Genomic DNA, 121,896 nt, shown 5'->3' on the forward strand with positions numbered 1-121,896 from the left:
TGTATATGATCTTCAAGTATCTGCTCATGTGAAGCATCTGAAGCGAGCGCGCGCTTGCATCGGTCACCTGGGAATATCTTCAAAGACACTTCGCTTCAGTATTAATTCTCCAAGTCTGGATCACCAGTCCAGATTCCAAAGGGCCATATAAATGCTCCCTCAACAGACCTTATCCACACGCCCCCAAAATTGAAACAGCTCATTTCCTCCTTTGATGTTCCTCAGTCATTATTTATCTGAAACTCCGTCATAGTTGAATTCAGTTGAAAAATGAGGGTCTTTCTGGATGATGGAAGTTGAATTGCGTGAAACGACAAGATGTAGGACGTGTTCAGAACAGATCTGATCCTATTAAAGGAATGAGCCTCCGATCAATGCTATTTGAATCCATTGATCACCTCTTAATCCCCTGTAATGCAACCTGAGTATCACACGTTTTAGAGTGATGATTCGCCGACAGCTTTCAGATAATTACAGTGTTCGTGTTTATCGTGTCGTCTGGAGCTTCGATCGATCAAACCTTTATCAAACAGTGACACACCTCTAGATCAGGAGCATCAAACACGCATAAACACATTGCAAGTCAAGACAAAATTCATATTTATTGAATGAAAATGAAACAGAAAACAGAAAGTTCATGAAACGGTGTCTGAATTTTCAGTAGTTGGCGCTCTTGGTTTTAAAACTGACTCATTAAAATAATTCAGTTCTAAGCCAGAGATTATATAACAGACAGTGCCACCTGGTGTTTCACGATACATAGTGATGGGTCAGATAAGGCTTCATGAAACACTGTGCTCATTTTCAGAGCCCAAGAGGTGGCGCTCTTGTTTAGAAATGATGTGAGGTTTCTCACAAATGGTTGTTCAAATCCATTGATATTGGAGCAAAGAGTGCCTTCTAGTGGGCTCTGACAAAAACCCACCAGTACTTAAGTTCATCATTGTTCAACACCACCTCAGTTGTTGTGGTAGTTGTAGACGTTTGGAATCTCTACTCAGTATAAAACAGCAGGCTAAAACATGGTAGCTTTTGTAGGTCACATCCCGAGCTCCAGAGGGCCAAATGAAATCAGTTGCCAGGCTGAATCTGGCCCCTGGGCCTTGACTTTGACAACACTTGATATCCCTGAGACAGAGTGTCTGTTAGTCGGGTATATCAGGTCCTTGAAGAGACGCCTTCTCAAGTGTGACCAGAAGACAGTCCTTTGGAGTTCTATGTTTCTTCTGAGCCTCACATTGGTTGAGACCCATAATTTGCCTCATCCTGTGGTCGGTACTGAATGAAGAGAATCTTAGTGAACCGGCACCAAAAGTGTCTCCTTGGCATCGTTCAAATCTTCAGCTTTTTACGCAGAAGTTAACATTTACTAGGGACAGATTGTTCCAGTCCATGCTTTGGGTTTTTATTTGACTACCTTCCTTCTTCCCTGTGGTTTCAAGCATCAATACCGGGCGGCATGGTGCCAGTGGTGCTGCTAAATATGTGTTGATGTTTTTTGACTTCCTGTCTGCTCAACATCCTCAACACTTTGGGGAAGTTTTCGGTGGAAACAAGGGCTTCATGTTTGTTACTAACAGCCCACCAGTGAGTCCCATTCAGTACTGCAACAGCCAAAGCTGTTTGTGGGCGTCTGAGATGCAAAGATTAGCCTGAGCCTTGCTCTGAAATATCGGAGAAAAGTGGAGAAAAATAGATGCACTACACTTCACACATGAAACAAGAATATTGGAAGGTAAATGGTAGACACAGGCAACATTTTATTTCAATAAAGGTGGGTATTTTAAAACAAAGCAGAGCGTCTCTCCGGTTCATGAGCGTAAGTGCTATAAGAGCTTCTTTGTCGGGCGACGCAGGCGAAGATCGAACAAGTGGGTGGCAGAGATGAAGGTTGAAAGGAAGAAATGAAATGAAACAGAGAAGTGAATAAAAGACTTTTGTCACCGCAGCGAATCCATCATGGCAGAGGAAGCTGAGCGGTGGATGAATGAGGGCGAATCGATGATGAGTCGCCGCACGAAGGAGGAGTCGCTGATGAAGCGATGATGAGTGATGTAAAGGAAGCCGAAATATGCGCTTTCCATCAAAGGCCACGGAGCACACGGTAATGGCGCCGCAGCGCTGCTGATTCAGATTGATCCTCAAACCTCCTGTTGCTGAAACAAGATTTAAATGTTCAAGATGGTTCTCCAGATGTGTTACCCAACAGGAGCGGAACACTTGTTAGACACTTTCCAGAGTCATGTCATTTTGGAGAACATTGAAGTACTTCACCATGGCGTCAAGTTGCCTACAAAATCATTGTAAACCTCTGAAGATGGAAACAACAGACTTCAATGCCACAACGTTATCTGGATAAATGATTTTGTCAAATGGGAAAAACACGATGACATTAATAATAGGAGAGTTGGACTACAAATACCAGCCAGGGTTTAGAGTAAGCCATATGTGTGGCCCGGGGGCCATATGTGGCCCCATGCCTGTATTTTTGTGGCCCTTTTGACGGAAGACTAAAACTACAACTGATATGTTGTACGTATTTTTTTTTGTTCTCTTTTTTTTAGTCACCATAAATATAGCACGTTTTTATTTTAAGTCAAAACTTTTCTTTTGATTGGCAGTTTTTTCATGTTTTCTTGGTCCTCAAAATACATTGAAGGAATACTAGAAATATATTTAGAAATAAATATATCAGGAACATCTAGTCCATAGTTATGCTGAGTTATATCCAAATTAAATGCATGAGATATTAAATATTTCAATGGGTTTATATTTACATTTAATATCCTTACTTTTTTAGGTTCATTTTGTCCTTGTTACTTAAGTATGTATTTCGGATATTTTTCCATAATTTTTTGTAGTCATCGCTGCCTTTCTTTTGACAGTTTCTAATGTGGCCCCTTAGGATATTCAATTTCCCACCTCTGGTTTAGAGCAAACTCCTTTTTATTGAAGCAAAACAAATCACTCAAAATCTTAATTTATGCCTTCATCCCATATATAAACCTCTTCTCCCACACCGTGACACAGTTTTAATAAAAACAAGATGTAGGCAAAAATAAAAGAGAAGTACAATTTCAAATAAATTAAATAATTAAAAAAAAGAAATCACTCTTTAATAATGTAAAAAATAGAAAACAGAGAGAAAGTAAATAACGCTTACAACAAAACGGCCAGTACATAAGTCAGTACACGGACAACTCCAACCAGGGAGGGCAGAAGTAGCTCACTTTTAAGGTCATGCTAACATCACTTCCCCTGGAGTTATCTGTTTCACATATTCAGTCAGTGGCCCCGAACAAGCGTGACGTTTAAGGTTGAACTTAATTTAGTTTTGTAGACCTAAAACTTGCAAGGTGTCACTCAAGGATTAGGAATCCCGCCCCGAATTAGGCTCCGACACCGAGCTAACAAGAACGTTCATCTCTACCCATGTCATTTGGGTCTGGAGGTCTACCAAATATGGCAATGTGTGTGGTACAGTGTTACCTCGGTTTTCGAACGTCCCGAACTTCGAACAAATCAGAGTTCAAACAAAAATGTTGAGATTTTTTTGCTTGGGATTTCGGACAAAAATCCAGAACTCGAACGCCCCCGAAAAAAGCCGGAAAAAACGCATGGGGACCGATCAGCTGACCCACAACGTGCTTTGTTATTTTGTATAACGCAGCCTCTGTATGCAGACGTGTCCCGTTAGCTACATTTACTGACTGTTTTTTCTTCATATTGAGGTGTAAAACCTTTCCTGTCTCCACACTGGACCGTGGTAGAGTGTCACAGGGGAGGTGCTCGCTCTCACTCCAGGGTTTGATGTCCTGTTGTGGGCTGGAGCTGGGACAGGGATGAGGCGAGTCTGGGACAGAGCATGACTTGGTTTATGACTTTGTCACAGCCAAACTGCACAGAAGCGCACATTCAGAGCTGGACACGCACCGGGCACCTCTTCACTTCTGGAGAGACGTCACTCACTCGGCAACCCCTCCCACATGCAGCGGCCACACACATAGAGGAACAGCGCACCTGCAGCAGACACTCTACATTCACTCCTACAAAAGACTAGTTTAAGGCTTGGAACACATTATTTCTTTTTCCATTCATTGTAATGTTAACAGTTAATTTCAGCATAAAGTTTCTCTCTGGTTAGTAATGAAACAGTTTGTCCTCCTAAGCTACTAGCTAACAACAAACAACAGCGCACTTTTCTTCTTGAAACAAAAACATTCATCTGCTGTTCCATATTTCACCATATTCCCTTTCACCTACATTGATGTTGCAGCAATTTTCCAGATGATAAATGAAGCTCTGCTTGCCTATTGAAGGGCTAAGACTTTGTGTCTGGTGGCCAGGTACATACACAGGGAACTGGGGATCTGATGGTGAACCTAGGAAAAAAATATGGGCACCAGTCATGCAGGTTATTCGATCTGTTTCTCTTTATAAGAAGGACAGCTAAACATTGTTCTCAAGAGTTTAAGAAGGAAGGAAAAAGGGGGTGGTTCATTGGTACCGAGACCGTCACTGGAAAAGAGTGCAGAAGAGCTCCTGGGATGAGGATCCGCTCCTTTAAGTCGAAGACCTTGGTGATCTGCAGGAGTGGGGTGGAATGTCCTGAGTCGGCTCCCTCCAGCATCTTGAGATCTTGTTCTCAAGTGAGACAGATGAGTGCCTATCTCCACTCTGTAGGCTCTCACCTTTTCACCAGTTATTGGTAGTGACTCACTGAGCGAGATGTAAATCGGGGGTCTGTTACTGCAAGATGGGTGGACCCCTTAGTGGAGCCGCTGCCTGGTGGGTCACATGACCCATGACTCACTAGAGTCTCTGCAACTCCTGCTCCCCTATTCAGATAGCCAGTAGGCAAATGAGTATCCCTGTAACTTGCTCACATCTTGAGCGTATCATATCTCTCTGCTCCTCTTATTTAATGAGAGAAATATGCTCTTCCTTTTGAATCCAATATATTCTTTGGCCATATGAGATTGAATAAGCTTCGCAAATATGTAAATGACTTCTCTCCCCACTGACCAAGTCAATAACTCGCATCCCAATTTTCCCTCCGTCAGAACTCTCTCGCAACTCCGAATCGCTCCTTTTAAACGGAACATAAAGGTTCGACAGTTTGAAGCGCAGCGAAAATGGGCTGGACGGAGACATAAAACAGCCATCAGAGCAGATAAATGGAGTGAAATTTTGGGGCGACAAGTCACTGTGAAATCTGTTATTTTTGGCTTCACGATGACACAGTGGGTCGGAGAATACGTCCACCTTACCTCAGCAGGAGTCCCACTCTCCGACAAGCCTCAATCGCTGTAAAACTTCAGCTCTGACAGCCGCTGACAGCAGTGGGAGGCGAGCCGGAGGAGCGTGAAGCACATGTTTCCTGTACGCGCACCGTCATGCGTGGCATGTAGTTTACGGCAAGCAGCATGAATAATTAAAAACGTGCTGTCATTAAGAGATAACTTTAATACGACGCAGCGCAGATGGCGGAACATGCGAGCCGAGGACGTGCGCTTATGAGGGATTGAGGTCATGGAATCAGAGAGTGAAGGTCAGAGAGCTTTTAATCTGAGGGCTATACATCACCAGGTTGATAAAAAAGGTGCGAAACAATCACACTTTTCATCTCAGAAAATCACTCTTTATTGATAGCATGCTGGTATTATTGGAATTCTATATCCGAGTCTCATCCCGCCTGAAGTCATGGCTCTAATGATTCTGTTTATTTCCAGCCAGACCAGTCAGTCAGAGCGAAAATAAAGCCTCTGCCTTTCACGAGGAAGATCTCAAGAATGATAGAGGGAAGCTCGACAAGCAGTTCAGATGAGACAAAACTCTGTCTGTCGGCGAGGCATCAATGCACTGGTTTGCTCCATGGTTGTAGCTGCATCCCTCCTCCTTCAGCCGCCCTTTATTCGCTCCGTATTCATCACTGGCTTCACCTTCACTGGCAGCTTTGAAGATAAAAATAAGTTGCTCTTTCATGACTGTAAGAGACTTTTCAGCATGCGTGAGTCTTTGTCTGTCAGACGGAATCCACCCAGGGTGTCGCCTCCATGAGTCGCCTGCCAGCAACCCTTGAGCACCAAGATGAAGCGAGGGAAAATGGGGAGGAAGTGAGGAAAAGTATCTCAAGATGAGATGAGATTATATAGATTTCCATCATGAGTCCCACAGAGGGGAATTTCATGTGTCGCGGCAGCAACAGTAAAGACGTTAAAAACGGAACATCAAAGATGGACGCAAGGCTGCAGCACTTTCCATCATTAAACAAACTGATAGATAACTAAACCGTCTTAGACTTAGACTTAGACTTTCTTTATTGTCATTGCACAAAAACATATCACTGTATTATGGCAAAAGAAATTTCGGTCTGAGGCCTCCAGTTTCCAAAAACAAAAACTATATGTCCAAAAATGAATAAATATCAGATAAATACTTTTCAGACAATGTACATTTATATACTAAATATAGACAAATAGAAAGAAAAATATATAAATAAATGCTATAAAAATAAACATTAGACAAATGAATATTGAAAGTGAGCAAAAGTGACAGTAAAAGTGCAGTGAAAATGGTGATCATTTCAGTTGCATAAACATCACGACTCAATAGCCTCCAACTTCTTCGGAAGTAGACATGCGCCTGTGTTTTACCTTCTTTTTTTCTCTCTGTAGGGACCCATAAATTCAAGATTGTGCTATATTAATTTGCTTTTATTTTGTTGATGTATTTCCTGTTTCCCGCTCCATTGATAATGACACCCAGCTGGAACCGATCACCAATAACTGCAGCTGTGAGACTTCAGAAGCTTCCTGGTTCCAGATGTGCTCCTACACTGGTAAAGTTGATCTGCATCCTTTATTTTTGTTCTTTTCCTGCTCTCCGATTCTGGCCGCAGTGCTGGGAGATTTCTGTTCTTTGTGTGTGAGTTGTGAGTTTGTTTGCTTGTTATTTCTGCCTCCATGTTTTATTCCGCTGAGGTTTACCTGTATATTCTCCTTACACCTGTCTTTAATGTCCGGATTGTGCTTGTTTCAGGTTTTTCTCCCAGGTTCAGCGACAACCATGTTTCCTCCTTCTTGCCTGTATTTGTTTTATTTTTTGTATTGTTGTTAATAAATATTGATAATTGTACTATCACTTGTAAGTGTCTCCAGCTACGGCCTTCATTTAGGTCCAGTATGGACAATATTGTGGCTTGCTTGGTTGGAATATTGTTAATGTTACTGAGTTCAGTCCAGTGTCATGTGGTTATATTTTCTTTATAGTAGAGCCAGTACTTAATCACCGCTGAAAATTATAAATTCAACCAAATAAAACATGTTACTTTCGGAAGGACGGAAGGTTTTATAAAACTAGTGGATAGAAGAACAAAAAACATAATTTATGCAGCAAAGATTTTGCTCCTCTCTAGGTGATAACACTCATGTGTACAGATTCAACTTAAATGGAATCACTCTTGCATCAAGCATTAAATTGCGATTAATCGCAATTAATTCTAACCCTTTAAGTAATCTCATTCAATTATGTTTTTCAATATTTATTTTTTTCAAGTCCCACCTCTAAAATACATATTCAGTGGTACCTCGGTTCTCGACCACAATCCGTTCCAGATGGCCGTTCGAGAAGTGAATTGTTCAAAATCTGAATCGATTTTTCCCATTGCAATGAATGGAAAAAGAAAGAATGCGTTCCAAGCCTTAAAATAGTCTTTTGTAGGAGTGAATGTAGAGTGTCTGCTGCAGGTGCGCTGTTCCTCTATGTGTGTGGCCGCTGCATGTGGGAGGGGTTGCCGAGTGAGTGACGTCTCTCCAGAAGTGAAGAGGTGCCCGGTGCGTGTCCAGCTCTGAATGTGCGCTTCTGTGCAGTTTGGCTGTGACAAAGTCATAAACCAAGTCACGCTCTGTCCCAGACTCGCCTCATCCCTGTCCCAGCTCCAGCCCACAGCAGGACATCAAACCCTGGAGTTTTGTTTGAACTCGAGGTACCACTGTATATGTTTTAAAATAGCCACATCGATATGAAACTCTCAACATGTTGACATTGACGTGTTTTGCTTTTCTTTAAAGGTCAACCGTCCAGAGCACTTTTGGGAGACAAGGCTGTAATCCCATGAATGGTTTCCATGGAAACGCATCTCATATTCGCCACTGACGGCGCATTGTTGTGTCCCCTAAATGAAAACGCTTGCATCGGTAATGATCCAGACCAAACGAAAAGATAACGTGGCTGACAGCTGAGGAGCGTCCGAGGTCAAACTGTTGCCAAACCACCGAGGCGAATTTGAGTCCGCATGAATAATTGAAGTTATAGATTGACTTTGAAGCTGGTGATGGGCTATGAATTCATGCAAATGGCAGAGGAATGCAAATGAAGGTAATTCACACCTTTAAACATGAAGAACCATCTATTTGTCTCCTGATGTCACTCTCCCTTGTGAGGCTATTAAGCCGGAGCCGGCTGTCGGAGGATAAAACGGAAATAAAGATGTTCTGAAAGTAAAAGTGCAGCGAAAGAGCTGCTCGGTGGCAGCAGAGCAGAGACTTATGATTCCTTCTTTTCCAAAACTAAAGCCAGACATCTATATCTATAATTGGACTCAGTATCTTTCACTTTTGAGTCCAGCGCAGTGCCAGCCGCTCACTGAAGCTATTAGGGCTGGCAGCCGCCGCCGTGTCAGGAGAGGATTAATGACTATACCTGCGTGTTCCACCTCCGACCTCAGCAGCTCATATCGATAAGTAATATCGCTGGTTCGGGCTTTGTTTCGCCAGGTGCATGAGGATTTATCCCGCAAATATATTGTCAGATGAAACCCCGCGTCGGCTGGTTGCTGGCGACAATAAGAGTGAAGTGCGACATGGAGGGGGGAACCCAGCAACAAGTCGGATCGCTCATAGATGAGAGTCATTTGTCTCAGTCGGAGAGGCCACTCGTTCAATTATTCTTTAACTGTTTACTTTGAGGCAGAGCACGGATCGATTCATTTCTCGGCGCCGCGCGGCGAGAGAGCCAATGAATAAAATTTTCCCTCAGATGCCTGAGCCAACAAAAATGAGGAAAATGTATATACTCGACAAGCGATTTGAGGACAATCCTGCGGAGATTATTGTCGAGATACATGTATTTACATCCGCAGCATCACAAACTAAACAAATGAAGTTTGAAAATGGTAACTCGCAAACACCCCTCTCATACTGAAGCCAGCGTGTCATTTGTGCGCTCTATTCTAGTGTGCAGTTCCCAACAACAGGGGGCGACGATGATCTCCACGTACACACATGCGAATGAAATGATAGCCACCTTGTCATGCAGGTGTGTTTCTGTGTGGAGCAGGATATACTTTAACATTCTCGCTCCCAAGGCGTCAAATAGCGACTATCTCCAATTGACTTTTGCATCCCATGTTGATGTCATGGATATTGCGACACGTAAAAAAGTAAAAAGTTGGGTTAAGCCGGGGATGCAGTTCCTTTCACACTATAATGTGTCACTTGGTTGTTCAGTCAAGGTGACTTCTACTGCACCGTCCATAAAGCAATGTGTGAATACTGCAACCTGACGTGATAATTTTTCCAGTCTGGTTGCCATAAAATAATGGCGGAATGAGTGAGGCCTGCGCTTACGACCTGCTCGACTTGCGTCCACCCGTGCTTACGACCACAGCCAGCAGATGCTTTTTTTTATATTCAATGTCTGGCACAGCAGCACGTAGCAGCCCGGCATCACGTACTACAGTTACGGCAGCCCAGTATCCCAGCATCTCACTCTCACACAGCCATCCACCACTACAGTGGGACCTATAACCCTCGCGTCGGCTATTTTGAATGGCATTCGACTTACGTCCAATCTGACTTACGACTGGTTGGTCGGAACCGATCCCGGATCCCGAAGTCAGATGGTACTTGTACACTGAGAGATGTGATGTGTCTCCTCCCCCTTATGGAACTTCATGCAGGTCGGCAAAATGTATCCTCCATTGTAAGTCGTGATGGGCTGGTGAGGCTTCATGAAACAGTGTCTTCATTTTCAGAGCCTACTAGATGGCACACTTTGCTCTAAAATATTTGGATTTGAACAACCATTTCATAGAAACCTCGCATCATTTTTAAACCACGAACGCCATGAAAATGTTTCATGAAGCCTCACCAGATGATCAAAATCCTCATGTTTGGATCCCTTCCTGTTTTTAGGCTTTGCAGGGAGGAATCTCCACAAAATCAGGTAAACATTGGCGGCACAGCAAATAAGGATTCTGCTGCCAAGTTTTTCCACTTCTCAGTTGCCTCCAGGATGAGACAGAGGAAGGCTTATTTGATTTCTAGTACAGTGACTCATACTATTATAGAGACACATGACAGAATGAAAAATGGAATTATAAAGTTTTGGCATGCGTGTGAAGTGTTTGTATATGTGCCTGAGTAAGGGGAACGATGGAGGGATGTGCAGCCAGCAGACAAGAACTGCAGTCGACGGTGAGCGGCTGCCAGATCGCTGACTCATGCACGGAGCCCAATTACACCCTGGAATGAGACCTGCCTGGTGATTGAGGTGCTGTGTTCGCTTCTCACCGCACTTTGTTGTCGCGAGGCTTTTTAATGTCCTCTTTCTCAAAGAGACGACAAAAAGATCGGCATTGTGATGCAGCCTCCCAATTTCTCCTTTTGTTTCGACGCTCAGTAAAAATATAGATGATTTAGATCTTCAACTTTATAATGCATAAACACTATGGATTGAAAGTTCACTATCATTATAAAAAGTAAAACACCCTCCAAAAAAATCCGCTCAGAATTGAGCAGAGCCCCGAGCTGCCGCGTTAAACGCGCTCTTTCGCTTCTTCGGTTCATTTTAAGGTCACCATCTACCCGGTTCCACCCTCAAGGCTCCTGAAGCTGGTATAAATACTTTGGCTCATCGCATCTCTAGGCAAAGGTGGAGGGTAAAAGTCTCCACATTTCTCTCCACAGAGGAATTCAGTGTTGCTAGACGGGAGAGAGAAATTAATTTATTCAAGTCAGTGTTTTAGATGAAACAGGATTAGGTGCAAATATCGACGTAGCTGTGGCGGCAGTGGAGTGATGCTGGAGTTTGTTGGCTCTGTGCAGACGAAAAGCAACTTTGGTGGCAAGAAAAGGAAAGAAAACATCAGCCGTTTTCCATCAAAACCAGATTAAATATCTTATATGCTAAGCTGCATATTACTCATATTGAGAATCATGAAACAAACTGTCATATAAATAAATAAATGCAAATATATTTTACTGTCATGGAATAGCTAAACTTTCCTCCTATATTGTACGATTTAAGAAATAATATTTAAGGTTAATATTTTCCTTCTGTCCTTTGGTTTGACGCTTATGCTTGATGGTGTTTAATGTAGCCGCTTAGAAATCTTTATTCTCCAGCCCCTGGTTAAACTCTGTGGATGTAAATTCAAAGTACAAGCTCCATTTTTGTGGAGTATTTTTTAAATATTTCTGAATACTTAGATGCAATGACACTGCTCACGCTGAATAAGCAGATCTAGCTTAGCAACATGGCTGAATTTGTTCGGATGCTCCGCTTCTAAATGGCGCCACAAACACTGGAACTATCTGGAGCATTTTCTTTGCTGTGACTTTATAGTTACTTTTTTAATATTAACATTCAGTGTAAAGTCGCCTAGATACATATATTTAAGCCTGATGCTAGTTTCTGTAGTTACGATTAGACACCTTCTCACTGAGTAAAAAACCAAACTTTTGACTAATGAGTTTTTAGTAGTGTAGAGGGGTCAAAATATTCTCAGTTGAGGAAGTTATAATTGCAGTAAAAATAAGTGTTTGGAGCTCAGGAAGGGGCTGTTAACTTCCTGTCACTGTAATTGTTCCGCTGCTTTAACCACAAACTTAAAGATATACAACTATTAATGACTGCATTGGAAAAGAAGAGTCAGGAAGGATCCGGTGCAACATGTTTTTATGGATTACAATATGAATACAGCTTGTCATAACCTTGTTTTGTCTGTTTTATTTTGTATATGAATGGCGTTAATATTGCTACCTTAATTCCGATTGTGGTTTGTTCATGATAAACAATGGATGGAATTTCTTGGTCTATTCAGTGTGAAGTGGGTTTCTGCTCTCAAGATCCCAACTCCTTCATGAAGGTGAGACTCTAAGTCTCAGTCTCAGTCCATGGTTATAGCAGGATGGAACTTGACTGGTACAGTGTCTTCACTCATGAGGACTGGTGTTGTGTCAGTCTGCTCTCGCTGTCCTGAAAGATCTTCACTCACCTCTTATCAGTAGCTTCGGGAAGTGACCAAGAGAAGAACATGACATAGGGGGTTGAACTTGAGTCTTAAGGTACAGGTACCTTAAGGTAAGGACTTGAGTCCATGAAGCCAAGTGGAGTTTGGGAGGTCTCATGAAATAGTGACCTCATTTTCAGAGCCCACTAGATACTTAGCGGTTAAACTTTTGGATTTGAACAACCAGTTCAGAGAAAACTCATGCTATTTTTAAACCAAGAGCGCCATCTGCTGGGCTCTGACTGTTTCATGAAGCCTCACAAGCCCATCACGAAGGTACAGCGAGTGAGTGAATGAAAAGCTGGCTCTCTCAGCATGTCCACCTGGGAGGAGACCCAGCACTTGGAGAGATTAACTCTCTTGGTTGGGGTGAGAAAACATCAGCATTCCCTCAGAGGAAGTTTCTTTCGGGGAAGTCAAAGCTTCTCCTGCTCACACTGCTTCCCTCAGAAAAGTGATTGATGAATTCTTTGATAAAAACCTAGCAGAGGAGCAGAGCAGGGCTGGAAAACTTCACACCGCCTCGGGTGCTTCATGAAAAGAGGCTGAAAGAGAGGGTGGACACCCTCTTCAGCAGAGAATCTAGCACCTGGAGCAGCTGCGTCGTCATTGTTTTTAAGTTCCTCCTGACTCCGGTTTCCTCCCACAGTGCAGGATGATTCACTTTCACTTGTTGCAATTGGGTCAGTGGTGATGGAGGTCCTGGCTCCCTGGTGAAGTGGAAGCCGATAATGAATGAGTGACCTTCACTCTGGGGTGCTCCTCCTCCAAATCTCAGCAAGGCTCCACAAAACACTGGGATGTTAAACCAAACGCTATTATATTTAAAGCTGCATTCAGTATTGTCAGGCTGGAGCTGGTGAAATTGAGTGTCCAGATAGTGTCGGGCTGGGGAGATAACCGAGCCGACTAAGATGGAGAGCAGCACAATCTGTTGAATGAGATACAGCTCCAAAATAAAACTCATTTCTTCACCCTTGGCATTGTGCTGCGGCGGCAAAAATAAGGATTTGCAGCGACTTTGCAGACATTCAGGGCCGGCGCTGAACAAAAAGAGTTATTATTCACATCGCACAGGAGGCGACCCACACACATTCTCCTCACAAACACGCGCATGCTTGGGCTCGTCCGCTCGCCTGTTAGAGTTTCCTCTCGCTTGGTCATTTATTGCTCCCCCAGCAGCTCTTGGTCCGTGTGCTACAGGACGCACTTCCAGTTTTACAGCCGTGCCTGCTCAGACTGGATAATCGCATCTGATGCACACACACTCGGTTGCTTCTAAACTTGAGACACAGAGGGATTTTTGGGATGTAATTGGTGTAAACGTTGAAACAAAACCCCCGCTGAAGTGAAGTCATTGGTTACCGCAGTTCACTTTATTCGCTGTCAGAGAGGTGGGACTTTTGCATCCGCTGAGATCCGGTCACACGTCTGCTGTTTATTATCCAGTAAATCAAATGCTTTCCATTGCTTTGGCCTCAACAAACTTTACTGCCGCTCGTGTGACCAGAGAGCAGCTGAAACCGCGTCGATACAAATGGCTTTTAAAGAGGCTGGGGAATTAGAGTTGACTTTTCAGCTGTAGGTGGATTTGTATTGACTAACCTCAGAGGTCATTTATAACAACTTTGTTGATCACTTGATTTTATTGGAGGTATCTATCTGAGTGATGCATAACCTACCCAGCGAGCACAGCTCCACCAGGACCTTGGACAGCGCTTCTCAAACACGCTCTTAAGAAATTGTTTGCCTCCTTCTCATCACAATCACAGCAGCCATGTGCTCACAATTACGCTGACACAGCAAATTTAATTTCAAGTCACGCGAAATAAATACATGTATTATTTAATTTTTGCCTTCCAGGATGCACTAAAGTTAATGTGAACCATCATGGTCATGCATCCTGAAAATACCACTTTGTCTACTCACTTTTTGTGTGTGTATATATATGTATATATGTATATATGTATATATGTATATATATATATATATATTTTTTTTTTTTTTTTTTTTTTGCATGACAATTTAATTCAAATCAATTTTCTGTATTATAGTAAAGCCAAAAGCATGATTCTTTTTATTATTATTATATTACTGTTGCACTTTTTTAATCCTTTTTTCTGCAAATATCCATTGCACTGGAAAATTACAAATGAATTTTTATTTTGTAATTTATTTTTTATATATATATATATATATATATATATATATATATATTTTTTTTTTTTTTTTTTTTGCATGACAATTTAATTAAAATCAATTTTCTGTATTGTAGTAAAGCCAAAAGCATGATTATTTTTAATATCATTATATTACTGTTGCACTTGTTTTCTCCTTTTTTCATTGCACCTGAAAATTACAAAAAAAATGTTTTTATTATTTATTATTTTTTGTTTGTTTGTTTGTTTTTTTGGTTTTTAATACAAAATCCTCAATAGATCTCTGAAGTTACCGTAGTTTATAGAATGCAAAATAATGACAATTAGAACAGGTGAATCTAGTTACTTGAGTAAATTGTCACAACAACAAAAAAATCGATAAATCATTATTGATTATTCCCACAATTCCCGCTGTTCAGATGGTTTCACGCAAGCTTGCTTCTTGGCTTCAACCTCCCTGATGGTGAATAAATGGATGACAAGAACATTGAATTATTTTCTAGAGTAGTTCTCTCGTGCTTTATTATTATATATTATTATAAACTTGTATAAGTGCATCTGATTGGTCCTCATGACGTCACATGAATGCCACTTTTTACTGTCATGCTGTCAATTTTCAGTCCGCTATTGAAGAGTAGTTTGAGAACACAAAACTTTGTGCTCAAATTTTGACCTTTTTTTCTTCTGTTATACCATGGAGGCAGTAGCAGAAAGAGTTTTCTTTTTTTCTTTTTTTTTTTGAGGTCTGATGGAGAGAGCACTGGTGTGACATTATCTGAGTTGGTGGAAACAGGCTTGAACTGTTTTGATGTGGGGATGAATAAGACATGGAAGACAGCGCTGAGATTTCTGCCAGTGGGCTTTATATTTTGGGAAAGTGGGCCGAAGCTGGGTAAATTAAGGAGAACGGATTATGGTCGACAATGATTTCGGATTTTGAGCCATTGAGTGGTAGAACATCTCCTGTAGTAGCGTTGCTTGTAATGGGATAGAAATGATAAATGCTGAGTGTGCGTAATTCCAAACAAAATGCTTCCGTCTATCACTTGTATTTACTGGATCATAATATAAAAGCAGAATTTATCTGTTAAATCAAATGGAATCAATCTGAAAAATATGCCGTATAGTTTTACATTTCATGCGCTCGCTCCATACAAGTGAATTAATGATGCACTGTAGCATTAACTTTTCATTTACCTCAGCAATGTTGATACGCCCCGCTGAATTATTGAGAAGTTTCTCTACGGCAATGAACAATTTATAATAATCTGTCTTATTTAACATGGAAACCAACATGTGTGTGATTGTGAACTGTAAAAAAAAATGTACGAACCAGCGTCGCTCAACATAAAATAAGAGTGCGTGCAGTGAATCTCAATGAGATGGGTCGGGGCTCTGGAATGTTCGAGGATGTAAACTTTACAGGAAGTGGGGGCGTTCAACATGAAGAGACTCATTTGCATTCGGGTTTATGGATCAATTTACCCGGCGATTAGGACTTTCTTCCAGCGGAGGGGATCTTAATTAATGTCAGGAGGTTCGTCAGATGCGCTTCGCTAATTCTCATAACTTCAGCAGGACGATGGAGACAGCAGCCTCCAGAGAGAGACAAGGCGCAGCACTAGCATGCCGGTTCAAAATGAAATAAATATGCAAAAGAGCTGTGGACTGAGTCTGTGATACATTGCTAACTTCCAAGCAACAAGTTTTTGCCGCCGTTGCAGATATAAAGTGTCATTGGGATGATCGGTCTATGAAGCGCGTGTGAAACATTAGCCAGAGTGAGTGCGCTTGTGTGATGGACCTGACTGAGGCCAGGAAGCGACAGCATGTTTAATGTGCCGTCAATAATCTGGAAATTGAAGACGTGTTTGCGGCCACTGCAGCAGAGCCCTTGCATAGTTCATGTTCTGGTCGAAGCACACGTCGCTTAAACTTCGCCGCTGCTCTTTCAACCGCTGTCGCAGGGGGATAAATATTTCACTGTTTTTGTTTTTTAGTCGAGACCTGGTGAATCCATAATTAATATATTTACTTGTCTCTTTTTAATTATTTCTTATTATAGTATTTATTGGCTCGGTTTTCTTCATCCTACTTTATCTCTTTGTTCTCCTTATTATTCTATTTTCAGATTGTCTTAAACATCCAGATCTGGTTCCAGTGAGTGAGTGTTTTTGCAGCACTCATTCTGGTCAACTAGGGGCGGTGAGGCTTCATGAAACAGTGTCGTCCTTTTCAGAGCCCACTAGATGGCACTATTTGCCCTAAATTTTTTGGATTTGAACAACCAATTCAGAGAAACCTCACATCATTTTTAAACCAAGAGTGCCGCCTCCTGGGCTCAGAAAATGAGGACACTGTAACTAACTCTAACTCTAACTTATATAGCGCTATCCGGCATCCAAGGCACGTCACCCACTCACACGCTGAGGGCAGAAGGCACCATCTGAACCGCCAGGAGCAAGCCAGAGTTCAGCATCTTGCTCAGGGTCAATGACACAAACACATCTGGAGCGAGGATCGAACCAGCAACCTCTCAGTTACAGGCTGACTACTCTGGCATCTGAGCTGTGTTATTTGACAGCATGTGTTTATAAACAATACAGTGTATATCTCAGAGTTTCATGTCATCAGCAGCAGTTGGAGTTTCACTTTCAAATGCTGAAAACCTCAGTGTTTTGATGCATTTTATTGAGTAGTTTTTCCTATGGTTAGGTTGCAATAAGCCCAGGACAAAATCCCAGTGCCAAAGCCCCATACATTGAATTCAAATTTTTCATCAGGCAGTGTGAAAGTCTCCTCAGAGCAGATTGTGTTAGCCAGGGTTTCAGCTGTCTGGGCTGGTACGCCCCCGGCACTGAGTGGATCCTACATTCAGTAGTGGCTCCAGTCCACTTTTGTCCTACTGTTCCGCTGTAGGTACCAAATGGGTCATACATGATTCCGGCTTATACAATATCTTTTAAAAAAAATTTTAATGAGCCAGAGGAAATTGGAACAACGCGTCGTGATTGGCTGACATGTACGGAGCTTTGTTTTTCTTTGATATCGCACAAAGAAATCACAATAGATTCCACGGAAGGCACTTCTACACATCCAGAAACACTGTTATTCATTTGCTAGGGGACATATGCATCTATGAAGTTTTGGTAACTGCTTCATAGATGCATATTTCCCGTTGTTCCGCAGACCGTGGAGAAGAAAGGGCATAAACTTCGCAAAGAATCCAATGTCAAACATCGTATTTTGTGGAAATAAATGTTACGCATGTGATAGAAAGCGGCTCATTAAAACAAAAAAAAGAAATCGTACATGCCAGATGTGACGTCATCATCCTGCGACGGGCAGTAGACATTTGGTAAGCGAACACATTTGGTAGCTACACAAGCTAAACAGATAAGTTGGAAGAAAATTCAAAGCTGGAGGTCACTACACTGGTGCACTGCAGGCTTCTACGCAAGTTGCAGAATCCAAAGCCAAAAGCGCCACTTCATTAAATAATAACACCTTCATTACACTTTGTTATTACATTTCCATGAGCAACTGTTTTAGTACAGAGACACAGTCTCCATACTAGGCCCAACAAACCTCTTCTTTTCAGGACTCTTCTGAGTTTAATAAGAATAATCTTGCTATTTAAACGTCCTTACTTTTTTCCTTTTTTTATTTTTTTTTATTTTTCATTTAATAGAGTTGAAGAATGCGTTCTTAATTGGTGCTTTAGTTTCCGGCTCGGTCGTCCATTAGCATGATCGAATAGCTGCGGCTGAAGAGCCTTCCACAAAGCTACGGGAAACCAAAATGAGGCTCTGACGCTAACAGCGTGCGACAGCAACTTAAGGTAATTGCATCACGCAAACTTGAAAATGTATAGAAACGTCAGCCGGGTTCTAATCGTCGGAATCTGATTACCCGTCGATTCTTAGCGACGTAGCGAACAAGCGTTCAGTTAGCCGCCACCGCGGCTGAAGGATGAGTAGCACAATTGAGACATAGTCACCTGAGGGCGAGCGACATTAACCTCCAGCTGAGAGGCGCGATGCTAAACAAACAGCTTGAGAACTCGTTTATTTAGCAGTGTTTTTAAAACAGCTGGAGACGAAAAGTAGGTCACTGAGCAGCAACGATAGCATACATTATATGAGCGCGTGGTTCTTTGAGAATTCAGTTTGTGTGGTGATGCAAGACAATGCATCTTTATTAAACAGTTTAACTTGTAATTCGGTTTGTATACAAGGTTGGGTTTTCATCAGCGCGGATACAAACCAGCGACTGGTTGATGGGAACAAAGTTAATTCCTCTGCTAACGCAGTTACATCCAGGATTGATCTATTTCCTGCATCTGCAAATGCAGATAGATGAAAGTGGTTCCGCTGTTGATGCAGAACGCTGCGGAGGATGAATATTTATACAGCGGCACACAAGGGAGCACCTCACTGTGAAGCTGTAAAATAACAGCACTCTGAAGACACACAAATACAGCTGTTTGTCCGGCGCCGCGTCCTGCAGCAGTGTCTGCGGGAGACAAGAGCGTGTGCGTAACATGTGATCAGTGGCAATTCACCCCGCGCCGTTTATCCTCAGACAAAAGCTCTGAGTGGAATGAAAAGGGAAATTGGAGTGCCTGCTGAAGCTGCAGAGTGGGCTTCTAACTGGGCCGCAAATTGCTTCCCTCCCCTCTGCAACATGGCCGCGACCACATACATCAATTACCGACCGGCGTAACGCAGCGTCTCCGCCGCCGCTGCACCGTCTCTGATTTAGTGGAAAACGATGGCGCGCATATTTCACACCGCAGGAATCCATCACCGGAGACGTAACAGGCAGGTGAATCTGTCTTCCGCCCGTCACCGCGGTGACGGCGGCTTCTGGAGCCTCCCGCACAAGTTAGCGAAGAGCCGCGCGGTTCATTTTTCAAACATTCGTTCAAAAAATAATAGTTTCACAGAAGAGAAAAGGGCACTTCCGGCACACGACTGGGAAAACTTCACTGGATTCACTTAAAAATACTGGCCGGGTCAAGGTGTGGCCCGGGGGCCACATGTGGCCCTCTGCCTGTATTTACATGGCCCTCATGAAGTCAGACTGAAAATGTATCACCTCTCAAAATAAATGAGATTTGCACTCTCTTGTACTGATGCTAGCTAGTGAAAAATTGTTTCATGAAGCCTCAGCTGCCCATCACTAGTGAATGGCAAGACAAATACTGCCAACGCACCACAATCCCGCCTCCCACAGTCTAATCGGAACTTCCTGCTTTCCACCCCAGCTTCCAATTCTCTTCACCTCGTGGCTTAGATTTCCTCGGCCGGTTCCCCTTCATCGCCTCCCTGCATCATGAATTGTTTATCCGAGTTAAAGCGGCTGAACTTGCGCTGGCGTCGTGCCGTTTGGTCGATCACAGCCGTCACACTCGGCTGCGGATTTGGGCCAGACGATACTGAGGTTTAAGCGTCTTGCTCTCTCCCTGCCAAAAAAAAAAATCATATTTTTTTAAACAATCTGGACCCGATCCAGAGCCTCTTTATGCTAAATTATGGCTTGTCCTGATCATTAGAGACAGAAATGACACCATTTCCTTCTCAGTCTTGTGCAAGCCTGCGCTCACTCTCAAGCCCCCCCACTCTGAGGGGACATCTAAGTCCAGGCAGTCGTCCATCAGAGTCTAAGCTCAGAGGCAGAGGGAGGAGGATCACAGCCTGCTGAGTCTCAAGTCTTTAGTTTTCTGCTGATGGCCTGCCAGGCGATCCAGCGGGCCAAAGACGTCGTCGTCGTCTGAGTTCACTCTGTTTTCTGTTTCAGTGCGTCTGCGAGCCCTCAAACCCATGATGTCACTGTCAGGACCGTCGACTGAGCCGGGCCGAGATGAGCACATGTTTACACAGTTATTAAAAACTCTGTGATGCACGATGCAGCCGGGCAGTGAAGGTGAATGATGGACGGCTCGCCGCGCTCACATTTAACTTAAGTCGGTTTCAGTGTTTTTCCTTGAGCTGTAAGGGTCTCAGCCTGCGAGCCGGAGCGCGTCTCTGCGCAGCGCCAGCCGCATGCGTGAGCGTGATAACAGAGGGGCAGAAGGTCTGCGAGTCTGGCCGGAGGTGAAACACGCATGGTAGTTAGCTCAAACCGGAAGCAGCTTGTCGGATCGGCAGGATGCGGAATATTTAAACCGCTGTGAGGAGCTTATAAAGGAGTCTATGAAGACTTTAAGGAAGCTGTATGAAGATAAAGCCGCTGCAGAGGGTCCTCCGGTTTCTCCACTTGGGTTGTACTTCACCCCGCCTCCACCACCCACCCCCCAACATGTTATCAGGCTCAGTGTGCCCTCTGATCTTGTGCAGAGGTGATGTGTTCCTCAAGAGGAAATACATTACAGTAATCTTCTCCAGAAGAACATGGCTCCCGCCGTCCTTTTGTCCTTTATTACCTGAACAAAACGGCTCTTCTTCTTCAAGCGTGTGAGAGACAGCTTGTGCTTCTGTGTTGCACCTCCCTGTTGCGCCGCAGTTTACCCTCCTCTGTTTCTCTGCCGTGTTCCGTCACACGGCTTTTCTTCCTGTTTTAAAAGGTTATTTATTTATTTATTTATTCACTTTACTCACTTTTCGTTGTGGAGAATCAAGAAAAAGAAGCAGATGTCTGGAGGTCTGTCGGAGTTCAGGATCCAGAAGCACCATGTTCTTCGACACAAGAGAAAGGCGAGAACAGAACTCGACATGGAAAAAGGACGTCTGGACAAGAAAAGACAAGATGACGATGACTTGATGGTGACCAGACAACACTGGACTTGACAGTTACTTAAGTTGTTGTCTTGAGTTGACAAGGCAAGACAAGACTTGACTGGGCGAGAAGGGACTTGGCCAGGGTGTTACTTGACTTAATGTGGAGGGATGACTTGACAAGCCAAGACAATGACTTGACTAGACAAGACAGGCCTTAACCAAACTTGATGTGGAGACTTGACTGAACTAGGCAAGACAAGAAATTGGCTTGACTAGATGAGATGGGACTTGACCAGACTGTTACTTCACTTGACTTGAATTTACTTGACTTGACTCGAGTTCACTTGACGAGACAGAACTGGACCAGACTGTTACTTGGCTTCGCTTGACTTGAGTTCACTTGATGAGACAATGACTTGACTTGACAAGACATGACTTGACCACACTGTTACTTCACTTGACTTGACTCGGGTTCATTTGACAAGACAATGACTTGACCAGACTAGACGAGACGAGACGGGACTCAACCAGATTGTTACCTGACTTGATGTGGAGACTTGACTGAACTAGGCAAGGCGAGAAATTGACTTGACTAGACGAGATGGGACTTGACCAGACTGTTACTTCACTTGACTTGAATTTACTTGACTTGACTCGAGTTCACTTGATGAGACAATGACTTGACTAGACGAGACGGGACTGGACCAGACTGTTACTTGACTTGATGTGGAGACTTTATTTCAGAGGACAAGACAAGACAATGACTTGACTTGACTTGACTTGGAAACCTGACTAGAAGACAAAAGCTTGCAGAGGACTTGACAACTCATTTTAATCCCTTGAAATTCTTGGGGTTTGTCTCCACTTAACTCACCTCATAACTCAAGATTCTGTTTTTTTCTCCACTTTCCCACCTTCTTATCGATTTCTTTTTCTACTCTGGACCCTCAGAGGCTTCCATCTTCTGCCTCTCCCAAGGTGACTGACCAATGAAATTCAAGAGTGGAGTGCTCCTGTCGCCTCTCTGGCGTCTTGGCTCCGACTCAAACCCATCGTGAGAGCCCTAAAAGTCTTGGCGTCGCCTCGATCGAACCCCTAAAAAAGTCCATTTTCTTGATCACGACTCTTAAAACTTCCACTTGCGAGTCATTTGCCTCCCTCTGATGGGAGAACAGACTTCCTTAATGAAGCAATGATTCCTCCTGATAAGACAGAGCTGCATCCTTGGCTCCCTGGTTTATAGATACTATCATTTTAAACTTCAATGAGGAAGGCGCTCGGGAGGCGCTCGTAACTTTCCCCAGCCTCCCGACGTCCCTCCTCTCATTTTAAAGCCCATCTCACCTCTCCTCTCCGTGGTGGTTTGGAGGGGGCGACTGCTACCTGATGGGCTTGTCACTCTCTGAAGTATTTTCTCTCTCCAGCCAAAATGTTACAACCTTGACAGTTCCCAGCTGGAAATCTGCCCACCTCAATACTTCATCCACACAAATAAGAACTTCTTAAGATTCACCAGGAGCAGGACGTTGGACATTGTTTACATTTCGTGAAACTATTCTTTTAGAAATACAGACGTTAAACACACATTTGTAGTCTGCTTTTATTTTGGCCGACTTGCTTCCTGCTTTTAAAAGCGATCCTTCACTTCACTCAGTGATAAAGGGTGTTTGTATTACCACAAAGAGGACCCTCCGCCTCACGTCTCGCCGGATACATGTCATGAGATGAACATTTATTCTGCTTGCTCTGAGGTGTTTCTGAGTGGTTGAATAGTAAAACATAAAAGAAGCGCCTCTCTTTTCTCTATTTAAGGACAAAAACTCTTAGATTTGTCGCAAGTCATCATCACCATTCAAGAATTTATCAACGCCTCAGGAACATTTTGAACAGAATTCAGATGAGTTTATGCAGTTTGTGTTTACACGGAGAGAAAAGGGACTGTTATTTGAATTCACCCCTGACTTTCTCATCGATCAAACGGATTTATTGGACGCCTGTCATGTAAACATGCAACACAGGTGAGCGTCATATAGAGACAAGCAACAACAATCTAACTCCTCCACACATGAGCAGCAGATGTGGCGCCTCCTTGTGTCCAGAATTCAACTGGACTGCACATTCAAAAAGTCAGAAACTGAACTACATTCTACATGAATATTTTTTTATTTCATACAAACCTCCACCGGCATCGCACATAACTCTAGTAGCCGCTTTAAAACTCTGGCTGCTACATTAACGTCATTCATGTCCCTGATCTTCTGGTGCCTTCAACACTGACTCATCTGAGCAGAAGTTACTTTGGACTTGAATCACCCATTCATATTTGGTTTTATGTATTTCTGTTTGAATATATATATTTATTTTTCTGGTAGTGAAAATTCTTATGAGTGTACTGCTGTTAAAACAACACAAAACAACAACAAACAAAAAAAATAGATTTTAAGTGAGGACAAATGTATATTGGCATCACGACAACATGGGTATCAAGATGAGTTCCTTCCCTCTGCCAATGGACACTATAACTGTGCACTAGCTATGGGCTGGTGAGGCTTCATGAAACAGTGTCCTCATTTTCAGAGCCTCTGAGATCTTGGATATGAATAACCATTTAAAGGAACCTCACATTTTTAAACCAAGAGCGCCAACACACTGTTTCATGAAGCCTCATCTGCCCATCATTACAGTGTGCACTTATCGACAGACAACCACTCACAGTCACAGCTGCTCATGATAAGCAGATGAGGCTTCATGAAACGGTGTCGGTCATTTTCAGAACCACAGAGATGGCGCTCTTGGTTTAAAAATGATGTGAGGTTTCTCTGAATTGCTTATTCAAATCCAGTGCCATCCAGTGGGCTCTGAAAATGAGCACGCTGTTTCATGAAGCTTCACTAGCCCATCACAAGGTTTCACAGTCTTTGGCTTTGAACAAGTATTTTAATGAAAACCTCACATCATTTTTAAACCAGGTGCGCCACCTACTGAGTCCTGAACATGAGCACACTGTTTCATGAAGCCTCATCACTGACACCTACAGACAATTTGGAGTCATTTGGGGCGACAACTAAGTGAAAGTATTTGTCAGACATGTTTAGAGAAAAGAATTTAGCCTCACGCATCCTTGCCGATTTATAAACTAAACCATTTCATTCATATTGTTTCTCACGAGGCAGGCCTGGCTGCAGGAGGACCATCAAACAGGAGCCTGGAGACCAGGCAGCGTCTCCAGATCACAAGTGAGGCGGCCCGTCTTCTCTTCAAAACCTTGTTTACTGAGATTCCAGCCATCAAGCTGTCATTCACGGATAAAGGATGTTGTTTACCATTACAGTGGCGTGAAGGTGAAACTGCAGAGGAGGTGAGGGGGACGCTTGAATATTCAGAATCACTTCTATTGTAATGTTAGTTACTAGTAAGAGCAGAGTGGCTGGTGGGGAATTAACTGAGCTGCTTCTGTCAGCTCCAGCTTTCCTGAGGCAATGTGGAAGTAAACAAGCCGTGCTTTATTTCTGCCAATATTAATGTTTGTGCTCATGAGAAAAGATATTTTATTATTTTATTCGCTAACTTATTAACTTCCAAGGCGACAAAGTGAAAATCTAATATGATATATCTTCCCCCACTTACCAACTTCTTTTAAAATAACAATCACGACACACAAAAAAATGACAAGGAATAATAAAATGTCTTCAGAATAATAGAAAATGGAAAAATATTGGAGAAAGAAACAAATTAATTAAAAGATAAAAAAGAAGATTAGAATATGACACAACAATAAAATAAAGTTGTATATGTATCAAAATAAAAACGAACTAAATACAAAATATTAAATGTAAAAAAACTTTAAAATTATACATAAATATAGAACTAGGAACAAGAAAGGTAGCTGGGCAAATGTAGATTAGGTAGGAATATTTAATTTACTATTTAATTTGATTTATTATTATATTTGAACCTTTATTAATCTAATAAAGTTCACAGCCGCAGGATGAGTATTTGATACCTGTAAATCATAAAAATTATTTCAAATATTCTAAATAAATGAGTAACAATATTCTCACAATATTGTTAATAATTTCGGTTGTAAAACTGTTTTATTTTAAATATGAGGAAAAACTTAAATATAAATTTCATAAGGTGCAACATGCTGGAGGAAAAAATAGAACAGCAAGATACTTCCTTAAATAGATAAATAAAAATTTCAGCAGGAAGTGGGAGGAAACTGCAGGTTTTTATTTTATTATTTGATTTATTGAAGTTTTATTCATGAGTATTTGAAACAAAAAGTATTATTATTATTAGTAGTAGTAGTAGTAGTAGTAGTAGTAGTACTGAAAGTGAAAGACTTCACAAAAGATTCTGAAAAAAAAAATTTAAAAATGTTAAAGAAATTAGGAATGACAAAATAAAACAGGAAGTGAACAATATGACAACAATAAAGGCTCAGTTTTCTGGAACAACTACATTATATTAATTTAGAGATCTATCATTGTGTCTATGTAAACTCAGGCTGCAACAAATAGTCGACATAATCGGCGGGTTCATTCGTCGACTAGTCATGATGTCATCATTCTCTTAGTCAGGGGGAGTAAAGAAAAGCTACTCCTGAATAATACACTTTGCATTTTGGCATCTTCTCCGCCAGCAGTCTGCATCTCTATCATTCCTGACCTCATCCGTCTTCCTGCTGCTCCTGGCTCCGGGGTCTCTCAGGCCCATGACCCATCAGTTCTGCTAAGACCTCCGAGGGGTCATCCATCAATATGGCTGCTCTTGTAACCCCGGGATGGATTTCCGCCCCCCCGCCCCGCCCTCCCTCCTCCACCCCAGTCATCAATCTCCAGGAGCCCCGGCGCATACTCAAGCAGCCCCCGGAAGGTTGGAGAGGCTAGACAATGTCAGCGTGTCGGCCCGCGGGTCGCTGCAGAACGCATGAATAAAAACTGCTGCTGACAAATAACGGCAGGCCTGACGGAGGAAATCAGAGTGACCTGGAAAACCAACCTTATTTGTGAATGAGTCAACACAAATTCAAGCAAGCGTCTCTGGGGTTTTTCATTCAAACCATTGTTCGGAGACGTGAGGAGGCGCGGCTCCACAAGTTCATCCAGTGGTTTAATAAAGCTTTAAATCACAGCGCTGCGCATAATTAAGTCATTTATTCCAAGTGCTCTCTCATGAAACCAACATGAATCATGGATGCATTTTAATTTCTCTGTCTAAAATTAGCATGCCATTTCCTTTGAGCTGAATCCTGGAGTCGCTTAGCTGCTCACGCGAGGCATCAGCAAAAGCATATTCAAACAGATCTGCTCCTGAAATGGGCCTTGAGTTGTGGTTTCCGATTTTCTGTGTCTTAGTTTTGAGCTTAACCAACATTTTTCTGTACTTTTAAATAGTGATGGGCAGATGAGGCTTCATGAAACAGTGTCCTCCTTTTCAGAGTCCGGGAGATGGCGCTCTCTGTTTAAGAATGACCTGAAATGGTTGTTCAAATCCAAAGATTTTAGAGCAGAGAGTGCCACCTGGTGGGCTCTTAAAATGAGGACACTGTTTCATGAAGCCTCATGAGCCCATCACTACTTTTACTAAAGATTCAAGATGACATTGAACTCAATTGTAATATTGAGAAATTAAAATCAGTCATTTATTTGTCAACATATTTACATGACCTATTTCAGGTACAAGGGCAAAAACTTCCTTGTTGTCCTTTCACAATAAAAAAATGCAGCAAACAATATCTTGATGTTATTATTTTACCCATCATCACATGTGCTTTATAAATATTCACATAAAACTTTTCTACTTTTTACTAAAACTTTTTTATTATTCAACCTTTTTACCAAACCACAAATCATTTTGCCGTTGCTAAGGAAGTATTTCTCCAGCTGTCAGACAAATTTGTAGTGTATTTTTATCTTTAAAAAAATTCAGGAAGTGTTGATAATGGCACATGGATGATGATGATGGAGGTTCAAATGGAATTGTTAGTCATGTCATTGGCTGTTGCTAAGGCGCCTTAGCAACAAGCAAAAGCAAAAATAAACACTTTGATGTTTTTTTCCTGGTGAGAAAAAGCATGGTTGTTGTTTGAGGGAAGCGAGATAAGATCACTGTCCTCATTGTTTACCTGTGGCCAGGCTTCCGCTCCAAGTACTCCATTGTCGCAGCCACTTTTATCGACTCGATTTCCAGCTTTTATAGTAATATCCCTAAATAAATTCCAAAACAAGGCTACAAGTTTCGATGTTGGGTTCGGGTCAAGCTATTTAAACCACGTACTGTGCATATCAGAGGAGAGGAGTCTGAGGAGCAGGAGTCTGTCCGTGAGTCAGTGGTGGACTGAAAGGGTTAATGGCGCTCACAATAGCAGAGCGGAGACAGAGGGAAAAAAAAAAGAAGAGAGCTTCAGCTAATGGAGAGGACTGGCTCATAATTCCAGTCGATTATCAGCCGAGATAAAGGAGTGCACCAGGTGACCCTCCGACAGCCGTGACGCTCCTCTGGATGAGACAGAAGATCTGCCACCTTCAGCAGCAGCCGGCCAATTAAATCCTCTAATTAATCAGGGCTATTAATAGAAAGCAAAGCGCATGAATCACACTGAGGAGATGGAAGATAAAGTGCACCTCTCTGCTCGGATGTGCATTTCCTTCCAGCTGCCCTTTGGCGACGCCGCTTCATCGACACAGCTGTTCTCGCTGTGAGAATGAAGACGAAGGAATTGTTGATGCAAATGCATCGACAGGAGGTTCGTCTTCTGCTGTGTTTATATACATATGTTTGTGTATGCGTGTAGTGGAGAATACTATTCACATGAGTGTTTCTGACTCAGATATCTCACTTTTGATACTTAAAATCAAAGTTGCTGTAAAGCTCCTCTAAAAACAAACATTGGCAATGTAGCATTCCAGTTAGGTCACAGAGGCAGCAAAGACACCAGGTCTGGCTGAGCCGGATGTTGCTCCTACATATGTTTACATGCGAGAATAGTCAGCAGCTTCCCGTCTAAATGCAAGCATTTATCGCAAAAAGAGACAATTTTGAGTCGATTAATGAACATATATATACAGTGGCTTGAAAAAGTATTCATACCCCTTGAGCTTTCCCACATTTTGTCAGAATCAGAATTTCATTTATTGCCATGGTCAGTGGGAGCCCACCAACTAGGAAAGTGTTTTGGAGTAAAGTGCTGACAAAAAAATAAAAAATTAAAAAAACATAAAAATAAAAAAATAATAAAAATTAATAAAAATAAAAATAAAATAACAACAAGGCTGTTCACAAATTCACGTTCCAACCACAAACATAAAAATATTTTATTGGCATTTTTAGATAAAAGATCAACATAAAGCGACACACAGGTCAACAGCGGATCATTCAGCAGCCATCAGGCGACCTCTGAAGGCAACTGGTTGCACTCAGAGAAAAGGGGGCTGAATACTTTTGCACGCCACATTTTTCAGTTTTTTATTTTTAAAAAAATGTGAAAGTCATGTATAATTTTCCTTCAACTTCACAATTGTGTGTCACTTTATGTTGATCTTTTATCTAAAATGCCAATAAAATATATTTATATTTGTGGTCGGAACGTGACAAAATGTGGGAAAGTTCAAGGGGTATGAATACTTTTTCAAGCCACTGTAAATACAAAATCATAAATGGCTTGAGGCATTTAATTTTTCTCCTGAAGTAATCTAATCCTATATACTCATAGAGAAGGTTCACATCAAAATAAAAATCTAAATGTTTTCAGTTAAATCAAGATCAAGTTCAACTCCGTTTTGTATTGGAATAGCAGGGAGGACTACAAAAATGGCTGATGCATCGACTCTGTTCCTATCTCGACTCAAAAAGTAAAAGCACTCACTAAACAAGACTTTCCATCTATGAAAATGAAAGGGAAAACAAACGTTTACATTTTTCAAGATAATATTGGGCCGAGCCATCCATCCCATGATCCTTTGCGAGTTGAACAAGTTTTCGAAAGACTGTTCTTATGACGTCATTCTTTCACTCATCAGATCTGTGAAGGTGACATTTCGACTTGCCAACTCCAGTAGGGGCCCTTTAGCCCCTAGCTAGTAGCAGCGCCATGTTTGTTGAGGGCAACAAAAGAAGCTTTTTTTGTATTGAAACGGTGACTCAAGAGTCAGCGGTCATAATCTGGACCAAGTGGATCGGGGGGATTACGAGACATTGTTAGGTGTGTGGAGCTTGGTGCTGGTGTTTCTTTGGAGTTTTCCCGGGAAGGTTTATCTTCAGGAGGAATAGAAGACCTGAAGCCTCCATCACCAAACACAGATAGAAATTGTGTTTACCTTAACAAGAATGGACGGCCCACACCAAAGCTGTCCAGAAGAAATGCAGTCCAGACTGAGGATCTTCGACGTAAGCAGGCCGTCTAGCACTCAGCAGTCGCCGGCGGGAGTCCGCCGGTGAAGAAGGATGACGCCATTAATTGGAAGCAACAGGGCTGTGTGGAGGAGGTGATGGGCCAAAACCTCACCACCGGCAGCATCAGAACTCCCTTAAAACTTCTCTCAAAGGGGAAGTTTGTTTATTCACTCCTCTTTTGTTTTGGCCTACGTGATGCTGGGCGAAAAATACTGATCCAAATATGGGCAGGTTGGTCAGACCTCCATCTTCACTTCACCATCAACACTCCATCAGCTTCCTGAAGTTCTGGAGCTCGTTCTCTCCTGCCCTTGACAGACAGAGCTTCCGCTCCTGCTCCAAACGCCACTCCGGTTTTAAGGACTGGAACTGGTGTGGCGGCCGTATCCCTGAAACCAAACATCTCCAGTTAATGAGGTGAGCTATGTGGAGACAGGCAGGGTTTGTTCAAGGTGAGACTATTAAAATAAGAGAGCAGCTGCTTTTGTTTAACATTTGTGATGAGCTGGAGGTGCACGACAGGCGATGATCCGCCTATACATATTCAAACACTGAGCTTTTAAACCCATCTGGCTCAGAGTGTGTTCAGTTTGATGTCGCCGGTTAAATTACAGTGAAATATAACATCATTTTAGTTCATCACTGGATTTTATTTATCTATTTTTGTTTTCAATGCACATAAAATTGTCTAAAAAAGTTCAGTAGCTTCCGGACGCACAATGATTTAACTTCCCTCAGCTGTTTTCATCCACACACACCAGCTAGCATAGTTGGCGGCCATTTTGGAAAGACGCATGTCAGACCGCGTCTGTTTTCTCCGTTTCTTCCTGTTTGAGTCACTTTCTTCTCGCTTCACTTCGTCTCCCCCACGAATACAGGACAGAAGACTGATCTCTGTTTTGTTTCATTTCACCTTGTCTGTATTAATGTGATCCAATTCCTCACTTGATTTTCACATGGAGTTTACATTTAGAAGTATTCAAAGAAGCTTCGCATCATTTTTAAACTGAGCGCGGCATGTACCTGGATGAGGACACTGTTTCACGAAGCCTTATCTGCCCATCACTAATAAATGCACAAAAAACTAATGTATGAATTTCATGCTTCAAGTTTGTATGTTCTCCTTCAGGAACTCTGGTTTCCTCCCACCATCTTAAACTATACACCAGTGAATCTGGTTTGGATGAGTGGTTTCTTATTTTGATGAGACAAAGTAGCTTTCAGTAGTGATGGGCTGGTGAGGCTTCATGAAACAGTGTCCTCATTTTCAAGGCCCACTAGAGAGCGCACTCTACCCAGAAATCTATCGATTTGATCAACCAATTCAGAGAAACCTCACATTGTTTTTAAGCCGAGAGCGCCATTGCCTGGGCTCTGAAAATAACGACACTGTTTCATGAAGCCTCATCGACCCTTCAATAATAGACACACAAAAAGCAATTTCGTTTCAAGTTTGTATGTTCTCCTCCAGGAACTCTGGTTTCCGCCCACAGTCTCATACTATACACCAGTGAATATGGTATGGATGGGAGGTCCCTTATTTTGATGGGACAAAGTAGCTTTCAGTAGTGATGGGCTGGTGAGGCTTCATGAAACAGTGTTCTCAAAGATTTTTTTTCAAAGCCCACTAGATGGCGCACTCTGCTCAGAAATCTTTGTATTTGAGCAACCAACTCAGAGAAACCTCAGATCATTTTAAACTGCGAAAATGAATGATACTGAGGACACTGCTTCATGAAGCCTCATCTGCCCGTCACTAGCTTTCTGTTTTCAACTCTTCCCTCAATTTTTTTCTTGTTGTCATTGTGCGTCACACATCAGCTGCACTGCTGCTTCAAAGAGGAAAAACATCATTGAGTTGCTCAATTCTTGTGAAGTGACATGTCGATGCAGTGAGATAGCTGTGCTTGATGGTAACCTGACTAAACAAGGTTGCTCCACCGGAGAAGCATGGTTTATCAGAAGATATATAGGGAGCAGAAATGAGCACCAAACAATCATTTTTAGTTAAAATGACATGTTACAACGCAACATAAGCAGAAAATAAATCGTGTTTTGGTCATTCTTGATGCTACTTTGCTTAATAAGCAGAGCCAATAACCGTTATTGACGACTGAATTCATTTGGAAAGAGGATTAATGCCTGAATGCAAAAGCAGTGGAAGCACATTTGCTTCCAAGGAGTGTGCCAATAAAATATATGACTGGTGTTTGGGGATTCATTTTGCGATAGACAGCTGTTCCAGGCAGGATTTTTTTATTTTTATTTTCAACGCTGTTGGAAAGTGGCCACTTCAGTTATATATAGGGCAGTTATGATGATTCATTCGTGATCGTATCATCCTGAATGAGTTGCATTGGCAAGTCCTGAGCAAACCGTGCGACCTGTGAATAGATAAAATGCTTTTGTTTTTATTTTACTTTATTTTGGAGTAAATGATTGTGGTGAGGTAGAGGAATGGGAACTCATTTTGGGGGTTGAATTTTCCTTCTTTTTTGTAATTGTAGAAATTAAAATGTAAAAAATACTAAACAGTATTTTTTATTTATTTACATTTTAAATTATGATTATGATTCTTAAATCACAAAATGTGAAATATGAAAATGTGAGACTTCAACCAGTGTTGCAAAAAATAAGTTTCCCTGACTCAGCAAGACTTGAAAGGTATTCAATGGAAAATATCAATATCAAATAACTTCTAAAATATATATACAGTGGTACCTCGGTTTTCAAACGTCCCGGACTTCGGACAAATCGGAGTTCGAACAAATATTTCAAGATTTTTTTGCTCCGGATTTCGAACGAAAATCCAGAACTCAAACGCCCCTGAAAGAAGCATGAAAAAACATAACATGCGCGGACCGATCAGCAGACCCACGACACGCTTTGTTATTGTGTATAACACAGCCTCTGTATGCAGACGTGTCCCGTTAGCTACATTTACTGGCTGTTTTTTCTTCATATTGAGGTGTAAAACCTTCCCTGTCTCCACACTGGACCGTGGTAGAGTGTCACAGGGGAGGTGCTCGCTCTCCACACTCCAGGGTTTGATGTCCTGTTGTGGGCTGGAGCTGGGACAGGGATGAGGCGAGTCTGGGACAGAGCGTGACTTGGTTTATGACTTTGTCACAGCCAAACTGCACAGAAGCACACATTCAGAGCTGGACACGCACCGGGCACCTCTTCACTTCTGGAGAGACGTCACTCACTCGGCAACCCCTCCCACATGCAGTGGCCACACACATAGAGGAACAGCGCACCTGCAGCAGACACTCTACATTCACTCCTACAAAAGCCTATTTTAAGGCTTGGAACGCCTTTTTCCATTCATTGTAATGGGAAAAATCGATTCAGATTTTGAACAAATCGCTTCTCGAACGGCCGCCTGGAACGGATTGTGGTCGAGAACCGAGGTACCACTGTATATCCATTGTTATTCTTCCAGATCTAAGCTCTCCATGTTTTGTAAGATGGAATCTATTTCCGTGAATGAAGATATGTGCTGAGCTATTACAGCTGGCTCATCCAGTTCCCTCCCTTCCATCTCATCTCAACAATAATAGCAGCACCTTTAACCTGGAGCAGGTCAGAAACCTCCCGGTGTTTTAAGGTCAGTGAGGGAGAAAACTGTTGCTGAAGGCTGGAGCGGTGCTCTGTGACAAGCCGGTGAGATGATCTGCCTCTGTTGTCTGCTGTAATAAATGTTTAATGACTCTCAAAGGACAGAAAGCTTCTGCTGCTGCTGCTGCTGTATATTTCCGTGTGTTTAAAGCTCGCCGGTCGTCTGACCGACCCTGTTAGCAGGTGTCACGGCTCATCCTGACTGCAGCGAGAAGCGAGGCCATGTTTTATTTCCACGCGGGTCAGAGTCACCACTGGTTGTTGTCCAACAGCTGTCCCACTGTGTCACTCACTGCACTCGTCGGAGCGTTGACCTTTAAGGCATCTGGAGACTCCTGGCTTTGCATGTTCATGAGGCCCCGCTCCTCCTCTTCCCAGCCAGTCAATGTCACAGCAGATGACTCCTCAAGCAAGGGCGCGGATTCACCTCACGTCTTCTGACCAAGATGCGTGGGAAAGTTTGCACACTGCTCTTTTAATTAGTCATTAGACTGAGCAGGCGGGATTTGATCAGCGATGCAAATGCGCGTCTTGTATCAGAAACCTCGGCTCAAGGTAAAGATTCCTGGAAGGGTTGGGGCAACAGTGCCATCTGCCGGGTGCAGTTGGAATTCAGTTAAACATTTTGACAGACTTTTGAATTGAGGGAGGAAACCGGAGTACCCAGAGGAAACCATCATATAAATAGAAGAGAAAATGGGGGGAAGAGTTTAGTTTTGTTTTGTGTTTCAATGGTGGAGATACAGAGCGGAGAGAGATGAGCGAAGACATGCAGGGAATGTAGTGAGGAAGCGATGAGCCCTGAGGAAGGGGGAGGTAACAAAATAATAGCTTATTGACAAGGCAGAATTCCCAAGTTACGCTCGCCCGAGCCGTGAAACCTCAAATGCCTCCATCGCCAAACCACAGGCAGCAACTATTTCCATCCCAACGGAACCACACACACGCCAGAGCTTCACTCAAAATGACTCGTGGGCAAAGAGCATCGACTCCTGGAACGGAGACGGAGCTGGAGGACAGAGACGAAAATACTGCATTGAATCACACGTTGCCGATTTCTAAATCAGTCCAGCAACAAATGAGGCGCGTGGAGCAGCTTCCTCTTGCGTCGTGCTCCTGTATTATTAGATTTATTTAGGTGGGCAAAGCAGGGTTTTCTTGAGTTGGAAGTTAGTCATCCAACTTGGAGCCACACTCAGAATTTCTCTTCAGGTTTTCCTTTTGGCTTGTCTCGTTGCCTCAAACCCTGGAGAGCTGGGAACTATCTGCTTGGTGTCATACAGATGCATTTAGTCATTCCATGTTGACGTACTTATCTTGTACTTGTACTTGTCCATGGCCATATCAGACTCCCAAAGAATGCAGAGAGGTTCACAAGCCAGGGTGGAAATCTGGTTTTGTTCCCTTCAAAAAGATCCTGAATTTGTTTGTGTATTTTTCCGTTTTTTTGTTCCACACAAAGAAAAAAATCGACTTTTTTTTTTATCATAAATAGTAGTGATGGGTTGGTGAGGCTTTTTTTTGAGGGCTTATTATGGTCTAACATATGTTAAAAGTAGTAGCAATCTTGTGAGGCTTCATGAAACAGTGTCTTCATTTTCAGAGCCCACTAGATGGCACTCTTTGCTCTAAAAATCTTTGGATTTGAACCAAACAAATTCAGAGAAACCTGACATCATTCAACTGAGAGTACCATCTCCTGGGCTCTGAAAATGAGGACACTGCTTCATGAAGCCTCATCTGCCCATCACTAGTTAACAGATACCTCCACCAATTTTCAATAAGCCGAGGGTGCATCTCTACAAAACCCTAAAATCAGCTTCACAAGAAGTTTATTTCTGGGCTAAGCTATCATGAGTCGCGCCTTCATTTTGAAAGCTAAAGAGGAAGCGTACGAACACACATGTGGCAATCGATGGCGCCACCTCTTTAAACCCCCCCAAAATGACAGGACAACAAGCTTCATACTTTGAAATGTGCTCCAGGTTTATTTACTTTTGCAAAACAAAATATCTTAAATGTAAAAATGGTATATACACACAAAGTTTGAAACCAGAAAGGCACTGAGACGAGTGAGTCTTCCTGTTCTAAAACAAGGTTGTGGATCTGGTAAATACCGAAACAGATGAGTATTTCTGACATCATTTTAATTTTCTATTGTTTTATTTTTAAAGGTTAAAAAAGGCTAATAAGACAACAGTGGTGTTGTTACAGCTAAAACACTTGTGAGCATCTTAGTTTCTCCCTTTTAGGCTACAACCTACGTGTGCATCGCTGCAAAAGTTCAACTTTTGAGAAACTGTCAATAAGTTACTGGAACAGACGGCAGGAGCCGCGGCTGTTTACTGCTGTGAAATATGGCGTTTGATTGTCTGTGTTTTTGATTGCCTCCCCAAATCCACCATGACCCCATGCAAGTGCAATTCAATCTACAAAAGTGAGGCATTAAGGAGAGAAAATGGGGGCAAGGAGGAGGGGGCGGATCGGCTAGTGGTCCAAACATTCCTTAGCAGCACCTTCACACACCTCCAGTCCCGGTTTGGCTGCCACGCAGACGGACAAGATGAAATGGCGACAGAATGAAATGCTCTCTGTGGTTCCGCTTTGACTGCAGCAGTGCGCGACACGCCTCCCGCCATTCTCGCTCAGCACCGTGTGTGGACCTCCCTGTGGACACACCAGTGGTCCCGCCAGTAGTGCTCGTGAGTGTTTGGTCCCCCGACTGTGTGACGTCCGTTTGCGTCATTTGTTGAGCGAGATGGTGACGTAGGAGGTGGGGATGTAGCCTTCATCGCCGTTGTTCCTCCGCACCCGCGTCCAGCCATCCCCTTTATCCTCCTCCACCACGGCCAGAACTTCTCCCTCCTGCATCGAGATGGTGCCTTCACTGGCACCTGCGGAAAGAAAGAAGAAAAAAAAAAAAAAACGGGTGATGAATATTAACAAGGATCCCGACTTGAAGTGTGACGGATGAAACCTTGAGGCACAGGCTTAATCTACAGACCTGCTGAGAGAGATTTGGCTGCTACTTTGTGCTGAAGTTTCCGCCGTGGAACTTCATCACAAGCTATACCACCTGTTTAGACTCCTCAGGGGAAGAAGAGGGTTGGATGTGATGGGCTAACAATATATTCATAGACTTTGAAAGCTCTAAGCCTTAAGATAAATACATTGAACCAGACTAAGAATGTGAATTAAAAACAGCCTCAGCCTCAGAAGCTTGTCGTGGCAGACCAACATGACCTCCTCATCCAGTCCCACAGAGCTACAGAAGAACACAAGAATCCTTCCTGCTGTCTCCCGCTGACACGCTGAACTCTCCACCTTCAAACTCGACAGAACTTCTTTTATTCTTCACTATTTTTCTGTAGGTTTTGTCTCCTACTTCTCTCTGTGGTTTGAAAGTTAGCTGAAAAATCCATTTTATTCTAGATGACATCTTTATTATGAGCTCTCACCTGGCATTATTGACAGAGAGACAAGTGCTTGTTGAAGAACTACCACATGATGCACGAGCTTTCTAACAAAAACAAAATACTACATTTTCCAACTCACCCACAAACATTCAGAAATCTGAGTTCCCTGTTTGTCTGGCTTCCTCTCAAGCTGTCGCTGAACCGTCCATCTTAATACGTTGCTGCTGACTTCGCTCCCCTCCACTGGCTGTCGTTCCATTTCATAATTGATTTTGTTCTCAGCATTTATTTGAAGCCTGTCTCGGTCGGGGAGCCAGTTAGAGCAATACAAGGCGGATCACTCTTGACCTGTTAGGTCCTCATGAGCTGCTCGTGACTCTGGAGTCAGTTTCTATGAATCTTATTCCTATGATCTGTTTATGACTGTTGTATTGTCACCAACAATGTGAGAAAAAAGGCCCCCACACCTGGAAAGTTATACATGGCCGTGCAGTTGCCGATGGGCAGCGTCAGCTCCTCATCCTCGAAGTCGTCATCAAACTCAGCGTAGATGGCCTGAGAGGCGTCCGGGGTGCTTTCATCGGAGTGAGCCCCATCAGGGCTGCAGAGCAGAACAGCGTAGCTGAGAGGAGGAAACAAGGCTCAGCGATGCTGACAGATCAGTCCTTACCTGTGAAGGTCGTGGGCTCCGTTGTTGTTAAAGGTGTGGGCCTTGTAACGCAGCATCTCTCCTCGACCTCCAGCCTCAGCAAGCCACGTCTGATCGAGACAACAGCAAACCTGATCAGCATCTTCGATGGGAAAGAAACTGTGACAACACTCTTCAGTCCTGAAGTGATATTGTCAACAAAAAACAGCAGTATTTTGCTGCAAAACCAGCCATTTGTCATGAGCGGATGAGGCTTCATGAAACAGTGTCCTCATTTTCAGAGCTCTGTAGGTGGAGCTCTTGGTTTAAAAATGAAGCTAGGTTTCTCTGAAATGGTCGTTCAAATTCAAAGATTTTAAAGCAGAGAGTGAGTCATCTAGTGGTCTCTGAAAATGAGGACACTGTTTCATGAAGCCTCATAAGCCCATCACTAAACACCACTATCAACAAAGTGTTACGAAAAAGAGCCTAAAGGGGTTGGATTAAGTCTAATAAACAGGTCTTAAAGGAGTGACGGCAGTGGAACATTTACATGAGGAGGGAAGAATAAGAACAAACAAAATAGGTTTTAACACAAATATGTGGTGAATAGTTCCACAAAATAAACTACAAACACAAGTGCTTGGAGGACACCCTTTCGCTCTGCTGCCCACCTACTTTCAATAGTGTTTTAAAGGGCTTATATTTATTGACACAACCTTAAGGTGGATTGCAGTAACTCACCAAGATTCTACATTTCAAAACTTTGGAGATATTTATGTTTTTTTACTGAAAGTTTTATCACAGTTTGTGTGTGTGTGTTTTCTTGTCTCTCGATCAATCTAAGTTTAAACTCCTGGTCGATTAGGCAACAACACATGAGAACCTTCATTTAAAATCAAGTTGTTTTAAGTGGATAAATACTTCAGATATGTCAAGACAAAGAAAGCAGAGCAGCGTTAAGATTTTAAAAGTTTAAATAAGAAGAAATAGAAGAAAAAAATATTTAAGTGATTATAATACAAGGTTTTAAATATTATTAGATTAAAAAATAAATAATTGCAAGATAAATTTTAAACAAATGTGGACACAAAATACAATATGTTTTTACTATTAAATATTACCTTGCCAAACACTATTAAAAACGAAGTCAAAAATCCAAAACAAAACAATGATTTGAAAGATTCTTGTTTTACTGTTTGAACATAAAAATATAAAAGTTTAAAGATCCGGGTTAAAAAGTAATGTGAAAATAAATATACAGAGTCTGAAGATAAAGACACCAGTACTGGCTAGCGGCAGAACTGTTCATGTCATGCCTCACACTGACTTCATGAGGGCCAACTAATTTAAAGCTTGTAGGTCCTGGAACTTGGCCAAAGTCTGAGCTAACAAACTGCTGGAGCTCGAACTAGAAACTGCACTGCAGTTCTACAACAACAAAACGTTGATTTGTGGATGTTTAAGCTCAATTTCATTGTAGGTTTTAAGAAATGGCTTGTATATAAACATCACTTCATGACCTCCGTGACAGGTCCTGTTTGCTCATTTGAGGCTGGTTCCACTTTTCTAGTTTTGGCAAACATTCTGCCTCGATAAACCATCTGATGGTTTGGTTTTCTATGGCTCAAACCGTCCATTACAAGCACTTGACACTTGATCTTCCAAATGAGTTAAGATCACTTCAAGCTTTTGGAGATGAAAACGTTTTTGGAAGAGAACCACGATCATGGCAGTGGCGATGGCTGTAATACCTCATACTTGCTGAGCTCTCCCCTGAGTCGCTCTATATTCTGGGATGTCTGGCTGATTTGGGATGCCAGACTGGCTGGGTCCCCCATTTGAGGATTCTTCTCGTAAACATCTTTCATCTTCCCCAAGGCCTCGCTGCAGAGCAAAACAAGGCAGTGACTCTCAAACCTCCAGCATGTTATATTTGCACACCCACAAGACTTTCAAACAGATAGATGGCTGTAAAATGAACCCTTCTCACCTCTGGTCCACTTCCTTCTGTAGCTCCTTGCAGATTTCCTCAAGTTTCTGCTGTAACCTTTTCCGACGTTGCTCTGGTGGGAGATGGCCGAAGTCCTCGGTCACCATGGGCTGCAGAAGTCACAATATTTAAACCACGATTGGGAACCTTAAAAACCTTAAAAATACCCAACACAACTTTCACAATGGCCAAAACATTACGACTAGGTCACCACCAAAACTGATGCTGCTTCAGGAAGCTTGTACAAAAGTACAAGGCCTAATAATAATAATGTTATGACACATTTTTGTTTGTATAAAAAGAGGTTCATGTGATGATGACCCTCATAAATAATATATATATTTGAAACTATGAATAACAAAAGTCTTTAAATTCTCCTTCACATCAGGCAAAAATACAGTGAAATTCATCAATACTGGTAATATATAAAGCCACATAAACCATTAATCCAATCCAAAATTAGAGCACCCATATAGTGAGAGCTGTGACCCAAAAGAATCTGAAAGAAGTCCCTCCCGTGACGTCACGTAAAAGGTGTAGCCCCGCCCTTCACCACCAGATGGCCACCTCTTCAATACAAACGCATGACCGTGAATGTTCTGAATGAGTTCTGCTTCGGACATTTGATGGAAGAGGCGGCCATGTGAGCACCACCCGACCCAAACGCTTAGCACCACTTTCGTTACCGTAATTCTCTCTGGCGTAAATTTCTGAGGGAAAGACAAATGTTAGATGTTCAGATCGATGTCAGAGTGAAGACAACAGTTCTTTATCTCATGTTTCTGATTCCAAAACAGAGGTCATGCCCGGCCTGTTGAGAAGCTTGTCCTCTCATCTCCTGCTGACTCACCGATCTTCTGAGTGTCCGGAAGGACGAGATTCTGGGTTTGACTGTCTTATTGATCTCCTTCAAACAGTACGACAGGGGGTCCCGGCCGAACTTGGGGGACGGGGGTCCGTTAGCAGGCGATGGGGCGGGAGGGTTCGAGAAAGGTGGGAGCGTGGAGGAAGAGAGCTGGAGGTGAGGGGAGAAAAAGGGGGAGACACCGACCAAAGCATGAGGTATCCAGGCAGGTGGTGAAGATGGAGGAGGAGGGATGGGGGATTAAAAGTGTGGAGGGTGGGGAGACAAACAAACATGGTGACAAGGGAAAGAAAAAGACACCGTCAACACCATGAAGCAGACCAAGAAGCCAAGAAGACGACGCTAAAGCCCCCACAAAATAACACGCACACCTTGCTCCTTCGATGATATACACACACAACACACATGGAAAAACATTGCATGCAGACACACAACTGAAAACAAAACACTGCTGAAGGCAGCCCCTGAAAATGGACTCCTAGAATATAATCTACCCACTTTGCTTTCAGACATATTGTTGTGTAAAATGTGTGCGGCATTAAAACTGAATGAACGAGAGGAGAGGTGGGGAAACTGGTGGGATGTATTGGCAGCATGAGACCGCTATTATAGGAAGGTGCTACTTTACTAGAGAGTTATTGGGGACTAAATAGAGGAGAGCAGTGGAGACTCTGCCGGCAGAAACAAACCAAAAAGTTCACTCCAGCCATTAGAGCGAGTCGTCTATTCATTCAGCTAGAGGCCTAATTGGGAGAGCATGACTGATGACACAGAGCTGTGAGCCACACACACACACACACACACACACACACACACACACACACACACACACACACACACACACACACACACACACACACACACACACACACACACACACACACACACACACACACACACACACACACACACACACACACACACACACACACACACACACACACACACACACACACACACACACACGGAGCAGAAGGAGTGCAGAGCGGAGTCCAGGCAAATTCAGCATGCAGAGAGAATTGCACAAGCAAACACTGCAGGGAAGAAAGAAGGAGTTTTCAGTGCTAAAAGAGAAGGGAGGGGGCGCTGGATAGTTAGTGGTCAGCCGCTCATTTAGACGCTTCAGATAGAGATCGCCTTTGACTGGGAAGGTTCCCAAAAACAAACACTGAATCCACGACCCGACCCGGTAAACCTGGTGTCATCTGAATCGCCGGCACAGAGAATTCATTGTGGCGCTCGGCGTGATGCTACATTCTGAGCAGAAGAATGGATGCAGTGTGTTTAGTGGCGATTTCGGGGGTTGTTTTGGGCCTCGTGCTGATAAAAGCGCGAGCGCAGCAGATTGCTGATGGCCGGCGACCTGTTGGTACACGGGAGAGAGAGCGAGAGAGAGAGAGAGAGAGAGAGAGAGAGAGAGCGGCTGATTCACTCCGGGCCGGGGGACATGCAGGGTCCACTTCTAGAAGTGTGTGTGTGTGGAGGGGGGGAGGTGGTGACAGAGGGGCATGCTTGGGGAGGCTCAGTCACACGAACATCATGACTGTTCTGCACACAGACCCACTTCCCTAGAGGTCCACAAGTCGTACACACTGGTCTCTAGCTTCTGAGCTCGACATTGAATCTGCTCATTTAACTGATACAGAGAAAGGGGTCGGGATAGAAGTGTTGGAAGTGGAGCGCTAATCTGAGGAGGGCAGCTATTGTTGCAGTGGACAACTTGGAGCGGGTCTTACTCACCTTGCTTTTTTTGCTAAACAGCCAAAAGTTTTTGCTTCTGTTCTTTCCCAGAAGGTCCATCGGACCCTTGGGTGTCCCCAGGCTGCTGTCCGAGGAGGTCCTGTTGATGCCCTGGCTGTAGTCCTCGAACTCCAGATCTCCGGGTCGCTCAAAGCCCGACTTGTTCTGCTCAATCAGAACCATGGAGTCCTGCAACCACGGCATTAGCAAATAATCCGCGCTGACAAATTTCAACATTAGAGCCCAGTGACCCGCTCACGTTTTTCTCATTAACGTTGGTGCCGGCTTTCGTGATGCCCTCCAGGCACTTGCCGATGATGGGCATCACATGTTTTTCTGTGTCGGAGAACAAGACGTAGCCTTGAGCCAGCTTCCGCACCCGCTTCTCATCCAGATCCTGCAATTTCTGTTAAACACACGCAGACATTAGTAAAACATGACCTTTAAAAGGAAACATCAGATCAGGTTATTTATGAAGCATTAAACCACGACTGCTATTTTTAGCCAGTGCTCAATGCTAGCATTTCTTCCGAGTGTAGTAGTAGTGTAGTTATTTCTGCATTTATAATAGCAACAAAACATAACATTATAGAAGTAAATACCCAAATTAAATCTAGAATACGTGTTAAACTCAAAGTCAGTGACCAAAAATAGCTCCTTAAAGTCATTTTGTGTGAGTTTAAGTGCAACTGAAAACTGTATGTGAACAGGCTGTTTTTCTAGCTAAATGAGATTTGATGCGTATTTCAAAGCCATCCACTGATATTCTTTTTCAGTCCTAGACTCTTGTATACAGACATATTTTGTTCAGTCTGTTTTTAAGTTTTGGCCCCTTGTGTGATCCATCTTGTTTTATTAGCATACATCCCCATTATAGTGACCAAAAACAGACATAAATCTTGCGTTTCTTTTAATAAAAAAATGGAGAAATATCAAATAAAATTTGCAATTGTTAGTTGCCAATGTTTCTTTCTATGTCCCATAAAATGATCCATCATTGATATCAAGAGTATAAATATTTTCGTCCATTTAGTCCCCTGAGCACATTTAATATGAAGTTTATTTTGCTTAACTCTGTCTGTAAAACACTAAATATAAATAAATTAAGTACAATGCTGCATTGGGCCATCCATCTATATTTGTTTACATTAGGGCATGGACTTAAAGACAATAATTTTGATTAATAAATCAATAACCAATTGATTCAAATAACTTTGGCTCACAGGGAACATTTTTCAGTCAAGGTTCACCACATGATACAATGTGATGCCATCACCAAAACATCCATGAGGAATCAAAAAACAAGTTGCATTATTTCAGCTATAATGGCAATATTCAAAAATCCTCTTTAACTCGAGAAAAGAATGAGTGACTCACATTAAAAATCTGCGGCATGTCACTAAAATAAAACTGGTTCTGCTCCTTGTTGAACTTCTGAAGCTGCGCGGCGTAGTCATTCTTGCACTCCTCAGCGATGTGTGCTCTCATATGGGCCTGTTGTTTCGCCTGAGGATCAGAGCAGGTTACACAGATTCATCTTATTGCTCCGTAATCACAGTTGAGAAACGTGCGCTGTTACTTTTTCAACGTCGGCCTTTGTTGCGTTTATGTCCTGATCCGTCTTGTCGGCGTACTGCGCTGCTCGCTCCGCTTCTCGCCACTCTCTCTCAAAGCGCTTTTTACTCTGTCGGGGAGAGCAATAAAAGAAAAAGCTATCATTCCAACAATCTTCAAAAAGATTATAGATAGAGGAAAAGTAGCATTTCCAGTAATCACTTAATGGCTCCTGGATAACTAACAAAAGGGCATTCTTTCCATCCAGGCCAGATGTTTGAAGCAAGGACAAATTTCGGCATGTAAAACACTTCTATTGGGACCAAGCAACAGAACATGGCCGCTTCGAGTCAGGTCTTTATTCTGATGCTACAAGCCGCCAACTGAAGTGCATTCTCCTTCATGAAAGGATGCAAACATTTTCAGACCTGTGGAGATCCAATGCCCCTACAATAAACCAAAAATCTGTTATCAAACAAAATAATACAGGGCAATGATAATGTTTGATCAGTGTTAGGGAGACTTGAACTTCATGTATTTGAACAACACATCTTAAAAACAATTTGCTGTAGCAAGCGGGTAGTTCACCGACACACATATTAATTTCAGAAACATATATCAGTAAACTCCAGAAGCGACATACATCTATCTTGGCCATTTACATTAAAATAGTTTTGTCAGGATATAAGGACAACAAAAACGTAAATAATGTTCAGTTACATTCAGTACGCACCTCTATGCAATGAACTCTACAGCGCACTTCCAGTAGCGGTTCTCCCAACTACGGTGGCCATTAGAGGGCATAAGGCAAATCTTAAAATTCCTACGTAATATACTATTTTGATTCATTGTGGTGAATAAAAGTAGTTGCTAAATAGGGGTGGGAATCACTGAACACCTAACAATACAGTACAAATGGTATTGCCACATAAAATTTTGTCCCACAGATATTTCAAAAGCTACTTTTTTATCTTTAGTTTAAACAAACAACCGACTTGGCCCCTTCAGTGCTTGTGAACAGTAAAATACAAATGGCCATGTATGCTGCCATTGTTTGTCAAGCAACGTGAGACCATTTTTTTCTGCAATAAGTCACACTGACGGATGAAAAAAGTATCCCAGATCAGTGTGACATCAGTGAGTGTTCAACAGAATCCCACAGTTTCATTCACGGCGCAGGTACACACAACAGACCGCGTAACAGCCAGACATATTTAGCACCGATGGCGTCTGTTTTTTGGACAAACATTCACTTACAAGTCCACATTTTTTATGACATCGGTTGCAAATCTATAATCTATAGTGCTGGTCATCTTCACCTTCTATCATTGCTTTTTGCAAGAAGAATCCCAAAAGCTTTTCATGCAACATCATGTTCCATTTCATCAGTGAATCACTCTTGTTTTCACACATGCCACATAAACCACGTTCCCCTTGTATCAAGAGTCAGCCTTGTAAAACCTTAAAACCTCATTTAGACTGCATTCCTTCTGTGATAGTGCTGACTCGTCAGAATTCAATATCCTCCCTACAGGCACTGTTTTAACAGTTTTGATTCACATCTGAGACGGCAGCATTTAAAAAGGACGTGGTGCACTTACACTGTCGAGCTGCTTGTAGGTGCTCTCCAAACTCTGCTGGGCCTTCTTGGCCTCCATCAAATACTGGAGTGACAAAAACAGACAAGAGTGAGGGGAGGAGGGTGAAGTCATGCACGAGAGCGAGAAAGCCATTTATGCGGGTGTGTGTGTGTGTGTGGGGGGAACACAGAATAAACAACAGCCTTGAGAAGCCACATAACACAGCAGACAAGGAAACAAATGCCAGAGTGTCTGAACGTGGCAGAAGAATTCCTCAAGGAGAAGCGCTGCTCCCAACTCCCTGAGGAGACGCAATTTAGCTTTCCTTCCTGCCACACACCAGCTCCTCATATCAGCCTTCCTTCTTTTGTTTACGCCCAGTTGACGCCGGCGACCAACGTATATGCAACTCTTGGTGTTTCTGTTTATGTCCGCTGCCCCAGATGAAGAGAGGGGAACTAGCCTGAGTCAAACTGAGGCGTAAACAGCAGGCTCTTTGACGGAGGGTACACACTCCGACATTCTGGATAAAATGCACAAAGATGGATTAGTGGTGACGGCGGGGGAGGAATGTTCCACTGCGAATATAGAAGTGGAAAGAGTCACATGTTGAAATTGATATGAGCGGAGAGGAGAGTGCCGGCGTGTCGGAGCAGGCTCGCAGACATGCGGAGGTTACATGTCACGCTAACACGTTGGCCTGTCACAAACCAGCATAAAGATTCCACCCCGCCACTGAGGCAACACACCGACTTTGTAAACAGCTCCTTATCCAGACGGAGCTGGAGTCAGAGTAATCAATTATTAGCGACAAATTGATGCGGCATGACGATCTTAATCGCACCGCTGAGACGCGTTAACACCTTTATCTCACTCTGACAGCCGAGTAGAGCCGTTGCGGCTCCTTGCTGTGAACCAAACTGATCAAGAATGGGTGTGAATCGCCAGCAATTCATGCCAACTTTTCAATCATATCCTTATCAACTGTCTGCAGCAGTCTTTACCACAGTAGAATGAAAGCGGCTTCTTAGTTGACCGGGAAGAGCCAGAGCAAACAAAAAAGTTTGTGAATTTCAAAAGTATTTCACGCACTAGGTAAAGCTAAATGACCAATATTATCATAACTTTTTTCCAACAATATTCAAGCACCCTTTATCTCCTCCAACAAATCGTTTTGAGTTAAATTATTTATATATATATATATATATATATATATATATATATATATATATATATATATATAGTGTCAGTAAGGTTCATTGGCCATTAAATCAAACGTCAAGTGTCTTCTGAGAATAGTGTCAAGAATTTTAATCTAAATGTCAGTCACTGTGCGATTTTTTTTCCATTGGATATTCTCAGTTGACCTCCACATAAAGCATTTTAGGACCAGCATTTCTGTGTGAAAAGGGAGCAACAGCATCGAACCCAATCACCCACAGGGCCGAACTGAATTATACATGCTGAAGCGTTAATAACTTTTTCATGTTAAATTAAAAAGGACTTTAATAAAACTGCCATTCATTCTATACATTGTTTTTTTTTCTTAGACACTAGATGAACCTGCTGCTATTTATAATCTTCCCTCATCGCGACACACCCTCCTAAGGGGGTGACAGGAAGACTAGATGCTTGTGAGTCATGAAGCAGTTTTAACCCGAGCTACTCTGGTCCACATAAAATGACAAAGTTTAGGGCTTGAACATATAAAAAGATAATGCTATATATCAGAAAAAATCCTATCAAGTGTGTTAGAGAAAGCCAGAAAGTCTGTCCAGTCTCACCAACTTTCGCTCCTGCTTGAGCTCCTGCAGGTACTTGGTGAGGTCGATGCAAATGTTCATCATCATGTTCTCGGCAATCAGCTCCCTCTGGCCCGCAAAGTCGTTCATTTCATTCAGAATGTCCAAAAAGGACTGGTAGCTGGAGAGCCTGTGATTTACCAAAGAGAGGGGAAGGGTGGAGGGGTCAGTACAAGCTGATGGAGAAGCTGATAAAGCGATTCACACTCGGGCTTTAAAGAGGAGCCACGACTGGCTGAGTCCAGATAAGAAGTGCACTACTTCCTTTTAGAGGCATTTAAATCGCTCTTGTGTGGGGATAAATGGTATTCGGACTGACCTTTATGGAACACCTTGTAATCGTCATTATTTTTATCAAAGCAGTGAAAATCTGTTTTCTGAAGCAGCATCCACAGTACCCGCTTATATTCACTCGCCACCACAAATAAATCAGCTGACCATTAATATGCGCGGCAAACAATAGGCGGATTGTCTTGTCTTCTCAGCAGATTCTCGATGAAGTTGCAAAACATACCATGCAGAAATAGAGTTGCCTTATATTATCTCATAATACATCACTCATGTGAATTACCACTATTTCCGGGCCGCGAGAAGACTATACTTTCTTCTGTAAACCCTGCAGCTTATACATGACGGGGCTAATAAATATATTTTTACAGGCTAAAGAGCGTCGTGCTGCCAAAAATATTGAGCCTTGTCACATCAAACCCATGAATCACAGGCGTTATTGACCTTAAAGCGCTCAAAATGCTATGTTTTCACCGGCGTGTCCGCAGCTCTGCCAACAGAGCAGATGTCCAGGAGAATTGGAGATGTGAAGCAGCAGCTGAGATCGGCCGTGATGTCAGAACGTCGGACACAGGGGTGGAAACAGCGCTTTTTGAGTGCTTAAATGTCAATAAAAGATGTGAGGAGTTCATAATTCAAGTTCTGAACATTGCCCAGTTTGTTTCATGAGTCAGCCTGGATGCTGCACCCTGTTTTCAAAAGTAGTTTCGGAGTGCTCCTCATGTATTTTCAAGAACCACTGATCTTTCTACGGCGCAGACAGCACCACTGCACCTGCAGCTTATAGACCAGTGCAACTTATGTATGAACAACATCTATTTTCCTTCTTAGTTTTAGTGAGTGTAGCTAATATTCTGGTGTGCTGTAATAGTCCATAATTTATGGTAGTTTATGGGTTTAATTGGTAACAGTGTATCAACCTTTTCCAGGTCAACACATTACTTAAGTGTATCATGTGTTGCTGGACCACCAAACAACTGTGACCATTGATGTTTTTATTCTGTTTGTGACTCACTCACCGGCAGTCTGGTTCATCTTTGCTGCTCCGTTTCGAATTATATTTCTTAGAAAGGTTCCTGTGGCGAGTAAGACAAGTTATATTAACATCCAAGACAAACTAGCATTAAAGCTACACACAAACAATAGAATGTAAAAATAGCTTCTTTCGTCCAGTTCTTCCTCCTTTCACTCTCCCTCTGACCACATCCTGTCTATCATGCGCCAGTCTGCTCCCACTTCCTCTCCTCACCAGCACTGCTCAGCACTTCCACAGCTGTGGGGCCCGCAGGCCGGGACACCAGTGGGGGAGCGAGCTCTGCAGATAACCGGAGAGAGCGGGAGCAGCTGGAGAATGAGGCCAGTGTCTCTTGGACAGATTCTGTCATAGTCATAAGACTCAGCAAACAATTCATAAACACGCACAAGTCGCAGCGCGCAGCTGCAGCCGACACCAACATTCAAAGCAGCTTGTACAGAAACTCGGCCTACCTCAGTTGTTTGGCATAGTTCTGCTCAATCTCTGTTCTCTCCTTCACAAATTTCACATACTTCTCCACCAGCTCCAGACCAGACTGTGTGTGCTTCTCGATGATGTCATACTGGTCCTGAGGGGATAGAAAACAAGACAAATAAGGACAGATGAAGCTGCAGGATCATGTCCAAACTGAACCGGGATACATGTTAAAGTAAAGGCATGTAATTGTCACTCTAATTCTTAAAATGCTCCTGATATTAGTGTTGCTGATGGAAACATTACTTCCATCTGGTCTTACACAACAAAAGACTGGAGTAAATCAACTAAATCAACAAACTATTTAGCACAGACCAGCAATATCATGAACAATTTATATCCCCCTCCATGCTCTGAAAACCTAAAAATACTCATAAAATAAAATATTCAAAAATATTAACTTCTCTGTTGAACTTCTTTTCAGCCCTAAAATGGTTGACTGCCTCAGCGTGTCTGTTGTTTACGAGAAGAGCTCACACCCTGGCCACACAAAAGAGGGTTTTTAAGGGTTAATTCAATTAACAAAGGATGTACTCTTTGACTGCCAGCTTGTTTATGCCACCATTGTTTACCAACGAGTCTTGGACATGCTGCTATACAATTGAATTAATTGCATTTTGTCATATGGCATAACATTCATGAGGATTTGCAGAAGTGTCAAAGGACAAAAACAAGTAATTAAAGTTGAACCCGCAGAATTATTAAATGTTTGATGCATCAGAGCAAAGGCTGTGATGGTTCATATGTTTGTACGAAGACGTTGGTGAATTAAATTGAGGACTGTTTGCCTCGTGAAAAATGGACAAGAAAGAAAAACATTTTAACAGACAAATGCTTAGCAAGTGACTGGTATTTTGTGCTGATTTGGTTTCAAAAAGTTTTTTGCAAAGAGCCACACGTGAATTATTAACACAAATTGTTTTAAAGCCTGTAGAAATTAAATATTGATACATGTGTGATTTTTTTTTTCCTTCAGATATTTTGTTCCACTCCAGATATATTCTATTCCAGTCCATACTCCCAGAATAAACTGCATCTTTCTGTGCTCAGCGTGGCTGATACTTGAGTCCTGTATCTACTCCTGCCTTGGTTTTGATCCGACATAACTGAATGTGCTGAGAGATTTCCAGAAAGAGGGTTTTGGCGGAACCTTTTCATGCCAGCATCAAGCCCAAACAAGCCTGTTATGAGCAAGATACAGGCACTATCTTCACTCCTCTTCTCCTCCCAGTCGTTTTCTGACTGTTATAATTCTGAGGGGGTCAATTCCGACAAGTCAGGCCAAGTCTTTCCTGCGTCCTTCCTGCCGTCCAGGAAAAAACTAGAGGGACCAAACCCAAATGAATGCCATAACGTTTAAGCCTAATTACAGAGCACAGTCAGAAAGGTTAAAGGCAGAGGACCACTATCCATCACCAAGACGACAGAGGTCGTGAAAATACGTTTTCTCCCAGGGTGGGAACCCCGTGGTCGGAGTTAATGGGACAACTGAGAGTTACATAATGAGGGTACAATAACAATACTGTTTGTAAGGCAAGAATCGGAGGATGGGACTAGAACCTTTTGGGTGGCATTGTTGCAAAATGTTACGATTAAAAAAAAAATTAAAATTAAAAAGAGATGGTTGCAAAGTGTAATTGGGCAAAATGTGCAAGTCCAAACCCATAAACTTCGGCAGGTTATAGGGGTCAGTAATTCTAACGGTCCGTGGTCACAGCATGGAGGGTCCCCACTGTGGTTCCTCTGACTGTGACTGTTCCACAAACATCACAGGTAATTTGGATTTAACAAACAAGAAAACTGTTTTACAGATTGCACAGATTTATATATACACATCTTCATCCAGCTACTGACAAAGCAGACAAGTCATAATTTGAACAATTGTAAAATATATTGCAGAAGAATGAACACCATTTGTCATATCAGTTCATCATTTTGTGATTCTGGGGCCTCGGAAGGTGTTCTTTCAGAGTTTAAGACTAAGACTAAGAATAAACTAAAATCTCGACATCCCGGGAGGCATTTTTAAAGCCCCATTGATGGAATGATAGCTCCAGTTGCCACAGGCATTGGTCAGTCCAACAGATCTCTCTTTAGAAGGGTGATAAATTAGAAACTTAGAATTATTGACTTCAGAAATCAAGGTCATCCAAGCGGATGCTTCCTCCACTCACTGAATCAAAGAAAGTTTGTTTAATATACACAGCTGCTCACGATCAAGTTACACGTTTGATGACAGAAGTCTTCTTGTTATTTGGCTTCCGGCGGTCTTGACAAGTTGGCATACCTGATTTCAAAACTCTTTAGCAGAGCAAACAAATCATTGCAGGAGTGTCGGTTTGAGTCCTGGCGTCTCTCCTGATAAGATGAGGGAGGGAGCAAAGATCCATTTTATGATAGACATTTAGGAGGAAAAATGTAGCAAGGACGTGTCGTGAACTGTTGAGTCTGGGGTCGCACATCAAGAAGAGGATTTCTACATTACTGGACTTTACAAAAGCAATAATGATACCAGTGGAGCCGGATTATAAAGCAGACTCTTCATACTGTCCCCAAGTACATTATCATAGCACATCATCAAAAGAACACCTCAAAACCCTCCCATGATGGTGAGTAAAAAGAAGGTTTATGATAGGTTCCCACCTAAAATATGATGATATACAACACCATCAGTCTGCGAATGGAGACAGAGTTTTCAGCAGCATTCACTTTTAAATACTTGTGGGTCATTTTTAAAAAAGGAACCACTCCCTTGTTTGTCCGAACAAAGACTTCAATGGTCCATTTTTCCCAACGTACACAGCGTTTGCTTGTTTGCTACCACAACACTGAAGCTAACACCCCCTTTTGTTGACTTGAGAATGCAAATTTGGAATATTTGACATCTACTTTTACATGTGCTTTTGAAGCAGGACTAGGATGTTACCTCTGGGCATTGTGTAAACATGTACATCTACCTTCCTGCTTTATCATCACACTTTTTTTTCAGTGCATTTGGTTTTTTTTATAAACTCCGGTCTAATCAAATCTTTTTATATGTTTTAATAATTGTCTGATGTTGTGTTCAGCTGACCTCAGTGTTTTGCATTACGCAAATTTGCAAAAGGTGGAAGAGTGGGCAGCATTGCTGAGTTGCTTTTATTATTACTCCTTCCAACTCAGTAAATGAATATCTCTATGTGTGGATGGTTGTTCACACAAGGCAGAGGCACTTGGGGTCACATTTTGTTCTGAAAGAAATTTAGATTTCACCTTAGTACTGCACTGCAGCAGATCTGATGTTTCTTAAATTCATCACAAGTCTTGTGTTATAATAATAATCCCGAGCAGTAAAGTGTGTGGGGGGAACTTGGCTCACAAAACCTTGTTTAATGCAAAAACTAGCAAAAAAGCAACACATAGTTAAGTCACAATCGTCTGCATGTTCATGACACTAGATCTAGAATGATATCTGCATATTTTAAATGCTCTTATTGACTGTCATTTTACGATAAATTACATGCAACACTGGAGGAGTCACATAGCATTTTTGGAACACTCGTCTGATAACCTTCGCAGCTTGTGTCGCTGACAGTAAATCTATACTTCTGTAAGTCCATACCAAGTGATTAAACACACACATCCGTGACCGTGTGTGATGTGGTTCCAAACATGGTGTTCTTTCAACAGAATCAGCTCTGCAACCTCAAGACAACATTAAACTGACAGCACAGAGTCAATAGATTCCCATTAAGACTGTGCATCCTGTGGGAACATTTGTTGAATGATAGTTAATGACGCCTGAAAAAATGAATTTTAATCATAAAAAAGTGGCTCTGCCCAGATTAAAATATGAAACCAAACATCCATTTCTGGTAAGGATCTGGTCTGCATCTATTTAGTCATTCTGAGTCACCTTCTTTCAAGGGCTTCGTCCTTTTTTTATCCGCTTACATCACCATATTTAATTGGCAGTTTCAATCATTTTGGTCCACAGAAGGGATATATAAAAGGCAAAAAACATCTATATTTTTCATGGCAGGGACTTGGACTAACCTTGAGGCTCAGTGTCTCGAGGCTGACTTGAGAAATGCTCTGATGCTTCCAGTAATACCGGGCGGTAAACATGCACATAACTGCTTCAAGAGTCACGCCAAGAGTCACAGACCTACAAGGTTGGGGTGGATATTTCAACCTTGAGTCACCCTGACATGGCAGCAAGTCCCGCCACCATGAGGTACTTGAGAACTGGCCCGGTCGCTCTCACCGGCATAGCTAACGCCTCGACTCTTCTCTTGTACAGTGCAAACATGTGCCTTTAAATAGCCACAGGATTAGCAGCCATCAGGGGATAGATGCCACAGAGCTGACTGGGCCCCGGGGACGTCTTCCCTGCCAAACATTAACGGAACCAATTACGCCTGCAGGCTTTCATCTCACCAGATGAGGTGAAACATAAACAGAAGTGAAGGAAATATCATATAACCACAGAGAGTTGTAGAAGAAGATGAGGGTTTGTGGCACAATAAAAGTAGGGCAAAACAAATTAGTTTGCAAGAATAGAAGAGCAACAGGGTACGGGGCCCGGGGGGGGGCAGGGGGCACTGGAATGAGGTCACAAACCTCCAAAACCTGATCTGGCTACTGCTCCACTTCATACATTTCGCTTGCATGAGTGGATGTTTGCAAAGGTGATATGACCGCAGAGTGTTGGTTAGCAGTCTATCGTTGCGGCCCGTGTATTCAGAAGGTGGAAATTGTCATGACTTCATGATGTTTGAGTCCAAGGGTCTGCAGCCCTCCAGATAAAACCAAGATTAACAGCCCCTGGTTGCGTTATCTTTAGACTTCACAACGTGCGGTGCTAAATATTACAAGGGATGCAACTGGGATGCTACGACTAGTGAACTTGTCAGCGTATGACACACATACTTACGTGATTATAGAGAACAGAAAGTGTATGTTAATTTTGAAATAAAACCTTATTGACAGTTGACCAGAAACAACTATCTTAACAATTAGTCAACATGTCGGCATATGACAGATGAACACGCTACTTATTATGACTGTAAACAGTAAACACTTGTATAGTGTTCAGTGCTGTTTTCAAACTTAACATTTGAAATGTGCAAACTGCAGTTTGAATAGCTTATTGTCCCCATCGTCCTGGAGCCTCGGCTGCTGGCAACTAATCGATTATGAAATTGTAGTCGACTAATCGTTGCAGCCGTACTACACTCGCTACCTGTTGCTCGTTTGAACCACCGTCCTGACAATAACAACAACCGACTCCATCACCATGGCAGCCAGGTGAGGCGTAAACTGTGGGCAGGTGTTTACTTTAAAATATATATTATACGAAGTAGGAGGTCACGTTTAAACCTAGCACCCAAGTGTTACAGAACGATAGTCGACGTAAAACATGTGCTATTGCGTTGTTTATAAATTCAACTTGTGTTCATTACAACACTGACCGTTTTATTTACGTGTATGCAAAACCAAATTAGAGTGATAATATAGCAGGTCTGACATGTTTTTGAGGGAGAATAAGACGCTGTCTGAAGTAACAGTGATCGTGAACGCAGCACGTAGCGAACCGCTGCACCCGATACTTAGCATCAGACAGAACTATCCTTGCAAACACGATAAAAATACAAATGTAAAATGACTCGGAGACCATTGGAAGGAGTTTGCTGACTCACCCAAAGTTCCGTGCCCCAGTCCATGTTCAGCCTGTTGGCCAAAGCTCCCCGCTTCTCCGGACTACAAAGAACTTGTCCAAAGTTATCCAGGAGCTGGTCGCGGCCACCAGGTTAATCCCGAGCTGGCAAATCGCACCGACGCCGCAGAGTTCTCTCAACAAACGACATGAAACAACAGCATCATCGGGCGATTATCTCCGGACTTGTAGCCGTTGGTCTAGTTCGTCCAAATATTTTTCATAGCGAAGGAAAGAGGGATAAACTCGCTCTCATATCCGCGTCACTCCCAAATCCTAAATCTTAAAGGGCCAGTGTCCTGAGTCTGGACCCACACATGCAGCCTGGAGCCCGTCCAGTCCAGAAACTATTATTATTCTGCTTCTGGTCCCCGATGGATCGTGGTTCTCTCGTCATGTTTTAGCGCTCACGAGCAATAACAATAACAACTTATGAACTGTCGACATAAGTCACGGTTATTATCACTGCTTTTGTTGTTCCTTTTTTGAGTTGAAAACAAATGTAAACAATCTTAAATCAGTTTATATATATATATATATATATATATATATATATATATATATATATATATATATATATATATATATATATATATATATATATATATATATATATATATATATATATATATATATATATATATATATATATATGGACAGGCATCATGGGAAAATAGCAAACACAACTACTCATTCCGAATTAAAATAGCATCCAGATTAACATTTACTTTCAGATTTTATATAATTGTTTTGCGCTTTTTTCCACTATAAATGAAAACTTTAATGTCACAAGTATCTTTTTCTGTTACAAACATGTTATAGCGTAGTAAGTTCATCAATGAAACTGGAATTGTTCTATATTTAATTCTGTGGCCCCACAATCATCTTGTCACAGTCCCAACTTTATTCGTGGCATCATCGCTAAATAAACGGTTGACGTGGCTGTTGTGGCTCTAACTTCCCTCTGGCTCTCTCCAGTGTCGGTTCCTTATAATCGCAGCTGCACTTTGCTTCTCACTTCACAAGAGACAAAATAAACGAAGACGCCAAAAGCGGAATTATGCAGGCAGGATGGATGCAATGCTGAATTACACTGTTATTTGAAGCACTGTTTATTTTATCAGTTATAGATATATCATTATTACTGTAATCTGTAAATTATTATAAATAAAGTTAAACAAATGACCAGTAATATTAACAAGGATGTATTTTTGATATACATGAGGATTTTTAAAAATCCTACTACGACATCTTAAAAATTGTTTTTATCAGATTTAAATCAATATTTTCAATTGAGAATTACATGCGGGAGGTAAAAGTTAATCACACACAAAGGGAAAACAAAATGTTGTGATTTAAAAGGAATAGAATATAATATTCGGGATGTTGCTAAAATATATTGAAAAAATGGTAATATGTGGAAAATAAACAAAATAAATAAATAAAACATTTTAATTGAAGTAATTTGCAACAATATCACATACAAAAACAACTGATGAACATGAAGTGTGACAAAATGGCTACTGAATATTAGTGCAACAAGTAAATATTTTAATATTTTCATTATTTTCTTTCCTTCTCTTTTAAAGCAGATGTCAAGGTGAATGTTTGATAATTCAAATCATCCAGTCAAACAACAACACTTCCAAGTTGGGTAAGTTAACTTCAGGGCTAATCATCAATAAATGTTGGTTCTGAATAAGCCGTAGTGGTAGTAATGTATTTCCTTATCAGGACAAAAAGCTTTGAAGTGCGCCAATGATTAAGAACCTTCAAATGAATCATATCACGTTTATACTTGTAAAACATGACACTTATTTTCAGCATTTTATTGAGAACAGATTTACAAATATATTGCAATTATTTAACCATGAAAAAAATGGGAGTAAAACTGCAAATATTTGCTCAAATTTAAAGGTAAAATGTTTAGTGTACGTTTAATGCATTAATTTAAATTGAATATTTTTGGTTGATCCTTAAACTTGAAATGTGACAGTGACAAATGCATGTGATACAATATGAAATGAAATTGTTTCTTTTAATAATTAAGTCCCATATTGTGAACGTGTGACTGAACTTCAGATCAAAAACAGACTGTACAGGTTACAATTATCTACAACAACATGTCCACATGACAGTGGATCTAGGTGGGTTTGATCATCATGGACACTCGTTTGAGGGAGTAGGAGCCTCCATGGAACTCCGCCCAGTAGACCCCGTCCTGGTAGCGACTGCGATAGTGACCCCCTCTGTACCAGACGCCGTTCAGGTTGGAGTGAGCGCACATGTGGTACCACCATCCGCCCTTCTGGAAGTGAGCGCAGTTACCTGATCACAAGAGGGATGTTAGCGTTCACATCACAACATGGTGACCAGAGCTGAACCAGAACCTGTGTAGCTGTCCTTGTCTCGGTCCAGAGTGGTGAAGGCTTTGTTGTTGTGCCACGACAGAGAGTCTCCAGCGTTGCCGTGGTACTGTCCTAACCTCAGGCGATACCAGTCACTCTCCGGCTCCAGGTGGAAGCTGTCATATTCTGCAAACACTTGCCGGCCCTGCCAGTCCTCCAGCGCCACCCGGAGCTTATACTGGGCTTGTTTGGTGAGCCAGTACAGATGCTCCAGGCCCAGCCAGTACTCTCCATCCAGGTTCCCAAAACCTTGCTGTGAGATAGGGGCCAGAATGCTTGACTCAAGTCACCCTTTAGGTTGGCCTCTTGTCAGAGTCAGTGCATATAATACCACACATCCTCACTACTCCTGTCTTTAAGAGTTATTTAGGCTCATTTTTAGTATTCACATTTACCATTTTCAATCATAACTCTTTGTAGATCACCAGCTCCCTACAGCAGCAGCTGTTCATTTCCCAGATGGGACTGACGCTAAAGGTTTTTTTTTTTATTTCAAGCTGTAAATAAACATTGTGACAACTTGACAGACTGGGTTCTAGGGGTTTGAGAAATGCATCATTGGCAAGAGCAGTACACTTCCTGTGCGTGTTTTGAATATTAATGAATACTCTTTGCCGTTTGTAATATCAACTGTTGCTTTCAGTCATTGTGTTGGAATATATATTGTCATTGCCGAGGAAAGGAAATGTACTCTATCACCTTGTACTGCTCCCAGGTCCTGAAGAAGTTCACCGATCCGTCCTGCCTCCTCTGGATGACCGTCCATCCTCCCTGGTTGTGGCTCTGGTCACACCAGGCCTGCAGCAGCCTGTTGGCGCTCTGTGGCCGCAGCAGGTAAATTCCACTAGCGGTCTCTCCAGAATCGAGCACATGCTGGCAGTCTCGCCACGGCCCTGAAAGATGGCTTTCATTTTCAAAATACTGAGCTGCCAAAGCATTTTCCACTATGAATTAAGAAGATGCCACTGAGACATTGAGTGTGTTAGTAAGGTCAAACAATACTTAAAATAATTTATATTTATTTAAATAACTAGCAGTGTTTTCCAAGTAAAACTAAACAGAATGAAGCATCTTTTCATTGATGCTTTTCTTGAAAGCCAAATTTAAAATTGTCGGTTAAACATGCTCTGGTTGTTGTCATGAGTGACTAAGAGCTTCCTAGTCTTGTGCTTGAATGAAGGACAATATTAGAAAAAGGTATATCTGGGGGATGCTGACATTGGTGTGGCAACCCCTGACCGGAAATGCCAAATGACAAGAGAAGTCTTGTCGGAAATGCTGACACTGCCGCATAACACAAATATATATTTTTTAATTTGCTTGAAGCAAAAATATATACTTTTGCATTGCCACTTTCATTTTGAGATAAACACTGTCATCTAGTGGTGGAACTTTGTTCTGTACTAATAATTTATTTTTAAATTAGCATGTATTCAGCCAGCAGAACATTCTCATTTATTTAATTTACATTTATTCTCGTATCTTTATTGTCCTCTCCTCAACACATGTCTTCTGTCAGAGATAAGGAGTGAGCGTCGTTATCTGCAGACAGCAAATTCATACATTCGGGAAACACGGTTCAGGATTCTGAAAAACTACATAGTGGTTTGAGTCACTAGATGTTGCACTTTGCTGTAAAAGCATTGCTATTTTAAGTAAGTGTCTTGAATAAGTGAGCTACAAAAGCAGCTACGAAATTAAACATGAGTGTTTATGTCTGCTTGTCAAGTCTGATAAAAGCCCCACATTCCAAAAGCATTCCCCAAAAAAGATAAGGCTCCCACCACTAGGTCAATGACTCCATTGGGTTTTTGACGCCAAACCCTCTTTTAAACACTGAGAAGCAACAGTATACCAGCAGGTCTACCTGGAGTTTTTGTGACAGGGAAGCTGACAAAAGGGTGGTCAGTGGGCGTGCTGGCCGTCGTGGTCAAGACCTGGTTCGGCGTCTGCTCCTGCTGAAGTGGAACGCTTTGGTCTCTTTGAACGTCATTGGTCATTTCACTGGCTTCAGAGCTGTAATTCGGATGGACATTAGAGCGGCTTTGGGTCGCTTCAGTTGCTACCTGAAAGCAAAGCAACAGTGGGAGTCAGAGCAAATTCAAGTTTAATAAAGTCAGTCTCCCTTTCCTACCAGAGATGACTGGGTGGTTTCACTACAGTGGCACTGCTTCTCCAGGCGAGAGATCATCTGGTTCTGGGAGCTGAGTGTGGAAGTGAGGACTCCATATTTCTTCTCCAGCTCCCGGTAGTTACTGGACACCTGCAAGGCCTATGACGCCCCACCAGCTAATATTATCTTTTTTATTCTTTGCTTTATCAAGCATGATGATGGATGGCTCACCTGTGATGTAGCATTCAGCAGCAGGTTCTCCACTCTCCGCTGCTCCAAAGCTTGGTCCTTCTTGTGGATGACCTCATGCAGCAGCTGGGCGTACAGCTGAGCAATCCGAGCGTTCATGCTGTTGCTCTCTTTGCGTAAAGCTCTCACCTCCATGGCGAGGGCGCCTTCTTGTTCCAGCTGGCCCTGAAGCTTCTCCATCTGCTCCTGCTGACGTTTGAGCTCGGCACGCAGAGATGCCACCTCCGACTGGTTGGTGGTGGTGGACTGGGTGTTTAAGCAAAGTGCCCCGGTCAGCTTCTGCTGCGGGACGATGAAGGTGTAAGAGCACTGGCTCGGTTTTGTCTCCGGGGAACGTTTTTGAGCGTGTGAATTGGGCTGCTCCTTCCGCCCAACAACTTCTTGTACGTCCAGACAAAGAGACAGGAGAAGGACCAAGTTTAAAGTCAGCATCTTCATGTTGAGCTTGTGTGGCTGTCCTGCAGGTAATCAAATGACAGTATTAGTCATGATATGTTATGAGTGAGAAGCTTTAATATCTTCTTTATAATATATTACTTCAGATGAAAGCTTGAAAATGGGATTAAAAAAATGGAAATGGAGCCATGTTTTATTCCAGAGTGTAAATAAAAACATTTTCCCATGGTTGGAATTTATTAACAGGTCAATACCGAAGACACAACAGTCAACACATAGCAGCCAGAATCAACACAACTCCACCTCACAGTCAACTGAATCCATCCCGAGTGGTCTCCTCCACCCAGAACAACAGGCAGGGTCAATACCATAAACTATTCACTTCACGTCAATATTGACATTGCAAACAGAGCGATCGAGGTGAAGAACCGAATGAAAGAGTCAATAAAATCGCAGGGCAGACTTTGGAAATGAAATATTGGTCTCTGATTTTAGAGCAAATATAACACACCCTTGTTTCTGAATAGAGAGAGAATTACTTACTGTAGCCAATGAGGTCTTTGTCTTCATCCAGCGATCAGTCTTCTTTCCAAGTAAAAAAATATATTTCCAGATTACAAGTCACAAAAATTCCTTTGAATCTTAAGATGATCCGGGACTGAAATGAACCAAGAGTAGCAACAAAAGATGTCCGTGGTGTGGTGTATCCAGTCTTCAGCGATCTGCCAAAGAAGAGTCCTAATTACAAACCATCCAAATGACACCACCTCCAAGTGCTTGTTTAGCTGAGAGCTGAGCGGTGGAATCCTGGGATGTCTCCTCCCTCGGCCATTAACCTTGCACATCCTCCACAACACCAAGATTGACAACAGACCATTAAATTGTTGAATATAGTCTTCAAAAAAAAAAAAACAACTTTTAACAATAAGTTATTTGGGTGAGTATAAGTTGTCCATTGCTTAGATGTTTATGGTTGTTATTTCTGTGATGCAAAAAAGTTTCTCAAATGTGGAAAAGTTTGTCAGGGTTTAAAAAAATGCTTATATAGATACAGTATAAAGTAAAATAGATACTTAAAAGGAAGGAGACTTATCCTATTTATCCTGCTTCTCTCGGATGAACCATTCAATTTACGATTGAATTTCAAAACGGTCATGTAAGTGTTTTTTTTTCATTAATGTTGCTCTGAAATGTGCTATGTGCTATATTAAAGGTGTATATTCCCAAAAATAAATAAATAATGACCGCATAATTACATATAAGAAGGAGGTAAAGCATATTAATGAAATGCTTTACAGTTTAATCACAAATATTGAAAAAAAAAAATAAAACAACGACTTTTAATGTCACAATCTTTCATGGCACGACATTTTTTTAAGGATCATGTGTGAAGTTCCGGCTACCCGGACCGACGTCACGTCAGGCAGCCATGTAGAAATACGGACCATTTTGTGTGTGACACAAGGAGGTGAAAGCATGTGGGAGCTGCGGCTTCTGAGGCGGAGCGGCTAGCTAACGAATTATATTTCATATTGAGAGTATTCGTATTTATTTAAGTGCATTTTTTGTTACTTTTTCTTTGTCTTGAATGCGTTTATCACAAACGTGTTGTCGTTAGTAGTCGAGTTATGGGGAAATCGAAGGTGAGTAAGGCCACGTGTTAGCAAACGAGCTATTACTGCGGTTATGCTGTTTAGATTACAGTGTTGTTTTGGTCAATAATTTGTTCTGTGTTCCAAGTCGTTTTTTAAAGCACCTTGCAGGCCGTTTGTCTTCTGGTTTCTCGCTTTAACGTCAACATTCGTAATTCTTAGTTTATAAAATACGTGTCGATGCTAATGTTGAGTTGTTTTAATATTCCCCAGTTAATGTTTTTTTTTTTTTTTTCAGACTAAAAACCAGAAGAAAGCTCGTGTAGCTGCTAACCATGTGGCCGAAGAGACGTACGGGTCGGTGCCGCACTCCTTCGTGTTTCACCGTGGACAGATCGGGAAAAACGTGGCTCAGTTGATCCTGGACGTCCGCAGAATCATGCAGCCATACACAGCTGAGAGCCTAAAGGTCCGACTATAAACTACCTCCTATTGATTTATTGATCAGACGTGTTATTGTTTGCAAAACGTTTAAACTTCGTTCTTGACCAGGCCAGGAAAAAGAATACCATGAAGGACTTTGTTGCTATCGCAGGACCTCTGGGAGTCACCCACTTCATGATTTTCAGTAAAACGCCAACCACCATAAATATGGTGAGAACCTTAACCTGTTCTTTCCATTGAATGTGTTGGAGGAAAAAACATTATTTCTTTTTATTTCAGAGACTGGCTCGTCTTCCGAAAGGACCCACACTTCACTTTAGAGTTCTCAAGGTAAAAGCATATTTTCTTTAAACATGCCAACAGCAGGTGGTGCAAGTGATGCTATTTTAACAGCTTGACTGTTCAGTGATGTTTTTTCAAAGTAAACGCACTGATGTACCACAAAGTGTCATTTTATATACCATGAAGTTTATACTCTCTAATAGCCTCTTTGTGCTCCAGTACACACTGGTCAAAGACGTGGTCTCCTCTCTGAAGAAGCACCGGATGCATGACCAGCAGTTCGCCCACCACCCACTTCTGGTCCTCAATAACTTTGGCTCAGATGGAATGCAAGTCAAATTGATGGCCACCATGTTCCAAAACATGTTTCCCTCCATAAACGTGCACAAGGTGTGTGTTTGGTCCTTATTTGTGAGCCCCTTCAACATTGGGCTGAAATGATGTCTGTATTAGCTTCTGAGGTCAACTCTGACGAAAAAAACTTTTCTGATTCCAGTCAGTGTGTGACTTGTTCAGCAGGGACTCGAGTAGCTTCCTCTAAGAATGTTTCTGTTCTAGGTGAGTCTCAACACCATTAAAAGGTGCGTGCTACTCAACTATGACCCGGCGACAGAGGAAATTGAACTTCGGCACTAGTAAGTGGGGAAAATATTCTCTTATTTAGAGGCTCTATGGTTCAGATGATGAAAGCTTTTGAATTGACTGTCAGTGATGCATGTTCAAAGTAAACGCACTGATGAGCCTTTAACTAAGAAAATGTGCTGTGCTTCATTGGTGTTTGTTGTTAAATATGTTGGTCATGTTCTGCAGCAGTTTGAAGGTCGTGCCGGTGGGAATGAGCCGTGGCATGAAGAAGCTAATGCAGGAGCGTTTCCCTAACATGAACAAGTTCGAGGACATCAGTGAGCTGCTGATAAAGTGAGTTTTTTTCTGCATGTGTGATCTAGATTTTCGGTTGTTGTTAGGAGGGGAGATGACACTATATTTTCGCTCTCAGAGGTGCGAACTTGTCGGAAAGTGAAGCTGAACAGGATGGCGACCACAACATCACAGAGTTGCCGCAGGTTTATTCCGGCAGAGGCAACATGGCAGCACAGCAGAGTGCAGTCCGATTGACTGAGGTGGGTTCTGAAGCAGAGTGTTGGGACGTTCTCTAGTATATCGCCCATAATGTGTGTTGCTTATGTCTGGCTCTGTATCCTCCTCAGATTGGCCCTCGTCTGACCATGAAGCTCATAAAGATCCAGGACGGGATGGGTGAAGGCAACGTGCTTTACCACGCCGTCAGTAAGTTTCCTTTAGTCTCTTTCGATGTTCCATCTTTGTTCAGATGTGCGTGATGACAGACTGAGCATGAACTCCTGTGATTTCACTCAAAAAGTAAACGCTTACTGATGCATCTGAAGATCCAGTTTGATTGTTGTGGTTTTGCTTAATGGCGCTGATAAAGTTGTTCTGCCGCAGTTTCTAAAACTGAGGAGGAAATCCAGGAGATTCTGGAGAGGAAGGAGGCGCAGCTGAAGGAGAAACAGGAGCGCAAGAAGAAACAGGAGCAGAACATCGCTGTGAAGAAACAGAAACGAGAAGATAACAAGTAAAGTTGCATTATTTTTTAGTGTGGTTGTCCTTTTCATTTTGTGCTGGTAAATATTCAAATGGATATTTCATTCTGACAGGAAAAGGAGCCTGGAGGGGATCAAGAGGAAGCGTGGTGAAGCAGAGAAAGATGACGATGAAGTGGAGGATCCTGGACTGCAGGACGATCATCCAGCTGCAGGTGACTCAGAAGATGAGGCTGAATATTACAGAGAGGCAGTCGGGGAGGAACCAGATGAAGGTTGGTGGGTTTGGTCCATCAGTTGCTGCTCCATTAAAAAAAAAATACTTCAACTCACCAAGTGAATCTGTGTGCAGATATGTTCCCTGCTGCCAAGAAGAGGAGAGCTGCGGGAAAGTCAAGCATACCGTTCAAAAAGAGGAAGACGTCCAATAGAAAACCAGGGATGGAACAACAGACTAAATCTCTGAAGAGAAACGGTCCTGGACGTGATAAACAAGGACAGGGGTGGAAGAAGGGGGGAGACAAGGAGAAGACCTTCGGGAAGAAAGGGAAACCTTTTCGGACAAAAACATTTGGTGATGGGGAAAAGAGGTTTGATGGCAAGAAAAAGTTTGGTAATAAAGACAAGTCTTTCAAACCAAAGGGGCCAAAAGGAAACTTAAAGAAAACAGGTTCTGGAAGAAAGAGTTTCAAACAGAAGAAGGGGAGGGGCTGAGGCTCTGTGGCCCTGAACACTGGACTTGTACAGGACTGGAGCTTCTCACCGCTCAGTGAGATGTGGTTCATGTTATGGCTGAAAATCAGCGCTGAATAAGAGAATGTATATTTTGTATGTTTGCTATATAAATATTTCCATTCAATGTGTGGTGTCTTTGTGATGGCTCCTGAATTTGTATGCACTATAAACATGCATACTTGATTCTTTCGAGTTGAGTGGGATTTTTCAATGAATGTAGATATTTATTTTTATGCAGACTGCATTTAATATCTCCAGTTGCGTCAATATGCGTGACCATTAGCATCTAAATTAGGTTTTGTTTGTTTTTTTCCCCAAAAGGTAGGTGCAATAAGTGTTTATATACACATAACATCCAACTTACGACCTGCTTGACTTTTTCAGACAGTATCCCTCTCACTCTCACACAGCAATCTACCACTACAGTAGTACCTATAACCCTTGAGTCGGCTATTTTGAATGGCATTCGACTTAAGTCCAATCTGACTTAAGACCAGTTGGTCGGAACCGATCCTGGTCGTAAGTCAGATGTTACATGTATGTATAAATATATACAGTATATATAAACAGCTTGTGTTTATACGTGTGTAGCTTTGGTGAATAAAACCGTTAGATGTGACTTTTTTTTTTTTACATTCAGAAATGCCTTTGAAATACACAAGAATCATCAGTGGGAATAAAGCATCTTCTGGCAAAGCGCTTAAATATATTGGCACCTATAGTATGACTTTTGAATTCCAGGAATGTTTCCAACTTTCGACCGAAGAGGTGTGGCCCCTGTCTGCCCGTGTGTGGACTTGCCTTCCCACTTCACACAACCGCGTCAACGAATATGGCCAGACGTAAGTAGTCACTACGTTTTTTATTTTATGTTGTGAAGCGGATTTATATATATAAAAAAAACATTAAATTGATCATAATCTGCTAGTCAACGCTGTTGCGCAAAATAACACTTTTTATCAACTAAAAGAGTGTGAGAACTTTCTTGTATATAATGTATTGCATGCCATTATTTTGTGATAGTATTAAAAAAGATTTCACTTTATCTTGTGATCCACATGTTCACGTTTGCATCGACTTTCATATGACGTTATGACAGCTAATGCTTTCCATTGTTTGCAATTTGAAGTGGGATTGACACATTTTTATTTCTGACGTGCAGAGACATTCAAATTTCCAACACACAACTACTGTATATTCTGCCCCCGGTGATATGATTATTAATGAAGAATGCTCATACTTGTGAGTTGTATTGTGTGTTGTCCATGTATTTGCACAATCAAACCAATAATAAAGGCAGCACATTGAGGGAGATGTTGACTGTGCTGACCATGTGCACTTCTCTCAGTTGCAACACAGGAAGTGACACTCAAGGGTGACAACACACAACTGGTACTTGATGTCTGACTACGTCTTGACAGATGCCGTTCTGCGTCTAACTTGCACACTGATTATAAATTTGGTGAGTAAAGCTTTGACAATACCCTCTCTCTTTTAGAACGTTCTGAATGTTTCTGTTTCACAGATGAACTTGTGTGAGTCATAGATGCCATGGCAACGCCCGACACCGCTTGTGTGAGATTTCAAATCAACCTGCTGCCGGCTGTGTACGGAGTGGAGTTTGTTGTGGCCCTGGCTGGGAATCTGTTGGCCTTGTGGCTGCTGGTGGTCCGGGAGAGAAAGAATTGGCACACTGGCGTGGTCCTGTCCTGCAACTTGGCCATCAGTGACCTCCTCTACGTCCTCACTCTGCCTCTGCTAGTCATCTACTATGCTTTTAATAAACACTGGGTGTTCGGAGACGCGGCGTGTCGGATCGAGAGGTTTCTCTTCACTTGTAATCTCTACGCCAGCATCTTCTTCATCATGGCCATCAGCGTGAACAGATGTGTGGCTCTCACATGGCCCTTCTTTACTCACTCACACGTGAGACCGGTCCACGCCAAGGCAGCCAGCGTGGCTATCTGGTTGGTAGTGGCCATGATTTCCTGCCCTGTGTTCAAGTTTGCCTCCATTTGTCCAAAAGGCAACAACACCGAGTGTGTATCGTTCTGCCAACAAGCTGGGGATGAAAGCCCACACTACACTTACGTCCTATTTCTGGCTATTTTCGGTTGCCTCATTCCCTTCCTGGTGACGCTCGGGTCTTACGTCGTGGTGATCTGGGTGGTGTGTAAAAACGCAAACATCACCGCTCTTGAGAAACGGAAAGTGGCTTTGTTGGTTTCGTCTGTGGTTGTGTTGTACGCTGTTTCTTTTGTGCCCTTTCACATCTTCAAAACCTACAACACATATTTGAGAGAGAAGGCGGATTTTGTTTGCTGGGTCTATGAGATGTACCAAATTTCGAAGGGGCTGGCCACTCTGAACATGTGTATTCACCCAGTACTCTACATGGCAGTGTTTGATAGTATCAGACTTGCCTGCTGTGGCACAAACCGCAAAGATAATGAAAGAGCAGCTTTGAGGAAGTGAAACTCCTTATCGACTGCAACAGATATGTTTTTGAAAATGCTGCATTATCTTCTCTAGACTGCCTTCTCAACTGAGATTTGAACTGCAAGTTATTTACAGTACTGTAAAGCATCCCTGAACAGTCATTCCATTTATACCCTGCTATTGATCACTCTTTCGATGTTTTGGTTGTTTCGGTCTTATTTATAATACTTTTGTGTGTCACAAATAAATATATAATGTGTTTACTGTGGTACAAGGAACAAGAGATTCAATTGTAGAATCAGCTTTCAGCCATCAATTCAAGCGTACAGCACTCAAGATGTACACAGTTTCAAGGTCTCCATTCATTGGATTTACAGGCTTCCACCACCCTGGAGCCTGAGTTTGATTCCTAGTCAATGAATTAAATGTGAAGTTGGCACACTGTACTTTTCTAGTTTCCCTTTATTTCAGTTGTTTATACTACAAAGCGAAACATTTAAAACGATTGAATTGTATGGAGGCAGATTTCTGCCATCTAGTGTTGAATACGGAAAGAAACAATTGAATATGAAAAATAAGAACAGAACAAAAAAGGTTTGAATCTCTACTATCAAGGTTTGAATACAAAATGATTGGAGTGAAAAAAAAGTTTTTAAGTGAAAATAAACGTTTGGGGAAATTGAATAGCGGACACATAAAGCTTTCAATACCCCAACAAACTCTGCCCAAATTTATTTTTCGAATGAAAAACTCCCTCCACATTTTTGCATTTGTAATTCCATGACTTCCCTGCGGGACAATTATACGGCAGGTAGCTGAACTGCATAGCGTGGTACATTTGCTGTAATTTGCCAGCAGTATTCCGCATTAAACATCAGCGGCTACCTAGAATTAGAATATTTATTATCACAGCACTGAAAGCCGCCTACGAAGTTATGACGGAATTAAATAGTCTGCTTTTATTCTGAAGTCTACCTTAGGTTTTACTGTGAAGGCATAATCCCGGAAGTGTTCGTGGTGTCCTTCCTGGTCGCGCTGTTAGCGGCGAAACGTATCGAAAGGATGCCGTCGATGGACTACGACGAGTGAGTGTGTTGCCTCTTATTAAACCAAAATGGACAAATCCGTGCATTGTGGTGTGATGTACACGTCTGTGGTTTATTGTTTATTTCAGCTCCAAGCCCAGCTGGGCGGACCAAGTGGAAGAGGAAGGAGATGAAGGTAAATGCTAGGTTAGCATGTTGCTATAAGAAAATGGGCTGCGGTCGAGGCCGACGAAGCCACTTGGTCTTCCACGTGGTTCTCCTACGTATTTGCAGTACATAAGGGTAATATCTAAAGTCGACAACACGTACTAAACACTAGCATTTTGAGACGTCATTATGTTGTCTGTCCGCAATTGTTTATGTTGCGTGGAAAGCATCGAACATATGGTTTGCTAGTGGGCTCGCAGCAGACGAGCTTAGCCGATGCTAATTTGTGCTAGTCAGGTTTCCATTTATTTTCAGCCCATCAGAATAAATATCGCCAAATACCAGGAATAGAATGTCGGATTTAGCGTTTTGGGGGAGGTCAAACTTAATATTCTAATATATTTTAGCCGCTCTACAAACTGCTTTTTCGACGAGGCATCTATTGCTTTTGTACCTCTGTGAACCGTGTTCTAGTTATTGCATCTGCAATGTGATGCAGTTCGTGGATTCTCCCTCCTGAATCAAAATGACTATTAGCTCTGAGTTTTGAAAACTAAACCCTTTCTGTGTTTCTTAAGGATCCCTGCCAGCACCTAAGGAAACAATCAAAGGAAATATCAAAACTGTTACCGAGTACAAAATAGATGAAGATGGCAAAAAATCAAAGGTTTGTCAAATTGTTCTCGTTTTATTTACGGATAAACTCAAGAATTCCGTCACTGACCGTGCCTGCTTGATCTCCAGATCATTCGAACATTCAAGATTGAAACCCGGAAAGCCTCAAAAGCTGTTGCCAGAAGGAAGGTCAGTGTTGCCATCATGAAGATTCCTAATTCTGCTTTTCACCTTTTAAAAGAAATTACAACAAGATTTGTAAATAATTATGAACACGTTTTGGATTTAAATGCTATTTTTTTCTACATTCAGAATTGGAAGAAGTTTGGAAACTCTGAGTTTGATGCCCCTGGACCTAATGTTGCCACTACCACTGTCAGCGATGATGTCTACATGACCTACATCTCAAGCAAAGATGTAACTTTAATTCCTTTCTTCTCTCTGACATTCTTGACCAGTTTGAGTGACTTGGATTTGATTGTGCCGACCAACTCTTTGTGCAGGACTTGAACGCCCAAGACCAGGATGAAGACCCGATGAACAAGCTGAAAGGGCAGAAGATTGTTGCTTGTCGTATTTGCAAGGGAGACCATTGGACCACCCGCTGTCCATACAAGGATACTCTGGGACCCATGCAGAAGGAGCTTGCTGAACAGCTGGGTCTTTCTACTGGAGACAAGGAGAAGCCTGCTGGTTCTGGTAAGCATCTCCACAACCCACTCCATATGTCGATTATAGACATTTCCCACAGGTTTTCACTTGTTCATCAATGCTGATAGAGGCGTTCTTGCGTCTTTCTTGAATAGCTGAGCCAGAACCGGTGCAGCCTGCTCAGAGCAAGACAGGCAAGTATGTGCCACCGAGCCTGAGGGATGGAGGAACCCGCAGAGGAGAGTCCATGCAGCCGAACCGCAGAGGTGAGAGAGTCAATGCATTGGCCTGCTTAAGTGACACATTCCTCCGACAACGTGGTCAGTTATCCTCACAGAATCCCATAATGTTTCCAAGAAAGAGCTGGGTTATTATTCAGCCATTTGGTTGAAAGGAATGTCATTTAAAGAACAGTAATATTTCAACTTTATTGTTATCTGACCAGCCAAATCAGCAGTGAAGTATTTTGCAAATGTATTGTACAAATATGTACTAATTTTTGCGTCCATTCCACACCATGACAGCTGACGACAATGCCACCATCCGTGTGACCAATCTGTCCGAGGACACCCGTGAGACGGACTTGCAGGAGCTTTTCAGGCCTTTTGGGTCCATCTCCAGAATCTACCTGGCCAAAGACAAGAATACTGGACAGTCAAAGGTCTGTGCAAGTGCTGCTTATTCATTCTGATTTCTCAGGAATTTGTGACAGAGCAGCCAAGTGTGTTTCCCACTTTACCTGGCCTTCAGTTATGGTTCATGGTTCGAATGTTCTTTTTGTTCCTGCAGGGTTTTGCTTTCATTAGTTTCCATCGGCGGGAGGATGCAGCCAGAGCGATCGCAGGAGTGTCAGGATTTGGATATGACCATCTTATTCTCAACGTTGAATGGGCCAAGTAAGTTGCGTGCTATTTATATCAGGGACCCAGCCATTTGTCACCCTAAAATGAATGTTTTGCCTCTCTCCGCAGGCCATCAAACAACTAAGAAGCCGGCAAACCATCACAACCAGGATGCCAGATTTTATTACTGCAGTGAAATGTGGCTGCCTCAATAAAAAATGTTTCACAAAAAACGTTTTCTTTGATCCGTTCCACAAGTCTCAAGTGTGCATTAAAAGGTGTTCATAGTGAAAATAAATGATTTAATCAAATGTGTGTGTTATCCTGTACAGTGGTTTATATTACAGTTCAATTATGGATGTGATCACAGAGGACAAATATTAAATATTTCATGCAGCAAAGGATTGAGCTTTTATAAGCAAAACTCTGTATTATAAAATGACCTTTTAGGATTGCATCAACGTGTCCCCACTCATATCCTATGTTAATGATCTAAGTTCATGAAAAGACGGGGTAAGATGCAATGCGCAGCAGGTTCAATGTTGGAGTCATAAAAAGTCTTCGGTTTGATGTGAGTGAACGTTACCGGCAGTCGTCAGTAGTGTTTTCATTGTCTCATACAAAGGTGGAAGCGACACTTACCACGCTCTAAGCAAAAACACGCATATCACGACTCACTATTATGTACAATATGCAGATCAGAGGCAAATTTATAGCTGGGCCACTCGCGTTGTCAATACATAACAAGAGTAACAATCATAAATTCGCTGGAAGATGGAGGAACACGCATGAGAGGGGAACCTCTGGATCTGCTTCCGCCTGGTCAGGCGTCCGTTTTATTAGCAAATAGAAGAGGGGTGATCATGGTTTCTTTATTTCTTAAACCATAGCGTTTCCGATAAGAAATGATTATACCTTCAGGTATTAAACCAATATGATGTGATTATGTTTTGATATTGTTAGTTACGCGAAATAAAATGACGTTTTGATATTGTTCGTCGCTGTGCGATGTAGCGCCCACCCATTCCTCCTCCGAGTGGTACAGTCCATAACGCTCGCGTTTCCGCGCGAAAAGACGGCCCGCGCGCCTAAACTCCATATAGCGTCCATCCTGGGAGACGTCTCTCACCGTGCACTGTCAACTCCGCTGCTGAGCCGCATTTTAACGCTTTTAACCAGATTTTACCTCATTGTTTTTAAATCTGTGGATCACAATGCCCACCAGAACCTCCCTGTCTTTGCCAGAAGATGTCAAGAAAAGGTACGTTCACTTCTGAAACCAGCTTTCCAGTCATGTCACCCGTGTGTTACCGCGCTGTCGCCATTTTGGGCAGAAAAGGTGCAGTTAGGAGTGCTCGGCTGTTGCCTGTTGTTTTACTTCTCTGCGTGTGCAGTGGAAGTGTCGGCCACTGCACTTTTGCTAACCAGCTGCAGCTAGCTTTAGCTTGTTGACAATTGCACCTCCTGCTGTTAGCTCTGTTCATCATGCTGTCATTGGCTGAAAGCGCCAAACAGCTTTCGCGCCACTGAAGTTCATACTCTTGCGTCTCGATGAGCCAAGCCTCGGATGGGCGACGCGTTTGTCAGCCGTCGTCTACAAGCTAATCGACGGATTGTCTTGTTAACAGGTTGCAGGTGCTGGAAGAGGACGGGTCTTCAGGCGAGGTGATTTCCAAACCACTGAGAGCTCATGAAGTTTTCCACTCGACATTTGGTTGTTCTCATTCCAAGCAAACCAGAATACACGTGTCAAAGTCTTGTCCTGCTGAAGCAAGCGAATCCTTCTTTTTTGTTTGCAGGATCACGTTAAGGAGAAGTTGGAGTTGGTGCATGACTTCTTGCATGTGGACACCAAGGATGTTTTGACCGGCCTGGAGAAACAGCTGAAAAGTGCAGAGATCACAAAGGTGACTACTGCGTAATCTGGAACCTGGTACTCAAAGGTTTCTTTTTTTTTTTTTTAAAGTGCAGTTTTACTATATTATCGGCTTGTCGATTAGTCACCCTCTAGCCAGGCTCTGTCTACATTGAGCAATAGTAAAGTAATAGTAAAGGGCTTTTGACTCTTTGCAAGTGTTTACTATATACATTTACGTTGAACACTGCTGTCAGACAAGTTGTGTGTTCAGCAACCCGTAAATATGTCAGCAAGTATGCCAGCAAGTGGACTAATCATTAAGATGGTGACTAGTAATAGTTCCTAGTTATACTACACTCCACACACCTTCACACACTTTTGACAAGTGTGCGTCATGCAGCATTGCATGCAGTTTGGCAGATGCTTTTATTCATATCAACTTGCAATGGTTCTTGGTTTAGGGTTCCTAAGACTTCCTACTGCATGTTTGCTGGTAGGGAAGTGTCCAAAACTGGCGTGACGTTACGATGTGCAATGATTTGCTGAGATACTGTTAGGGATGTTATACATTATATTTAACAGCCATTTTAATGGGGGAAAAATAAAGGGATTTTATGTGCTTGAAAATGTGTTGTGAGATGAATCTATTTTGACCTCCAGTTTAATTTCACTGTTCATCAAAGGAATGAACTACTGCCGATATTCTTTTTAGTAGCATATCCTAGTATGTATTTACTAAATATCAATGTAGCAGACTTAAAACATTGATGCAATACACAATAAATTGTCTTCAATTGATTGTAGCGATATTTTCTTGTTCTCGAGTTATAAGCTCTGTTTATTCTGCATGCACCAATTTCTTCAAGCGACCACACAGCTATTGATTTTTGATATAGTTACTTGACATTGGATGAAATGATGTGAAAGACTTGAAATGACCACTTAACTTTAAATCCCGTGTTGCCCATTGATCCAAGTGACTGCATATGAATGCTCATCTCTGCAGCTCAGTCGCGGAATTACACTCTGTTGCTTTCATATGATGAGAGTTATGGTGGTTAAAAGTCCGCCACTGTCTGCATGTTGCAAAGGTGAGACAGGGTTTTCGCCAAGATTTTTTTTTTAAACTCTTCCTGCTGTGCTAAGAGTTTCTGCTATTAAATTTGTCAATTTAATTCCAAAATTTTTTGTACAGATTAGCGGTTGCTATTACTGCTACCCAGTGAGCTAACCAGAGCCGTCTTGTTACTATTCCTCTTTTTTAGGATGATTATATCACAAAAGTGAAGTCCTTATTAAAGAAGGAACTTCTAGAAAATGGCTCTGTTGGTGAGCAGAATGGGAAGAATGGTTTCTCAAATGGCTCCCATGAAGAAGTCGATATGGATACACAGGATCAGGAGGAGGAGGCCTTTAAGTCACCAACTTCTAAAGGAAAAGGTGGCCGCAAGAGTAAAGTCAACTCTGACACTAAAAGTAAGTCAGGTTATTTAAATTTTATTCATTTTTTAAAATTAAACTGCGATTCATGAGCTCATTTTGCTGTCTAGAGTCTCCTGCCAGAGCTACGAGAAACAGTGGAAAACAGCAAACCATCTCATCAATGTTCTCCAAAGTGTGAGTATCTCCGTACTTTGAAGCTCTTGGCGGGTGTTTATCTGGATGTGTTTTTCCAGAACTGAGATGTTAAGACGGGCACTACTTGAACTGAGAGTAAGGGCGGTGAAGAGGAGGGAACATGCACAGTGCAATCGTTGGCAGTGACTCAGTGAAAGGGACCTGCAGTGATGCATTGTCAAGGGATTCAGACAAAAGACAAGAAGCAACCACTGTTGGGAAATGGCCAGTGAAGGACTCTATTTTTCTTCCAGCCCAAAGCGCAAGTCAGAAGACTTGAATGGAGATGCCACAAATGGAAAAGATGAAGCAATAAAACAAGAAGTGGATGATGAGGAAGAGGTGGATATTTCTACAGTCTGGTTGTTGGCATGAAGCCAGCTGGAATTTGTCTTAATCATGTCTGTTACAAATGTGCTGCAGGTCCATGAGGAGAAGCGCCTCAAAGTGGACTCCAATGACAAGTAGGTCTCTCTGTGGATTTGGAGGATGCAGAGTTTTTTTCAATTTGAATTTTTTTTAATGTTCTCAGAGCTGCTGCAGAAGAGCCCAAAGTTGAGACCGCTAAAGCAGTTGCAACTGCAAAGGTAACTTCCTTGTCGCCTCTTAAAACCCTTTTGTTTCTGTGAAGCTGACCAGGCCTTTATGTGCAGACTCCTCCTCCCAAATGTCCAGACTGCAGGCAGTTCTTGGATGACTCGGATCTGAAGTTCTTTCAAGGCGATCCAGACAATGCGGTGAGTTCCTCGACCCTTTTCGATATCTGACCTGTATACCATGAGGCTTCACTCCCTTGTGCCTCGGCAGCTTGAGGAACCAGAGATGCTGACTGATGAGCGCCTTTCCCTCTTTGACGCCAACGAAGACGGCTTTGAGAGCTATGAAGACCTTCCGCAGCACAAGATCACAAATTTTAGGTGAAACTTTTTATAGTTGGGGAAACTTAAAATATCTCCCTGGAAATATTTCTGTCTCAAGTGTTCTCGTGCTGATAATCAAGAGGGAATATTGACCATTGTCTTGTTGTGCAGCGTTTATGACAAGCGCGGTCACCTTTGTCCGTTTGACTCCGGACTGATCGAGAAGAATGTCGAGCTTTACTTCAGTTGTGTGGTCAAGCCCATTTATGATGACAATCCTTGCATGGATGGTAAGCAAACATACCTTTCACAACTTTTCCTTTGTCTTTTACAGCTTTAACTTGAACTTTTTTTTCCGCTCCTGAAGGTGGCGTTCCTTCCAAGAAGCTTGGACCCATCAACGCCTGGTGGATCACAGGCTTTGACGGAGGAGAGAAAGCACTTATCGGCTTCACAACAGGTGATGTATTTATTTATTTTTTGAGGGCTTCAGTCATGATGCTCTTGTTCTAACGTCCTGTCTTTAAATTCAGCATTTGCCGACTACATCTTGATGCAGCCCAGCGAGGAGTATTCCTCCATCTTTGCACTCATGCAGGAGAAGATCTACATGAGCAAGATTGTGGTTGAATTCCTTCAGAAAAACCATGACGCTACTTATGAAGACCTTCTCAACAAGATTGAGGTGAAATATCTTTCGTGTTTCCAAAGCAACTTGGAACAAACGCATTTTAAACGGTTTTCTTTCACCCACCCTTGTTAGACGACAGTGCCCCCTGCTGGCCTCAACTTCAACTGCTTCACTGAAGACACGCTTCTCCGCCACGCTCAGTTTGTGGTTGAGCAGGTGGAAAGCTATGATGAAGCCGGCGACCGAGACGAGCAGCCGATCATCGTCACTCCCTGCATGAGGGACTTGATTAAGCTCGCTGGTGTCACCCTGGGGAAGAGGTAAGGTTTGTTCCATACAGTAGATGGCAGCTTCTTTTGTCTGTCATGACCAGGTTTTTTGTTTGGTGTTATGAAAGTCAATGATTTAAATATTTAAAACGTGACCTGCTCAAATATTTCTCTTTCACGTCTCCTAATGCAGCACGCTGCTGTACTGGTAGGTTGGGAATGCACATGTTTTTGATGTATTCAGTCAAAGGTTTCACGCTGGTTTGCAAATTTACTTTTACTGTCTTTAAGATTTAATGAATATTGTGCGTTTGGATCATGCTTCATTAGGTGATGGTGCAAATACTGCTTTTACAAAATGTTTCATTTAAATGGTAGAATTAAGGAGAGGAATACTTGCTGGAGATGTTCATGGCTCTTAAAAATGTAATGCACTGATCAAGCTTTATAAAGTCATGATCAGAATGAAACGGTAGCCTTCGTTTTAAATCTGTACCTTTCCTTCATTTTTTTGTTTCAAAATAAAATCAAGTTTTTTTTTTTGTTTTTTTTTTTCATTTCTTTTTCCGTTTTGAAACAAAATATGGAAAAAAACGTTGTGTTGAAATGACGAAACAGCTAAATTATTTTGTTCCGGTAATACGATCCAAGGACTGCAGCGTTCTGTGATCTCCTGGGCAATCGGTTAGCTTTGCGTCGGTGCGAACTGGGGTTGCGGGTGTCGATTAGTTCAGTCAGACATGGAGACGTACATTCAGTTCAGAGGGAGTTTTCCTGTTTTGGATGTTTTATCAGCTCAATGTGTCGAAGTGTGGCCGCCATAATGTATTATCCATACTCGCCTTCCTACTTCCGGGTAAGTCGCAGCAATGGCCGAAATGTAGAAAAAATTTGTTTCATGCTTTCATTTTTCTGCTCTTTTCTGCAAAAAAGAAAAATCGTGTATTTTTAGTTTTATTTTTAAACTTTGTTTTTAACTTTATAATCAAAGCTTTATTTTTAACTTAAGAATTTAACTTTTTTATTTTGAAACAAAAAAAATTAATGAACGGTACACAGATTGTTTTGACATGGTAGAAATGAAGGCGTCAAAAAAAGTAAAGTTATTTTAAATGTCTTTCACAACTGACTATATAATACACTGTCATAGACCAAGCATTCAGAAGAGGCATAACATTTTTACACATGCAGGAGCAAATCTGATCAGAATATTGGATTTATTCCTCATTGCTCATCATTCGTGTAGCTGTTTTGTTTGCTTGTCCGTGCATGATGTGATGCTGTGGTGTGTTTAAGAACCACCATTCAACATCATTGTGGGGTGAATGTGATGCATGGGCTTGAGCAGTCTCTTGTCTTTCTCAGGCGTGCTGCCAGGAGACAAGCTATCCGCCACCCGACTAAGATCGAGAAGGACAGCAAGGGCCCGACAAAAGCCACGACCACCAAACTTGTGTATCAGATCTTTGACACCTTCTTCTCCGAACAAATCGAGCAGGATGATAAAGAGGGTGGCGCTCTGAAACGACAGCGCTGTGGTGTCTGTGAGGCGAGTGTGCTGTTTGTTTTGCTCGACCAGCCTGTGCAGTTGGTAACCTTAGTTCTTCTTATAGGTGTGTCAGTCTCCTGACTGTGGCAAGTGCACAGCCTGCAAGGACATGATCAAGTTTGGAGGAAGTGGCAAGAGCAAGCAGGCGTGCAAGCAAAGAAGGTGGGAAGCTGTGTCCTGACAAGTTTACCTGTATTTGGAGTCTAAAAAAAAAGTGTGTGTAGATGTCCGAACTTGGCCGTGAAGGAGGCTGAAGATGATGAGAACGTGGAAGAGGAAGATGTCCGTGTTGAGAAACCCAAAAAGGTTTCTCAAGTCAAGAGGAAGAAGCAGACGCAGTGCAAGCTCACGTGGATTGGGGAGCCCATCAAGGTAGTTCTCGTGTTCTGTTATCTTTCGTCGTCGCCTGATTGTATGTCAAAGTAAACTGTCCGTTTTTAACTCAAGGCTGTGGGTAAGAAGCAGTACTACGGAAAGGTCTGTGTGAATGATGAGGAGCTGGAGGTGGGAGACTGCGTCTCCGTGTCATCAGAGGATCCGTCTACTCCACTCTACCTGGCAAAGTATGCCTTCATGTTGAAACACTTTCCTCTGATCTGGTGTTGAGATGGGATTTTCTGACTCTTTCAGGATCACGTCTCTGTGGGAGGACAACAAGGAGAAGATGTTTCATGCTCACTGGTTCCTCCGTGGAACCCAGACTGTGCTGGGAGAATCGTCTGACCCGCTGGAGCTGGTCGTGGTGGATGAGTGCGAGGACATGCAACTGAATTATGTGCAAGGCAAAGTCAACGTCACGTACAAGGCGCCATCGGACAACTGGTTCATGGAGGTGTGTGATGCACATGAAGCGTACCACCGGCTCAGAAGCTCAATTGTCCTTCTGCTCTCAGGGAGGAATGGACGACGACATCAAAGTAATTGACGACGACGGCAAAAGTTTCTTCTATCAGTTTTGGTACGACACAGACTACGCGCGTTTCGAGACGCCCCCGAAGACCACGCCCACTGCGGACTGCAAGTGAGCATCTCCATGTGTGAACTTGTATTTCAGTGTAAAGCTCTTTGCTCAGATGGTTTGCCTCTCTGTGCTGGAAGGTTCTGCTGCAGTTGTGTCCGCATTCAGGAGCGCGAGGAGCAGGCCGTACCACGCGTGTTGGAGCCGCTGGACGAAGACAGTGACTCCAAGATTCTGTACGCGCTCGCCATGTTTCAAGGAGAGCAGTTCAGGGTGGGGGATGGGGTCTATCTGCCGCCGGATGGTTTCAGTCTCAGGTCAGCACAGTTCTGAAGCATCTGTCTTGTCTGTCGTGCTCCAAGGATCTTACCTGAGTTTCTTTTGTCAGTGTGAAACCTTCCAGTCCAGTCAAGCGCTCCCACAGGAAGGAGGACGTGGATGAAGACTTGTACCCTGAATATTACAGGAAGTCATCGGACTACATTAAAGGCTCCAACCTAGATGCTCCAGAACCGTTCCGCGTCGGCCGTATTAAGGAGATCTTCTGTCACCGTCGGAGCAACGGCAAGTCTGACTTGTCAGATGTCAAACTGAGACTCTTCAAACTGTACAGGTGAGAACGTTGGACCTCAAAGCAGCAAGAGGTGAAGCTCGACAGTTTTGTGACTAGAACCTTGGTTTTCAGGCCCGAGAACACTCACAAAGGCGTTAAAGCCAGTTACCACACTGACATCAACCAGCTGTACTGGAGTGACGAGGAAGTGACGGTCAGTATGTCTGAGGTCCTCGGTCGCTGCCAGGTGGAGTACGGAGAAGATCTGAACGAGTCGGTTCAGGAGTATTCCAGCGGCGGTCCTGACAGGTTCTACTTCATGGAGGTAAATGTTGCTGCTCAACATTGAGGGGGAGTTGACACGGCACTTGTTGATGGTCTCCTTTGTTTCTGTATGCAACAGGCTTATAATGCGAAGATGAAAAGCTTCGAAGATCCTCCAAATCACGCTCGCTCTGCCGTCCATAAAGGCAAAGGGAAGGGCAAAGGGAAAGGTGAGAGTCATAGGAAGCCTGTTTTTGTTTTAGTTAAATGTGGAAATATTGATTTTTTTTTTTTTTTTTTTCCCTCTCCTCTCAGGGAAGGGCAAAGGGAAGTCATCAGCACCACAGGAAACTCCAGAGACACAGAGCGAACCACAGACGCTCGAGGTGCCAAAGTACCGCACCCTGGACGTGTTTTCTGGCTGTGGCGGACTCTCTGAAGGCTTCCACCAGGCCGGTAAAGACAACTGAGGAACCCTTCCAGTGTTAAAATCCTGACCTTCATCATGACTGACATGTCTTTCTTTCAAGGCATCTCTGAGACCAATTGGGCCATTGAAATGTGGGAGCCTGCAGCTCAGGCCTTCCGGCTCAACAACCCCGGCACCACTGTGTTCACAGAGGACTGCAACATCCTTCTGAAGCTGGTCATGTCCGGAGAGAAGACCAACTCCCTGGGCCAGAAGCTTCCTCAGAAGGGTGACGTGGAGATGCTGTGTGGAGGGCCACCCTGCCAAGGTTTCAGCGGGATGAACCGCTTCAACTCGCGGACTTACTCCAAGTTCAAGAACTCGCTGGTGGTCTCCTACCTCAGGTCAGTGCTCCGGAAGAGCCGTTCCATGAGCGAGTCTCGTTGCTGACTGGAACCTTTTGTGTTGCAGTTACTGCGATTACTACAGGCCCAAGTTCTTCCTGCTTGAGAACGTGAGGAACTTTGTGTCCTTCAAAAGCTCCATGGTCCTGAAGCTGACACTGCGCTGTCTGGTTAGAATGGGCTATCAGTGCACATTTGGGGTTCTGCAGGTGGGTCACAGTCAGGAATCTGGAACCTGCTCTATAGTCAAACCACTCACGCTGCTTGATCAATGTTCCCCAGGCGGGTCAGTACGGCGTGGCCCAAACCCGCCGCAGGGCCATCATTCTGGCCGCGGCTCCTGGTGAGAAGCTCCCACGTTATCCTGAGCCACTGCACGTCTTTGCTCCCAGAGCCTGCTCTCTGAATGTGGTGGTGGACGACAAGAAATACGTCAGCAACGTCACTCGGTAACAGCAGAGTTGACAAGCATCACCTTTGTTCTGGCTTTGGTTCTTATTGAGTTGTAATTTTTTTTTTTCTTCCGTCTTCTCAGTGGCAACGGTGGCATCTACAGAACCATCACGGTCAGAGACACCATGTCGGACCTACCAGAGATCCGAAACGGCGCAGCTGCACTGGAGATCTCGTACAATGGCGAGCCTCAATCTTGGTTCCAGAGGCAGATCCGAGGGACACAATACCAGCCCATTCTCAGGGATCACATCTGCAAGGTGGGCTCCCAGTGTTTCCTGAGTACATGTGCTTTGGACCAGGATGGGGTCACTGATCTGTCTTTGTTCTCAGGACATGTCTGCGCTGGTGGAGGGTCGCATGCGTCACATCCCTCTGGCCCCCGGCTCCGACTGGAGGGACCTTCCCAACATCGAGGTCCGGTTGAAGGACGGAACCATGACCAAGAAGCTGCGCTACACACACTCGGACAAGAAGAACGGGCGCAGTAGCACGGGGGCGCTGCGGGGAGTGTGCACGTGTGCGGGAGGTGTGTCGCGACATAAGCGTCAACGACAGGCAGGGACTCATCAGTGTCGCCCCCTGCAGGTAAACCATGTGACCCAGCTGACAGACAGTTCAACACTCTGATCCCCTGGTGCCTCCCTCACACTGGAAACCGCCACAATCACTGGGCCGGCCTGTACGGCAGGCTGGAGTGGGACGGATTCTTCAGCACCACAGTCACTAACCCTGAACCCATGGGCAAGCAGGTGCGTGGAAATTCAAACCGCAAGTCTCTTTAAATGTTTTCCTTTACAAGTTACTCTGACAGGAATGACCTGTAAAATTCCAATTCCAGGGTCGTGTCTTGCATCCCGAGCAGCACCGAGTGGTCAGCGTGAGGGAGTGCGCTCGCTCTCAGGGATTCCCGGATACCTACCGCTTCTTTGGGAACATCCTGGACAAGCACAGACAGGTGAAGTAGATTCTCAAATTCAGTTTTGGGTGACTCATTCAAAGGTCATTTAACAATCCCATGTTTCCAGGTGGGCAACGCCGTGCCGCCTCCTCTGTCCAGAGCCATCGGCCTGGAGATCAAGAAGTGTGTCACAGATCGAATGAAGGAGGAGCAGCAAGTGTCAGGTGACTCTCTCTCTTCCTCCCCCATGCTGGTCAGTTCAAATGAACCTGCTGTCTGACGCCTCTTCTCTTCGCAGAGGGCATCAAACAGGAGAAGATGGAAGTCTCTGATTAGAATGTTATGAATCTGATGCTGAACTTTCAGCCAAGTGTTCATGTTGACTCATTCCATGAGTTTTAATGATTTTAACATTCATTTTATGAGCTTTGTATGTAGTTTTTATATGTAATATTTCAAATAAAGACGTTCTTTGTTTATTTACTAATTTGTTTGTCACTACCTGGACAGTCACTGAATAGCACCATCTAGTGTACAATTTGTATACTGTAAAGTTTTCCATTAAACCATTTTAAAACGAGTGTCAACGCTTCTTCACTTTTACAGTAAATTTACTTGCTGCTCATGGCCACCAGATGGCGTTCTCGCATAAGGGTATGAATAGGGGTCACGTCAAGAGGTCGCTGCCATGGTTGTACCTTGTCAGCCGACTCCATCCTTCTATCAGCGAGTGTGATGAAAGTCAGTCTCGTGTTTACTCACTCCGATTTGACGAATTGCTCAACACACTCTTCAGATAAACACTCCCATCTGTCTGGCTCTGGGTGTTTGACTTCACATCTCAGTCTGATGTCACATCCTGATAGTCACTTGGCAGCGTTCCCAGCTGCGCAGCCTCCTGGGGCTGATTCAGCCAGCGTTCCCACCCAGGAATCCTGGACGCCTGACAGGAAACAGGCCCAACTATCCCAAGGCCACTATAAGTCAACCTCTCCCCAGCACCACCAGAGTCTCCCTTCTACCCTAAAAACATCTCCCGGGGCCTTTTCTTTCTGCTCTCAGAGACGTCTTGCAAATAGAAATCCTGCTCCCACCGTAGCCACTCCGCCTCTGAGCAGTTGCATCATGTAACTGCGGGGTGATGAATAGCCAAGCATGTTCGATTTCAGCCTTTCATGTTGAAGCGAGTGCTTTCCTGACCCTGTCGGAGCACGTCGCCATGAAACGTCTCGGGACCTGCCGGGAAAATCTTCAACCACAGCACACATTTCGTTCATTTACTCTTTCATTTATTTTATAAAAATGGAAATGTATGAACAAACAAGTTTATGTACCTACATTAGTGTTTAGATTGTACCATATAAACACAGGCAGCGTGCTACTGGACACACAAGGCTATTGCACACGGGACAGTCCATACGACACAACATACATAGTTACTCATATATTTATAAAAAACATCCGAGTGATACATCTTTACATCAAAAATTACAAAAAAAGGATAAGCAAACATCACGGAAGCTGCCAAAGTGCTTTTTTAGAAAAAAAAAATTGACTTGGTTATGAAAAGAAGACAGGATGTCGCTCGCTGAAGGAAGGGAATGTTGAGGCCGAGAGGCGTTGTAACTCATCCTGAATGTTGAGACTCATCTCGGGTGCCAGTGATGACCTGGAGGACTCGAAAACCAGATGTCAGGAGAGAGACAGCGCCTTTGAAAAGCAAAGACGCGCTCACATCTTTGGTTGAACCGAACTACTGATGGAATTTAAATTAAATAAAGACGATGGAACTTTCGCTGGGAGACCACACAAAGAGTACACAATATTAAAAAAAACAACAACTTTATGGCTGTAGAACGTTAGTTGCACCAGGCATATGGCTAACTTGTTCGTGGCGACTTCACGGTGAGCGACGCCGGGGTCAAGAATAACGGTCAATAATACTGTCAAGGATGGGGCGCCTGCCCCAAAACACTTCATACATACATTCAGCCGAATTCCTGGTGAGAAAAGCAGACGGCACGCGCCGGTGAAGTCTGACTCCTCAGAGGAAACTAGAGATACAACAGTGAAAGCAGGAGGGACAGATTACGTGGACAGATGAGCTAGTGATAATACATCAGCGCAAAGAATTCATGCAGTACATGGAAGGTAAGGTTATATGAGGGACATATACAAACGTATATATAGCCCCGGATGTTGTGTGAAGCCACCAAGTCTTCTGACTTTTGCAAGCTTCGCTGTAGTACAAGCCTGAAAAGGCCTCGTGTAACAAACTCAGACAGTTTCCAATGAGCGTTGAATGGACAAAGGTGGAAAAATGTACCCGTGAGCAATTGTCATTCACATTTCTAGAGTTTCAGCCACAATTTTGACCTTGAAAACACAACACAAACAACTTGTAATTTGAATTTAATTTGTTTCCATTTCAAAACGTTTTAAGCGAATAAATCGGACATACAGTGGCGGAAAAAAGACTAAATTGCAAAAAGATCTTCGGAAACACAAAAACTATTTTTCATGGTAATAATTCAGATTGTGGTAAATTCTAACTGTCTGAAAAACTTTATTTCCGCCACTGTAAGTGCAGTTGTAACAGGCTTTTGGCTGCCAATCTTCCACCATCTTGTTCTTTTTTTCAATTTTTGGGGACCCAGTTCTGACAGTTTAAAAAAAAATCCTGAGAACGCAATCCAAGATGACGTAAACAGGAAGTATAAACTAACCAAAAGAAACTAACACCTTTGCGTTTCCTCTTCATCCTGCGGGTTGCAAACGCAGCGTCTTTATCTGAAAGCATGTGCCACGCAGTGAAACTTATGATTATTCAGTGTTGCTTACGTTGGTAGCTCGAAGCTTGTGTTGTGTTTTTGTTCTTACCCACTGCGGAAACATTTCTCGTGGCTCAACAGATTGAAAACGGATTGTGGATTCATGCATCTGTCACAATTGTCTCACATTTCTGTCTCCTCACAGTCTTTTTGTTCTGTATTGCACACACACACTCTCTCTCACACACACACACACACACACTAGACACAGGTGGTACAATCCTGCATGATGGGCGTGTTCTGGTGTTCGTGTTTGTTGGTGCAGTGTTCCAGGGAGCTGGAGCTCTTGAGCGGCACCAGGCAGCGGTCGGCGGGGCGGCCGCTCTGCAGGACCCCCCAGCAGCACAGAACCCGCATGAACTCCTTCCTCATGTCCTTGCTGCGCAGCATGTAGATGATGGGGTTCAGTGCTGAGTTCAGCGTGGCGAAGCTGAAGAAGATGTCCGCCTTGGACAGGATGCTGCAGAACTGTATCCCGCAGAAGGCGTCCAGCAGCAGGATGGTGAACGCCGGCAGCCAGCACATGATGAAGACCCCCAGGACGATGGTGACCGTCTTCAGAAGCGAGTAGGCGTGAGAGTTGGTGGCCTCCTGCTGGCTGTAGCGCACGATCAAGTAGATCCTCACGTAGAGGATGACGATGGAGAGCAGGATCAGGCTGAAAACGGTGACCACGAAGAGGATGTAGTACTTAGAATAGAGCGGCAGGACCGCCGAACACTCGGGCTGGTTGTTGATGCAGTTCCACCCGATGATGGGAAATCCTCCCAGCAGGATGGAGGTGACCCAGCAGGCTCCTATCAGCAGGAACATGCGGCAGGTTTTGGTGGATCCATACACCTTCACCTTGGTGATGGCGATGTAGCGTTCAATCGCGATAGCCAGCAGGCTGAAGACGGAGGCGGCCAGCGCGATGAAGGCCGTGCCCTCCCGGATGAACCACTGCACAGGCAGCAGTTGTAAAGTCTTCGGGCCCGAGAGGAAGATGTTGGCGATGTAGGCAGACCCTGCCAGCAGATCGGAGAACGCCAGGTTCCCGATGAAGAAGAACATGGCGGAGTGGAACTTCTTGTTGCGGAAAACCGCGATGAGCACCAGCAGGTTCTCCAGGATGATGATGATGCACAGGACCAGGATGATGATGTTTTGCTGGGAGAACACATCCCTCTTATCCATGCGGATCACCAGCTCCTGAAGGCTCTCGTTCTTCGCGAAGGCGTAGTAAGACGGGATGAGAGTCTGGTTGTAGTACTGGGAATACTTGCTCCTCATGTTGACGGGCCGGAAGAGCACAGCGACAATTCGGTAAAGATTCATTCACACAGCGGAGAGGTGCAGGGGGAAGCCAGGAAGCACTGCCTCTGCACAAGGACAGGAAGAGGACCAGGACCGTCACGTCCCGCGGTCACGTCTCTGCAGCTCCGAGTGGGTCACCTGCACACACAGACCAGAGGATCAGAGTTGGCGACGGCGCAATATCGCAATGAAACACACTCTGGGAGCATCTGTTCGCAGTCAGGAAACACACGTCCAGCGGAATTTTCTGGGCAACAACCTGTTAATACACTGGTGATGTCGGCCAAATACAAATAAAAAAACATCTGGAGAGAGGAATTCTCTGTTTAATTCAGCTTAATCTTTCATCCAGACAGCAAGGCTGCACCATTGCACATTGGAAATATTCGCTGCCTCCACAGTTACAATACAACAACTGACAATTTGGGATATAAAAGATGAATAGTTCTCCACTCCACACTCTGACTCTATTGGAATTACACATTTTTGGTGCGCTCAAGTTACATTTTTTCAAGTTTTGTACACATTTCAAACTAAAAATGGATTAATAAACTGGTTGAATCGCCTCGCGTTTTTCAGTTAAAGCGCAAGTCCGGCCAGCTGGTGGCAGTATTGCGCTCTGAAACCCAAGAGATGCGCTGCAACACAAAGGTTCCCCAAGTTGCAACTGCGAGTCATTTGCTGTTTTCAAATGTTTCTACCAGACTTAGGCAGACTAAAGGCTTTATTTCTCGACATGACACTGGTCTTTTCTTGCCTCCGGATTGCGTAGAAACGTTTATCAGAAAAACATATTCACAGTTCAACTGCAAGTCTCAGGACCAGAAGGTGAATTTTTCACTTTTTAAAATCATGAGGCTTGTGAAATGCTTGTTTTTCCACAACTTCTGCGTTTAAAATCACCAAAATTTGACAAAGGAAGTCTGAAAGTGAAGGTTTCGGAACGTTGGAATGTGGAATGTGGTCTAAAAGTTTCATAATTTAAGTGAGAAGCATGTTTTGACTTTCTCTTTTTGGATCTTATTTGGCCCATTTTTGCTATTGACGGCACATTGGCAAGCTAAAGCCAAGCAGAAACAAATACTTTCTCACAAACCCAAAAGCAATAAATATCCAAATAGGTCCCATTAAAAAGCTGCAACTCAGAAAGGTGCATTGATCCCAGCGTGGAGGATTTACCCTAAATCATCCGGCAATGACCTTCAGGTGGGAGAATAAATGCGGACAAGTAAACGCACTCAGACAAATGACTCCACTCGGACTGTGAAGGGGACATTCCAGTGACCCCGTCCCAGCACTCGCCTGTCAACACAAGGCTTTGGTGTGGGGAGTAAATCATTCCACTCCACTGGGCAATCTCAGCACAACCTGAGCCAGAATGATCAGCCTGAAGTTTATAAAAGCTCCCGGCGAAAGTGGAATATTCCACTATATTTTCTGACTGAAAAAACAAGCACAGAGCATAGATGCATTGTATAACATGTACATGACTCACACATGGTGTTCTGGCTCGCTGATATAAACAAGATAACATGAGATTGACGCTTGCGTCTGATGCCTGGTTACACAAACTATGTGAGGACAGCAGGTTGACCTTTGACCCACTGAATGTGTAGCTTACATTAATAACCGGATTCTTAGTCAAGTGAACTAAATGATTCACGTTTTTGATCTTCCACACTACTTTTGTGACAACCACTTTTCGTTGTTGGTATTTTTATTTGCTCGTATTTTGAGGTAGTTGGTTTCTCGTCTTCAGACTGAAAACAAAGTATTGCAGTCACCCGTTGTGGGACAAGCATAATGTATATCAATGAACTCTCTCACTGGCGGTCCTTGCACTGGGAATAAGTATTTAAACAGCATAATAATTTTGACAATTTTTGCACCGCACACTCAAAACAGAAGAGTAGTTTCTCCCTCAAACACATACGTCACCGATTGCTGTTGATTTCCTTCCTTTTTCCATCAACTTTTTGGGCTTTTTTAAGTCTCTATATAGAGACATTATCCGGCCCCATTTCCCATATGTTTCTTAGTGCGCTTCAAATTCAGATTTGGCGGCCCGGATTAGGTCCCAAGGCCTTGACTTTGACACGCGCTGGATCGCCACAGATATATTTTGTGATCATAGATCGTGATCATTTCAATTGACGCGAGAGAAGTGCGACGCAACCGCGGTCATCTCTGTGGTTTCAACACTGAGCACTTGACCGTGACAGCATCACTCAAAAGGGAAGAGGCATCTGTTCAGCTATATTTTCACTGCCGAAGGTTGCACAATCCACCGCGCAGCACTTTTATATGGCCCCAAAGACGCACGCTCATGTCAGCACTTTCCGCCGGCTTTCCTACAAAAGAAAAGATGTGGAAATCCAACTGAAGTCCCGTCTTAAAGCTGTCAAATGTAACAGGACGCCCAAGCCGAGGTAATCCAAGCCCCCGTCTTCACCTCCACCTCCGTCGGCAGCAGCACTTAACCTGAGAGCTGGGTGCAGCGATGCTGCAGCAGAGATTGAGGCGGGGGGGGGGGGGGCGACACAAAGGCGTACAGAGGGCATGCATGTGGAACGGCATCTGGACACAAAGGCAGGAATCTGAAACATGACTTCCACGCACATCCATGAAGACCTCTGCGTGAGTGGAGGAGCGTTGGCTGCTGGTGAGGATCAGCTCTGTATTTCCCCAGGCAGCACCAGAGAACAATGGCCTCCTTCACCGAGTCTCATCTGTATCATCGAGAGATGTATTTACAACAGGCTTATCACCATCCTCCAGGACACGAACGGGAGACGGAGCTGCACTTTTCCTAACCTCATTAGGATTTTCTGCTGAGCTGATTGTGTTATTGGGTGAAGTCAGATGATACAGTGCAGCCCGGTGTCTGCGCCGTCTCCTGCTGCTCTATTTAAAGTGATTTTCCCATTTTTTTCACAGCACACGCCCCCCCTCCTCAGCACCGGCCTCCAAATCCCTGCCACCAATACTTGAAAACCTCTCCGGAACTTGTTCTGTGGCTCAGTCCGAGGGTGTCCTCGGCTCTGACCCGCGTGATAAGGGTCACGTAAATAAGCGAGGATCCCTCCGTCACCGCTGAGGCAGCGCTATCTGTCATCACGGGATTTAACCGCGTGCGTGAAACCAGACGGGCTGGTTTGCCCTCGGCGCTGCCACACCCCTCTACCTGCTGCACGGGTTGCCACGGCGATTGGCCGACCAAAGCGGGGGCGTTTTAGCTCCCTGCTTTTCCGACTGGCCCATGTTTGACCCAAACATCGCAGTCGCCGAGCCATTGTTTTGTTTATAGCACTAAACTCTGACGGAAAACATCACACGCTGCACAAGGAGTCATAATTCCATTTGCTCAGGCTTTTCAAATGACATTTTATGTCCAATCGAATTAGTTATACGTGGATCTGGTTCCTGATTCCTCCTACAACTGAGATGTGCGTGAGCAGAACGGACGATTCAGTGGCCTAGAAAATCCACTGCGATTCCTTTTACAGTTGCAAGAGAAATCGACTTTCAGCGGTTTGTAAGAAAACTCTTTGTAGCTATTTACAGGAATATATCTTTTATTTTTAGAGGCCCAAACATGTAAACAAACCATGGCGGCATGTGTCACATGAGCTTGGGGTCGTGCCTTCTGGGTAGAGGGATGAATCCTGACCCATATAAGGAGATAGGGATTTGAAACAATGGTATTGAGGTACATATGGCGACCCATATGTGGAGCTTTGTATCGTGACTCTGTAGATTTAAGCATTATGACCCATGAAAGTGCTTAAATGTTTTGAGTTTGGATGCACAACTCATGGTATACGGGTCAATGTAATAGCATGGAAGGCGCTTTTCTACGTCAAAACCCAAGACTGCGGTATGTTTGCAACTCTTGTATCCAAGTATGATTCTTGGCTGATGTTTTGAGGTACGCATTGTGACCCAAATATCAATATTCAAGGTCAAATACAGTTATGAAGTAGGCATGTATTATGACCATTATAAAAGGAGCGCATCTTAGCATGATGCTACGCTATAGCAAAACCAGCTAACAGATACCATTCTCTAAAAAAGACAAGGTAAAACTTGAGTACAGATGTAGCAACCAGACTTTTGAGGTTCATGATAGTATAATCGATATCATTGGTCGAACGGTGGAGTGCCATAGTTTATCAAGCTAGCTGAGAGGACTACCCCCAAAAAAATAATCGCAAATGTTATCGGCCAAAACTCACACTGATATACTACTATCCTACACAGAACGGTTTACAGAACTAAAGTCCACAGTTCTAATTTCGGTTCTGACATCCGACGCACAACAACCATATTAGCGCTAAAAAACTTTTTGGTAAGTTAATATTTCTGACAAGCTAGCAGCCGCTTCTGTTACAAAGGAGCGCGCTGGTATTTTTTGTAGTTGCCTCATGCAGATTTGTGAGGGAACATGTCACGTTTTCACTCAAACACAGTGGTGATGGAAACATCTTGTGTTGATAGAATGAGTCTGAGCGATGACAGGAACCTGCAGGAAAAGAAAAAAAAAACCCAGACATGCACAGATGGTGCAAACAAGACTGTCACCAAGTACAGGATGTCATGATATTATCAGTGACAGCCCCTCCGTTTCTACACTTTTTTTTTAAACGGTTTGTGGGGTGACTTGATGGTAACATCAGCCATAAAAAAACAACACTTCTATGTAACACCGCAGATCACACTCTCTTTCCTTTCAGGCACAGGTTCTTTGTGTATTCAAGTGAAAGCTCTGGTTTTCTAACCTCATAAGATCATTTCATCATTCGAACTTGAGGTCCCATTTTGAAACGTTGACATGAAGCAGCTGATCCTTCACTGAACTGGAAGCCTCAGGTCGCCATCACAGCAGTGACGGCGCCACAAGGGCCACAGGTGTGTTGCTCTGATACACCTGATAAGCCCCAATTAGTCGAGCAGAAGTAAAACAGCGTTGCCCTCAGCAACCCCCGCCTCCCTACCACCTGCTCGCGTTTTCTGTTTCTCTTGCCTATCAGTTAGTGGTCCTTCACTTCCTCTTTTATAACAACTTTCATCAGTCCATCGCGTGACTCACTGGTTCCTCAGTGCACGACTAAAGCACCAACTGAACAAAATTCTCGCGTGAGGATCCGATCTGTTATGTTCCTATCGATAGATGTGGGTCAGTGACAGAGTTGGACGGCTTCCGTGTCCAAACAAAACAAAAGGATTTCAGAGTTGAGTTTTTGCGCATTACGGTTGCGAAAGAAGAAAAACATACTAGTTTGGTTTCTGCTTGAACTGAGAGGAAAGAAAGAATGACGTGTCAGAACTTATTGCGGGGCATGAAATCAGACTTATATCTGGAACATTTTAGTCAAAATAAAGGTAAAAACACAATGGAAATCCCGGGGTTTTTAGAAGACAGTATTTCGTGAGGCTTTCTGGGAGAGAAGTCTTGCGGTTTCACAACAGGAGAGGATTTCTGAGCCACTGTTTCAGGGTGTGAAACTACACATCAGGTTGAAGGTAGAGCCGTGGTTTTCAAAAAGTCGACATGCGAGGCACAGAAATGACAGAAAAGAAACCAATGTGGAGGGGCAACCTGTTCACTTATGTTTCACAGATTATTGAACGTCATCACTGCACAACCTGACTGGTCCAGACAGGCCCCTTATTATATGAGCTGTGCGTGTAAATCCAGTGGTAGCATGTGTAGTCTCTCTGTAGCCGGGTCCATTATGAGGCCTCGGGGTGCGTGGAATCTTTTCACATTAACCACATTATTGATCCGCTGCAGTCCATTTCCAGGAAGCGGCGTTAATGTTTCCAACCCCCGAGAGGAACTGGGACTGGTGCACATGGTAGTCACGCAGCATTAGCACGGAGAAGGTCAAAATAATCCCAGATTCTTGGTCAAAACTGGCCTTATCTGGAGCTGCCGCTCTTATCTCTGGAACATGCCTCACTGCCGCGCGGCTCGCTGATAGCCAGATTAAACACTGCTGATGTCTAAACAACAACCAAATAAAAACAAACAACTTTTAACCGAGCAGTGTGTACAGGTTTTTGTCCTTGAAAATGATTATCCTGCATCCCACTTTGGTTTATTTGGAGGCTCCGTTTATTAAAGGTTTATTACCGAGTCCAACTTTCACTGAAGAGTCTGGGTTTGTAAGGGAATAGAACTCCAAGCTTCCAGACTGACTTGGCTTCTGCAATGTCTCCATGGAAACAACCAGCTCACCACTTTTATTATGACCAGTACAAAACAGGAACTCAGTCAGAATGAGAGCTCCCAAAATGGGAACTGCTCAGCACGCGCTAGCTTTCACTCAGCTTTTATCCTTGTTGAAAATAATCCGGTTTAACAGCACTACTTGACTAGTGGAGGTAATGTTGACTGTCTAAGGAGGCCACATACATAACCGCCTTGCTTCTTCCAACTTATTGTTTCAATGTGGCCTCGTAACTTGCGATGTCGTATCCCACTTGTGTTTAAAGCTCACATCAGAGGAGCAATAGCTACCAAGAGACTTGGCTCAGATCTCACGAACATCGTAAAGCGATTGAAATTCAATCAGTTCTACATCGCAATTTTTTTTATTGTCCCACTCTGTTTGTGACTTGCAGTGGAAACAATCGTTGTGGGTGTGATAGCTGGTTTCACCAGCGGCTATTTTGACGCCAAAGTCAAGGGAAGAGCTACGCAAATGGTTTTGATACAGATGAAGTCATCGGCAAAAAGCACAGAGGAAGCCAATGCAACAGAACTGCAAGTTTGTGATGTCTCAGAGCGGAAACTGAAGATGCGCAGCCTTCAAAGCTCCGAACACAATGGCCTTGTAAAAATGCTAAAGGGCAAAAGAATAGGTTCCTCTTTTATAAACGGTTCCTGCGACACGTTAGAAAAGTGGGTGGCCTCAATTAGGGATTACCCTTTCGCTTGACAGTTTGGGCACAGCCTCTTTTCAGGGTCTGTCAGAGCACATCTGTCTGGCACCGTCTAATAGTGCGTTTCGTAGAATATTTTGCGGTTTTGTCTCTCGGGCTGCAACTTTGGTTTAAATTTGGCAGATGTGCTGAGCGGCTCTTTTTTTATATAGACACTCCAGACAAAGAGGTGCGTAAAGAAGGGCATCGTGGAGCCTCAGGAGCCAGAACCCGCACAGACAACCCCCCCCCACCACCCTGTGTCTGCCCCACTGTCGGGGGATGAGGAGGAGGAGGGGAGTGCATAAACGCGGCGCCTCAGAGGCAATTACTGTAATATCTTCACCCCATGACCGTTTCTGTCAACTTAAAGTCACTCCGTTCTCTGAGCCTGCTTAGCATATTCCGCTTCTTGGCTTACAGAGCCGCATCTTCCAACCCCCCTCCGCCCCCCTCCTCATGCCCACCACGGTATATTTTAAACTCAACCACAGACATCAAACAAGAAAGCCGCAGAGAGGTGATTAAATCAACATCAAGAACGGTTTATACGGCTCACATCTGGGCGAGACATGCTGTTACCGTCGACGTTTAAAGATGTCATTACGTCGCGCAAACCCATCTGAGGAGATTTTTTTTATTTTTTATAAGGCTTCTCCGTTTGTGTATTTACACAACAACACATCACGGAGCGTTGATCTCGCGCTACGAGCCAGCTGCCTTCAGTTACAAGAGGGTTTTATAGCAAGCACGTGGTCGGAGATAAAACCAGTGGCGTTTTTACAGCAACAGAATTTGCCGTGTTTTAGGAACAACACACATCTGGAGGACTGGAGTCAGACTCATGGAAATCAGTATTTTATTCTCTGATCCGATGATACAAAACAATAATCATAAATGCATTTGTATTTGATATGAGTTTTAATTGTCACGAAGAGAAGTGAAACGGTTCCTCTTATTAAAATGCTGGGTCTATTTTGAGCGTGTTGTAGTGCTCATTGCAAATAATTCTTTGAGGTTTTCAAAAGTTTATTTTAAATACAAGGCTTGTCACATCAAAACAGCAGGGTTGAGCCAACTGCATGCTTAAGCCTGACCCTTTCCCCGTCACTCAGAAGAACAGCTGTTCCTGACATATTTTCAATACTTCTTATCAATTTTTTTCCAGTTTTTTCCTCGTGAAATATCTGACATTTATTTAGTTTAATTGTGTTCACAACATTTCAAGTGATAGGTTCATGAGGCTTCATGAAACAGTCTCCTTATTTTCAGCGCCCACTACATGGCACTCTTTGCTCTAAAATGTCTGAATTCAGAGAAGCCTCACATAATTTTCAAACCAAGAGCGCCACCTCTTGGGCTCTGAAAATGATCGCACTGTTTCACGAAGCCTCATCCTCCCATCTCTAGTCATTTTCCGCAAAATTTTGGGCTCTATATTGCAACCCTATTTAAAGGCATTTTGTATTTCCTCCTGCTTCCTACGGATGAAGCAGGTTTTTTTATTCCTGAAACATGCTTTAGTCCTCACAGCAGTACACTCTGCTGATACTACTAAACACATGTCAAATCCAGGTTGTTATCCAACCTCAGTTAGTGAAGGAAAACTGTAAAAATCCAGACCCTGGAGCAGCGGTTAACCACAAATGTGATCCTTGCTTGTGAATTTGTCGAGTTTGCCTGTGTACAAGTGCTAATAACCAGGTGCGCGACTCGATTCTAATCGGCGATTGTGTGTGTGAGGTCAGATCGATTCAGGTTTCACACCCTCCTCGTCCTCTCAATGAGGTATCAGCTAATGAATGGCTTTGAACCCTCTTCTTTTTTTGTCTCGCTGCTCCGCTCCTATTCTACCTTGAACTCCACCCCTTCTCAGGTTCTGCTTGAAGCCCTGCCATGGTGTCGTGAGAGAGAGTGGCTGATGCTGCGCTGCATGTTATGACAAGAAACATGAGACATGGCAACATATATGCCGGAGCTTGTGCGGAGCAGGCGGCCGGCAGGACACAAACAGACCTGACTGCCATGCTGGAGTGAAGCTCCAGCAGTGGAAACTGAGAGAGTTCTGCTGTTGCCTGGTGAAGGAGTATTGTAGTGTCCACACGTCTGAATCTGATGCATCCATCTTTTCTGAGTGGAAGGCATTTTATCTTTATCTAAAATAATTTGTAAGACAGTGACAAAACTGTGACAGAGTTTGCGTGTGTTTGTTTCATTCCCTGGCAACGTTACCGGAGCACATCATGGAAGAAATTGAGCGTACGCTCAATCATTTTCACGCAGCACAGTCGGATGGGGGGTGAGGTTTAGGGGGGGGGAAGTAGCCCGCCAAGATATATTTCACATCACTGTTGGCTGCGGTGGCGCTTTTCCATGAACAGCTACTTGACTGTGGCCTCAGAAACGGTCGTGTTTGAGAAGTTGTCATATTAGTTTTAAAGTAAACAGCAGCCACTTCCACTCTGTCCGTCTGTCTGAAGGGAGCGGTCTGGCCCCTGCCGCGACCCCACTGGAGTTTGGACGGAGGTCAATGCTGTCATGTCTTGGAGCCGGGGGAGAGACTCACGCCAAGCAATTTCGACATAACCCAAAAAGTACCATTTAGCCAAAGAGCCCAAACAGTTTTGCTTCGGTTTTGCCACACACAGAGCGTCTGCAAACACGCTGTGCTGAAAGGACCCAGTGTTTTGATTCAATGTTCAGCTTGAGCTCTAACTCTTCGTCCTGAAAATGTATTTCCTAAGTCAGGAATTTGAGGAGTGTGGATGGGAAGGCTGACCTGGACACACACTCTGACTAAGCCGTCATTGACATGGAACAAAAAAAAAAAAAAAAGTGATTTCTATACTGTATATTTTGAACAATATTCATATTTTCATGTTACATTACAGTAAATATTTGGCTATGTATTGGCAGGTATCTTGCGCTACGATAAGTATCCCGATACAGGAGTGGTGATACAATACATTGCAAAACAATACATTGTGACCAGAGCCATCATTTGAAGGGGAAACAAATCAGATAATGCGGTGCAATATTATGTGCATGAAATGAGTTTACTGTTATGACGTCAGTCCAGTTTGACTTTCAGTTAAATTTCACACCCCACCAATCGCTCCCTTGAACAATAAAATGACTCCGGTGTGCAGCAAGAGAATGTTAGTATTAAAATGGAGCAGCATATTAGATTAGCAATAGCATTATTAGATTAGCATTAGCTTTATTAGCAAAAACATAGAAACAAAAAAACATTATTTTATTTTATTTTTCTTGTGATTTATGATATAGTTTTGGTCTAGACATCATAAGAATGTAATTATAGAGAGTACCACTTTCCCCACCATAATTGTACAAGGTTCTGAAGTGGCCCCTCTGTGCGAAATAGAACGTAGCTATAGCCTCTTTTTTTCCCTCCGAAAATCACTGTGAATTGCAGCTACCAGTGTAAAAAAGACGACCACGGCCCGCAAAGTCATAGAAAAGAGATTAAGAGACAATAAATCCCGGCAAAGTCTTCCACCAGCTTCTTTGAATGAACTCCTACAAAAGGCCTTTTTGACTTTCCGCACAAGAAAAACCTCTTGAGGTGGCTCCCCGGAGATCCGGGCTTTCACTGGCTGCAGTGGACAATTCAAAGTCCAAGAAAATGGTCTCCAGCTAACTTCTGGATTTGCTGAGGTGATGCATTGAAGTATTCCTGCTGAGCTGTCCAGCTGCACAAACAAAGCTGACGGGATAACAAAAGACCTCCAGGAGAGAGGAAGAGCAAAGAGTGGCTTCAGAGCTCCAGCATCTTCTACCTCCAGCTTCTGTGAAGCTGCTCTCCATTGGAGTTAATGACTGAAAGTCAGTAAACCATGACACGACCGCAGTGATTACTCCTGTTCCAATCCGGGTCATAAATCACATCGTATGACCTGAAGTGGAACTGCAAAGTGCCTCCAAATGGGGAAAGCAGAAAGCTCCGGTTGGGACTGAGAGAGGTGCAACAGGTCTGCAGATGCCAGGCTGAGCTCAAAAACACATTTTCTGCTCCACTTCCAACTGGCTGCTTTTGTGGAACAAGGTTTGACAGAAGAAGAGCCGCTCCAGAGAGCATCAGGAAACCCTGGCATGCTGCTACAAGCATCCACGTCTGGTCCTGCGCGAGAGGGGAGGGGGGGTCCTCATAGTTTGTTCAAGTCCCTCAAGTGGAAAAGGAATGTAACAGGAGACTTTTAAGCTAATGGATCCTTCGTTGTGAACAACAACGTCGTCTGTGAAGAAGCTTATGTAAATGTTTATGTTATTAGCCGACCAGCACTGACAGCAGGTGGAGCTAAATCAAGGTGATCGCGGGACGCTCCAGAAAATAGTTAAAAACAGCGGGAGCCATGTTTCCTCCTCAGATGCGAGGCACTCCCAGCTCCTGGCTGTGAATCAGAAACTAACATGCTGTCAGCTTTCTGTTGTGACTTGTGCTCCTGCTGCTCGCGAACAGAAGGCGTTTATTTTTTCTCCCGCTGCCACACCCTGAGAAAGTGTTTTTCACTGTAAAAGCGAGAACCAGCAAAGAAATAAACCCCGGGCCGAGCCCAAGCTGCTGTCTGCTGGACGCTATTAATATCCCTCACAAGGAAGCGACGACAGCGCCTCCATTGTCCGCCCTGGTTCCGATTCCTCGCTTGTTTAAAGTGTTGCATTGACCTGGAGTTTCGTTTAACCAGACTCCAGCTCAGGTGCCTCTGGCAGACCCCTCCTCTGATCTCTCCGTGTTGTTAGCCCTCCAATCTATCTGAATAAAGTGGTGTGTGTAGACGACAATAGAGATGTCATTCTCCCAAAGGAAAAGCCGTCTTACTGCTTCTTGTTTCTGGACCGCTCCCAGGCCTCAGCTGAAACCCGAGCATCCTTCAGGGATCGACACCACCCTCCCTCCACCCATCCCAGCCAGCAACCCCCTAGTGACCCGTCCCAAGGAAAGCCAGTTCCCACAGCTTTATTGCGATTCATTTATTTATCCGTCCACGCACAACTATTTGTTTATTCAACTGATCTATTTGTCTCCATCTCTCACGCTATCCCCCGGAGACTCCACTTTCCATGGTCCAACCCCAAAGCATAGGCTGGGCCACTTCATTAAAGACCCCGGGTCCCATTCTGAAATCTCGATTCAGGTCTTTCCCCACATATGTAGAAAACTCCAAATCTCGAAACTCAGATAAGTTGACTGATCCTGAAACAACCACAAGAATGACTAATCTCATGACATAAACATAGAGTACTCCTCTGCTTTAGCATCTTTTCATAGTCTGTAAGAAAGCTGGAGAAAAAGCAGGTTTTTCCTGTCAGTATAGATACAACCTCTCTGGTCAAAACCAAATTCCTGGGACCATAAGAGGAGGTTTTGGGGTCCCCTTACAAGAAACAGGAGTTTCACCGCATGAACTTGCGTGTTGAGCTGGGTATATTCCACACTATGCTTTTTCCACACTATCTGAACTCTGCAGCTTAAACCACAATGTTGCCAATATTTCGATTTTTACGTCCAAACAATGCCTTCAGTCGCATTAAACTCATCAGGCCATTGAAATCACAGGTGTTTTTTTGACATTATAGTGCTGAGTGTGCTGTTTTGGCCTGTGTGTATTCCTGGCAGATCCCTGGAGATGGACTGGACTCAGAAAACACAGAGGCGAAAACTGCACATTGAGCGCTTTAATGTCAATAAAACATGTTCTCACGCATTCTTAGGCCAGTACACAGAAATCACTGACCGCTCTACGTGGTGGACGACACCGCTGCACCTGTGGCCTGTAGACCAGTGCGGGCAATGTATGTAAAAAATCTATTTCCTGCTTAAATGTGTGGGCACGGTATATATTCAGCTGTGAATCAATAGTTTGGAAATCACGGTAACTTTTCTCCACAGAACATGCTGAAATGTTAGTATTGTTGAGGTTGTTTCTAGCGCCCTCTGTGGTGAAACTGAACACTACAACAAAAGTGTGAATTTTCACCTTCAAAGCTAATATTTGATACACCACATTGCAAGGGATGACCCTTGTAGTCGGCCAGTCAAGGTCGTCCCTGCGCTCTTGTTTGTGTATTACTACATGGCACAACAAGAAGCAAGAGGAACAAGGGAGAGAAAAAAAGCTTCAGGCTGTGAAGTTCTGAAGGACTTTCTCTTTGGGCAGATGAATGCCAGGCGTGACAGGCTGCGTGTGGCTCTTGACTCTCTGCACTCCATGGTGCCTTCCACCCAAGCGCGTGTGTGTTTGATGGTGCTTGGCAGCGGTCCGGCCTGGTGGCGCGGTTGTCCCGGCGCAATGATCCGTGGAGACACGCTGCAGCAATGCCCACTGCCCGACCCGTGTGAAGCCTGCTGGAAGCAACACCTGGGCCCGAGTCCCGCCGTGGACAAACAATCCACACTGCTCTTGTGCAACGGCGCCCTCAGTGATCTTGCAGACAGAACTTTCAACACCATCTAAGTTGCTAAAGCCGCAGAGCACGCTTCCTCCACACTGATGATGCTATCACAGCAAGGTGTTTACTCGGATTTTCTCGCCGCGTACCCACGGCTGAGGCTTTAGATAATTTCCTCTACCACTGCTAATGAGCTCAAGGGTGAAGCGGACCAACCACAGCAGAGAGCGTGATGGATGGAGGCTTTTATCTCAGCAATAAACACCAGTCTTATCTCGGATTCTCCGAGAACAGGATGCCTCAGCGGCGGACTCCTCACACCTGCGTATCCTCTGCTGGACGGGCCAGTTTGAAGAACACAACTTCACCACCAACGACAAAAGACAAAATGCTTCTTCTTTTTTTTCCATTGAATTAAAGTTCAAAATGTCAGCGCTTTGAAGCGCAACAATAGCTGGAATAATCCCCATGTTCCACTCTGGTTACTCTACGACAAAGAAAGACCTTATTTGGGCCGAACGCCAGATTATACTGTTTATACAGTTTCTCGTTCAATTTATTTGCCCAAATGGGTTGCTGTCAGACTATTGATCTCCACGCAAACAAAGTCAATGTCAGCCTTTCTGAGGGGTTCATCATCAAGCAAACATAGCAGAGAGAGCGAAACGTTACTCACTGTTTTCCTCCCCTGGACAGGGGCTGAGCGTTAAATAGATTTGCCAGCACCTCAAGTTACTGTGTCCACTGGTTTTGTGTGAGGAAATAAAAAAAAAACGAAAAAAAAAAGTCTGGCGGTGATGCAACACCAAAAGCATTTGATTCTCAGCAGCAGTTGGCTGCAGCATTACTTAATTAAGAAAATGTGTGTCTATATTTGCTCCCTGTTGATATTTGACATCCAAATAGTGGCTGTTGGGTTTGTGAGTCATCGGCACCTTTGCGATGGGGACACGACTCACGTCATATTCAGCGCTGAACAGGTTTAACTGCAGAGTTTTCTAGTGAAATTGAAGACATAATAGTGAGGGTAGCGCTTGCTAGAGTGCATGTCAAGAGTGTTACAGCCCACTTTAAAGCCTCTGACAACAATGAAACAACAAAAGTGTGTTAAGTCTGAGTGCATATTCAGGCCCACATATTAAGTCCGACACACGGGGGGATAATAGGGGCCTTTGTCTTATTAATACAGCGTTTCAATACAATGCCGTCTTTAGAGTGACGGATGAACAAGCCTCAACAACGTCGAGGGGTCACAAGGGAGGAGGAGGGGGGGTCACAGCAGGCTGTGCAACGGCTTTGAGGAACCGAGCGCTGGAGATGCAGACAGCATTAACCCGATGTCTGACACCGAATTATGAGCCTTCATAACTGCGCGCACAGTCAGCTATTCATTCAGCGGTTAGTAAACCTGGTGCTTTGTCTGCAGGCGCTGGTGGTTGACGATGAAGATTGCTGTCATGTGCAACTGAACCTACTTATTTATGAAAAATAAGAAAAACACCCAGAGGAGGTTCTGGCTCCTTTGTGCGTCTGCGCGACATCAGTGGCGGCGTAAGTTGCGCAAAAAAAAAGGACTTTCTAGCGATGCAAGAAGCTGTCAACATTGAGAAAATGTGGATCGGAACTCACCCCATCAGAGAGATAGACATGATCCGAGTGTCTCCACGTGTGAGTCCACGGCAAACCCCGCAGAAGTCTGCGCCCTCGGATCCAGGAGCGGCTCCTAAAAGTTTGGCGCGCGTAAATCCATACCGGCAGACGGGTCAGGGAACAGACAGCGAGTCGGAATGGTATCAACGTAAGGCGGGGAAGTGTTGGAGACCTCTCGTTCCGCGCTGAGCTCGGAGCCTACGGTCCATCTGATTGTCTTGCCGCGTCTGAGTGAACAACAGGGCTCTGGAGCGTCAGGAGGCGTGCACACAGACACTCACACGCTCTCCACCGCTCACTCTCGCTCACCCACTGTAGCGTCATGCGCGTATAAAACTACAGCCTCAGCGTGGAAATGTCTCTCGTTGGTTGACAATTATTACGGAACAAAAGTTCCAGAGTTTATTTCTGGACTGTTTCTCCTCTTCTGCTGCAGACAAATGAAGTCCAGATGTTCACCTCCTCCTCCTCACTTCCTCCCCTCTGCCTCAGCTAGCTACAAATAGAAACACTGAAATCAAATCTGTCAGCTCTTCCAACCGAAATAAATATATTTGCTTGGTATAATTACGGGGTAAAGTTTGCTTACAGTAGTCACAATGACTTCCTATTGTTACCTGATTTATTACCTTTGAAGGGCGGCTTATTGTCAAAGGAATTCAGAGTAATATTCAAACATAAACAGAGTATATGCATGAAATATGTTTGGCCTTTTAAAAGTATGTTTTGGTGCGTAAATTACAGCAATACATGGTTGCTTTAAGTTATTGGAAATGACGCTTCTCTTAAAGCTTGAATTTTGTACTTGATCAGCCATGATCCAGTAGGTTTGTTTTTGGACTGTGGGAGGAAAGCGGAGTGCCTCAAAGGAAACCCTTATAGAGTGTACACTCTCCACATAAAAGGCCCCCGGTCGGTTGAAAACCCAGAGTGGCACGACCCACCTTAAGCAGTAAAGCTAACCACAAGTTCCACCTTGCTTGTTCTTAGGTCGAGTCAGAAATAGATGTTTTGTTCTGTTTTTTTTTTTTTTTTTTTGTGACATAAATGGCGCCCTCTTAAGTAGATCAGGACTTTGGTGAATTATTTAAGAATTTCTCCTTCAACATAATAGGGAAAAGAGAGCTGCTTTTCAGTTTTCAATAAAGAACTTGGTGCTAAACAAAAGTGAGTCTCATGTCTGGTTTCAGTAGCCACTACTACGACCATGACGTAGACGCAAGTATGTATGAGGAAGCCAACAGGACGGAAGTGAGAACTATTGTAGCCACTCATATGAGCACAACAGAGGCTTGCTTGGTTGAGCAGTAGACAATGATGAAAGAATAAATGAGCTGGAATTATCATCCACCACCGGAGACCCATTACAAAACTCTCCAGGCTCCTTCAGACGGCGGTAATGTTCTAGGCGTTTCAGATCCGTGAGCTGAAGATCTTAGGTCGCTTACAACATTGTTTTTTTGTGTCAGGTTGTCCGTCACTAGTGTTGTCACAGTCCGAAAAATAAGTGGTGAAAGGCTTTGACGTTTTCAAAGGGGAACCTGTTGTGATTGTGCAAAGCAAAAAAGCCACCACTGACACGTGCAAGAATGAAAGTCTGCCAGTGAAGTGGAAACAATGATCGTGACAGAAGTAAATGTGGAGTGATGACATGTTATTGTACCACCGTTCAGGTGTAACAAAGGTGGCTCTGTTGATATTGATTCAGTTTCTGAAGACAAACGTCTGTAGATTTGTGGGGTGGTCCTCTGCATTGTGTTGTAGACAAGACCGTGTCGAGGCCACAAAGAGAGCATTTCTTACAGCAAAAGAAATGCCATTTTTTTCAAAATAAATCGGTACACTACATTTGAAGTGAGATAAACCTCAACCAAATTTGTAATGAGCATTGGCTCAGCATTTGGACACCTAAACATCTAGACCTCAGATTTTATATGACGTTTTTGTTGAAGAAAATTTTCATTTCAGATCATTTTATCGGATTGTTTCAAGATATTCTTGTGAAAAGAGTTTATGAGAAAACAATAATTGGTGTTTGTTATGCAGTGATGCAGTACAAACGCCTCAGTTTTGCCTCAGTACTAGGCTGATGTGTATGAAGTGATGTGTAGAGTGGAAGTGCATGTTCAACTGTCGTGTGGAAGTTTCCAACACTTCTCTCTGACCTTTGAGGTTCTCATGGTCTTAGCTGAAAAAAAACATCCAGCATTAACTTTGGCTTCTTTTTGGTTTCAACCCCTGAAATAACCGCAGGCCGACCCTCCTTCCCCTAATGCAAGGGAGTGAAAGGAGAACAGACCTTTTATTTTTACGTTTTTATCCCTCTTGCGAATGAGTCATTCCAGTCGTTTGGTGCGCATTCATCCCTCAGGTCTGGACTGGGATGCAACAAGGTGAGGCACGGGTAAGTCAGGGTTTGTTAGTCAGCGTCCGGGCAGGTGTTCGCGCCCCCGGAGACGCTCCTTTTCAACCCCAGGGGAGGTGAGAGCGTCTTCGCAGTCATTACGCCAGTCGTCCCCAGTGACGCTGATGTCATGCGTCTGTTGCTGCGGGGTTTGATCAGTACGTTTGGAGAGCAGCTTCTGTGCTTCATCAGGGCTACTCCAGGAACACAAATAAACGGAGATCGAATGGCCAAGCAAAACATCCTGCAGGATGAAATCCAAAACTGTCACCTAAGCAACTTGTTATTAAAGCTTCAAGCATGATTAAAGCAGAACATCTGAGCCAGAACACTTATCCGAGATGAAGCTTTTTTTTTTTTTTTGAAGCTCAGACTTGACTTAGTCGCCTGAGCTGATCGCTCACTTTCTAGATTCAACTCATGTGTGCATGAGAGAAGTACCATTCTCCACTCAGAAAGCACCCAAACTCACCCTGCGGAAAGCACCACGCAGCGGTTCAGTTTTGTTCCCCTTTCACTCAAGACGCCCCTCAGGGACTTTGTCTGGCAACAAACTTAGTTCATTTAAATCATATATTGTGGCTTAGGAAGAGGAAGGAAATTATTTTGCATATACTCATAGCTTTTTTTTGTAGTTTTGAAGTCTTAGTTGGGTGTTTAACCGGACTCTCAACCTAAAAACTGGCTTCAGAGATATGACAGGATGATGAGTCACCGTTTTATTTTATTGTGGCGAGCAAAAGTGAGAGAGTTTTGGTCTGGCTGATCCCATCCGAGCAATGATTCGTGGGAGGACTCAACAGCTCATCGCAGAAACCCCGCGGTGGAAACCAGCCAGCAGTCTTCAAATGAGTCTTGGTCTGTGAGGAGTTTGACTCATGAGTTTGCTGACGCTTCAAGGATCCAGATTGTGCAATCCGTCTTTACCACACTGGTCCCGGCCGCCCACGCTGCAGCTGCTCTCTGGAGGAAGACGATTTTGTCTGGCAGGGGATGAAGTTTACGGCACGGAGAGTTTGTTTCCTCCGCTATCAGGACGGTGTGTAATAAACACTGTGTAACAATGTCACAGTTAAAGACGCGTTTATGGACGGACTGCTCACCGTCAGCAGTTGATGGTGGACACTTTGTTCCACCAGAGCTGCCCAGCTCTCTTACTAAGTTTAGGGGAGGGGTCAAGAGGCCTGACCTCACTTCCTGTCGGGGCTCCTCACAGGCATTCCATTGTCTGTGAGAATGTGCACGGGGTCGGGGGACTTTGCACATCTGGCAGCTGTTATTAGCCGCCTCCCCTTCACCCCCTGAGGAAGATTAAAACGCTGGTAAATGATCGCCCCAAAACCCACCCAACTCCATCTGTAAAGCATGACATCACTCCTGACGTCGTTCGTTGACGTGGAAGCTCATGACTGAGAAAGTGATCCGACTTGTCGTCGCCTGCATCACCCAAAACACCCAGTCAATCCATCTGCTCCTGTGATGCAAATGATGCTCATTTTTCATCTCTCTTTAGTATTTTGGAGGTAAGATTTCAAATCCACAAGTCCAGAGGTGTAGTACAGATCAAATGACCTCCAAGTTGAGTGACTTTTCCTGGGAAAACTGCGTTCTTGACAGCATCAAACAACGTCCTTCAGACAAGGTCGTCCTTTAAAGTGGTCGGTGATAACATGCAAGTGTCAGTTTGCCATACAAAACAATAAAGGAAGACATTTGTTCAGTGTCTTAGTTGCTCCCAAAGGTACCAGCAAGAGGCCTTCACATTCCTCCGACCACTGCCAGGTTACATTACTGATCTGCCTCCTCGCATCATGGTACTGTGCTCATCAGTATCACGTAGTATCAATATCAGAGAACGTTATTGTTTCAGGAATTTGTATATCTTTATATCTTGGCTTGGAAGCATTGAAAATTGGTTTAGCTAGAGCAGAGGTGGGCAAAGTGGGGTCTTGAGGCCACGGGTGCCTCTTTACGGCCCTCATGAGGTCAGAAAAAGTATATTAAAAAGCTATTAAAGATTGTAAAATAGTGCCTTTGTATCTTACATTTACATGTTTTTTTTCCATAGATAACTTCCCAATATATTCATACTGTATTATATTGACAATTTCCAAATAAAAAGTGTGTAAAATAGAAGAATATATATAATCAGAAAACATATTTTAAGCATGTCATAGCATGATTAGCATTTTTCCTATTTTATTCTCATTTTGCATAACTAAAGTGACAAAAATCAAGTTACATTTAAGACTTATTTTTCTATTTATTTATACAAGAGTCTCTGTAGATAGTATACGGAAAATTTAAGGAAATTTAACTGCCTACCTTGGTCTGAAGGAGGGTTGACAAACCTCTGACTCACACTGAAGCGCACACATTTTAGTATAAAGTAGCACTCTTTGTGATCTATCAGTGACTTGTATGATGAGTTTAAGAAATGTTCCTTTGATCTATACAAAACAAACAACATTTTTCTTTATCTTTTGTCAATTCTATTTTTTTAGACTTGCCTTTCATGTTCCTCCTTGACAGTGCCTGTATATGTGTTGTTCTTAGGGACGTGTGAGGGGTGCAGCAGGGTCCATATGGTCAACCTTGAGGAAAACAGCAAGTCAGCTGAGGACAATTTTGGGTGATTGCTGGCACCAGATCTAAAGAAATCAGGGAGGCTTCGAGCCATCTGCGAAAAAGGAGTACGGCTGGGTGAGGTGCTATTAAGCTGACAGCATGTGAGAAGGTTTGGTTTTATTTTCTCTGTGTCTATTGATTAGAATCTAGCAAGGTTGTTTTTTTCCCCCAACTGGAGCGAAAGTTCACTTTCTAAATTTGAGTTCTTTAGCACATTGAAGTGTGAGTTCGGCACCAGACTTTGACACCTTTCACACGAGATGCATCAGCTGTAACTTTGCTGTCGTACGTGCAGAGATGAAAGAGCTTGTTTGAACATGCTATCGCCTGCTAAATGTCATGCCTTTTGTTTTCTTTTTTTTAACCATGTGTGGTTTTGTGACCGGGACATAAACCTGTGTGTGGTTTAGATCAGTCGTGCTGTGACTCATGAGAGAGTGCGTCCTTTATTGCCGTTTATAAACTGAAGAAGGTCCCACATGACATTTCTCGGTCAAACACGTCCTAGTTCCTCGCAGTGTTTGAAGGGAATGTTGCTTATGTGGGCTGAGAAGAGGCAGGCAGACAGACAGTCACGTGTTGGGGTAATAATTGGAAGCACTGTGTCGGACTCATCGACATTTCAAACTTGCTGTGTGTGATCTTCTCCTTCTCTCCTGCGTCTTTATGACCGAGACAATGATCTTCTCTGACTCGGTCACGTGATTGTGTTTTGAAAGGGAAAACAGCTTCCAGCGTCTGTTGACATCATTCTCCACCAGTGTCTTGGTTCGGTCCTCACAAACCACTGTGAAAAGACGAGACTGACCAGTCAAAGTGCTCCTCCTGTCCTCATCTCTGTAGCTGGGCAACGTTACGCTAACATGATGTCAGCGCTTAGAGCCGCACCAAACTTCCTGTCCTACTTAATGCAATGAGTTTGAACTTAGTTCTGAGTTTGGGGAGCTCAGTCTCTTGCAAAAAAAATGAAGAAAAAAGTTAGAAATGCCAGGCAGAAGATGGAAGACGACTGAGAAAAAGAGCTCAGCTGTGACTAGGTCCGATAGGAGGAGACCCCTTTATGGGAACTGTCCCTATCAAAACCATATTTAACCAGTCAGGGAAGCTCTATTTTATGGACCAGTCTGGATGTCAGATTTCTGGACATACTTTAAGAACCTGTCGAGTAAAACGCAAGGGCAGTTCAGGCACACATGGTTTTCTTCTGAGAAGGTGAAAGGGAATTTCTGTGTCGAGCTAAAATAGATTTTAAAATGAGAGCAACTAAAACAGGAAGCTCACGCAGCCAGCAGCGATTGTCGCTGCGGTCGCTCGATACGCGCCCAGGACCTTCTGAGACTCGAGGTTGATGAATCAAATCTGATCTAGGTCACTGTTCATTGGGCTAATTCACACTGACGCTGCTAATAGACGTGGAGATTTTTGCTTCCTGTTACGACACAAGTGGAGGTCGGAGTCAGCGAGGATTATCTCTGTCTGCACCCCAAACATCCAGCTTAAGTGCTGACGTGCCACATGTCTCTGCTCCCCCCGAGTCCATCCGTTTGGTGCTAAACACCATCTCCTTTATCTTCCTGCAAATCACAGGTTGCCGCTTTCGGTCGTGTTGGAGGTCACCCAAACATGTTGTTTAGAAGATTCCTCGGCAGCTCAAACCTCAGATTTAACATGACAGCACATCCGTCATGCAAATATAAAAGTTCTATGGGACGCCATCGTAACCTGATTTCTCAAGCGCCCTTCACAGGGGTATAATGTTCCCTCGCTCGTGTGTGTTGCTCACCAGGCTCAGGATGTTTGATGTTTGGTCCTTGGTCCAGTGAGAACAAACCAGTTACAGCAGAGACTGGGGAGCGCCCCCACACACAGCTGAGCCGGAGTCATGACTTCTGCGGCTTCCTGCAGATTACCCAGTATTTACTGAGCCCTGCCGAAGTACCCTTAGCAAAACACATTTCAATCCCCACATCCATTATGAGAGCCTTTTCCATTACCGTGCTAACTGTACGTGCACACCCACCGGCGGTGATGCAACAGCTCTGTGGTGAGACGCTCACACTTGCCTCAGCAGACGCACCACCGCAGAGTCCTGAGGCCAGTTTCAGAGAGATTGACAGGTATAGTCCCTATCTGTTTTGATCGGAAACCATATGGCGGCCATCAGCCGATGCGCACTCACTGAGGGAGAAACCCAAGCCTGACATTTCAGGCTAATTCATTGTCCACAGTGCAAGTTCAGAAGGTCAGTCACGGCTTGCACGTGCGCATATGTGCGTCGTTCGGCCTATAAACCACTCTCTGGGTCAGATCTGACCAAAGACAGAAACTGTTGTGACATCTGTGACTTCTGTTTTGTTACCATTATACATTGTGCCTGTGGCTGACCTGCAGAAATGAATGTTATTAGATTAATACGCTGAGGTTTTACCCGCGTTGTCAGCTCTTATTTGCGGTTTTCATGCTCTGTATGAAAGGTCTTAACTGTGTTTTCAGGCCTTGGCAAGGCGTGACCCGAGGGCCAGATGCTGCCCGTGCCCTGCACTTCTGTGGCCCTCATGAGTAGTATTCTTCTGTTTTTATATACACATCTACCCACGTCTAAAGTCAATGGAGAGGTGTGATTGTGTGCGACAAACTGTCACACTACGGTATGGGAGCGGGGGATGCGACAGGTTTGGTGCGACAAGATCGCGGCTTCAGCGGGTTCTAAGCGACACATTTTTAGGAAGCATTTGTTGAAGTGAAAACTGTGACAAGTCATGCTGCATTAACCGATCAGAGGCCTGGTTTTATGTTGATGTACGCGGAGACAACAGTGTCCAAGTATTGGACTCCCACAGTTGATAAAAGGCTGCACTTCTGCCTCTCTCATTTGCTTCGTAAACTTTCCACTAACTTTAGACCCGCCCACAGCAGAATGACCTACTTTAGTTTAGTGGTCGGAAACCAGCTACTGGAACCGAGTCGCGTTTGGTGTGCTGCGTACTGTACTGTCACAGTCAGGCTTATAGCTAGTATGTTGAGATCAGGCGCCCCATTGTCCGGCGACCAGGGGAACACAAAGACAAAATACTCCTTTTAGAAAGTTTTGTAAACAATTGTGTACCATTTCAAACTCAAATTTTCATCCTCAGACATCCAATTGATAACAGCGCCCTTCCTTGCCACGTCGACCAAGATGTGGATAAACTCAATTTTGCCCAAAAGCAAATATGGCGCCCGTGATGGCAAAGCCGCGGTTCCATGAAGGCTTGAGAATCTAGTTCTAATTTATTGAAATTCATGAATACCAGTCTTATTTTATATATATATATATATATATAAAAGCCTAGTAAAAAAAAAACACATGTCAAACTCAAGGCTCGTGGGCCAAATCCAGCCCACCAAGTCATTTGTATGGGTCCTGCAAGTGTTTACAATACATGTTGTGTTGTGAAACCATCTGAGATGTTTGCAGCTAGAATTACCCTCCATGATTTAAAACAGCGACTGCTGTAGCATTCCATCAGGACTCTTTTTTTTATAGTTATAGAATGTCCGATAAATATATATTTTTGTTCCTCTGCTTTAGTGAGTCCCCAGGCACTTTGATAGGCTCCAGCTTCTCATGACCCAAAGCGAGGTCATAGATAAAGAAAAAGAATGAACATATGGAACTGTCTTCAATGTGGTTCGTTTCCTTTTTCGTTGTTTGATTTTTTTTTTGCTGTGATACATACTTCAGCAGCCATAAAACAGCAATAACACTGTTACAACGTTCATCTATACAGACGAATAAGACAGCGTGTAAACAAATAGGCAGGTGTCTAAGTTAACTTGTAGACAGCTGGAGTCCAGATTTGTGATTTGCTTTGTCAGAAGAACAACAACAACAAACACCATTGTAAAGAGCTTATATTTTCATGGGTGATGGACCTGATGTACATGTTTATTGTTCACACTTGGATTTCACAAGTATTATATGGTCCAAAACCTTGCACTATGGTGACCTTTCCAGGGTGTCCCCCACCTCTCGCCTGACATAAATCCTGCATTCTGAGAATAAATGGAGGAAAAGGAACCTTTGAATAAAGAGTTTATGTCAAAGATATACCTTTAACTCCACCTGGTTGCACAGTCTGTAAAGGGCAACATGGCACCTGTCAACAGAGAATCACTTTCCAAATGGATTTACAGGTCACAACTGTAGATGTAAGTGATTTATGTGTCCGTTACCGGCCCACAGCTTAGCTAAACGCTCTCCAACATCAAACACATTCTAAAAAATGCTTGGCTACACAAACCTGTTTGCTGTTCTGTCACATCTGTGAAAGCTATCCAACATCTGTTCTCATTGTTTGACCTCACTGTCGCTGCCTTGACGCAGCTATAAAAGGCCTACGTGCCTGTGGAGGTAAGAGGGAATTAGCGTGCAGATGTTGCTCAGCCGTCACTCGCCTCTGACTCAACGGCACTCGCTCGTCCGCTGGTGGGAGACTGATCCGGTCACTTCAGGAAGCGCCCATGCTGAAGGAGCAGAGAGAGGAAATAGAAGGAGGATGTCGAACAGGGGAAGTCAGTCCACGTCGGGTGAAATCCGCCGTGAGCAACCAGGTCAAGCGTGCACCTATTGGAATCTTGCCTGGAGAGGCCGGCTGTGAGCGGCGTGACCTCGAGTCTGCACCTCTGTGGGTTTGTTTCCTGAGGCAGGGGAGATCAGTGCTTGTTTGTGGTGTGTTTACTGGAGATTGTTTGTGCAGCAGATTTCTCTCCTGGAGCAGAACTTCCCAAAGGGAAACTGGCACTTGACTGCCGGGGTCAATGTTGGGGTCATCAGATAAGGCGCATCAGGGTCAGGACGTGCCTTTAAATCCCGCTGCTCTCTCTGCCAGACTCTCTAAGTGCTCAGTAATAGGTGATCGCTCACAGAGGCCGAGTGGTAAACTCTAATGTATCACGGTCTGTCAGTGTTTAAGACCTGCTCGCACGCCCCAATAAAGAGGCCCCATCTGTGTTACCATTTTATTTCTCCTGTCCTGACATGCAACAGACCTGGTTTGTTCAATAAAAAGTAGAACCATATTTGAAGGAAACACATTAAATTGAGATGCAAATCTGTTGTGGTGAAGAAAGAGCTGAGCCAGAAGGCAAAGCTCCTGAGCTTATGGTGAGGTCGACCTGCCTGTAGCAGCAACCTATGGCCAGAAGAACTTGCATCGTATCTTCTGAGAATAGGGTGAGTCTCTGCTCCTCCAGTTGAGGGGACGCCGGACACCGAAGTGCTGGAGGAGGCTTCTTTGCTCCAGCTGCTGCGCCTGCGACCTGACCCAACATTTCAATTCTTCATGTTACATCACTTTAAAAAACAAAGTGTGCGCAGATACTGTTTTTCCCGCGAAACAAGACGCGTTAACCAAATAAATAAATCACCTTTCATTGACATCTAATAAGCTAAATCCCAATCATAGCTTATATAGGTTGTAATCGATCCCGCTTTTAGGGTTTTCATCAATACAAATTGGGAATAAAACTGTCAAAAAGATCCACTTGCCTTTCTGCACCTATGTTTAGAGTCAGATTAAAACAAATTTATGACTCATTTCTTTCATTTCTCTATCAGTTTAGCCTGTTTCGTCTTTATCCCATCTATTTTCACATTTAGTTTTTCTCACTTCCCCCTCTCACACAGCCATTAATGTTCCGTACTTCTCCATCATCATGCGTTTTCAGCTATTGATTCTTGCGCCTACTTCCTGTCGTGACCTCACTTGAGATGTTGTCTGGCAGAAAACCCCCTCGTGACAGGAGAACAGTAAAGCCTGCAGGAAGATCGCTCAGTTTAGACTTGAACCCCTCTGATGTGAGTCATATGACATCAAACGTCTGCCTGACATGCTGCTGCTCCTAAATTGTGTCTCATAAAAAAACAAACCAGACAAAGAGTGACAGAAGACGCTAAATCTCACACCGACCTGGCGAAGCCTGGAGCACACAAACACACACACACACACACACAAAGAGCATGACCCGAGGCCTGGTTGTCGGCCAAACAATCACTTTGTCACACTAGTGGCAAACAAAAGTTCAGCAGGGGCCGTGACAGATTTTATTTATTTTTCGACGACATAAAAAAACAGAGGTCGGATCGATGATGAATCCGCTGTTTCCAATCGAATGGCCGGTGAAGTGGCTTGGTTAATGATTTAAAGCTTGAATGAAAAAAAGCCTGGTGAAGGAAAGCGTCACCTTTGAACCAGCAGGTTTATTGCCCGCACACTCCGGCCTCCCCTGTGGTCCGGCTCAACACGCCGCCCGTTACAAGGCGCTTTGATCAGCCCTGCGCTCACATTCTTCCCATCATCATCTCAATTCCCTTCGCTGTGTTTATTATTGGATGCAGCTGGAACACCTCCAGTCCCGGAGCTGAAACGCCTCACCGCTGTTTGACTTTTTTGGACGTGATCTCCTCAACACAGAGGAAAAGTTCGGGGTTTTTTTTCCTCGCAAACATCAATCCTCTTCTCCTCTCATCAACCGTGTTTTAAATCGTTGTGTTCCTTCCTGCGATGGCTGGAACTCTTTTCCTCCTTCCCGTGACCCCTGACCTCAGCGTGTTAAGGGCAGCAGTGATAAGGCCGCGGTCTGAACCTGAGCACTTAATGGCTGCACAAGTTTCAAATTTTATCGCCTCCTGCTCTGACTCAACGGTACAGACTGTCTGAGTACAACTGCATCTTCTCCTTATCAACTTTCTCACAGCTAACCGTGACTAATGTTTGTGTTATTGAGCAGAACACAGTCTGGTGACATTCTGTTTATTTTCCTATTGAGCAGAACACCAAGCCTCGGAGTGCTTTTCACGTATAAACTACTTTTTTCCCCCCTCATTTTGTAGCAGCACTTTACTCTACCAGGTCACGACTGCTCTCTTGAGCAAGAGAGGCTGTGTCATTTGTGTCACAGAAATATGTCGCTTGCATGTTTGAGATTCCTGAAGTGGGAATTTAGAAATGCCAGTCGGTGGCTGGTCATTGGGCTTGGAATGAAAATGTGCTGCATCTATGCATCCTTTGAGAAACGTGACTGAGCTCCAACCCTGTCAACAAACCATGACTTGTCTATGTTTTTCTAGAGAAGACAGAAGGTAGGAATTCCAGGTATAGAAGCTCTCCAGTAACGTTTACTGTACAGGTACAGGTACAGGTCTTCCTATGATGATGTCACAAGTGGGCCGACTGGAAGTGTAAGCATACGAGTGCCCTCAGTCATCGAGTCAGTCAAGTGGTGTGGAGTTTCTTTGCATTGAAGTCCAGGATTCTAGCGAGGATTTTGTGTTCTTTGCAACACATTCTCATTCCTAAGGCGTCACGTATCTTCAAGGGCACGATGGCGTCCACCTTAGGTGTGAGAGTGTGTCGGTTCTCGGAGTGGAGTCAGTGGTGGGTGACTTGTGACTATACGATGAACAAGAGTGGAGTGAATGGTGCTGGTCTTTGTTCTGAGGTCTGTGTGAATGTCCAGGGTTCAGGGCAGGAGTTAGTCATGTCCCACAGGATGGATGCAGCCATAAGTCACTATCTATTCAGCAAAAGATAGAGTTGGCTTTTCTTTGAGAAGTGGCAAGCGACAACATCAAAACCACACTGAGCTCATCACTGAACTCCAGTGAAGAAGTTCCTGTTCCTCAGCTCAAACACTCTCTCTGTTAAACCACAAAGATCAGCCAGTATTTGGCTATGACTGGATGAGAAACATTGCTGTTTCAACATAGCATCTAGATATGTTTCAGTAGCACAGCAGTTTTGTAAGAATACTATCATGGTTTTTCTTGCCGTACATGTACATGTCGCTCTGACAGGGACGTCATGTGTCCTGTTTCATACGTGAGTCAAGGCTTCCCATATCAATGTGAAGGGAGGGACCCTTTTCAAACCAGGCTGTGGCCACTGCCAGGTTTTCCTGGTGGATCATGAAACAACCCAGTGGAAAGACTGGTGATGCCAATGACATCACTCGATATTATAACTGGCTGGAAATGACTTGCCTCCCGCAACAATCGTCTTTAGCAATGACAGGGCTTACAGCTACATGTGGCCTCACTCTTCGACTTTCACTCCACTCTTCACAAACAGCCTCAGTGACAGCCCCTCCCCTCCAGTCGCTCTCTCACCAAATATTATTTGAGGAGCCATCACGTCAGCTGACCTGTCATCTCCCCACACTGACACTCACACGCACACATCTGTGCATGAGAGTGTTTCACATGATCATGACTGTTAGTTCAAGCTGCTGCCTGCCAGCTGGGCTGGTTCTGCTTCAGGACCGGTGAGTCACACCATGAAGACTGTGCCCAGTGGAACAAAGAGCCTGCTGGATCATTATCCCATCCAGGGAGTGATAAAGCTTTGCTGGGGATGCTCTCCGCCGTGAACAGCGTGGTAACAACCGCCACATGCTGTGGCAGAACGAGAAGCCGGTGGTTATAAACGGGAAGCAATACCATGCCTGTGATGTGTCATGTGCAGGCAAGCCAGAGAGGCAGTAAAACCACCAGCAACAACCATAATGTTTTTCTTTTTTTCATTTTGTTCCTACCTGGTCAATTTATTGGTTCGCTAAATTAGCTTAGTAAAAAGTTGTATGTTTCATGAAGTTCAATGCAGGACGTTACCATAATTTTCAGACTATAAGTCACTGCTTTTTTCACATGCTGTGAACACTCCCACAATGTTGCTATATTATATAAAAAAAGAAACTGTTAGTCCCTCTTCCAGTTTTTTTTTTAATTTAAGTAAAACACAAATACATTTACACATATTACCATGACAATAAAATAAAAACAATATAAATAAGACATAAAAAATGTATTTTTTTTAAAATGGGAAGTCTCACATATCAATAACAGCGAAATATAAATCTCTGACCACAGGAATTAGTCGAAGGGAAGGGAGTCGAATGAGCTGGACTAGGTAAGAAGTGGTTTAATATGTGGATTTTAATAGGCAAACAATCTTCATGCCGCCAAGATATTGAGCCTTGTCACACCGGACCAGTTAAATCATCAATTCATTGACATGAAAGCGCTCAATTCACTGCTGTGCCAGGCACTTTTCGCTTGTGCTCCTGGAGCTCCGCCTCCACAGCCAATCTCAGGTGCAGCGTAGAGGTTTGGAAGCTGTGATGGGGAAAACACCACGGTGAAAACAATGAATTTAGCGGCATGTTGCATGTTCAATGCCACGGAACCATGGTTTATAGACCAGTGCATCTTACAATATACAAAATCTTCAATGTAGTGGGTGTGGCTTATATTGAGGTCCACTCAAGAGTCAGGAAATTACAGTCACTTTTAATAAAGTGTTTGTAGGTTAACTGGTGTCTTACAGGTACAACAGGAGTGGAGGCAGAACATACAGGGTGCTGGGCCATTTAAAAGACAGCAAACCAAAAGAAAAACCAGAGATGAAGATGCATCTGCTTGAGATTCTAAGAGATTAGCGCTTCACTTTACGATATTTTTGGTGGTACAGTTGTCTAACTTGATATTCTCATCCAAGGCTATTACAAAACATCTGAGTGTACTAGAACAAAACCAGAACAAGTAGTGTCATAATGTTACCGAAGCTTGAGAAATTTGTCTGGAAGAGAGAAGTGGTTACACAGAAACCGTTCAACTGCTGAAGTCGAGAAGTTCAAATAGCACTTTAGAATTGTCTATGTGGCAGCGAAAATGAGCACATCCAAAACACACTCTGGTTTTTCTTAACAGAGAAAGCAAGTGACCTTCTGAGGACAGTGTCCATCTTGACCCAGAGTCGCATTGGCTGACACATGTTTCAGTGACGAATGAGCGGGAGCTTAAATAAGGACATTGACATGACAATCTGTGGAACATCAGATGAGCATGACATCATTCGAAGAAAGCGCGACGGAAGTGAAAAAAAAACCCTCACTACATTTGTGGTGGATTCCACTTTGCGCTTCGTAAATAGGAAGGATGTTTCAGCACAATCAACTCTACGCTTAAGTGGGAGGCTTTTGGGGATGGGAGTGATTCACTTCGGATTTATAGCTCTAAAGTGAACACATTAAGATTCACTTGAGACTTCTGCTTGGTTTTCCAGTCGATCAGAAGAGAGTTAAAATGAAACTCTGAAGTCGAAGTGAGTTAGAGGCAACACCAGAAACCTGCCATAGACAGCCATGGTAAATGTGTCCAGGCTCCATCTTCCGCCAGTAAAAAGCTGAATTTGGCAGCCGCCACAGAAAAGGCTCCATTAAATTGATGCCGGGGCGGCTGCATTACAAGAACAGATCTGGCTTCAATTAACAGCTCGCACTAATTCCTCCTTGACTGGCAGTAATCTGGCTAACCTTAAACAGATTGTCCCAGACATTCTTTCAGTCGAACCGCCGTCAGAACCCTGTTCTTCTGCCATGCTGCTCTGTATACACCTTCATCAAGTGCGCTGTAAACAGAGACCCCAGTTATCTATAGTTATTTAAACTGCTGTTATGGCACATGGTTTCATTCGCTGTCACTTAATGGATCCCCAACCTGTCGCACTCTAATGGTGAGCTCATTTTCCGCTCGGCTCTGAGGAATTCACACTCCTCCCTGTGGAAAATCGGGGGTCCCTTCAGCTCGCTTTGATTATTGTTTAGAAAACTCCCTCCGAGATCAAACTTTAAGCTTTAACTTTGTACTCCGGTGCGAGTCAGCTAATGATGTGCGCCGCTGGCCGCCATGAGTTAAAACAACACGGCTAATGCCTCCTACTCACGGCACCACTCCACACAGAGGTCTCACCTCATGATCGATCGCGACTGCTTTTTGGAAATTTTCTGCTCGCGCGACCCACCAACGCCCAACCCGAGCTGATGAAAACACTCACAGCAACCTGGCCTACTGTACAGATGCTGCAGAACTAGTGGGGAATGACATTTATTATGACAAATTCAGGCAATACATGGAGTGGGGTTTGGACGTCCCCCAAAAAGAACATCATGAGCAACCCAGTTCAAATGTCGCTTTAATTTTGTGGGTGATATTTTTATGTTTTATTTAATTTTGTTTTATTTGACAGTAAATATAGAAAATATAAATATCGATAAATAAATAAAAGAAAATAATTTTATGAAAATTACTTTACATGAATGTACTATGGTTGTCATTATTTTAATATATATTTATTGAGTCACTCCTTTTTTAACAGGGATTGCACCTTGTTTTTCATTGAGATTGTAGTAGTAAAGTAGTCACTTTTTGTTGTTGTAAAGTGATGTAATCTTACAAATATAAACAGCTGTTTCAGTGTGAAACCAAACAGGTGTGTGAGTTACAAATGAGAGCTCATCTTCGTGATAGAGCTGTGATAAAGTCATGTGTTGTTACGTATCATTTAAAAAAAGAAATAAATAATATATATATATATATATATATATATATATAGTCGCTTCACTAGGGTCAGGATGCATCCACAAACCTTGACAAGAAAAAAGGCTCATAGATTTTCCTTAAAAGTCTGGTGAGAAATGGGTTTCAGGCAAAAAGCAAATTCATTTTTTTAGAGAAAGCGTTTTAAAGCAGTCAACTTTCAACCAGACTGGATATTAAAATGGCCATCTGTGTGTCTGACTTTGTTTTTGTGGCAGCTGGATGATTTGTTCTGCCACTCGTCTGAAGTAACTTGAGCATAAATCGTCCAGGTTTCAGTCCCACTTGGATCCTGTCAGGCTTCAGAAACCTGCGACGTGATTGATGGGAGATGTTTCCCGTCACTCACTTGACCCCATCAGGTGAAGTGATTTAAATTGCTCGAGTGAAATACGGTTCCGATCCCGAGCCTTGGCCTGCGCCGGCCCCTCGGACCCTTCCCTCAGCCAATCTCTTGTAATTCCAGGAGGAGTTGCAGTCAAGTTCTGGCTTCCATAAATCACAGTTCTGCTCCCCAGCCGCTCCCTGCAGAGCACAGAGGGAGAAACACCATCCCCTTCCCCTTCACTGACCCCCCTTCGAGCCCCCCTCCACTCTTCCTCTGTCTGTTTCAGGGCAGCTCGGACGGCAGATGAGAACTTCCGCAGGACTCACTGAGCGTTTAGATCTTTACGGCCCCGTCTGTCACACCATGGTGGCGTCAGGAGTCATGCGGCTTCAACCAGCCACCCTGCTGAATTTACCTGTTAGCGATCCGGCATGTGGTCATGCTGTCGCTAGCCTTTTACGGCCCACAATCCACTGTCAAGCACACGTCGGCCTTCTTGACAATCGGCACTAAAGCAAGCAGCGTCTTGCTTGCGCCCAAAAACCTCAACTCAAAATACGCAAGCTGGGAAAGTGAGCTTTTCCAAAACTCTGTCATGGAAACTGTTACGCAACCATTGTTGACCGATGGAAAGCTGCGTATTGATTGGCTGATGCTTATACTTTTAATGAGTGTGTGACTGTGCCGCTGGCCCAGCCCGCGTGAATAATAGACCTGTCTCTGCACGCCCGCGACAAACGGGCCAGACCGTGAAGGTTAGCGCCTCAGAGTGAAGCATCCGCCACACTGGTTTTCCAGGGACAGTAGGTCCGAGGCCGGGGGCAGGAACACTTGAACCCGCTCTTATATTTAGCACATAAACTCAATGCATCCGTAAACAGTTTGGACTTTCCTAAGCCGAGGCTGGACGCAGAAAAAAGGGGGTCAGCGAGCGACTCTCGCGGATGTTCCTTCCCTGGCAGCTCCGATTTTGGGAGGAGCAACATCAGGCCGCCTCTGTTCTCCCCTGGGATCATCTGCTGTACAAACAAACCGGTCCTGGCCTCTGGTCTAATGGGAACCAGACCTACTGGAGGACTGAAATCCCTCCTACCACTTCCCTCTTCTTCGTGCCGCTCTCCCTCCCTGTATGACCGAGACCCGGCCGGCATGCTCTCCAGTTGAAGGACGCACTTCAATTATCCTAAACAGACCTGAAAATATTCCCTCAGTCCTCTGCCTGGTTTCCCACACGTCCACATTACGTGACATTTTTACATCAGCTCTGACCTTCTTGACCTCTGAAGCAACCAGACTCCTGTGACCCGCACTTATCACCACATACACTTTCTATCTCTTCTGGAGCACTTGCTACTTGTGTATATATATATATATATATATATATATATATATATATATATATACACCGATAGTTTACATATGGCGAATCCGTGGTGAGCTGTCAAGTGGAGAGAAACTCATCCTTGTTTCAAAGTCTGAATGTTCTCATTGTGAGGTTTATCAGTGAATGTCCTCCCAGTTTCTATCTGAATGTTCTGTTTCACTCAGTATTGGCCCTGAGTCAGTGGGACTGAGCTAGAGGGGAGAAAAGACCACATTGCCCTGATAGAGAGAGGCCTGATTGTGATACGGCCTGGTGACAGTTGGCCTCCGAGACATGTGGCCCTGTTTAAAATGTCGTGACTCTATCAGGGAATTCTTTTCCTGAAGGATAAATTCAGGATAAAATGGCATGTTAACGCCTCCCTGTGTTACCCGGACACAAATGTCTGCACACACAGGCGCATGGATACAATTCTTCAAGGTCAGAAAAAACGCAGCACCAGTCACGCTACGGGAAAAGGCCTGGAAGTACAGCGCATTTATTGAGGAAAATGGACCGTATCTGAAGGCTTGGCACCAATTCACAAGCTCTGGTTTGTTCTGTCATGCTCAAACACATCTGGGCACAAACGTATCCGCGAGCAAAGATCTACGACGGCCGCCCCGCTTCACACTCATATAGGACCCCTTCCACACGAAACCCAAGTCGACTCTGTCATGTGAGCTCCTCTGGGGTTCAGGCCTGATCTCCAAAAGCTCATGTGTCGTTCAGTTTGGGAGTGGCAAAGCTCAGATGCAACCTTTTAGAAATGAGGTGTTTTTCAGCAGAGTCAGCAGGAAAAAAAGGAGGTTGAAGTATGGACGTGTTTAAACAATCACTCTGCCAAAGTGGGAAATTTAATCAATAGGAAGTCGTGGCCAACTGTTGTGTGTGTATTAAGCGACGAGTGAGCCTTTGCACAATCCTGCTCCAGGACACAGAAAGCTGGTGTTTTGATCCAACCATTCAAACATGAATCCACATGTCGAATACTTTTCCACATTAACTGGGAATTGATCAACATTTCAGCAGAAAAATGAAGACAGCATGCTCCAACTACACGCACGTCAACTTCTCTTTTTTGTTTTCAGAATAGCATCCAGTCAGAATCAAATGTCCAAAAATGAACACGAGGAATCACTAACACACTGCTGACCAAAGCAGCTCTTCAGAAATGCCTGACCCCCTTTCAAAAACCATCTTTTGTTTATCCATTCTCTTCTTTGCTTGTCCCAGAATTGCCACACAAAGCCTCCTCTACCTTGTCCTATCTTGATCATCCTCCCTAGCCACACTTATCTTCTTCATGTCCTCCTCTACCACATCCATGAACCTCATTGGTTGCCTTCCTCTTCCCCTTCTACATGGTACCGTCCACGCCAACATTCTTTCTCCCACTTTGTCCACTGCCTCTCTGTATGTCTGAACCATCTGGTCTGCTTGATTTTCTCTCTATTCTTCTCCACTCGAGCTGTTTCTCTGACGTGTCTTTCAACCTTAGATCATGGCACGTCACACTACTGTCCCATAAAGACTCCATTCACCTTTGCTGCTGCCCTTCTCTCCACACCTGTCAGCTGTCTCCACCGGCTCTACCCTCTTGTGACTTGGCTGAACCATCCATTTTCAAGCTCCTCCCTGTGCCCTTTAACCTCTGTCCACTAAAGAGTTGGGTGCAAGGACCCCATGAAATGGTCACGTCAGAACCTGCATTTAAAATATCTGTGGATAAACAATGTTTTTCTTCTATAAACGCCTTAAAACGTTGACTGTAAATTCATCATCCACTTACACCTATGAGCAACAACATGAAGGGGCCACATTATATCACATGAAGAATGTGGGGAGCTGTCAAGCAGAAGGACAGTAACTTAAATTTTATTTCTTTTATCTATATAAAATCGGAAATTGTGTACTTAATCCATGACATGATATGCTCATTATTTAACAATAAATTCAAAATATTTACTTTGTGGGGAATATCTTGTAATAGAACAATATGTTAAACATCTTATTACAAGATGAAGGAGAGTTATTACTGTGTAATTACTTTGTGTAATGTTTTGCAATGTTGTGCAATTTTAAGGGACAAAAATGAATATTACTTATTAAAATCATTAGAATTTTGACAGAGTCATAGGGAAAAAGAAAGTAAAAGCCTGAAATAAATTAAAGGATTTGAATTGTTAGTGAATAACAGTAGTTTTGAAGTCAAGAAGGCCGCATGAATACAAGTAATGGGCCACAATAAGCCCACCTCTTCTCCAGACCACCAGTACAGTGGACTTAAGTGAGTATTTTTTAAAGCTAAGACAGGTGCTTCTGAAGTTACTCCAGGAGCACAGTGTTGCGAGCTAGCCTTGCTACATCCAGATGGGTGTGTCTCGTCTGTGCTTGCATCAGTGTTGGCGTATATTCCCACTGATGTCATTTGTTGAGGCAACTGAGGTTTGGCAGGAAGGGACTGACAAACAGTCAAGGCCATTGACCCGCTGTAGGGAAAAAAAAAACTCATCAGTTTGTGTCCCTGATGTTTCAAATTAATGATTATTCCCTGATGTAGCGGGGCATGTCGCGGGGAACAGGCCAGTCTTTGTCCATCAATGGTCATGCAAACACCGAAGCTTTGTCCACGTGCGGTTAAATATACCCGACATCATTTGTTTGCCATTTCCGCATCTGTTTTCAGAAGAGCTCTTCCTCCACATTGTTGTACTGCCACGTTGCATCTGGGGAAGCACAGGCACCTGGATCTTTTTGTTCGGGTGATGACAAGAGTGCAGTGGCAGCCCCCCCCCGATTGTCCAAAGAATACACCCCCATTGGGCCCTGTGAAGCTCTCCAAATCTTGGGAATCAACTGAGAGATGTGTGGGACTGCTCTCGCAGGAGGAACTTGAACCCCCTAACTTCCTGCCCACTGATGAGGTCACTCGCCTCATGTAAAATCCCCTTTCAATAGCTGCCGACAGACTTTAGGCACAGTGGGAGAGGAAAGAGAAATGGGACATACAGTGGGGGAGCGCACGGAGTGGGGGGTTGAGGCGGAATAGAGGGGGCAAAAGAACATCCAGCTCTTGTCTGTGGAGCACAGCATGGGACCAAGTTATAGAGAGGAGCTAGTTCTGTCTATAAAAGTTACACAGTGTGGGCGGAGTTGTTAAGTTTGCACGGCCAGGAAATCGGAAGAAAACAGCCAGGAAAGTAGAGGGAGACAAAGCTTTTTCATTAATCGCAGATGCTTTTTGGTGTAAAAGCCAAAAGACCTGGAGTTATTTTCATCTAAAGCAGGGGTGGGCAGTTCAATTTCATACCATTGTGGGTGGTAAACAAGGTATATTTTGATTTATTATGAAGCAATAGGGGAAGGGGGGGAAGCAAGGCGCATCTTTTTCACCAGCAGCATCTGCTTGACAGCTTCACTCCAACCTTGCTGATCTAACCAACAAGCCAGATAGCTTGTGGAGCAGCCCTCACCGAAGTTCACCACATGTGAAACACTTCCCATCTGAGCGAAAGGAAACGCTAAACTTGTGCTATCACATGCTGCTCCCTGTCAGCTGGCCAGCGCCGCGCTGGGTCCTGGCTTGTGTCAGACGGCTCTTGATGAAAGAGCGGGGGTTGGCTTTCAGCCCGGTGAAGGCCAGGTTGCTCTGAGGTAACACCACCCCAGGAGAGCCCAGCACCTAGCAGTCACGCCCCAAGGTAGAGGTTAAGGGAAGGAAGGGAGGGGCAGGATGGTTATTCCACACACAAAGCCATCTTGTTTTAGGAAAGACTTTCAGATGGGGTCGCTCTGATGCCAGAAGTACAGAACTTTACATCCTGCCTCGCAATGAAAGAGCCAGTCTGTGAAGCAGGCCAGAACAAAGACCCTCACACATAGCACCGAGCGCCACACTGTATATCTCCATTATCTTTGTTTTCATTCCAGATGCCACACTTTTTTTTTCAGGGAACACTACGTGATGTAACTCAAAGAAAACATTGCAATTAGGTCTCACTGCATCAACAGAGCTCAGAGAACGTGCACGACTTTTCCCCTTTTCACCTGCAGGCCGAAGCAGCCTAATGCCTTGCAGATGTGTGGATGCGGTACAGTTCTGGATCTTGGAAGTCAGTGGCCTC

At 43.6% G+C, this 121,896-nt stretch overlaps 6 protein-coding genes across 11 annotated transcripts; 3 read left to right on the forward strand and 3 right to left on the reverse strand.

Moving 5' to 3' along the window:
* Positions 1-35,169: 35,169 nt before the first annotated feature.
* trip10a (thyroid hormone receptor interactor 10a) lies at positions 35,170-54,527 on the reverse strand. Of its 2 annotated transcripts, XM_053851974.1 has the most exons (15): positions 54,252-54,527; positions 48,549-48,664; positions 48,080-48,136; positions 46,755-46,902; positions 44,992-45,054; positions 43,416-43,520; positions 43,214-43,342; positions 42,096-42,242; positions 41,837-42,025; positions 40,082-40,246; positions 39,232-39,341; positions 38,993-39,125; positions 37,281-37,369; positions 37,078-37,211; positions 35,170-36,088 (listed from the first exon to the last, which is right to left on the reverse strand). In XM_053851974.1, exons 1-15 carry the CDS (start codon positions 54,273-54,275, stop codon positions 35,937-35,939), a joined length of 1,761 nt encoding a protein of 586 aa, XP_053707949.1. In that variant the 5' UTR covers positions 54,276-54,527; the 3' UTR covers positions 35,170-35,936. The 2 variants fall into 2 exon arrangements, with proteins under 2 accessions (XP_053707949.1, XP_053707950.1); XM_053851975.1 differs by lacking the exon at positions 40,082-40,246.
* Positions 54,528-56,178: 1,651 nt separating this feature from the next.
* angptl6 (angiopoietin-like 6) lies at positions 56,179-60,139 on the reverse strand. Its single transcript, XM_053851976.1, has 7 exons — positions 59,978-60,139; positions 59,021-59,496; positions 58,811-58,948; positions 58,544-58,742; positions 57,376-57,569; positions 56,659-56,929; positions 56,179-56,596 (listed from the first exon to the last, which is right to left on the reverse strand). The coding sequence occupies exons 2-7, from the start codon at positions 59,474-59,476 to the stop codon at positions 56,412-56,414; spliced, it is 1,443 nt and encodes a 480-aa protein (XP_053707951.1). The 5' UTR covers positions 59,477-59,496; positions 59,978-60,139; the 3' UTR covers positions 56,179-56,411.
* Positions 60,140-60,888: 749 nt separating this feature from the next.
* On the forward strand, positions 60,889-67,261 carry ppan (peter pan homolog). Its single transcript, XM_053852353.1, has 13 exons — positions 60,889-61,077; positions 61,325-61,495; positions 61,579-61,680; positions 61,750-61,800; positions 61,972-62,142; positions 62,311-62,387; positions 62,563-62,670; positions 62,750-62,873; positions 62,961-63,039; positions 63,217-63,346; positions 63,429-63,589; positions 63,667-64,023; positions 65,596-67,261. Exons 1-13 carry the CDS (start codon positions 61,063-61,065, stop codon positions 66,522-66,524), a joined length of 2,475 nt encoding a protein of 824 aa, XP_053708328.1. The 5' UTR covers positions 60,889-61,062; the 3' UTR covers positions 66,525-67,261.
* A 209-nt stretch (positions 67,262-67,470) lies between these two features.
* eif3g (eukaryotic translation initiation factor 3, subunit G) lies at positions 67,471-70,092 on the forward strand. The gene is made up of 10 exons (XM_053851445.1): positions 67,471-67,573; positions 67,663-67,709; positions 68,260-68,348; positions 68,426-68,485; positions 68,609-68,713; positions 68,800-68,995; positions 69,103-69,213; positions 69,472-69,608; positions 69,737-69,843; positions 69,919-70,092. Exons 1-10 carry the CDS (start codon positions 67,551-67,553, stop codon positions 69,932-69,934), a joined length of 891 nt encoding a protein of 296 aa, XP_053707420.1. The 5' UTR covers positions 67,471-67,550; the 3' UTR covers positions 69,935-70,092.
* A 774-nt stretch (positions 70,093-70,866) lies between these two features.
* dnmt1 (DNA (cytosine-5-)-methyltransferase 1) lies at positions 70,867-81,090 on the forward strand. 3 transcript variants are annotated; one of them, XM_053851188.1, is made up of 35 exons: positions 70,867-71,050; positions 71,418-71,454; positions 71,589-71,696; positions 72,913-73,123; positions 73,198-73,264; positions 73,519-73,606; positions 73,688-73,728; positions 73,797-73,851; positions 73,918-74,001; positions 74,072-74,181; positions 74,296-74,414; positions 74,492-74,584; positions 74,658-74,809; positions 74,888-75,075; positions 75,218-75,232; positions 76,390-76,573; positions 76,638-76,735; positions 76,798-76,945; positions 77,021-77,136; positions 77,204-77,405; positions 77,467-77,594; positions 77,672-77,848; positions 77,920-78,144; positions 78,217-78,409; positions 78,488-78,578; positions 78,664-78,804; positions 78,879-79,161; positions 79,229-79,370; positions 79,444-79,610; positions 79,697-79,874; positions 79,948-80,143; positions 80,203-80,366; positions 80,456-80,572; positions 80,643-80,739; positions 80,814-81,090. In XM_053851188.1, exons 1-35 carry the CDS (start codon positions 71,004-71,006, stop codon positions 80,849-80,851), a joined length of 4,500 nt encoding a protein of 1,499 aa, XP_053707163.1. In that variant the 5' UTR covers positions 70,867-71,003; the 3' UTR covers positions 80,852-81,090. The 3 variants fall into 3 exon arrangements, with proteins under 3 accessions (XP_053707163.1, XP_053707164.1, XP_053707165.1); XM_053851189.1 differs by lacking the exon at positions 75,218-75,232; XM_053851190.1 differs by lacking the exon at positions 71,418-71,454.
* Positions 81,091-81,791: 701 nt separating this feature from the next.
* s1pr2 (sphingosine-1-phosphate receptor 2) lies at positions 81,792-104,427 on the reverse strand. Of its 3 annotated transcripts, XM_053851192.1 has the most exons (3): positions 102,962-103,010; positions 99,610-102,894; positions 81,792-84,780 (listed from the first exon to the last, which is right to left on the reverse strand). In XM_053851192.1, the coding sequence occupies exon 3, from the start codon at positions 84,661-84,663 to the stop codon at positions 83,548-83,550; it is 1,116 nt and encodes a 371-aa protein (XP_053707167.1). In that variant the 5' UTR covers positions 84,664-84,780; positions 99,610-102,894; positions 102,962-103,010; the 3' UTR covers positions 81,792-83,547. The 3 variants fall into 3 exon arrangements, with proteins under 3 accessions (XP_053707167.1, XP_053707168.1, XP_053707166.1); XM_053851193.1 differs by lacking the exons at positions 99,610-102,894; positions 102,962-103,010 and adding an exon at positions 104,360-104,427; XM_053851191.1 differs by having other exon boundaries at positions 99,610-104,353.
* Positions 104,428-121,896: the final 17,469 nt, after the last annotated feature.

This window comes from Synchiropus splendidus, chromosome 19 (genome assembly GCF_027744825.2).
Source record: "Synchiropus splendidus isolate RoL2022-P1 chromosome 19, RoL_Sspl_1.0, whole genome shotgun sequence".
In the NCBI taxonomy this organism is placed as follows: domain Eukaryota; kingdom Metazoa; phylum Chordata; class Actinopteri; order Syngnathiformes; family Callionymidae; genus Synchiropus; species Synchiropus splendidus.

Bases quoted from the DNA above. Each gene is read 5' to 3' on its own strand.
- dnmt1 (XM_053851188.1), top strand. From the start codon at position 71,004: ATGCCCACCAGAACCTCCCTGTCTTTGCCAGAAGATGTCAAGAAAAG. The intron at 77,595-77,671 runs GTGAGCATCTCC...CTGTGCTGGAAG, and splicing joins ACGCCCACTGCGGACTGCAA to GTTCTGCTGCAGTTGTGTCC. The intron at 79,162-79,228 runs GTCAGTGCTCCG...TTTGTGTTGCAG, and splicing joins CTGGTGGTCTCCTACCTCAG to TTACTGCGATTACTACAGGC.
- angptl6 (XM_053851976.1), bottom strand. From the start codon at position 59,476: ATGAAGATGCTGACTTTAAACTTGGTCCTTCTCCTGTCTCTTTGTCTG. The intron at 57,570-58,543 runs GTAGACCTGCTG...GCCATCTTTCAG, and splicing joins CCCTGTCACAAAAACTCCAG to GGCCGTGGCGAGACTGCCAG. The intron at 56,930-57,375 runs GTGATAGAGTAC...CCTATCTCACAG, and splicing joins GGACCTGGGAGCAGTACAAG to CAAGGTTTTGGGAACCTGGA.
- ppan (XM_053852353.1), top strand. The intron at 62,143-62,310 runs GTGTGTGTTTGG...TTTCTGTTCTAG, and splicing joins CCTCCATAAACGTGCACAAG to GTGAGTCTCAACACCATTAA. The intron at 62,388-62,562 runs GTAAGTGGGGAA...CATGTTCTGCAG, and splicing joins GAAATTGAACTTCGGCACTA to CAGTTTGAAGGTCGTGCCGG.
- trip10a (XM_053851974.1), bottom strand. From the start codon at position 54,275: ATGGACTGGGGCACGGAACTTTGG. The intron at 48,665-54,251 runs GTGAGTCAGCAA...CTATCCCCTCAG, and splicing joins ACTGGGGCACGGAACTTTGG to GACCAGTATGACATCATCGA. The intron at 43,343-43,415 runs GTAACAGCGCAC...TCTGATCCTCAG, and splicing joins CAAAGGCCGACGTTGAAAAA to GCGAAACAACAGGCCCATAT.
- eif3g (XM_053851445.1), top strand. From the start codon at position 67,551: ATGCCGTCGATGGACTACGACGA. The intron at 67,574-67,662 runs GTGAGTGTGTTG...TGTTTATTTCAG, and splicing joins CCGTCGATGGACTACGACGA to CTCCAAGCCCAGCTGGGCGG. The intron at 69,609-69,736 runs GTCTGTGCAAGT...TTGTTCCTGCAG, and splicing joins AGAATACTGGACAGTCAAAG to GGTTTTGCTTTCATTAGTTT.
- s1pr2 (XM_053851193.1), bottom strand. From the start codon at position 84,663: ATGAATCTTTACCGAATTGTCGCTGTGCTCTTCCGGCCCGTCAACATG.